Here is a 133476-nt window from a genome sequence, read left to right on the forward strand (position 1 = left end):
CGGGTCGGGAGTGAGGGGCACCGGCAGCGCTGGGGGGGGCAGGGCTGGGCTAGCAGGGGGCTGCGGGTCGGGAGTGAGGGGCACCGGCAGGGCTGGGCTGGCAGGGGCTGCGGGTCGGGAGTGAGGGGCACCGGCAGGGCTGGGGGGCCCAGGGCTGGGCTGGCGGGGGCTGCGGGTCGGGAGTGAGGGGCACCGGCAGGGCTGGGGGGCCCAAGGCCGGGCTGGCAGGGGCTGTGGGTCGGGAGTGAGGGGCACCGGCAGAGTGGGGGAGGGGCACACTCCCATGCCCCCTCCTCGGGCCCGGCGCCCAGGCCAGGACCCTCCCTCCCGTTCCCAGGCTCCTGTGGCAGGCGTGGGGGGGGGGCGGGGGGGCTGGGCCGAGCCTGGCAGCCACCCGCAGCCGCAGGAGAATCAAGCCCTTGTGTGTCTCTGGCACGTCCCGCCAGCCGCTGCCAGGGCCAGGGCCGCAGGCGTTTCCAGTCCTCGGACCCCAGTGTTGGGCCCAGAGAGACGTGACCTGAGCGAGGCCCAGACACCCCCTGGCGACAGCCAGGCCCCCCAGCCCCTGGCCAGTCATCGATCCCATACCCCTCCAGTACCCACCTAGCCCCCCCATCCCGCTGCACGCCCTGTATGGGGCCGGGGGTCCCCCAGCGTGGGGGGTGGACACAGCCTGCGGGGTGCTGTGCTGGGTATGCTGCCCCCCCGGCTTTGCCAGTGCCCCTCACGCCTGCCCCCCAGCCCCTGCTAGCCCAGCCCTGAGCCCCCCCCCACCCCTACCCCTGAGCTCGGCTGATGTCCCAAGGCCTCCCCAGGGCCCACCTTAGGCCTTGACTGGCGGGCGGTCGGGGCGGGGGGGCAGCCCTGAGCCAACCCCTTTGTGCCCGGAAAGCTGCAAGGGGGTCCCTGGATAACCAGACCCCCCCCGCCCCCAGAGGTGGCTGCATCTCAGCGGCGGGCGAGTGCACCAGGATTAACAAACAGGACGCTCCGAGGGGCCCCCCCTGCGTCACCAGCAGCCGCGGGCCTGGCCGGGACCGGGACCGTTTCCTGGGCAAGTCGTAAACATTCCCCGTGGCGTCAGGCTCCCGGCTGGGGGCTCGGCTCAGCCTGGGCTGACGCTGGGGACGTGAGGTACGCGGCTGCTCAGGACGCCCCCCAGGGGCTGTGCACGCAGGACTCCCTCGCCCAGGCGTCCAGATGCAGCCACCTCTGGGGTGGGACTCAGCAGCCCTGAGCAGAGCCCAGCAACGGGGGCGGGGGGCAGAATCCAGCTCTGAGGGGCAGTGGGGGAGGAGATGTCTGGAGGCGGAGTCACACCCAGTGGGCGGAGTTATGCAGTCGGCAATGAGCAGAGCCACCTGGCACGCGCCCCCGCCCAGCCAAGGTGGTAGAGCCCAACGTGGGCTCCCCTCTTGAGGAGGTGGGGTTAGGGGTCAGGAGGCGGAGCCATGTGGTGGGTGGGAGGAGTCAGATCAAATGGGTGGGGTCACAGTACACACAGGCTCCGCCCCCTGGGGCTGCCAAGCCAATACCCAATCAATGGTGGAAGAGAAAGCAGGACCTGCTAGTGAGGAGGCGGAGCCATGTTGCACGAGGGGGCGGGGCCACACTTCTAGCCACGCCCATTCCCACGGTGCTCAGTTCACACAGTCTCCGCCCTTCGACGTGTCCTCCACTGGCCTTCGACTCAGGCTGCCATGGCGCCCCCTGGCCCCGCCCCTCGGTTTGAATTAAAGCGACGGCGCAACCCGTTAATCCAGCAGGGGGCATCTGATCATTTTTAACTCGATGCCCGCCCCCCAAACCCCCCCCCGAGGATTTTCGATCGAACCAACAGCAAAACGAAACCTCGTTAAATAATTCTCTTTTTCTTTTTTAAATTACAAAAAATTCAAGATTTTCACCCAAAAACACTGAGGGAATTTACAAAAAAAATTATTAATAATAATAATAATAAGAGAAACTCCAAGTCCAAACCCCCCTAGTTCCCCCCCCCCCATGACCCCCCTGCCCCGTTCTCTGCGGTGCGGGGGGGCAGTGAGTCCGTGGGTCTCGGCCTCGCCCCGCCGGCGCCCGGGCGATCAGCTGCACTTGCAGGAGCTGACGATCATGTTGGAGAGCTGCTCCACCTTGGGCTTGCGACCCACGTAGTAGACGATGGGCAGGGGCGCCAGGGCCTGGGGGACGCAGCAGGGCGCGGCCGAGGCGCCCGGGTTGTGCTGGTTGTACAATGCCAGGACCTGCGGAGAAACAGCCCCCGGTTCCGTATCTGTCCGGGGACAAGCTGGCCCCCGGGGGTGGGAGCGGGAGAGGGGGCCTGTCCCCCCGAGGGAGGGGGCCGGGTGCTTGGTGCTGGGCTCATGCCAGCCTGGAGGGGCTGGAGGGTGCCGGGGCGCCTGGATCCTGGGGAGGCTGACCCCACGCCGGGCTGGGGGGACGGGGCAGCAGTAGGTTGGGGGCAGCCGGCAGCTTGAGGTGAGCTGGGAGGGGCCGTCGGGCCCCAGAACCCCCACCAAGGTCCACACTGGGCTAATCAGCTCCTGACTGGGCTTCCCTGTCTGCCTACCCAGGCACCCTGGCTCCCAGCCCCCGCCCGGCTCTAACCACTAGACCCCACTCCCCTCCCAGAGCCAGGGATAGAACCCAGGCGTCCTGGCTCCCAGCCCCCCTGCTCTAATCACTACCCCCCCTTCCCTCCCCTCCCAGAGCCAGGGAGAGAACCCAGGCGTCCTGGCTCCCATCCCCACTGCTCTAACCACTAGCCCCCTCTCCCAGAACTGGGGACAGAACCCAGGCGTCCGGGCTCCCAGCCCCTCCCCCGGCACCCCCACCTTGCTGTATTGGGTGTCGGAGCTCCAGATGTAGGGGCAGGGGCCCATGCAGAAGTTGGCCATGTAGCCCTTGGGCTCGTGGATCCACTTCCACTGCAGGTCCTTGCGGAAGTCGATGTAGAGGGGCCGCACGCAGCAATTCTTCTCCTCCGTCCTGCCGGGGGCAGAGCCGTCAGGGCACCGCTACGACACAGCCAACCCAGGGGAGGCAGCCAGAGCCCGGAGAGAACCCAGGAGTCCTGGCTCCCAGCCCCACCACTCTCACCCCTAGACCCCACTGCCCTCCCAGAGCCCGGAGAGAACCCAGGAGTCCTGGCTCCCAGCCCCCCTGCTCTCACCCCTAGACCCCACTGCCCTCCCAGAGCCGGGAGAGAACCCAGGAGTCCTGGCTCCCAGCCCCCCTGCTCTCACCCCTAGACCCCACTGCCCTCCCAGAGCCGGGAGAGAACCCAGGAGTCCTGGCTCCCAGCCCCACTGCTCTCACCCCTAGACCCCACTGCCCTCCCAGAGCCGCACCCCCCCCCCACAACACCCCCCGGCAGCATCCCCTCCCCGGGAGCCTGGGTGCCCCCGTCCAGGCCGCAGCTCACCCGAAGCAGTAGTCGGTGTCCAGCGCCCGGCGGTGGCGCGAGCTGTGTAGGTGGCTGGCGTGCTCCAGGGGTGTGGACATCACCAGCACGTAGGGCACCTTCTGGGCCGTGGAGGAGACGGTGCCCAGGTCCCCCCGCCTCTGGTCAAAGCCTTCAGGGAGCAGACACCCCGTTAGCGGCGTGCATATGGGGGGTTCCCCAAGCTCTGCCCCAGGGCGAGGGCACACTGGCTGGGGGAGGAGGGCTGGGGCCCACACCTGGGGGGAACTGGAGGACGGACCCGTCGGCCCAGCCAGGGAGCCTGGCAGCTGGCAGGCGAGTCCTGGCCTGAGACTGGAACACGCCAGCCCAGGGCCTCAGGCCGATACCCAGGGACCAAGGGCAGCAGGGGCAGGGGAGGGGGCGTCTCCCTGTGCAGGAGGAAACTGAGGCACACAGGGAATTGCCTGGCTACCACCCCCTGCTTTATCCACTAGACCCCACTCCCCTTCCAGAGCCGGGATAGAACCCAGGCGTCCTACCGTCTATGGTCACTTTCAGTTCCTCACAGGTGTCCTCGCAGGAGCAGTGAACGCTGAGTTTAAAGATCTCCAGCGGCTCTGAAACAGACCAACGGGGTGAGATTCCCGGCAGCACAACCAGTCCTCAATGTTCCGCCTCCGTGCACAAACCAGGAAATCCCCACCCCCCTCCCAAGGCGGGGGAGAGAACCCAGGAGTCCTGGCTCCCAGACCCCCCCTGCTCTAACCACTAGACCCCACTCCCCTCCCAGAGCTGGGATAGAACCCAGGAGTCCTGGCTCCCTGACGCCTCAGCTCTAACCCACCAGACCCCCTGCGCTGTGGCTGTTCTCTGCCCCCAGAGCCCCCAGGAGGCACAGCACAAGTTAGAGCAGCCCGGAGGCAGCTCTAAGTGACACTGGGAAACAACGGGGGCAGGGTAACCCCCCAGTGCAGGGATGGGGGACCTCGAGGGGATGGGGAAGGACAGGACACTGTGCCGGGTGCAGGCTGCAGGGGCCCCGGGGGGAGCTGGGTGCCCAGGAAGCAGCGGGGGACATGGTGTGCCCCGGATCGGGGCCCCCCCCCCTCACCTTGGCCATTCAGCCACTGGCGGACCACCTCGGTGACATCGAAGGCCAGCCACTCCTCCTCGGGCGCCCGCCCCACGGCGCGACTGTCCAGGTAGCGCCAGGACCTGTTCCCGTAGTGCTGGGGGGAGACGGGTGTGAGCCAGCGCACCAGGGGAGAGACGCCCTCCCCGGCCACAGTCTGCCCCATGGAGCCCCGCCTACCCCCAGCCTGCCCCACAGGCCCCACCCACCTGTTCTCCACCCTCCATCCACAACCCACTTCACCTCCTCTAGCCCCGCCCTCCCTGGTTTCACCCCACCAACAATCCACGCTGCCCCACCCCATTCTTCTAACCCCGCCCTCTGTGGCCTGGCCCCGCCCATCTCCTGTAGCCCCGCCCGTCTCCTGTAGCCCCGCCCTCTCTGGTCTAGCCCCGCCCTCTCTGGTCTAGCCCCGCCCACAACCCACGCTGCCTCCCTGGCCCCGGGGGCCCCGTGCACCTGGTACAGCTCCACTCGCTGCTCCGTGCCCGGCTTCTGCAGCATGCGCAGCTCGGCCCGGTGCAGCAGGGCCTCGCTGCTGATCTGCGCCCGCACCTGCGAGGCGTTGAAGAGGAAGAAGGTGCGCTGGTCGGTCTTGCCCCAGCCCTTGTAGCTGTCTGCGGGGGGGGACAGGGCGTGAGCGCGCAGCGCGGTGCCCCCTTGGGCGCCTCCTTTCACCCGAAATACCCCGGCCAGGCCCTGCCGCGGGTTGCCACGAGGCTGCCCAAAGGGGGCGGAGGAGCCAAGCGAAGGGGCCGAACCCCGGCGGCAGCTTCGAGCCGCTCAGCGTCAGTCAGAGGAGAGCCCAGGGGAGGAAACGCCAAGAAAGGTCTGGGGTGGTCACAGCCTGGAACGGACCTATCCCCAGCCGGCTGCAAGCTTGGGCCCGATCCCGACCCCCCGACCAGTGGAGCCAGGCCCACCCCAGAGGTGGCCGCATCTCTGCACCGGGCGAGGGGTCCCCGGATAAACTGCTCCCGCGCCCCACCCCAGAGGTGGCCGCATCTCTGCACCGGGCGAGGGGTCCCCGGATAAACTGCTCCCGCGCCCCACCCCAGAGGTGGCCGCATCTCTGCACCGGGCGAGGGGTCCCCGGATAAACTGCTCCCGCGCCCCACCCCAGAGGTGGCTGCGTCCCCGCACTGGGATGGGGGGCCCTGTGTGTCGAGGCACGGTGCCTGTGGGGGGCAGGTCTCAGGGGCCCCCGGTTCCCAGATCATTCCAGCGCCGGTCTCAGCCCTGTGGCTCTGGCTGCATTATTCAGAGGCCCGTGACCTCGGCTCTTTGCAGCCCCCCCAGGACTCATGCCACAGCTCCCAGCTGTCCCCCCGCCCGGCTCCTGTCCCCTTTGCGAGGAGGAAGCTGGGAGGGGCTGGAGCCACCCGACCAATCGGATTTTAGTCTCATGGGAGGAGGCGGGGTTAACTGCCCATGCCCCCCACTCTGCCCCAGCCACCTGCTCATGGGAAGTGTTAACTCTGGAGCGGAGTGGTGGGGAGAACCGCCCACATGGGACTCAGCACCTGACGCCTCGTTACCACGGAGCACTAATCACCCCAGCGCTACGTGGCACGAACCCCCCGTGCTCAACAGTGGCCCGCAGCTGATCGGACACGCCGGGCACCCCGGAACGGCCGGCTAGCAACTCTCAGGTGGTTTCTTGTTTTCCCCTTTTTGGCCCGGACGGCGAGTTTTCAGCCAATCGATGAAATCAAAATACAGCTGGGAGGGGAACCCCCCCCCCGACAGCAAGAAACGGGGCCACGGGACATCGGGGTGAACAAACCCTCCCCCCCCCCCCGGTCAGGGCCTTGCAGGGATCGCAGAGGGAATGTAACGTGGGGGGGCTATTTTAAGCACCTGGCCATGATCCCCCCCAGCCATGTGCTCTGCTCCGTGCCCCCGCATATGCACCCGCCACGTTCCCCTCACCTCTTGGCCTCGTGCCCCCCCCATACACAGCCCCCCGCCATGTCCACTCCAGGCCTCACTCTGCCTGACCCCCCTATGCCCCCAGCACGTCCTCCCCTCCCCGGCCCTTTGCCTCTCCCTCTCCCCATGCCCCCCCCGCCACACCCTGCCACGCTCTGCCCCCCCCAGACACCCCCGGGATTTGTGCTGTTTCCTGCCCCCCCAACGTCTTCCCCCCCCCCTCCCGCCAGTGGCCCAGCTGGTGTTTTTACAGCGGGAAGAGGTTATTTTAAGCCATTTTCCCTTTGGCTCCAAGGGGCTTTTGACTCCGTCCACTCCCCCCCCCCAGGTCTGGCCAGGCCGATCCCGGCGACCTCCGAGGCCCAAACAAACAGCACTCGGGGTGGGGGTCCCGCGCACTGGGGGGGCTATAAGGGATTAATGGGATTGGGGGGTTGATGGAGCGGGAAAGAGGAAAGCGAAGCGAAAAGAAAGTGATGGAGAAAAGGAAAGGAAAGAAAGAATGAAAAGTCGGAGCAAATGAAGAGGAATGAAAAAGGGGGACCCGACGGGGGAACCGACGGCCAGAACGAATGCAAAGCCGGAAGGGAAGAAGGAAGGAAGGAAGGGGGGAGGGAGGGAGGAAGGAAGGGGGGAGGGAGGGAAGGATGCAGGGCAGGAAAGAGCGAGAAGCCAGGGAATGACGAAGCTGCAGGGGGGCTGGGGGGTCTTAGTCCTGGAGCCATTTGACATGTTCCCCCCTCCAGCTAGGGGTGGGGTGGGGCTGGCACAGAGGGGCTGGCAAGGCGGACGGGGGCCACGGCTGAGGGGTGGGGGCACTGGGCTGGAACCCAGGAGAGCTGCATTTAATCCCCAGCTCTGCCCCAAGTGTCCATGGGTGAGTCCCTGGGCCCAGCTCCCAGCTGGGGCTCAAACCCCTGCCTGTCCCTGAGCTCGCCAGCACCTGGCACCGCTCTAAGCACGGGACCCCCCCCTCCTCTCCCAGAGCCAGGGAAAGAACCCAGGAGTCCTGGCTCCCAGCCCCCCCTGCTCTAACCACTGGACCCCCCTCCCCTCCCAGAGCCAGGGAGAGAACCCAGGAGTTACAGCTGGGAGGCTGGGAGCCAGGATGCCTGGGTGGCTGGCTGGGTGAGCGGCCTTCCCCGCTCTGACCGTCACTTTCCCAGCATGTGCTGGAGGGGCAGAGGGTCAGGCCACGCTCAGCGCCAGACAGACCCGACAGGGCCTGGCTGGAAGGTGTCTAATCCCACCTGTCCTGTGCGGGGCGGATTTGAGGTCAGACCCCTGCCTTTGCCACGAGCCCCAGGGCCCACTGAGAACAGCTTGCCTGTGCCCATGAGATCCCCACCTACTTCAGGGTAAGTGAGCCCCAATTTCACAGGCACTGGTGGGAAACTGAGGCACAGACCAGGTGAAGTGACCTGCCCAAGATCCCCCAGCAAATCAGTGGCAGAGCCAGGGATCGGTCCCAGGGGTCCTGGCTTCCAGGTCCCCTGCTCTAACCCCTAGACCCCACTCCCCTCTCAGGGATCCTCATCCTAAGGAATCCTCTGCCTTCCCAGGACTCAGTGCAGAGTCCCAGCCCGGCCAGAGGCAGAACCCAGGAGTCCGGGCCCCCGGACCCGCTGCCTCGCCCGGAGATACTGCTGTTGCGGTTATTGGCGGTTTCAGCTCTGGACACACCGACCCCTTCTCTGCCCCTCACCCCCCCGTGGCCCTTCTGGCCAATCTGCAGCGCACACAAGCCAGGCGGACCCCTCCTCTGCCCCCTGCCCCAGCTCACCCCCAGTGGGCCTCCGGGTTACTGTGGAGTGTGCACGGGCCAGGCTGACCCCTCCTCTGACCCCCCCCCCCCGGTGCGAGGGGGCCCAGATCTCGGTCGGGGTCTGGGCAGTTCCCGGTGCAGCGGGGCCCAGATCTTGGTCGGGGTCTGGGCAGCGCCCAGTGCGGCGGGGCCCAGATCTCGGTTGGGGTCTGGGCAGCGCCCGGCGCGGCAGGGCCCGGATCTCGGTCGGGGTCTGGGCAGCGCCCGGTGCGGCGGGGCCCGGATCTTGGTTGGGGTCTGGGCAGCGCCCGGCGCAGTGGTGCCCTGGCTGGGGTTGAGGCTTCTGGGTGCTCACCTCCCATATCAACAATATCCCTAGGCCCTTCCTTGGGAGCACAGACGCTGGCATCCGGCTCTGACTTGGCAGACACATCCCTGTTATTGAAAGCCAAAAAGCACCCGTCTGCCAGGGCTGGATGGTGGAGCCGGGGGAGGGGGGGGATCCCCTTTGCGTCTGTGGAAAGCCGCCCCTCCCATGGCTGAGCCCCCTCCTCCCCCCCCCCAGGGCCCGTGCAGCCAGCAGCCGACTGGGGCAGGCCCAGGCTGTAATGACGGGCGGGAAGTTCCCCTCTGAGCCACGGCCCCAGGGCTGGGCTGGGCCATTTCACCACCGCGGTGCGGGGAGACAAGACGCTCCGGGCCATGACAAGCTCCAGCAGAGGAACCAGACGCCTTCCCCTGAGCAAGCCGCTCCCGGGGCCAGAAATGGGATTTGGGGCAGGGCGGCAGCTGGGAACTGCTGATTCGGAGGCAGCCGAGTGGCTGGGCCGCGGGACTAGGGCAAGAAAAGAATTCGGGACGTAGCAATAGTCAGAGCAGGGGCCCGTCTACCCCGGTATCCCGTCTGCTGCAGCCGCTTCAGGGGAAGGCGCAAGGGACTTCCCCGGCTGGACGCAGACGGGATAACCTGCCCACAAGGGACTGGGGGTGACTGGCTGGTTCAGGCCCTGGCGCGTGGGGGCCTCTTGCCCAGCCCAGATTCTCCGCTCCGTTTTAACCCTTGCTGTTCCCTCTCGGGATGGTCTCATTCTCTGCCGCAAAGCCCAGCTGGGCACAACTCCCGGCCCCAAAGAGACCTAGTGGCAGTGAGTTCCACCAGCTAATCCTGCTTTGGGGGAGGGAACTTGGCACCAGAGAGGCCCATGGGGTCTCAGCTCCCCCACTCTGCAGGGGGAGGGGTTGAGATCGCTTTAACCCTTTACACTCTGCATTGTGGGAACCCGCCCAGCCCCAGTTACAGCAACCTCAGGGCCGCTATAATTCACGCTCTGCCCATGGGCCCTGGGGGGGGCAGGGAATACCCACTTCGCAGTGGGCTCCGGCCATACCCCGATCCACCCCCTATGCTGCGGCTGGGAGCAGAGCCCGTACGCCCGCTCCACACCACCTCGGGAGGCCCCTGCGTGGCGGGGACTCTCGGGGGCTGATCCCACCCCAGAGGAACCTGAGCGTGATTGAGAACCAGGCCCCAGATCTCAGTTGGGGTCTGGGCAGCACCCGGCACAACGGGGCCCTGATCTCGGTTGGGGTCTGGGCAGAGCCCGGCATGACGGGGCCCTGATCTCAGTCAGGGGCTCTAAGCGCTCCCATCACACACATCATAAAGAGTAATTCTATGAAGCTGAAAGGATGGAAACATTCACAACAGATTAAAAGGACATTGTTTATCCACCCCATGGCTTTAGCCTGTGGGACTCACTGTCACTGGATCCCAGTGAGGCCGAGGGCTCAGCAGGATCCAGACAGGGTGGTACATTTATGTGGAGAACGAGCAGATGCAGATGGGGAGTGCTGCGGGTCAAGCTGAACCCAGCACAGTTATGGACACTCATGCTTCAGGGCATCCGCTGACCTCTAACCAGCAGGGTCAGGAAGGGACGTTCCCTGGGGAAAGGTTACCCATCGGTATCTAGTAGAGGCAGGATACCGGGGTAGATGGGCCCCTGCTCTGACCCAGACTGGCACTTCCCTGTGCTGCTAACTCTGCCTGGTAAGGACTCAGTGGCCACATCCAGCGCGTGCCGGGCGCAGATCTCAGGGCCCTCAGCGGATGCTTCTCCCACCATGCAGAGAGAGAACCCGAAACCCAGACACCTCAGTCCACGCCCCCCCGGGAGCCCCTTTGGCACCGATGGACTGACACCAGGTGTCACCTTGGCCCCGTGAAGTCAAGGGACTCGCCTCGAGTCACGCAGGCGATCAGTGGCAGAACCAGAAATAGGACCCAGGAGTCCTGGCTTCCAGCTCCCCCCGCCCCCCAGGGCACACAGCTGGGGACAGAACCCAGGAGTCCTGGCTCCCAGGCCTAACCACTAGACCCCCCCGCTACCCCAGGCCACACAGCCGCCCCCCCCCCATAACCACACACACACTAGACCCCACCCCACTCCCCTCCCAGAGCTGGGGACAGAACCCACCGGTCCTGGCTCCCCCCCGCCCCGGACTCTCACCGTCTTTCACCGACAGCATGGAGAACTTGTGCACCTCCTTCGCGTAGTACTCGTCCTGGGGGCTCTCGCGCAGCTTCGCCGCCTCCTGCTGGCGGGCCATGTCCCGCACCATGTCGCGGGTGCTGTTGTAGAGCGACATCACCTCCTCGGGCAGGCGCAGCAGGGCGGCGTCCCCCCCCTCCACCTGGGGCGGGCTGTCCAGCCGCAGCTTGCTGAGGATCTGCCCGCGGATGGCCTCGATCCGCTTCCTCTTCACCAGCTCCATGTTGATGGTCTTGCAGGTGGACAGGGCCTGGCTCGCCCAGAGCCGCACCAGGGCCAGCAGGAAGAGGAAGAGCGGCCCCATGGCCTGCCCCATGGCGGGGGGGCCCCTGCGGCGACAAGCAGCTTCCGGCCCGAGGCTGGGAAGTCGGCCTAGCGCCTGCCCCCGGGGATCCCGGCCCGCAGCAGCTGGAGGGAACCCCAGCGACGCCGCCGGCCGCCGGCCAGGTCCATGGGCCACGCTCCTCGGGCGAGACGGAGCCGCTCCGGGGCTCAGCCTGGCATCCGGCCCGGAGGGCGCATGGAAACGTAGGGCTGGCCGGGGGCCAGGCCAGCCGGACAGATTCCACCCGCTCCCCGCTTGGCTCCTCGGCGCTTGCTGGGACCTGCTGGCTCCCGCGAGCTGGGGCTGGAGGCTTTTAAAGGCTTTTGCCTCTGCCCAGCCCCAGCTCCACCCAGGAAACGAGCACGGGCGGGGGGACCCGGAGCCCGGCTCCGTGTTTCACTCCCACGCCTGGCGGGGCATGGCCAGTTCGAGGGAGCTCCCCTCGCCTTCCCCTCCCCCTCCCGCCCCCTTTCTGTTCCTTGCCCTCCACACTCCCCCCTTCCGCCTCCTCCGGCTCCCTCCCCCCGACTTCTCTCCCTCCTCTCTTCCCTCCGTCTCTCCTTCCTTCCTTCTTTCGGCCCGTCAACTTCCCCTTCTTGGCTGGCTTCTACATTCCAGCACTTCCCCTTCTCTTCTTCCCCAGCTGTCTCCTTCTCCATCCCTTCTTCACTCTCCTCCCCCCTTGCTGTCTCTTCAACCTCCGCCCCCTGCTCTGGGGGCCTGTCATCTCCCCAGGGGAGCTGAGCCGGCCCCCCTCAGGGTCAGATCAGTCCCCAGCCCCTCTGCTTGGGCAGTGACTGCCCGAGGGCACTGCGAGCACCCCCGCCCCGTGTCGCCGACTCCCCCGACTTTGTCACGGGTCTCAGGATCGTTATCCTTTTCCTTAAAGCCCCAGCTCCCGGAGTCAAGGGGCGATGTGAGGATTTCAGCCTTTGTTCTTAAAGGAAAAGTATGTTTCTAGCCCTCGCGGCTGTGGAGAAAGCTGCAAAATGTGGCCCCAGGGCACCCTCGAAATGCAGACGACAAACAAAAAGACCCCCCCCCAGGGCGTGTTACAGAATCTCGTGATTTTGGCGAGCCTGACTCGCGATGTTTGAATGTTTGGGGCTGGAGATGCTGGATGCGGGCAGCATGGCCGAGGGGGGATTGGGGCAAACAGAATTTACCCCTGTCTCGTCTGGGGCCTATGGCATTCACTCACCTCCCTGCCCCAAGCCGCCCCCCCGACTCCGGTGCTGCCTTTTTGCCCCCCGCTCAAACCAGCCGCTGTCTCTTCGGAGCTGCTCAGCCTACACCCAGGTCCTGCCCCCCACGGCGCCGCCCAGCCAGGAACACCAGAAAACTGAGTTCACCCACTTCTTTTTTTTACCACTGCCCCACTGCAGAAAGGTGTGAGGGCATCAGGAACTGGGGTCTTTGCGGGGAGCAGACAGGGCCTCAGGGGGTGACAGTTGGAATGTGGACCCCAAGCCGGGCCCATCGGCCCCGATTCCTGGGGACCGGCTCTGGCTAGGGGCTCTGCGACAGGACAGGGGGGCGGACCCCAGCACCCAGGCTCGGCGCTGGTATCGTGTGCTGGCCGGATCTGAGCTGCGGAAGGCCTAAAGCCAGATGGGGAAAAGGGGAGGAATTTAAATCCACCTGCTCCAAACTTCCAGCCCCCTCCCCACACAAGGAGAATCCCCAATAGCTGTAGCCACTGTAGAGCACATGCCATACAGCCAGGAGCAAAGACCGCATCAGTTTCCCTCGGGGCAGGGGGAGCAGCCTAGCGGTTCTCCGCTGGGGTGGGGAAGTTACTTTCCATTCAAACCCAGACCCAGACGTGTTTGTGCCGTATAGCCCCAGCTCTGCTGCCCTCAGCAGGATGGAATGGGTATTGCGTGGCTGCGTGTCAGATGCCCTGTACTGCAGGCAGTGATGAGGATTTTCTGTTAGCTCAGGGAGCATGCATCCCTCTGCCTTTCAATCCCAAGCCCCCAGACATTATCAAACTCATCCTCACAAGCCTCCACTAGGCCATCACAAAGCAAGAGCCAAATTGGGAAACTGAGGCTTTCAGCAGGGCAGGGACTTCCCTAAGGTCACAGAGTGAACCCATGGCAGAACTGGGAAAGGAACCCAGGAGTCTGGACTTTCAGCTCCAATCCTCCCCAGCTCTAACCACTAGACCTCGCACCCCTCCCAGAGCTTGGGATAGAACCCAGGAGTCCTGGCTCCCAGCCCTGCCCCACCCCAACCACTAGACTCCACTCCCTTCCCAGAGCTGGAGAGAGAACCCAGGAGTCCTGGCCCCTCTCTGTGTACATTGACCTACCAAAGTCATGGAGCAATGGGCCTGGCCCCCTGGGGTACAGCCCTCTCCAGCAGCATTTTCCAGCCCCGGAGGGCTCCCCCCCGCACCTCCACATTCCTGGGCCGGGGGGCTCCAGGTCACCCCAATGCTCCCTCGGTGTCTAGCCAGCAACTCCCAGCAGGCAAACGGGGACACCCCAAAACTGCTGCTCGGGCGCCCTCTGCTGGCAAGCGCCTGAATTGTGGCTTCTCTGAGCTCCGGGGAGCCCGAGCCTTGGGCCTGCCAACCTGGGTCAGCCGGACAGGGGGCCCTGGGGCCCCCGGTTTTAATCCCAGCTCCGATTTGCAGCACGGCCTCCGGCGAGTTCCTGCCCTGCTTGGTGCCTCGGTTTCCCCTCCACCCGTTTCCCAAAAGCGGGAGGAGAGGGCAACCGATGGGATGCGGCTCTCAAAGGGCCTTGGGACTCCAGGGAGAGACACAGGCAGGATGCGGAATGAATGCGACAGGCCTCAGCTCAGCCCCTCCACCAGGGGGCATTATTCACCCCTTGTTTTAAACAGTCACGTTCCCCCCCAGAGATGGAGAGAGAACCCAGGAGTCCTGACTGCCAGCTCCCCTGATCTTACCGCTAGCCCCCCCCCCTTCCCTCCCCTCCCAGAGAACCCAGGAGTCCGGCCTCCTGTCCGCTGGGCAGTGGATGAGCTGCGTCCCATCTGGAGGGTGAGCACAGCTCTTCCGAGGGACGCTGCCCCGTTAACGGGATTCGCCGCAGAGCTGGAGGGTTAATGAGCCCTGGCTCAGTGGGGGGCCTTGGCAGCCCAGCCCCCGCATGGGCCCAGTGCCCAGGGCCGGGGTGAAAGCTGGACCCACCTGCCAGGAAGAGCTGGTGCTGGCAACGAGACTTCCGGGACGGCTCCCGCCAGCCCTTCCCGGAATTTCACCCCCAATTAGGCCGGGCGGAGGTAAGAGCCGGGGGGCCGTGAAGGTCAGCGGGCAGCGGAGCAGCAGCTGGCTGCAGGTGGGCACCGGCCTGGGGCCAAGTTGGCATCAGACCCTGGCTCCAACAGGCCACAACCTGCACCAGTCAGCCAGGGAGCCCGCGGCCTGGGCTACGAACAGCGGGGCGGGAGTCAGGACTCCTGGGTTCCCTACCTGAGCTGGTGCCCCTCACTCCTGACCTGCAGCCCCCGGCTAGCCCAGCCCTGGGCTCCTCCCCACCCTCACTCCTGACCCCCAGCCCCCACACTAGACTAGCCCTGGGCTCTCCCCGACCCCTGCTCTGCCGGTGCCCCTCACTCCCGACCCGCAGCCCCTGCTGGTCCAGCCCGGCCTGGCCTCGTGCTCTCTCAGCCCCGATGAACTCAGGCTCCGAAGGGAGGACGCCAAGCAGCCGGATGGGGGGGCCCGGGCCCGTCTGTCACACTGGAGGGAGCCGGAGGGCAGCTGGGGGGGGTATTAACTGGAGCAGATGTGGGCCCCATCCCGGCCAGGCTCAATCCAGGGGCACACGTGGCTGGCATGGGCCAGGGGCGCCCTCTGCTGGGGCGACACTGGAACAGCACCAGCCACTGACCCCTTGGGGACACGGACAGGGGGCAAAGCGCGAGCTAGGGCCCCCCCAACGGCCGAGAGCCACCTGCCCCCCCGAGCTAGGGGGGAGCAGGAGACACTCCTCCCCTCCCCGAGCTCCCGGGGATATCGTCGCCCTCCCGCTGGCTGTTCTCGGCCCACGGAGCACGCCCACCCCGCTCGGCCCTTGTGGCAATGAGTTCCACGGGCTATGGCACTTCTGGGGGGCGGCGGGCTGGGGCGGGAACGAACGCGGTGCAGGCGTCTGGGGGCAATCGCTGATTATGTTTCTACCCCCCCAATCAACGGGCCCCCCCACCGTTCTGCAGCTACACCCCCATAATCTTTTGCTGTAGGGGTCACCATGGCTATCGGTGGGCGGGGGGAGAAGAGAAACTCTCGGAAAAGCCGTTAGTGCAAAAGGATCTTTATATAAGGGGGGGTTGTTCAATGGGGGGCAGGGGAGAGAGACGGGGGAAGACGGGCGGGGGAGCGCTTTGGGGAGCAGGAGGCAGAGGGGCCTCCCTCCCCCCCGCCAGCCCCCAGCGCTCCCCATGGAGCCAGCGATGGGTCCAATTCCCACCGGCCCCCGGCGGCTCTGCGCCCTGCCCGGACAGCGCTGCCCCATGTTACAGAGGGCAGAGGGCACAGGGGCCAGCCCCAGGTCACCAGGGTCAATGGCAGAGCGGGGGAAAGAACCCAGAAGTCCTGCCCCCCCCATGAAACACAGACTGAAACCAGCCCACCAGAGGGGAAAGAGCTCGTGGCCCCTTCCCCACCCCCTGGGCCAGCCCAACTCCCCCCCCAGCCCCGTTCTTACAAAAGAGCCCCATCAAGCAGCTGAAATGTCCACACTGTTAAAGGGGGGAAGGCTTTGCGGTGACCCCCCTGGATCCAAGGGCTTCCCCAGAGCCCCCCCCCGGACCCTGCAGCAGGGGCAGGATCCGTGCAGACCCCTCACACCCCACCCCGCGGCAGGGGGTCCATACAGCACCCAGCCCGCAATGGGGAGCCTGCCCACTCCCTAGAGCCCCGCCCCATGGCAGGGGGTCCGTACAGCACCCAGCCCACGGAGGGGGGCCTGCCCGCTCCCTAGAGCCCCGCCCCATGGCAGGGGGTCCGTACAGCACCCAGCCCACGGAGGGGGGCCTGCCTGCTCCCTAGAGCCCCGCCCCATGGCAGGGGGTCCGTACAGCACCCAGCCCATGGAGGGAGGCCTGCCCGCTCCCTAGAGCCCCGCCCCGCAGCGGGGGGCCTGCCCGCTCCCTAGCACTCCACCCCGTAGCGGGCGAAGTGGCGCAGCACCACGCCCAGCTCCAGGTGCACGGTGCCCGCGGCAGTGGTCTGCAGGCGGTACCGGTCAGCCCCCGTGTAGATCAGGTCGCTGTTCAGCAGCTGGGGCCCCCCGCCCACGAAGAGCTGGGAGAGCCGCTCCTGCCACGAGCCCAGGGGCTGCCAGGTGACGCAGGCCAGCGCGTGCCAGCCCGGGCTGCAGGGCACGTGGCAGACGCCGTAGCCGTACAGCTCCCGGCGCCCAAAGGGGTCCTGGTGCCAGACCTGCACGTGCAGCTTGGGCCAGCCTGACGGCAAGAGAGAGGGGACCCGTCAGTGCCCAGCCCCCTCTGCAAGCCAGGTGCCCCCTGCCCCCCAAGCCAGCCAGTCCTGCCCTGGGGCCGGATGGGAGCGTTCATCCATCCTGGGGACACTTCTGCAGCCGAGGACACAAGGCGCTTCCGGAAGCAGGGGGATGTACGGCTGCACCTGCCCCACCCGGGCTCTGCCCCCCACCCCAGAGCCATCCCCAGCTCCGGCGGGGCCGAAGGGAGGGGAAGAAAAGCCCCGGGGGAGACGGACTGGAAAACAAACGGCCTCTGGTGTCTCACACAACTGGAGCCAAATTCCCTTCACTGAGAGAAACTAACTCACGCCTGGCCAGGGCTGCCACGCACCCCCCGCCCGCCCGAGCCAGGGCTGCCTTCCCCGTCCCTGCCCCACTCTGAGCCAGGGCTTCCTGCCCCCCACCCCCAAAGCTCCCGTCTGGAACCCGCAGCCTTCCCCGGATCTCCTGGGCCATCAGTCCAGGGAACACCGGGCTGGAACCTGCGGAGGGAGGAACTTACCCTGCAGCCCCTTGGTGGCAAAGTGCACGTCGATGGGGTGGGACCAGTAGGCCACATCGTCCAGCTGGGGGTGATCCACCTGCGTCTGCCCCTCCCGCAGGCCGGACAGCAGCTTCCAGGCGCCACCTGGGGGGGGAAGCGCAGTCAGTGAGGGGGGCAGAGGCTTCGGGAAGGGAGCACATGAGAGCTGAGGAGAGAACCCAGGAGTCCTGGCTCCCAGCCCTCCCCCACCCCCCAGCTCTAACCACCAGACCCCACTCCCCTCCCCGAGCCAGGGAGAGAACCCAGGAGTCCTGGCTCCCAGCCCCCCTGCTCTAGCCCACTAGCTCAGGCTCTGGGCCTCTGCAGCCCTGTTGCCCCAGCCCACGAGCGGAGCCCCTCTTTCCCCCGGGGGGCCCCGGCTCACCTGTGTGGATTCCCCACTTGCAGAAGAGGCTGCTGCGGGGGAAGCCGCTGGCTCCCACGATCTGCCCGATGAGGTGCACTTCGGCCATGATCCTGCAGCAGGGGGAGGACAAGGGGCGGGGTTAGAAATAGATCCCAGGAGTCCGGGCTCCCAGCCCCCCCTGCTCTAACCACCAGCCCCCTCGCAGAGCCAGGGAGAGAACCCAGGAGTCCGGGCTCCCAGCCCCCCCTGCTCGAACCATCACCCCCTCCCAGAGCCGGGGAGAACCCAGGAGTCCGGGCTCCCAGCCCCCCCCCCCCCCCTCTAACCACCAGCCCCCTCCCAGAGCCGGGGAGAGAACCCAGGAGTCCGGGCTCCCAGCCCCCCCTGCTCTAACCACCAGCCACCACCCAGAGCGGGGAGAACCCAGGAGTCCGGGCTCCCAGCCCCCCCCTGCGCGAACCATCAGCCCCCTCCCAGAGGCGGGGAGAACCCAGGAGTCCGGGCTCCCAGCCCCCTCCCAGAGGCGGGGAGAACCCAGGAGTCCGGGCTCCCAGAGCCGGGGAGAACCCAGGAGTCCGGGCTCCCAGCCCCCTCCCAGAGCCGGGGAGAACCCAGGAGTCCGGGCTCCCAGCCCCCTCCCAGAGCCGGGGAGAACCCAGGAGTCCGGGCTCCCAGAGCCGGGGAGAACCCAGGAGTCCGGGCTCCCAGCCCCCTCCCAGAGCCGGGGAGAACCCAGGAGTCCGGGCTCCCAGCCCCCTCCCAGAGCCGGGGAGAACCCAGGAGTCCGGGCTCCCAGAGCCGGGGAGAACCCAGGAGTCCGGGCTCCCAGCCCCCTCCCAGAGCCGGGGAGAACCCAGGAGTCCGGGCTCCCAGCCCCCTCCCAGAGGCGGGGAGAACCCAGGAGTCCGGGCTCCCAGAGCCGGGGAGAACCCAGGAGTCCGGGCTCCCAGCCCCCTCCCAGAGCCGGGGAGAACCCAGGAGTCCGGGCTCCCAGCCCCCTCCCAGAGCCGGGGAGAACCCAGGAGTCCTGCTCCCGGCCCTGCCCAGCGCGCGGCTCCGTGTTCCTGTGCGCTGCCGCCCGGCCCGCCCCAGAGGTGGCTGCATCGCCGGACACACCCCGCCCGGGGCTGGGGCGGCGCGTGCTCGGGGCGTGCCGGGGGCGCGCACGGGGAGGCGGCGCGTCCCCCCGCCTCAGCGCGCACCGGGGTGGGGGGGGGGGGAGAGGGGCCACCCCGCGCATGCGCACCGCGCGACGCCCGCCGTGCCCCGCCCCTCGCTGCCCGGGCGCTACGGACCCGCGAGCGACCCCCCGGCCCCGGCCTCGTCTCCAGCCGCCGCTCCCGCGCCCCGCCCGCCGCTGCCACGGCAACCGGGGAGGGCGGGGGCCCCAGCCCAGCGCCGAAGCCGGATTGGCGGGCGGATGAGGCACGTGACGGCGTTTGGGCGGAAGCCCCGCCCAGGAAGGCGGAAAGCGGGCGAGGGTCGCGGCCATCTTGAGCGCGGCAAATGACAGCCATCGTGAGGGCGGCGCCATGTTGGGTGGGTCATGGGAGGAAGGCGGCGCCTCCACTGGGCGGGGCGAAGCCCTGCGGCAGCCATCTTGGGAAGGGCAGAGAGATTGACAGCTGGGGGGCGGGGCTGGGCATCGTGGGAGTGACAGGGAGACCCTGCCCCAGCCAGCCCATAGCTGATGGGCGAGCTAGAGTGGGGGGGAGGGGAACCCGCCCCCCGGCTGCTCCCCCTCCCCATCGCCCTGGCCCCACAGGCAAAGCGCTTCGCCCCAGGAAGCCGAACCCTCGACCAATCCCAGGCCCCCCGATGTGCCCCCCCCAACGTGGGACCAACAAACCCCCCCCTCGGCCGCAGCCAGAGGCGATATCCGACCCCCTGCCCCCCACCTGCCTCCCTGCCCTGCAGGGCCTCGGACTCACGCAGCTGGAGGAGAGACCGGGGGGGGTCACTCACGTGGGGGGGCCCCCTCTGGCTTTGTTAAATCAGCACAAGAAGCCAAGACACAGGTGAGTTGGAGCCTGCAGAGCTCTAGGCCGCGGTGACATCTTGCGGCAGTGAGTTCCGCAGGCCCACCGTGCCGGAGAGAGCCAATTACAGGATAAGACACCCCCCCGGGGGCGGTCCCTCTTGACCTCAGGTGGGTGGCGATTGGCTTGTGCCTCAGAGTGGGCAGGGCTCATACCCACCGCTGATCAGTGAAAATTGATTGGCTTTTGCTCAGACCTCACATTCCTCCTCCAACCAATGAGGTGCATTGCCCAGGCCTGGGCACCCTCCCCTCAGCCACGTCCATGGGCCCAGGGCCATTTCGTTTGCTGGTGACCAGGAATAACCCTTCCCAGCTCAGGGACCCTCCGGGAACCATGGGGCTCTGGCCAGCCCCGGCTCCCTGCATGAGGCCTACGACAGGGGCTGGAAACACCTCTTCCAGCAGCCTGGTTTGCGTTTCCAGGTCCTGCCTAGCACCTGAAAGTGCTAGGGGGTGAACCGCCTTGAGCGAGAGGGAAACTGAGGCACAGAGAGAGATGGCACCTGCCCGAGGTCACAGTGGAAATAAGTGGCAGAACCAGGGAGAGAACCCAGGAGTCCAGGTTCCCTGCCCCCCGGCTCTAACCACAAGACCCCGCTCCCCTCCCAGAGACCCAGGGAGAGAACCCAGGAGTCCAGGTTCCCTGCCCCCCTGCTCTAACCACAAGACCCCGCTCCCCTCCCATAGCCAGGGAGAGAACCCAGGAGTCCTGGCTCCCAGCCCCCCCGCTCTAACCGCTAGACCCCACTCCCCTCCCATAGCCAGGGAGAGAACCCAGGAGTCCTGGCTCCCAGCCCCCCTGCTCTAACCACTGCTCCTCCTTGCCGCTCAGCCAGGCTTCCCTGGGGCGCTTCGCTCTCCTGGCCCCGCGGGTTGACCCTTCTTGCCAGCATCGCGCGGCTGCCGGGCTATTTCCAGCTGCCCGTGGCCAGCCCGCCCCCACCCCCCCAACTCCGAGCTGGGATTATTTCCTGCCTCTTGCAATTAAACTGAAACGCCAGAGTGCAGCGAAGACAACAGAGGCACCTAATGCCCCCGCCCGCCTACCCCCACCTCCATCTGCTTCCCTGCACAGAGAGCCTGCGAGCTGCCTTGGGAGGGGGCGGGGGGCTAGCGAGGGGGAGGGGGCAGCCGGCTGAGCCCTGGCCCATTCCCGCTCTGCATGAATCCCAGTTAGCCCCGTTCCCTTCCTGGTCTGGAGTCCTGGCCAGCCCCACCCTGGGGTGATGCCCAAGGCAGGACGGCCTACAGCGAAGGCCAGTTCCAACCCAGCCCAGGGCCTGCGTCCTGGCGTCAGGGGGTGGCTTGTCAGAGGGCGTGGGATTGCTGGGGCTCAGAGACACCGGGGCCAGCCGGCTCCAGCGCGAGGCCCTCGGAGCAGGGAGCGCTGGCTGGGCTTTTCTCCGGAGAAAGGCTCAGGGACCAGCAGGGCTCGGGGGGAGCCCAGGGCCGGGCTGGCAGGGGCTGCGGGTCGGGAGCAAGGGGCACCGGCAGGGCTGGGGGGCCCAGGGCTGGGGTAGCAGGGGCTGTGGGTTGGGAGTGAGGGGCACCGGCAGGGCTGGGGGGGCCCAGGGCCGGGCTGGCAGGGGCTGTGGGTTGGGAGTGAGGGGCACCGGCAGGGCTGGGGGGGCCCAGGGCCGGGCTGGCAGGGGCTGCGGGTCAGGAGTGAGGGGCACCGGCAGGGCTGGGGGGGCCCAGGGCCGGGCTGGCAGGGGCTGCGGGTCGGGAGTGAGGGGCACCGGCAGGGCTGGGGGGGCCCAGGGCCGGGCTGGCAGGGGCTGCGGGTCGGGAGTGAGGGGCAACGGCAGGGCTGGGTAGCGACGTCTATTAATAGCTGCTGCGATGCTGGTTTGGCAGCAGGACTCCTGGGTCCCTGGTGGCTGCTCCCGCCTCCGCGTGCGTGGGGAGGAGGCGGCGTTGGGGGAGGGGGGGGGCTGTTCGCACCCAGATCGGGGCCTTTCGGTAACTCAGCACCCCATTGGCAGGAGGGAGACGGTTCCTTGGCCCCCCCGGCGCTGCTTGGCCCCCTTACTTTCAGCTCATGGATTCTCCCCCCCACCCAGCACGTTCCCTCCCCTGCTCCCCGGGCACTTCACGGAGCGGGGGGGGGGTCACCAGCCCCCCTTTCCAGCTGTGGAGACCGCGACACAGAGCAAGGACTGGAGCCCTGGGGCCCAGTCTAGGGCCCTGTCCACTAGGCCACGCTGCCAATCTTCCCCCTCCCGCCACCCTGGCCGGCTGAAGTCCCCCCGGGAGGGCCTGGCAGGGGGTTCCGGGCCCCCAGAATGGATCAGACCAGCCGTCCGTCACGCTGAGCCCCCCAGACACCATCCATCTGCCTCCCCTCTCCATGCACCCCCTGCAATGGGGGGTGGGGGCGGGGCCCAGCTGGGGGGGGGCAGGCTGTGCAGTGGGCAGCCTACCCCAGACCCCTCCACCCCCAGCAGCTCGGCTGGGGGCCCTGGGGGCAGAACCTGCAGCTTGGGGGGGGGAACGCGGGGGGGGAATTGCTTGTGCCACCCCCTCCCCCTCCCCCTCCCCCTCCCCCGCCTGTCTGTGAGCAGCTGGCTGGTGGCTGCCCAGCGCTGTGGGGGGGCGGGGGGAGGGTGACAGTTCCAGCAGATGGCAAAGGGGGGGAGGGGAGCTGGGGGGAGGTAAACGGAGAACGCGGGGGGGGGGGTGCTGAGTCCACAGGGCTGGACAGAGGCTGCGACTCCCCACGTGACCCCCAGCCTGCCCCCCCGCCGCCAGGCCTGGGCCCAGCATCCCCAGCAAAGGGCAATAACGCCCCCGAGGTGGGGGAGGGACTCCCCAGGGCAGGGCCCAGCCCCTGCAGGGTCTCTGCAGGGTCTGTGCAGCGCCTGGCACCGGGGCGGGGGGGGGCTCCAGCTCTCGGCCCGGTGGCGCCTTCAGGCCCTGTGGGAGACAGGCCCTGCCCCACAGAGCCTGGCGACCTCAGGGGCCACCAAACATAGACCCATCAAAGCCGCCCTCGCAAGCCAGCGGTGCCCCTCACTCCCGACCCGCAGCCCCTGCCAGCCCACCCCTGGGCTCCCCCCTGCCCTCCAGCTCTGCTGGTGCCCCTCACTCCCGACCCGCAGCCCCTGCCAGCCCACCCCTGGGCTCCCCCCTGCCCCCCAGCTCTGCCGGTGCCCCTCACTCCCGACCCGCAGCCCCTGCCAGCCCGGCCCTGGGCTCTCCCCTGCCCCCCTGCCCCCCAGCTTTGCCGGTGCCCCTCACTCCCGACCTGCAGCCCCTGCCAGCCCACCCCTGGGCTCCCCCTGCCCCCCAGCTCTGCCGGTGCCCCTCACTCCCGACCCGCAGCCCCTGCCAGCCCACCCCTGGGCTCCCCCCTGCCCTCCAGCTCTGCCGGTGCCCCTCACTCCCGACCCGCAGCCCCTGCCAGCCCGGCCCTGGGCTCTCCCCTGCCCCCCTGCCCCCCAGCTTTGCCGGTGCCCCTCACTCCCGACCCGCAGCCCACCCATGTGCCAGTTCCCTTCCCTCCCCCACCTCCCCCCCACGCACGGAGCCCACTATGAATGATTCATCAGGCCCCGAAGCGTTACTCTTGAAGGAGCCCGGCTGCTACAGCCCCCGGCTGGGCTCTGCTTCTCCAGCCCCCTCAATCTTCCATGGGCCCCTCGGCTCACAGGCCGGCCGGGGACGCGAAGCCGGGGCCAGCCCTTGTGCAAGGAGCTGGCTGGGTCAGCTGGGGCCGGCGGCCTCCCAGAGGGAAGGCCCTGGCCACTGGGAAGCAATGGGCCCCCCGACCTGTGGAAGGGGGAGCCCAGGGCTGGGCTGGCAGGGGCTGCGGGTCGGGAGTGAGGGGCACCGGCAGAGCTGGGGGGCCAGGGCCGGGCTAGCAGGGGGCTGCGGGTCGGGAGTGAGGGGCACCGGCAGAGCTGGGGGGCCAGGGCCGGGCTAGCAGGGGGCTGCGGGTCGGGAGTGAGGGGCACCGGCAGAGCTGGGGGGCCAGGGCCAGGCTAGCAGGGGGCTGCGGGTCGAGAATGAGGGGCACCCGCAGAGCTGGGGGGCAGGGGGGAGCCCAGGGCCGGGCTGGCAGGATTCCCTGCCCCCTGGCATTGGCTGGGTCCATGGGATGACACCGCCCGGGCTCTGCCCCCCCCGTCCCCAGGTGCTCAGCGGGGAGACCCCGTCAGCGGTCAGGGCGATTCTTCAGCCCGGTTAATTCGCTCCCTGCATCTGCCCCCCCCAGCCGGGGAGAGAACCCAGGAGTCCTGGTTCCCATACCCCTCACATCTCTACATTGTCGGGGGGGGGGGCAGGTCTCACTGCCACGCCAGGTCCCCTAATGCTGGTAACAAAGCAGTGATGCAAACCCCCCCCAGCGCCTCCCCCCGCTTTCCAGCCCCCCCCCCCCCGCCGCCCCCGGCCCAGGCGCGTGGGAGCGAGCCCGGAGCAGGCAGCGCTTCTGGGGACCCCCAGCCCCCCACCCCCTCTGCGAGCCTGCCCCCCAGCCCCTCCCAGCCCCCCCGAGCCTGCCCCTTGCGGGGGGCGGGGGGCGGAGCCGGGCTGCGGCTGCATCGCGGAGCTGCTGCGGGCTCCGTGCGGGGGGCGCGGGACGTGCGGGGCCGGGGGATTTTCGCCTCTCCTGCCGCGGGGGGGCCGGGGGCCCGGAGCAGCCCCCCGGGATGGGGGCTTGGGGGGGCTGCAGAGCGGCTGGCGGGGGCCCGGCGGGCGGAGGCGGGCGCTGAGGTGCCGGTAAGTGCCGGGGGCAGAGCCGGCCAGGGGGGGTCCCTGGAGCCGGGCAGGGGGGCAGGGCCCCGGCGGGTGTCAATGGGGCCGGACCCATGGCTGGGGTCAGTCGCTGGAGACGCTCGTTACCTCAGCTGCGGATCTGGCCCAGAACTGAGGCGGGAGGGGGCTGCTAAGCTCAGCACAGCGCCCCCCCCGCAACCTCTCCCCGAATCCGAAGGGGTCCGGGCAGAGCCGCACCCCCTGTCCCTAGCGGGGGGGACACAGGTTCCGGTGCGGGGGGGGGGGACACGAGTCAGTGTCTTTCCCAGCTGATTGCGTGGGGGGCGGGGGGGTGAGAAGCCAAATCTCCTTCCTGCCCCTCCACAGGGGGCTCTGCCCCCCCATTCACGACCTCACCTATTGCCATAGGAGCGACTAACTCGGGGGGGGAGAATGGGGCTGCCCCCCCAGGTAAAGTCTGGGCTCCCCCAGGGCCAAGGCTGGGCATGGGGCCGCGATCCCAGAGCTTCGGGTGGGTTCCTTTGTTTTGTGAGTGCGGTCCGTGGGGCAGCCCCCCAGCTGGGGTCCGTCGGCCGTCGCTCCGTTGGGGTCCGTGGGGCAGCCCCCCAGCTGGGGTCCGTCGGCCGTCGCTCCGTTGGGGTCCGTGGGGCAGCCCCCCAGCTGGGGTCCGTCGGCCGTCGCTCCGTTGGGGTCCGTGGGGCAGCCCCCCAGCTGGGGTCCGTCGGGGTCGCCACACGCTGGAGCTCGGCACCTTGCAGACCCAGGGCCGACGCTGCGGCCCCCCTGCCCCGGTGGCCGGAGCCGGGGGCCCTGCCCGCGGGAAGGAGCTGGGTCTGGCGGGGCCCCGCCGGGCTGGGACGCGGATTGACCAGCCCCGGCCCACGGGCGCCAGGCAGGGGGGTGCGACCTCTGCTTGGGGGCAGCGCCGGGCACAGAAGCGGGGCTGGGAGCCGGTGGCCAGTCTGCAGCGGAGCTGGCCCAGGGAGCGGGAGAGAAACCTGCCCCCCCCGCACCCCCCCGGCCGGCTTCCCACGCCCCAGGGGGTGGCGCAGATTCCGGGGGCTCCCCAGCGCCGCCCGGCCCAGCTCCGAGTCCCTCACCAAAGCCCCGGGGAGCGATGGGAGCTCATGGACCCGGGCAGCTGGGCTGGGTAGATGTGGACGGGGAGAGGAGTGGGGTCTAGGGGCTAGAGCAGGACTCCTGGGTTCCATTCGCAGGTTTACCACTGACTGACACCAGGGGCTCCGGCCCCTCCCTTTCCCCTCTCCGTGACTCAGTTTCCCCAGCACCAGCTTGCTTCTGGGCGGGCGGGGACTGGAGGCCAAATTCATCCCAGCGCCCTGTGCCGCTCCCCCCGGGCGCCAGATACCGCCCCCCCCCAGGACTCAGCGCGTCCTTCCCCGCACCTCCCCCGAGCCCTCCGCCTCCTGCCGCCCCGACCCCACCGCCCGGCTGCTCCTTAGGGCCCCGCCCGCCCTCCTGCCCCCCAGAAGCGGCGGAGCAAATCGGCAGCCGGCTGCAGGAGCGAGAAGATTGGCACAAAACCGGCAGCCGGGCGGGGAGGAGAAGCCTCCGGGGCATGTGCGCTCCGGGGCAGGGGCCGGCTGCCGGAGATCATGGGCGACTCTGCGCCGCTTGGAGAACAGCTTCCCTTCCCTGGGGGGGCCCTGCAGGCAGCCGGTCTAACTCTGCGCGAAAGCAGCTCCAGCCCCCTCCAGGCAGCCGCCAGCGAAAGGCGCTGGGCGAGGCAGGGACCCACGGTTGCAACGAATGGTCTAATCGGCACCTGGGCTCCCAGCATCAAGACCCAGGGCTCTTTGCTTCGGCCAGGCGGGGAGCAGCTGGACTTTGTCCAGGCCCCCGGGGTCTCTGGGAGGGAAGTGGGGTCTAGTGGTTAGTGCAGGAGGCTGGCAGCCAGGACTCCTGGGTCCCTTGGCCAGCTCTGCGAGGCCTTCCCCTTGTGTGTCATAGGGACAACGCTCCTCCCTTCCTCGCGTGCAGGGGAGAACAGCCTGGCACCGCTGCCAGCGGAGGGAGCCACTCCTCCTGCTCCAGCCTGGGAGTCTCCTTTTTTTGTGCCCCTACAGATTCATCCTGTTTATCCCTTACTCCCCCCCACCAGGTGACCTGGGAGCCCAAGACCGCGCCGGACGCCCTGCCGGAGCAGGGATCTCCCCCCGCCTCATGGAGAACAGCCACGAACTACAGCGCCCGCTGCTGGCCAAACCCTCCGGGGGCGCCCTGGCTGGGGAGGCGCGGCGGGAACACCCCGGCTTCTTCTCTCGGCCCGGCTGGAGGCGCCTGCCCCCGCCACCCCCCGAACTGGCCCAGCAGCTGCTGGACGCAGGGACCCTGCAGAGGACAGTGGAGCCACTGGGCAGCCCCGAGCCGGCCCCCCCACCGGGCTCCACATGGAAGACCGGGGAGCCCCCCAGCTGGAGGAAGCAGGGGTACTGCGAGACGGCTTTTGGGGAGCCGGCCGAGCGCCCCAAGAAGCTCTGCCTGGAGAAGGACATTCACACGGTCTGCTGCGAAGTGGGGGATGGAGAGCTGCTGCCTGAGTTCGAGGTGAGGGGGGGCTGGGAACCCAGGCGTCCGGCTGAGCCCTGCCAGCAGCTGGAGGGCACTGGCCTGGGGGATGAATCACTAGCCACCTGCCATCGCTCCGTGAGCTCCAGGGACTGGCTCACGAGCCCGGTCAGTAAATCAATGGCCTGCAGTGGGGCTGGTCACAGTCCACGCTATCCCGGAGGGTCTTTGGGGTTCCCTGCTCACCGGGTCTGGGGAGCAGTACCGGGTTTACAATGGCACGAGTGGGGCCCCTGGGACTGGTGCAGAAGCCTGGCCAGTCTCAGTCAGTTGTGGGGGGGACAGTGTGGGGGGCTTGGCTGGGCCCCTCCAGGCAAGTGGGTCTTGAGGGACCCGGGCCGGGGCAGGCCCTGGCCTGGCTGATCGCGCCACTCCGGAGTTGGTGGGTGTTGGGTGGGGGGGCCGGGGCTGCGTGACGCGGCCTGGGCCCGCCCCCGAGGGGAAGGGGCAGGCTGGCAGCACGGGGCCGGGCAGGCCACTGTGCGTCTGGCAACTGCCAGTTTGTAAATAGTGCCCCGGCGCTGGGCTGGGCGGAGCGGGGCGACCCCTTCCATGCCCCATTGCCCCTGGCTGGCCCCTCGCTCTGGGGACCAACCCCGCCCCCCACCGCGCCATGCACCATTGCCCACATGGGGGCCCACAAATGATTAATCTGGCCCTGCCCAGGAGCGTCCAACCAGGCCCTCACCACAGGGCTGAGCTCCGTAGCCCGGGGACCCTGCCCTGCAGCCGAGGGGCCCTAGACTCAGGGTTCAGAGCTCTGCTCCTCTGATGCAGAGGTGTAGCTGGGAGCCAGGACTCCTGGGTTCTCTCCCCAGCTCTGGGAGTGGAGTGGGGGCTAGTAGTCAGAGCAGGGGGCTGGGAGCCAGGACTCCTGGGTTCTATTCCTGGCTCAGGGAGGGGAGTGGGGGCTAGTAGTCAGAGCAGGGGGCTGGGAGCCAGGACTCCTGGGTTCTATTCCTGGCTCAGGGAGGGGAGTGGGGGCTGGTGGTCAGAGCAGGGGGCTGGGAGCCAGGACTCCTGGGTTCTCTCCCCAGCTCTGGGAGTGGAGTGGGGGCTAGTAGTCAGAGCAGGGGGCTGGGAGCCAGGACTCCTAGGGTCAACCCTGGCGGCCAGGGGAGCGCACTCCCCCCACCCCCTGATCTGGATTCCCGCCCCCCCCACATCCCCCACCCAGAACGACTCGGCGAGCGAGAGTGAGAGCGACAGCGACTTCGGCCTGATGCTGCCGCAGGATCACCTGGGCCTGGCCGTGTTCTCCATGCTCTGCTGCTTCTGGCCCCTGGGCATCGCCGCCTTCCACCTGTCCCAGAAGGTGAGCGGGGCAGGGACAGGTGCGGCCCACCCGGGAGACGAGTTTGCTGGGCCTCCACCTAGCCCCTCCCCTCCCCACCCCGCAGTAAAATCTGGACAATCTGCATACATTATGGGAGATATTTGCATAACTTCCTCTGCCCCCCCAAAACTGGTCCAGTCCCTCAGGGGGCCCCCAACCCCACACAGGGCACTGTCACAGTGCCCCCCCCCGGCCCCCCCATCCCCAGAGCTTGGGGGGGGGTCAGGGCAGAAGGGGCACTGCGTGGCCCATAGGGCCTATGGGGTGAGAGGATCTGGCCTGGGAATGGGGCGGGGGGTGTCTCCGGGTACCCAGCTGTGGACGGGGGCCCAGGCTGGGGCTGGATCAGGGTACCCGGCGGGGCAGGGGGCAGATGGCGGGGGGATCTAAAGCATACGGGAGGTGTGTGGGGGGCGTCATGGGGTATCCAGCCAGGGGTGGGGCTATCCATGGGGGGGGTGTCTCGAGGGGGGGAGGTCTCAGGGGATTCCTCCTCCCCCCTCTAACCGGCTCTCCCCTCCCCCAGACCAACAAGGCCTCGGCGGAGGGCGATTTCCCGGGGGCGCGGGCGGCCTCGCGTCGGACCTTCGCGCTGGCCGTGCTCTCCATCCTGCTCGGAGTCTGCACCTACATTGGGGCCGTGGTGGTGCTCATCGCTTACCTGTCCGACAAGGGCCCCCCCTAGCGCCCCCGGGGGCCGGACAGCCGGGGGCCGGCCCAGCTGCCACGGGGACGGAGGCCAGCAGAGAGAATTGGACTAGCAGTTCCCTCCCCCGCCACCAGAGACATGGGCCCGGACGCCCGGGTTCACCAGGAGCAGGGTTTGGGAGCCTGGTTCGTGGTGACCGACCAGACCCACTTCCTTCCTCCTTCACTGCACCTCCAAACTGTATCCCCATTTTGTATGTCCCCCGCCCCCCAGCCTTCCACTCAGGGTTGCGATCAGTCCAACGGGGGCGCCCTACCCAGTAAAGGCCCCATCCACTTTGCCCGCATCTGCTGGGCAGCAAGGGGTCAGCCCCAGAGGGGAGGGGAAGGGTTAATGCCCCAGGCGGGGGTGCTGCTTTCCCACTGCCCCCAGGGGGTGGAGGCCCATAGAGAGGCCGTGGGTTATCTCCTGGAGCCAGGGGGCTGGGAGCAGGACTCCTGGGTTCAATCCCTAGCTTCAGGGGAGAGAGGTCTAGTGGGTTACAGGGTGGAGGCTGGAAGCCAGGACACCTGGGTTCAATCCACAGCTGGGGGGTTAGGGCTAGTGGGTTACAGGAGGGGGAAGAGCTGGAAGCCAGGACACCTGGGTTCTATCCCTGGCTGTGGAAGGGGCATGGGGTCCTGTGGTTAGAGCAGGGGGGGTTGAGGAGCCAGGACTCCTGTGTTCTCTACCCGACTCCCTGTCTGACCTCAGCAAATCCCTCCCCCTCTTGGTGCCTCAGTTTCTCCCTCCAACCCCATGACATCCTCACGGTTGAGACAATTCATCCTCAAACGAAGCAGGATGCAGCCGCTTCCATCCTGCGGCAGCCAAGTAAGTCTCCCGCGCTCTCCGCTGTGGGGGGATGCGGCCGTGGTCCTGCCCCACTGGCTGCAGGCTCTCCCCTCGGGCCCGGAGCATCTGAGCGGCCCTGCAGCTCCACCCCAGCTTGATGGGCCCTCACCAGCCCTGCTCTGGCTTTTTCAGTGAAAGCCTTAAATGTTCCCTTGATCCCCGCTCAGGCGGAAAACTTCCCCAGGAGACGGCGTGGCTGGCTGGCTCACCAGCTCTGCTCTGACGGCGGGGAAACCGCGAAGATCCACCCCACCCCGGTGCTCCCCCATCCCACTCCTCCCTCCCCGCTCACCGGAGATTGGGGGAGAGACAGCGAAGCCCCTGCTCAGCCAGGGGAAATAGTGGCTTGGTGCCGGCTGGTGCTTTCAAGAGGCACGGCTGGGTGGGTTTAACGGGTCTGCTCGCACGGTACAGCAGCGCCGAGCTTGAGCAAACGGGGCCAGGCCCCCAGCGGCTGGGAATCAGCGTCGCTCCCATTGGAGTCAATGGGGCCAGGCCCCCAGCGGTTGTGAGTCAGCAACAGAAAGTAAATTAGAGCAGCTGAACTGCGCTCAGAAGCTAGTCTAGGTTCACACTAGTGTCAGCAGGAGAATTTGGCCCTAATTTGGTTCAGGCTGGTGCCACTCCCAGGATAGCAGCCCCCACCGCGCCCCTCTCAGGCCAGGTTTTCTAAACCCCGCACCCCACAGAAAGCTTGGGGTTAAAAACCTGTCTGCTGAGTTTGAGCCAAGCCTTCCCTTCCCACTGCGACAGCCCAGCCCTGGGCCAGAGCGGGGTGCCCGGCCTGCAGGGCGCACACGGCCCCCCAGCGCATTTCGGGAGGCCCCTGAGCCGCGCACGGCCCCCCAGCACATTTCGGGAGGCCCCTGGGCCGGCTTCAACACAATCTACTCACAGCCGATTCCTTAGCGCTTGGTGGTCACGTTTACAGCAGTTTAGGTCACACACGAGTGCGTAAACAGCCAAGATTAGACAAAGAACCCAGCTAAACACACATGAAACAAGCAGAACTTGAAATACACGTGCCCCACTCGAGATGGCTGCATCTCAGTGCAGGGTGAGGGATCCATGTATGAACAGCCCGTGCCCCACTCCACCCCAGAGGCAGCTGCATCTAAGCATTGGGTGAGGGGTCCCTGCACAAAGTCCCCGTGCCCCACCCCAGAGGTGGCTGCATCTCAGCTCCCGGAGACAGGTCCCTGTATCTACAATGCTGTAGCAACTGGAAGAGCATTAACCTTCGCAGCACCCCTGAAAACGGCAGGGGGGATTGCGAGCGGAGAACTGCTCCAGACAGATTTTTCAAACCCAGGCAGCAGATTGAGCCTCCCCCCCACCGCAGAAATTAACTGGAGTCACGCGGCTAAATCCACTGGGCAGATGTGAAATGTCACGGCCCAGCTGGCTGGGTTGTTTCAGTGCAGAGCCCCAGGGTGGGGGCCGGGTGCCGGCTTTACTTTTCGGCCAGCCCAGGCTGAGTCCTGCTGGGCTGGGCCTGGACCACTTGCGGCTCATGGGTCCGACACCCCCACCGTGGCTGGGAAAGATAGGGCAGGGCTGCGGGGAGTCGAGCTGGGGGTGCCGCTCTCAGCCTGGCGGGACAGCGGCTGGGGTCTAGCCTGAGCCCAACACCCCCACGAGTTATTAAGTCATGCAGATCTCTCTCCACTGCCTGCTGGGGGTTTTCGGGGTGGGTGGGTTTGCCACAAGGTGCGAGCATAAAAGAATAAATCCCGTTCCCCGCAGCCAGAGTCACGTCACTGGCTGGGCTTGGGGAGCGTGAGGAATGAGCCATTGGGGTGCAACTTCATTTTTGGCTACAGGGCCTGAGGAACGGGGGTGTTCAGCAGGGTCCCCCCAGCCTGCACCGAGGGGCCGCGCCCGGGCTGGGAGGGTCAGGGGGCGTAGTGTGAAAATGGGAGGAGGTTGGAAAGGGGGCAAGCAGACGGGTTAGGGCAGGAGACGCACACGGAGCCGACAGGCAAATACAATCATTTCATCAAAGCGATTAGGCTCCTTAACCAAAGCAGCGGCCTGGCTCTGCCAAGGAGGCTGCTGACGGTGAAGGGGGGGGAGCCCCATGATTTCAGGGGGGAGGAGAATCCCACCCCCCAGAATCCAGAGGGGGCACGGCCGGGGGTCTTGCCGGCTACCTCCTCGCAGGCTGTAACTGCAGGGGACCCGCGAACACAGGCCGTGGCTGCTCTGGGGTGGAGCACAGCGAGGGTGCAACACGGGGACTGCAGCCGACAGAAGAAGGAGAGGACCCCAGGGGGGCGCTTCATGGCCATCAGCAGACCAGGCCGGGGGGGTGCCAGGTCCCCAAAGGACCCCGGGGAGGAGGGAGGCTGAGTTGGGGGCGGGGGGTCGCAGCTCATGCTGGGACCCCAAAACCAAGCTGAGCGGCCAGATCCTCCGGGTTGCAGCAAACCCGGCCACGCTACCCTGGGGTTTTGTTCCCGCTCCAAGAGTGGGCAGAACGTGCTCATTAATAGCCTCCTTGGTGGAAACGGCAGAGAGCACGCTGGGCTAGGACTCGCAGTGGGGTCTGGGGTTAGAACGGGGGAATCCAGACTCCTGGCCCCACTTCGAGGAGGGGAGTGGGCTCTAGCGGGGAGGACGCTGACAAACCGGAGAGGGGTCAGAGAAGAGCCAGTGGAATGACTCTGGGATCGGAAAACCTGCCTGAGCGCGAGCCGCAGACCGGCCGAGCAGGCGACCTGATCCCATGGGGGGAACGAGCCGGGAAAGTAAGGGGGCTGCAGTCCACAGCCAGGCGCCGGCCGGGAGCTGGAAATAGGTAGAAACGTTTAATGGGGAGGGGAAGGAACCAGGGAACCACTCGCCAGCGGGGGCTGGTTTTTCTCCTTCGAACAAGAGTTCCTTGGGGGCCGCCCCAGGGCAGACAGGATCACCCCACCCCGGCTGGCCTGGGCCCCGCTCCCAGTGGGGGAGAGATCAGAGCACAGAAGAGGGACTCCGGCCAAGGGGATTCGGAGCAGGCTGCGGGTAGGGCAGAGGGGAAAAGCCACGGAGCGGGAAGGGGGAAACGAAGGAGGGGAGAAAGGAGGACACAGGGAAGGAATGAACGTGTCACCTACTTTCACCCCGGGGCACAGCAGTGCCCGGCTGCAGCTGTGGAGCTGGGCTCAGGCAGGTGGGTTCGGCCCCGATCCAGGGTGCAAGAAGGGGCGGGGGCCGGGGCAGAGAAGGGTAAATAAAACGGGGGAACGAGCCAATGAAAGGAGAGTGAGAGAAATCAGCTCATGGGTCACTGACATTTCCTGCCTGGGTTTACACTGGATTTCCCCTGCAAATCTGCCCCTGACCCGAATCCCCTGACAGTTTAACTCTCGTCACCACCCCGCAGCACACATTGGGCAGGGGCTTTGGCCAACAACCCCCTGCCCTCCCCAAATCCTTGTCCCAGTACACAAGGGGTTAACCATGGGGGGAGTACTGTGGACCGGGGCTGGCCCTGACCCAGCTTGGTGACAGATGGGCTGAAACACCTGGGTGTGGAGGGGTCCAGATGTCTGCCCACCGGGCCCTGCCAGGTGAGAGCTTCCCTGCAGCAGGGCCAGGTGGAGATTGGCGCTGGGAGGGGAGACCAGCACCCCTGCCAGGCCTCAGTTTCCCTCCTGTCGCATCCACAATGTGGCAGCCGGGGCTCCGTGGACCGGGCAGCTCGAGGTGCGCCAGGACGAAGTGCTCAGAATCTGGCTGCCAGCTCCGGCCCTGCTGGAGGGAAAAGGAAAAGCCAGGAGGCAGGGAGAGCCCTGCAGAACAGCAGTGGGCCTGGGGGGCAATCGCACGGCCAAAGGACACGCTCCCATCCCACGCACGGCGCAGACGGCTGGCTGGACACACAGACAGACGGGGGGATGCCCCCTTTTTAATGGGCCCCGATGCACAGAGTTCATCGCGGCAAACGCCGGGTTTGGGGTGATCTGGGTGTAGCCTGTGCGTGACGGGCAGGAGCCGGGAGAGCAGTTTCACAGGCTGGACGCACCGACAGGGGTCCCCGCTCAGCAGGGATCCGGGACCCGGCTGGGGGCCAAGCCTCACGTCTTGGAGTATTTCCTGCGGACGGAGTCCCGGTAGAACTGGAAGATGGCACCGCTGGCTCGCTGGGCGGCTGCGATGCACTGCTGCAGCTGGGGAGGAGTGGGGAGACGGGTGGTTAGAGCGGGGGGACCCCCAGAGACAGGCCCTCACGGCAGGTGCTGGGCTGGCTCTGTCCCCAGGGGCTCCCAACACCTGCCCCCCACATAGGCTCGGGCTGCAGAGGAGAAGGCTCTTCACTTTGCCGGGGCATCATGGGACAGTTCCGCCGACCAACCTGCCCCGAGAGGCCTGGGGCGGGGGGGGGGGGGGCCTGATTCCCTGTCCCCAGGAAGGGGGGGCCTGATCCCCTTCACCCTCCCTGTAATTCATGAGGGGAACCCCCCCCCATGTCCTCCCTCCGGGCCAGGACCCCCACACTCCCCACCCAGCCCCACGGCCAGCCCAGAAGTGTGTGTGGGGGAATGGGAGGAGAGCTGCCATCCCAGCACCCTACCTCCCGTCGCCGTAGCAACCAGGTTGGGGCTGTGATTCCCCATCAATCATTCAAAGTTGCCCCACACCCAGGAGGGGAACCCTTCGCTCCCAGCCCCCTGGCACCCTCTTCCTGCAGGCAGCCCACCCTCGCCCCACAGCGCACAGGAGGGGAGAAAACAGCCCAGGGGATCCCAGGGGTCGCTCCCCACTGGCCCCTCAGAGGGCAATGGAAGGCAAGCCCTCGACTGGGGCTCAGAGCCACCCCCTCGGCCCCACATGGGAGTTGAGAGGATTCGACAGGCCACCTACCCACCCACCCCGCCCTCAGCGGCTCTGCCCCCAGCGCCAGCCGCCCGGGAGCGATTGGGAAACCAGACGCGGCTGAAAGGGCCTGAAATTCTGCCCCTGGGCAACAGCTGGGCACATGCCAGCCCCAAGCAAAGTGCCACAGTGACTCCCCGCCCCGCTCTGCCGATGCCCCTCACTCCCGACCCACAGCCCCTGCTAGCCCAGCCCTGGGCTCCCCACCAGCTCTGCCGGTGCCCCTCACTCCTGACCCCAGGAAGAAGATTTCACAGGGTCTGGAGGGAAACAGGAGCGCAGAGCTGAGCTGCAAACGCAGCATGGCCCAGCATCAGCGCTCTCGCCCGTCCGATCCCCTGCCAGGGCACTGAAGGGTTAAGAGCCAGCCAGCGAATGGCCCCCCACCCCCCGGTGATCAGTCCCCCACGCAGGCAGGGCTGAGATCCAGGCCCCCCAGCAGCGAGGCTCTGAACGTCACGGCAATTAGCTCGCCGCAGCCCCCAGGCTGGGCAGGGAACGGATCGAGCGGCAGCCGGCTGGGACAGCCAGAGTCCGGGGGGGGACGCACACGCAGCCCGGGGGCAACAGGCGCACGGAGCCGCAGCCGCAGGCTGTGATGTGCGTCCACGGGGCCGACGCAAGCCCACACCACGGCGACGCACACAGCCACAGCCACACGCTGGCAGCTGTGGGGCACAGGACGGCAATGCCTGCGCAGAGAACCACAACCACCCACACCATGGCGACGCACACAGCCAGAGCCGTGCGCTGCAAAGCAACGGCCACACAACATGGCAACGAGCGCAGAGAATCACAACCACACGCTGGAAAGCAGTGTGCGCGCCCTCCCCACCCCCGAGCAACGCACACCCCCCCCAGAGCGACACACACCCGCCCCCCCCACCCCCCCGAGCAACGCACACCCCCGCCCCAGAGCAACGCACACCCGCCACCCCCCCCACCTCCCCCAGCGATGCACCCCCCCCCCAGAGCGACGTGCACACCCGCCCCCCCACCCCCAGAGCGACGCACACAGACACGGCCGCGCACTGGAAAGCGATGTGCACCCCCCCCCATGCACGCACTGGAGCGCCACCCACCCGGGGGCAGAGACCAGCCCCAGCAGTGCGCTCTGGCCACACCTCCTATGCCAGCACAGGCTCCATGCACGGGGGATTCTCCGGGGGGGCTTCCCACCCCCCTCAGATCCTGCATGCTGCTGCGCCGTGGGGCCAAGGCAGGGCCCCGCCGGAGACCCACCAGCTGACACTGAGCAGCTGCTGCGGCCAGACGTGCCGGGGTGCTGAAGACCCCTCGCGGGCACAGAGGGGAGCCGAGGCGCTCGGGACCCCCACCCCGACCGAACCAGCAGGACCGCTCGGTGGCCCCTCGCCCCGAGGGGGGATCTGTGCCCTGCCCCGTTCAATAGACCCAGGAGGAGGAAAAGGGTTTTCAAGCAGCCAAACCTAACTGGGATTCAGCCCAGGCCGGCTGCTCGGCCTGGCAGAGCCGTTTGTCTGGGACAGCCAAGAACACATCCATGGTCCCGCCCGCTCCCCAGCGAGGCGCCGGGTCGGGAATACTAACAGCCTGCCCTGGCGGACTGGGGTCCTTCCTCCCACCCCCCGGGGATTCCCCTCCCCTGCCTCAGCGGCACCCCCGCCTTTCTTGTCTCACGCCGGGCCTGTACGGGGCTTGGCCCCCCCATAATCCCAGCTGCTCTGCACCCTGCTGAGTTCAGCGACACCCCGGAGCCCCAGTTCCCGGCCACGGCACCGCACCCCAAACCCAGCCCTGCTGCCAGCAGATCCGTCTCCACCCGGCAGGGGTCACACAGAGCTCCCAACACCCCCCCACATGAGATCTCCGAGCCTGATCCAACCCCTCCGCCCCCTGCTCCTGTGGGTCTTAAAGCCGGGTTTGCCCCCGCGCCTGGCGGCCCAGCCGCCCAGCCACGCCCTGCTCACCTCCTCCACCGAGCAGGTCCCCTTGGTGGTGGACATGAGCACCTGCCGCTCCACGCTGCTGATGGCGAAGGTCACCACAGCCCGAGCCTCCTGCAAGGGAAGGGGGAGAGCGTGAGCTGCCCGCCCACGTCGGAGCCTTCCCCATTCATCCTAGGACCCTCGCAGGCCAGGCTCCCGCCTCTGTGGTCCCTTCGCTAACGGACCCCAGCCCGATGCAGAACACACAACTCCCCTCGCATCAGACCCGTTAGCCAGGCAGCCTGCTCGTGCCAGCATCCAGTGGCGGAGAATTCCACAGGTCACGCCGACTGCCCCCATGAAGTGGGATTATTTCGACTTCACTATTTCTGCTCCCAGAGGTCACCACCTCGCATTTTGCCTCAGTTTCACCTATTTCTGACTCCCAGTCGCCTGGCTGCTCTAACCACTGGACCCCCTCTCCACTCCCAAAGCCAGAGAAGAGTCCTGGCTCCCATTCTCACTGCTAGACCCCGCTCTCGGTACACACGGAGCAGATGAGGCCTGTGGGGAGAGTGGGGGAGCACTGATTCCCGCCGCCAGGCAGGAGGGTCAGGGGCTGGCAACGTTTACGAACCATTAAGAGCACTCAGGCTCGGAGGAGCGGAGGTAGCTCAGCTCCATGCTCCAGGGCACCCGTCAGCACAGGGTCAGGAAGGAACACCCCCTGCCCCAGATTGTGCAAGGCACGGCACAGACCCTGCCCCCCCCCCAATCAGGGGCCCCCCTTGTGCTGGGTGCTGCTTCTAGTCCCGTGGGGACACCATGGCGCTAAACCCAGACACCCCTGGGGCACAGCCGCCTGGCCCTGGGCGGTCCCACACCCACCTTCTCCTGCTTGGCCGTGGGGTCGAGGCCGATGGCCCCAGTGGCGTCCAGGGTGCACGTCACCCCACAGAAGAGAGACTTCATGGGCAGGCCAGCGTCCATCAGCCCCATGCAGGCCGCGTTCAGGCAGCAGGCCAGCAGCTGGGTACCGGGTCAAGGAAAAGCTGGCAGCTAATTAACAGGGAGGGGTGCCACAGGCCGTCCTCGCTAACAGCCCCAGCAGCGCTGACCCCAGCTCTTGGCCGCTGCGTGCTACACGGAGGGAAACCACCACTTGTTTCTTCAGAGGGGCCATAAGTCCCTATTTCAGCACACGCAGAGGTCGCCTCAGCTGGAAAGCGCACCTGGATCTGCAGGGTCTGGAGGATGTGGGGGCCGCAGGGGGCTGGGGGCCAGGACTCTTGGGTTCTATCCCCGGCTCGGGGAGGGGAGTCTAGTGGTTAGAGCAGTGGGGGCTGGGAGTCTGGACTCCTGGGTTCTATCCCTGGCTCTGCCACAGATTTGTGTGACCCTGAGCAAGCTACTTGCTCTCTCTGTGCCTCAGTTTCCACACCTGAGTGGCTGTGCAGGGGGTGCTGCCTATGGCGGGTGGTCACTTGGAGGAGCCCGGCTCCAGGGCCGTCAGGCTAGCGCCTGTCACCAGAGCTAAGCACCGCCTCCAGCTGAACCGGGCATGCTGCAGGCGTTTTCAACAGCAATTCAATTCCCCTTTAAAGAGGGCAGCCTAGTAACGCTTGGCTTCCCTGGGGCACCGCACGGCTTCAAACACTCCACAATCGGCCTCCCTCCCGGAGCACAACAGAACCCAGGAGTCCTGCCCCCCAGTCTCTGCCTGCCCCAACCTCAAGACCCCACCCCTCGCCGGAGCTGGGAAGAGAACCCAGTAGTCCTGACTCTCTGAATGGGGCCTGAGGGCTCTAACATTTCACTGGACATGTGGAGCCCACCAAGCCCGTAACCAACCAGCTCCTGCCCATAAGTAACCCACCCCCAGCCTCCCTGGGGTCTGGCTCCCCCTCCAGGGGCCCAGCCTGTGTGGCAGCTGCAGGAGCATCTGGGGGCGCGCCATGGGCCAGCCCCCCATGGCGCTAGCTACTGTTCACTTACTAGGTGTATTACGGTAGTATCCTGGGGTCCTGACCCAGACCTGACTTTGCTAGGCACTACCATAATACACCTAATAAGAGAGCAGTACCCAGCTGGAGCTCCAGTTATGGACCAGCCCCCCACTGTGCAAAGGTCTGCACATTTATTAGGTGCATTACAGTAGGGCCAGGACCCTAAGGTACTATCATAATACACCTAATAGATGTACAGCACCCAAAACAATGGAGTTCTGGACTGGTCCATTTCGGGCTCCTACCACATTACCACACCGAAGAAATGTACAGTGCCTAGCTATGGTTCATAACTGGGGTGCCTAGGTCTTACCATAATACACCTAACACAACACAGCACCTAGCACAATAGAGTCCTGCTCCATAACTGGCAGGCCCGGCCCATAACTCCTTTGTGCTGGGCACTGGTCCTCACGTCTTAGGTGCATTACGGCTGTGCCTAGCAGTCCTGAATGGACCAGAACCCCCCGGGGGCTGTATGTGTACTAGGGGTCTTGGGGTAGCACGTAGGGGCCCCCCGCCCGGAGCAGGACCCCGCCGGGCGGTTGCTGCAGGTGGAAAGGCTCCGGCTGGGTCCCACGCCCTTCCTGCCAGCGCTAATCCTCCCCCGGGGATTTGGCTCAGTGAAAAGCGAGAGTCCTTCCCGGCAAGGCCGAATTAAGTCATCACTCCTGCCTCTGTTCAGATGGAATCCGACACCCCTGGCTGCCGCTAATCCCCACGCCTGGCTCACACCCCAGAGCCGGAGACCTTGTCACTTCCCACCCGCATCTCACGCCATAATTAAATTCCTCCAGCGCCCTGGGAAAGCTCTGCTGCCCCGCCCGCTCTGCAGCCAAGCCTGTCCCAGGAGCCCAGGTTGACACCTGGTTCCTCTGCTCTCACTGACAGAGGACTGGGCGAGCAGGGGCTGTGGATTGGGAGTGAGGGGCACCGGCAGAGTTGGGGTGAGCCCAGGGTTGGGCGAGCAGGGGGCTGCGGGTCGGGACTGAGGGGCACCAGCAGAGCCGTGTGTGGGGACCCCAGGCTGCCATTCCCCCTTCGAATCTCCAGGCTGGTTTCAGTGTAACGGGAAGGCTGCAGCCCCGGGCCCGATGGGAGACCAACCTTCCCTGGCGCACTGGGGCATACCCCCAGGATGGCCACTGCCACAGCGCTGCTGCCACCTAGGGGCGACAGCCAGTAGTTCCCGTAGGGCTCGGGCAGGAAGAGCAGGAGGGCACCCGCTGGAGAGCGCCCCTGGCTGGGCTGCCTGTGAAGGATACGGAGCCCGCGTCGCTGATCACCTGCAGCACAATGGTGATGGAGGTCCGGGGGTGCAGGGCGCCCAGGAGAGCCGCCTCACATGTCTTCCTGATCAGCTGCTCCCGGTTCTTCTCAAAGACACCTGGGGGAAGGAGAGAGGGGGGCCAGGCTGAGCCAGGGGAGGGCACACCGGGAGCTGGACAAAACCCCCCAGCAACCCTCCGTCCCTACAAAACCAGCTCCTCTTCAGCTCCGTGCTCTCCCCCATGAGCCATCTGCCTGATTAGCCTGTATGACGCCAGCGCACAGACGTCCCAACGCAGACTGCACCCCCGACGTGCCAGGCAGTGTCCCAAAGCCCCCCAGCTGAGATCTGGGTCCCTCGCCATGCCGGGTGCTGCCCCACAACTGCCCCATCCCCCGCCCAAGATTGGGGAGGCCCCCGTCCTTCCGGGTGCTGCAGACAGCTTAAGCCCTAAATACACAGGACAAATGGAAGGAGAAGGGACTTGGATGAGTCAGACAGGGACCCTGGAGCAGGGCAGGGTCCTGACTTCCAGTCTAGAGCCTTACCCACAAGGCCAGTCCCTTCCACGCATGCAAACAGCTTGCTTCAGTTTCCCCATCTGAAAAGTGGGGGAGAATTCTCCCCCCTTTATCTCGTCTACGGAGAGAGAGTCCTGCCCCGGCGACGTTACGCCCGACCCCACACTCGCCGGGCGGCTCTGGCTACACAAGGCTGTTTCTCCAGCAAGAGTCAGTGCGACAAAGCTGAGAAATGTCAACAGTTCTGCAGAGGAAAATCCTCCCGTTGTTTCTTAATTTAATTATTTGCTGCGGAAGCGCCCCTGGGAATCTGACAGTTTAAAAAAAGCAGCCTGCCGAGATCCAGAAAGTGGGAGAGATGCTAACAGTTTGTGGGGCAGGGCTCCAGGGGGCCCAGCTGCAGGGAACCGACCCGATGAGCCCCAGGAGCAGGGGAGAGCCCACCGGGGGTTAACACCGCCATTGTGGCACAATCCAGACAGAGGGGAGCGTTTAGGAGGCTACATGGCCTTATGTCAAGCTATTGTCTGTCTGTCCCTCCACACCCCCTCTTCGTCTGTCCCGCCACAACCCCCTGCACGGATCCCTCCGTTCACTCCCCCCACTGCACAGGGCTCCCCCATCCACCCATGGGTCTTATCTGGCCACCATTCCCGTAGCAGGTCAGCACCTCACAATCCTCAGTGGATTTACACACACACATATCCCTGGCAGGGCAATGCTGTTACCCCATTGCACACACGAGGCACCGACCTGCAGTGACTTGACCAAACCCGTGGCAGAGCAGAGACTCGACCCAAGGTCCGTCCAACCCTCCGCCCGCCGGGGAGACGGCGCGACCCAAGCTGCAGCACCGTGATCTGTATCCCAACGGGACACGCGTCCCGTTTCGCTAGAGGGCGACGGGCTCCAAAAAGACGGCACAACCCCACCCCCACCTCGTAAATCCCCGCTGGGCTCAGGGATGAGGCCACGCGCAGCCACTTCCCCTCACGGGGTCTCAACGGGGACCGCTCGGGGCCGCTCAGACGCCCCGTATCATCGGAGCTCACGGAAGCTGGAGCTGGACGTGCGGGGGGGGGTATCGGATCGTGGCAGAATTGCTCCACGAGACCTAAGAGCTGCACGCTGCTTTGTGATGGCAGGGGGGCACAGATTGTTATGGTGGGGCTGCTGGCGAGCCCCCTACTCAGTACGCTAATAAAATTCTCTTGTTATCGTAGGGTTCATTTTAAACATTGCGTAAACAGCGGGGGGTTTGAAGGATATAGCGATTTGTTTGGATTTTAAATAGCCTCCAAGCTTTTGTTCGAGGCGTAATCCCGGCCACCGCCTGTGAGGCCCCCCAACCCCAGCCAATGCCCCCCTTTACCGCTGACAAGGCCCACGGGGGGCGCTCCCTGTCCCGCCGTCACTTACCCGGGAGCCCCACTTTGGGTTTGAGCAGCACTTCCACTGTGGCCTTGTCGTACAGCTCCTTGCTGACTTTCACCTCCGCCGGGCCGTACAAGCCAGCGAGGACCGAGGTGTCCCCTGAGAGGAGAGGCGAGAGCCAGGTCAGACACGGCCCCTGGGCTTCCCCCAGCTTCTGCCCCAGGAGCGGAGCCAGGACAGGAATTGCAAGCCCACGGCAGGGTGCAGGACCCAGAGCGCCTGCCCCAGGCTCCCAAGAAGAGGGTCCCCAAACTCAGCTGATGGCAAACGCCCCCCTGAGCTCTGTCTGGGATGGGGGAGGTGTCTCCAACAGCCCCTGCTGGCCAGGCAATGAGAGAGGGCCAAATTGGGACCACGGAGGGACTTCCAGAGGAGACACCCCCCAGACGGGGGAATTGGGGAGCCCTCCCTCTACCTGCAGACAGGGTGGGAAGGGGAGACTAGCCGCTCCCTTTGTGGGAGACAAACCCACTACCCACAGGGCAGGGGGATAAGCGGGTCCCTGGGCCGAGGTGAGAACAAGTGGGTGGAGAAAGAGCCCTTGGGGTGGAGGAGGGCAGGGAGGTTGGGGTCCCTGGGGAGCCCCAGGGAATGGTCGGATGAGAGGACCAGTGGGGTGTGGGGGGAGAGAGACGGGAATAAGGGGCAGCCCGTGTAGGGGGCCAGGGGTGTAGGGGTGACATGGGAGAATAGGGGTCATGGGGGGGCCCAGGAGGAAGTTTCGGGGGAGGGGAGGATCCCGCGGGGGGGAATAGAGGTGAGGGGGGTCCCGGGGGAGGTCCAGGGGTGAGGGGGGATCCCGGGAGGGGGGAATGGGGTGAACGGGGGGTTCGGGTCCCGGGGGTGCTGGGGGGGTTCCAGGGGGGAATAGGGGTGATGAAGGTCCCGGGGGGGGGGTCTAGGGTTGACGGGGGAGTCTCGGGGGGGAATAGGGATGAACGGGGGGGTCCCGGGCCAAGGGGGGTCCTTGGAGGGTCTAGGGTTGATGGGGAGGTCCCGGGGGTGGTCCTGGGGGGTCTAGGGGTCCCAGGGGGGGTTCTAGGGGTGACGTGGGGGGCCCCGGGCCGGGGGGGTCCCATGGGAGGTCTAGAGGTCCCGGGGGGTCTAGGGGTGCCGGGGGGTGCCGGGGGGTCCCGGGGGGCTCCCGGGGGGGTCTAGGGGTGCCGAGGGGGTCTAGGGGTGCCGAGGGGGTCCCGGGGGGGTCTAGGGGTGCCGAGGGGGTCCCGGGGGGGTCTGGTCCCGGGAGTCTGGGGAGGGTTGGGTTCCGGGCCGGGGGGGTCCCATGGGAGGTCTAGGGGTCCCGGGGGGGGTCTAGGGGTGATGGGGGGTCCCGGGGCGGTGCCGGGGGGGGCCCAGGGGTGACAGGGGGTCCCGAGGGGGTCCCGGGGGGTCTCTAGGTGTGACAGGGGTCCCGAGGGGGTCTAGGGGTGATGGGGGGGTCCCGAGGGGGCTCTAGGGGTGACGGGGGGTCCCGGGGGGGGGGTCCCGAGGGGGCTCTAGGGGTGACGGGGGGTCCCGGGGGGGGGTCCCGAGGGGGCTCTAGGGGTGACGGGGGGTCCCGGGGGGGGGTCCCGAGGGGGCTCTAGGGGTGACGGGGGGTCCCGGGGGGGGGTCCCGAGGGGGCTCTAGGGGTGACGGGGGGGTCCCGGGGGGGGTCCCGAGGGGGTCTAGGGGTGACGGGGGGTCCCGGGGGGGCCCAGGGGTGCCGGGGGGGCCCAGGGGTGCCGGGGGGTCCCGGGGGGGCCCAGGGGGCTCCCGGGAGGGTCTAGTGGTCCCGGGAGGGCCCTAGGGGTGACGGGGGGTCCCGGGGGGGGCCAGGGGTGACGGGGGGGCCCGGGGGGGGCCCGGGGGGTCTAGGGGTGATGGGGGGGTCCCGGGGGGTCTAGGGGTGACGGGGGGGTCCCGGGGGGGTCTAGGGGTGACGGGGGGTCCCGGGAGGGTCTAGGGGTGACGGGGGGGGTTCTAGGGGTGAGGTCTAGGGGTGACGGGGGGGTCCCGAGGGTGTCCCGGGGGGGTCTAGGGGTGACGGGGGTTCCCGGGGGTTCCCGGGGGTTCTAGGGGTGATGGGGGGGGTCCCGGGGGGGTCCCGGGGGGTCTAGGGGTGACGGGGGGTCTAGGGGTGACGGGGGGTCCCAGGAGGGTCTAGGGGTGACGGGGAGTCCCGGGGAGGGGTCCCGGGGGGGGCCCAGGGGTGACGGGGGGCCCCGGGGGGGTCTAGGGGTCCCGGGGTGACCGGGGGTCTAGGGGTCCCGGGGGTGTCCCGGGGGGTCTAGGGGTCCCTGGGGTGTCCCGGGGGGTCTAGGGGTGACAGGGGGGTCCCGGGGGGTCTAGGGGTGACAGGGGGGTCCCGGGGGGTCTAGGGGTGACAGGGGGGTCCCGAGGGTGTCCCGGGGGGTCTAGGGGTGACAGGGGGGTCCCGGGAGGGTCTAGGGGTGACGGGGGGGTCTAGGGGTGACGGGGGGTCCCGAGGGGGTCCCGGGGGGGGTCTAGGGGTGCCGGGGGGGGTCCCGAGGGTGTCCCGGGGGGGTCTAGGGGTGCCGGGGGGTCCCGGGGGGGTCTAGGGGTGCCGGGGGGTCCCGGGAGGGTCTAGGGGTGCCGGGGGGTCCCGGGAGGGTCTAGGGGTGCCGGGGGGTCCCGGGAGGGTCTAGGGGTGCCGGGGGGTCCCGGGAGGGTCTAGGGGTGCCGGGGGGTCCCGGGAGGGTCTAGGGGTGCCGGGGGGTCTAGGGGTGATGGGGGGGTCCCGAGGGTGTCCCGGGGGGTCTAGGGGTGACGGGGGGGTCCCAGGAGGGTCTAGGGGTGACGGGGGGGTCCCGAGGGTGTCCCGGGGGGTCTAGGGGTCCCGGGGGGCCCCGGGGGGGTCTAGGGGTGACGGGGGGTCCCGGGGGGGTCCCGGGGGGTCTAGGGGTGACGGGGGGGGTCCCGAGGGTGTCCCAGGGGTTCCCGGGGGGTCTAGGGGTGCCGGGGGGTCCCGGGAGGTCCCGGGAGGGGTCCCGGGGGGGGCCCAGGGGTGCCGGGGGGGTCTAGGGGTCCCGGGGTGACCGGGGGGTCCCGGGAGGGTCTAGGGGTGACGGGAGGGTCTAGGGGTTCCCGGGGGGGTCCCGAGGGTGTCCCGGGGGGGTCTAGGGGTGACGGGGGGGGTCCCGGGGTCCCGGGGGGTCCTGGGGGGTCTAGGGGTGACGGGGAGTCCCGGGGAGGGGTCCCGGGGAGGGCCCAGGGGTGACGGGGGGCCCCGGGGGGGTCTAGGGGTCCCGGGGGGGTCCCGAGGGGGTCCCGGGGGGGTCTAGGGGTGCCGGGGGGGTCCCGAGGGGGCCCCGGGAGGGTCTAGGGGTGACGGGGGGTCCTGGGAGGGGTCCCGGGGGGGGCCCAGGGGTGCCGGGGGGGTCCCGGGAGGGGTCCCGGGGGGGTCTAGGGGTCCCGGGGTGACCGGGGGGTCCCGGGAGGGTCTAGGGGTGACGGGGGGGTCCCGGGGGTCTAGGGGTGACGGGGGGGTCCCGGGGGTCTAGGGGTGACGGGGGGGTCCCGGGGGGTCTAGGGGTGACGGGGGGGTCCCGGGGGGGTCTAGGGGTGCCGGGGGGGTCCCGGGGGGGTCTAGGGGTGCCGGGGGGTCCCGGGGGGGTCTAGGGGTGCCGGGGGGTCCCGAGGGTGTCGCGGGAGGGTCTAGGGGTGACGGGGAGTCCCGGGGGGGGGCCCAGGGGTGACGGGGGGCCCCGGGGGGGCCCAGGGGTGACGGGGGGGTACCGAGGGGTCCCGGGGGGGTCCCGAGGGGTCCCGGGGGGGGTCCCGAGGGTTCCCGGGGAGGGCCCAGGGGTCCCGGGGGGGTCCCGAGGGGGTCCCGGGGGGGTCTAGGGGTGACGGGGAGTCCCGGGGGGGGCCCAGGGGTGACGGGGGGCCCCGGGGGGGGCCCAGGGGTGACGGGAGGCCCCGGGGGGTCTAGGGGTGACGGGGGGCCCCGGGGGGGGCCCAGGGGTGACGGGGGGCCCCGGGAGGGGCCCAGGGGTGACGGGGGTCCCGGGGGGGTCTAGGGGTCCCGGGGGGTCCTGGGGGGTCTAGCGGTGACGGGGGGGTCCCGGGGGGGTCCCGAGGGGGTCTAGGGGTGACGGGGGGTCCCGGGGAGGGCCCAGGGGTGACGGGGGGGTCCCGGGGGGGGTCCCGGAGGGGTCTAGGGGTGACGGGGGGGTCCCGAGGGTGTCCCGGGGGGGTCTAGGGGTGACGGGGGGGGTCTAGGGGTCCCGGGGAGTCCTGGGGGGTCTAGGGGTCCCGGGGGGTTCCCGGGGGGGTCTAGGGGTGACGGGGGGGTCTAGGGGTCCCGGGGTGACGGGGGGTCCCGGGGGGGCCCCGGGCTCACCCTGCAGGAGGGCGGCGGAGCCGTCGGGGCGGCCGAGCGGGCCCAGCTCGCAGGAGAAGCGGCGCAGGCCGCAGCCCCCCGGCTCGGAGCCCATCGCGCCCCGGGACCCCGCGCGGAGACCGGCCCCGCCCCCTGACCCCCGCGGCGCGACCCCACTTCCGCTTCCGGGGCGCGGGGAGCCGGCCGGAGCCCCGCCCATCAGCGCCGCCTCGGGCCACGTGCGGGGGAGGGGTCACCCCGTTACCATGGTGATGGAGAGCGGTCGCTGTTGCCATGGGGACCGGGAGGGGCGGGGTCGCTGTTGCCATGGGGACCGGGAGGGGGCGGGGTCGCTGTTGCCATGGGGACCGGGAGGGGGCGGGCACCTCGGGGCAAGGGGGCCGGGCTCCGGGGCGGCCCCGCCTCCCGCAGCAAGATGGCGGCGGGCTGGGGGCTGCGGCGGGGCCTGGGGCTGGTGCTGCTGCGGGGCCCGCGGGGGGCCCGGGGCCTCGGCACCGCCGTGAGTGCGGGGGGGCAGAGGTGGGAATTGGGGGGCAGAAGGGAGTGGGGGGGCAGAGGGAATTGGGGGGCAGAGGTGGGGAGCGGGGGGGCAGAAGGGAGCAGGGGGGCAGAAGGGGGGAGTGGGGGGCAGAGGGAATTGGGGGGCAGAGGTGGGGAGCGGAGGGGGCAGAAGGGAGCAGGGGGACAGAGGTGGGGAGCGGAGGGAATTGGGGGGCAGAGGTGGGGAGCAGAGGGGGCAGAAGGGAGCAGGGGGACAGAGGTGGGGAGCGGGGGGCAGAGGGACACGGGGGGCAGAAGTGGGAATTGGGGGGCAGAAGGGAGCGGGGGGGCAGAGGTGGGGAGCGGGGGGCAGAGGGACACGGGGGGCAGAAGGGAGCGGGGAGGCAGAGGTGGGAATTGGGGGGCAGAAGGGAGCGGGGGGGCAGAGGTGGGGAGCGGGGGCAGAGGGAATTGGGGGGCAGAGGTGGGGAGCGGAGGGGGCAGAAGGGAGCAGGGGGACAGAGGTGGGGAGCGGGGGGCAGAGGGACACGGGGGGCAGAAGGGAGCGGGGAGGCAGAGGTGGGAATTGGGGGGCAGAGGGAATTGGGGGGCAGAAGGGAGCGGGGGGGCAGAGGTGGGGAGCGGAGGGGGCAGAGGGAATTGGGGGGCAGAGGTGGAGAGTGGGGGGCAGAGGGAATTGGGGACAGAGGTGGGGAGCGGGGGGCAGAGGGAATTGGGGGGCAGAAGGGAGCGGGGGGGCAGAGGTGGGAATTGGGGGGCAGAGGGAATTGGGGGGCAGAAGGGAGCGGGGGGGCAGAGGTGGGGAGCGGAGGGAATTGGGGGGCAGAGGTGGGGAGCGGGGGGGCTGGGCCCTGATCCTGCCCTTGGGGGAGGGGGGACCCCGGGCCCTGCACACAGCTCCGAGGGCGGGATCGGCCCCTACCCCTGGGCCGGGGGGTTAGTGTCCGTGGAGTCCCTGGCGGCGGGGGGGGGCTCAGGACGCCTGGTTTCCCTGGGCTGGCCTGGCCGGGGCGCCTGGGCCGGTGCCTGGAGCAGAGGGGTCTAAACTGGGTTCCCGGGGCCCGCTCCCAGCCCCGTCCCTTGTTCCCCACGTGCCACCGTGCCCAGTGCCTCAGTTTCCCCATTTCAAACAGGGAGGCTCGTGCTGGCCTGGAGGGGCAGGACGAGCCCATTAGGGTTAATCTATTAAAGCACCGGGTGCCCCCCCCAATCCGTGGGGCAGCTCATACGGGGAGGGGGACATGGGGAGTTCACCCCCCGTTGTAATCCCTGGAAGAGACTCGCGGCTGGGTCTGGGGGGGTCTTCGCGGCTGGGCCCGGGGTGGGGATGTTGACGGGCCAGGTTATAGTTTCCTGACGGTTCGCTCGGCCGTGAATGGTCCATTCTGGGGGGTGTAAGGGAAGTGGGCCCGGAGCCCGTGTCAAACGCCATCTTTACGTTGGCAAGGGCATGTTGAGATCAGGGAGACAAGGGGGGTGCGGTGATACCTCTTACGGGCCCAGCGTCTGGTGCTGAGAGGGGCGTTTTCCGGGCTCCCCGGGGCCCAGCCCTGCAGAGGGGCTCAGTGTGGCTCCCCACTGGGCGCTCTCACCCCCCGCAGCTGGTCCGATAACCGCTCTTTCCTTTGGGCCGGTTTTCTCACCGGGCGCGCTCTGGTCATGCTCTCGCATAGACGGGTGTTGACAGCTGGCCCGAGTGGGCCGGCTTTCAATGTCAGTCCCTGCTTCCCGTGGCCTTGAACTAACATAAACAAGGGCATGGTGTTTGTTCAGTCTAACCTGCCCCCAGCCCTGGATCGAAGCGCAAACAAATTTAATCAGCTGTTAAAACAGGGCTCAGGGGGCCTGGCGAAGAGAACGAAAATCCCCAGGCCTCCTAAAATAACCTTGCCGGGCTCCCCACCCGCCACGCACCTGCCTTGGAGAGTCGTGTGTGGCCAAAGTGAAGGGCGCCCCAAATTGATTCATGGAGGAAACTTTAAAAAGCTGCAGGATTCGTAGATGGGCCAGCCGCCAGCCTCTGCTTGGCTTCCTTCGGCTGTAGCTAGCTGGGAAAGGGGCATCCATGTCGTTAATATCTGCTTGATTACACCCCTGCTGTGAGTCCACCCAGCTGTGTATGCAGCAGTTCAAGATTTGCTAAGCTTATAAACCCAGGGGCAGGGACTGTCTCTTTGTTCTGCGTTTGTGCAGCGCCTGGCGCCTGTGGGGCTGGCCCACGGCTGGGGCTACCCGGTGCTGCTGCAATGCAAAGAATAAATCATAATCATTTAATCAACTTCGCTGGCAAAGCCCTGAGCGCACCCAACCCGGCAACACGTCCCTACAAGCGCGGGGCCCCGCTGGCTACGTGTCACTCCCATGGTGCTCCATGGACACGTGGGGGAGACATGTCAGAGTGCTGCTCTCCCGCCTCACCTGCACCCTGTCCTCCCCCCAGCATGTACTCCGGCAGCAGCAGGAGTTCACCTCCCTGGAGGAGAAGCCGCAGTTTCCTGGAGCCTCGGCCGACTTTGTGGACAAGCTGGATTTTATCCAGCCCAACGCGATCTCCGGGATCCCCATCTACCGGGTCATGGACCGGCAGGGACAGATCATTAACCCGGACGAAGATCCTCATGTGAGCGCGAGACGCTGGCAGGATCTGCGGGGGGTGGAGCCCAGGTCCCATCTCCTCCACCCGCCCGTGCAGGATCGTCCTCTGGGCTGTCCCCCACAGCTGGACACATGGCAGGGGCAGGATGCACCTAGTCTGTCCCCCGGGGCTCTGCCCGGTGTCGTGTCAAAACACTGCTCTCCTGTCCCTGTTCCCCTGCATTTCACCCCGTTGCTTCCCACCCCTCGCTACCTCCCTATGTGGGGCTGGACCCTGGAAAGTCTGCTGGCTGTTGTCGTGTCCCCTTGTGACGGATCCACGCACCAGAGCAGCGCCTCCTACTGGCCATTTCAGGGATTAGCTTTCTCTCATCCTCTGGTCGTGCCACCAGGCTCCACCCACTACTCCGGGTCCTGGCCCAGGGATCCTGTAGCTAGCAGCCTCCTGCTGCCTCTCCTTAACTTCTCCACCAGAGCTGTTTCAGTTCTCCGCGGCCCCAGCACCTTCCTCGCCCTCCTCCCCGGGCCTCCAGCCCCCACGTCCCAGCAGCCAGGAGCTCCCTCTCGTTCCCCTGGTCCCTGCCAGCAGCTGCTCTGTCCAAGGAGCTACCTCCCTGCAGCCGCCGGCTTTCAGCAGTGACTGCCCCTGCTGCCCCGCCCCTCCCTTTTATGTCAGCCCGCTGGGCCCTGACTGGCTGCTCCGTGAAGCCTGTCTCTGATTGGCTGCGCCCTACGTGGCCTCCCTAGGCTGTTTTAACCCCTTCCCTGCCAGCCTGGGGCGAACACCCCATCCCACCCCCAATCGACCTGGCTGGTGCGGCCACAGTAACCGAGCACCTGACGCACAGGCCCGAACCATTGCGGCTTCTCCCAGGCATGGGCTTGCCTAGCCCTCCGGCTCCATCGCTGAGTCGGGATCGCCAGTAACGATCCCGGCGCTGGGAGCCGCAGCCCCGAGCCGTCCCCCTTGCCCGGTGCGGCAGCCCCCGCGCTGACCCGGCTCCTCGCCCTCTTCCGCCGCAGCTCTCGCAGGAGCAGGTGCTGAAGTTCTACAAGACCATGACGCTGCTCAACACGATGGACCGGATCCTGTATGAGTCACAGAGGCAGGTGTGTTGGCCGGGGGCTGCGCGGCGCGTGCCGGGGGGCGCTGGGATGGCGGGGGGGAGGACCCCGGCAGCTCTGACCCAGTCTCCCGTCCGACGCTCCTGGTAACACACCCCAGAGTCACCTTGCTCACAGCTGCGTCACGTTGCCGACTCCTCCAGGGTGTGACCCCTGTAGGCCCCCACTCCTTGTCGGCAGGCCCCACCCAGCCAGGCCCCAGTCTGGAGTTTTGCCTTTGATTTCGCCTTCTGACCTGAGGTACTCTGCACTTGTCTTCATCGAGGTTCTCCGTCCGTCGTAGGATTTTTAATCGTAGGATTTTTAATTTAGGGTGATTAGCTCGCGGCAACTTTAATTTACCACAGCACAGAGCTGGGAGCCAGGACTCCTGGGTTCTATCCTCAGCTCCGGGAGGGGAGCAGGGTCTAGTGGTTAGAGAAGGGGTGCTGGGAGCCAGGACTCCTGGGTTCTATTCCTGTCTCTGCTGCTGACTCTGTGTCCCCCCTCAAGGCAGTTCCCTGCTCCGTGCCTCTGTTTCCCCACAATGATGAGGACAGTGGCCTGTGCGCACCCCTCACACTGCATCCCCACGGTTACTAATGCCATGTTCCTTTTCCAGGGCAGGATCTCCTTCTACATGACCAACTACGGGGAGGAGGGGACGCACGTGGGCAGCGCCGCGGCACTGGATGACACAGACGTGGTGTTCGGGCAGTACCGGGAAGCAGGTGAAGGCGAATCAGTCTGGGTTTAATGCGCCCCCCTCCGCCCCGTCACTGGCCTGCGGGGCGGGGCTGTTCCATGGAGTGGTCACTAGGGGGCAGCGTAAAGCAGCCTCACGGCCATGCTGGGACAGGCAACCTGCCCACAGGGGAGCACCCGGACATGTCCCACCTGGGCTCCCGGGGACGCCAGGCTAAAGCCCAGCAGGGCAGGTCTGTGGCTGATTTCCAGCCCCTCCCATGTTGTGCAGTGGGCCTGATCCCAGGGGCATTGGTGCCGTGGGTGGAGATCCAGGGCAGGGCAGGGCAGCGCCGGGGTGGGGGACTGGGGCTGCCCCCGACCCCGCCTCCCTGCTGTAACCTGGCGGCGGTTCTGTTGGCCCCAGGTGTGCTGATGTACCGGGGTTACCCCCTGGACCTGTTCATGGCCCAGTGCTACGGCAACGCCAGCGACCCCGGCAAAGGGCGCCAGATGCCGGTGCACTACGGCTGCAGAGACCGGCACTTCGTCACCATCTCGTCCCCGCTGGCCACGCAGATCCCCCAAGGTGAGGCCCTCGGGGTGCTGGGGCCTTGAAACCCTCGGGTGCCCCAGAGGCTATGGGACAGCAGCCACCTCCCAAAGGGCTGTGGGAAAATCCTGACCCACAGCCCCCTGCCAGCCCAGCCCTGGACTCCCCCCCCAGCTCTGCCGGTGCCCCTGACTCCCAACCCGCAGCCCCCTACCCCCCCAGCTCTGCCGGTGCCCCTCACTCCCAACCTGCAGCCCCCTGCCCCCCCCAGCTCTGCCGGTGCCCCTCACTCCCAACCCGCAGCTCCCTGCCCCCCCCAGCTCTGCCGGTGCCCCTCACTCCCAACCCGCAGCCCCCTGCTACCCCAGTCCTGGGCTCCCGCCCCCGCTTTGCCGGTGCCCCTCACTCCCGACCCGCAGCCCTGCTAGCCCAGCCCTGGCAGACACAGAGCCAGCTGTCTGCCAACCAGTTCTGCATGACGGACACTCCTCAGCCTGACCCCGCAGCCCACTCCCCGGGCTCCCCCCCCGGCCCCCACCTCCTTGGTGCCTGTTGATCCCAATCCACAGCCCCTCCTACTCGAGGCCTGAGCCTCGACAGGGCCCGGGGGCAGAGCCCTGCCCTGCTGGCTGGCCGGGGGCGAGGGAGGCTCTGGGCCAAGGCTGCCAACTCGTCTCCCTGGCGCCCTGCTGGGGACCCTGCCCTAACCCCTCCCCCGCGCTCTGTGCCCACAGCCGTGGGGGTCGCCTACACCTTCAAGCGGGACAATGCCAGCCGGGCCGTGATCTGCTACTTCGGGGAGGGCGCGGCCAGCGAGGGCGACGCCCACGCCGGCTTCAACTTCGCCGCCACCCTGGAGTGCCCCATCCTCTTCTTCTGCCGCAACAACGGCTACGCCATCTCCACGCCCACCTCGGAGCAGTACCGCGGCGACGGCATCGGTGCAGGCCCAGGCCTGGGGGGAGCTGGCTGGGGGGCGGCACTGGGGCAAGAGGGGGGTCAGAGATCCAACCACCCGCCAGATTGCTCAGTCTCAGCCCAGTCTCCGGGGGTCCCCAGGCACACACTTGGGGAGCAGACCAGTCGCCCACCCTCCCGTGAGAGCCGGAACCCGCTGTCCAGCTGCCCAGCCCCGGGGCGCGACCCCTTCCGACTCATCTGGCTGCCCCCCTCCGGAGACACGTGGCCGTTGGGACACCTATTACCCTGTAACACGCCCCTGCGATGCCCCTCGCTCACTCACCCTTCGGGGGGGGTCCTGGCCTCCCCAGCGGCAGCACCCCCCTTCTGACTTCCTGGTCTCCTGCGCCAGATGGCTCAGCTCCTTACCAGGGCGACCCCCGCGCTCCGTTCTCCTGCGGGGGAGGGCGGCCCCGTGTGTCAGGCGATGCTATGGGAACAGCTGGGCACTTTGAGTCAGCGACCCGCCTGGGCGATTGCTTTGCCGCCAGCCTGTCGGCCCGGCTCCTGGGTGGGGTTTGCAGCCAGAGGGCCCGGGATCTCCCCCTGCAGTGCGCAGAGCCCCCCCGTTCCGCATGGCTGCCGCGGGGCTCGGGGTTGGCAGGAGGGAGCACTGGGGGCGGACGGGTGGGGAATCCGAGGGAGGGGCTGGGGGTTGATGATGGGCAGGGGGGGTTTGGTGGCAGGGCGTGGGGCTCGGGGTTGGCTGGAGGGAGCACTGGGAGCGGACGGGTGGGGAATCCGAGGGAGGGGCTGGGGGTTGATAATGGGCAGGGGGGGTTTGGTGGCAGGGCGTGGGGCTCGGGGTTGGCTGGAGGGAGCACTGGGGGCGGACGGGTGGAGAATCCGAGGGAGGGGCTGGGGGTTGATGATGGGCAGGGGGGGTTTGGTGGCAGGGCGTGGGGCTCGGGGTTGGCAGGAGGGAGCACTGGGAGCGGACGGGTGGGGAATCCGAGGGAGGGGCTGGGGGTTGATGATGGGCAGGGGGGGTTTGGTGGCAGAGCGTGGGGCTCGGGGTTGGCTGGAGGGACCTCTGGGGGCGACGGGGAATCCGAGGAAGGGCTGGGGGTTGATGATGGGCAGGGGGCTGTTAGGGGCAGGGCGTGAGATCGGGCAGGGGGCTGGCCCCGGGGCTCAGAGCGTGACCGGCGGCGTCTCTCCGCCCCCAGCGGCCCGTGGCCCCGGCTACGGGATCATGTCCATCCGCGTGGACGGGAACGACGTCTTCGCCGTGTACAACGCCACGCGGGAGGCCCGGCGCCGGGCCATCGCCGAGAACCAGCCCTTCCTCATCGAGGCCATGACCTACAGGTGGGGCAGGGGGCAGAGTGCGGGGGGCGGGGGGGCGGGGCGGCAGGGCTCACGCCTTGATCCTCCTCCTCCCCCAGGATTGGGCACCACAGCACGAGTGACGACAGCTCGGCCTATCGCTCGGTGGACGAGGTGAACTACTGGGACAAGCAGGACCACCCCATCTCCCGCCTGCATCACTATCTGCGGGGCCGGGGCTGGTGGGACGAGGAGCAGGAGAAGAGCTGGAGGAAGAAATCCCGCAAGAGGGTGAGTGAGGGGTCGTCCCCCCCCCGCCCAGGACCCCTTAGCCCCGGCTGCCCATGGGGCTTGGCCAGCACCCGGTGTGGGGGGACTGCCCCACCAGGGCTGGGAAGAGATGGCAGGGGAGAGCGACTCCACTCCTTGCTGGGCCCGAGCCAGCACCCTGGAGGTTAAGGGCAGGGGAAGGAGGGGTAGGTTGGGAGCCAGGACTCCTGGGTTCTCTCCCTGGCTCTGGGAGGGGAGTGGGGTCTAGTGAGTAGAGTGGGGGGGGAGGAGGCGGGACTCCTGGGTCCTGCCCGGCTTGGGGAGGGAGCAGGAGGGGGCCCAGTGGGCAGAGCAGGGGGCTGGGAGCCAGGACACCGGGTCCTGCCCGGCTCGGGGAGGGGGCGGGGCCTAGTGGGCGGAGCAGGGGGCTGGGAGCCAGGACACCGGGTCCTGCCCGGCTCGGGGAGGGGGCGGGGCCTAGTGGGCGGAGCTGGGGGCTGGGAGCCAGGACACCGGGTCCTGCCCGGCTCGGGGAGGGGGCGGGGCCTAGTGGGCGGAGCTGGGGGCTGGGAGCCAGGACACCGGGTCCTGCCCGGCTCGGGGAGGGGGCGGGGCCTAGTGGGCGGAGCTGGGGCTGGGAGCCAGGACACCGGGTCCTGCCCGGCTCGGGGAGGGGGCGGGGCCTAGTGGGCGGAGCTGGGGGCTGGGAGCCAGGACACCGGGTCCTGCCCGGCTTGGGGAGGGGGTGGGGCCTAGTGGGCGGAGCTGGGGCTGGGAGCCAGGACACCGGGTCCTGCCCGGCTCGGGGAGGGGGCGGGGCCTAGTGGGCGGAGCTGGGGGCTGGGAGCCAGGACACCGGGTCCTGCCCGGCTCGGGGAGGGGGCGGGGCCTAGTGGGCGGAGCTGGGGCTGGGAGCCAGGACACCGGGTCCTGCCCGGCTCGGGGAGGGGGCGGGGCCTAGTGGGCGGAGCAGGGGGCTGGGAGCCAGGACACCGGGTCCTGCCCGGCTTGGGGAGGGGGTGGGGCCCAGTGGGCGGAGCAGGGGGCTGGGAGCCAGGACACCGGGTCCTGCCCGGCTTGGGGAGGGGGCGGGGCCCAGTGGGCGGAGCTAACACTGCCCCGCCCCCGGCCAGGTCATGGAGGCCTTTGAGCAGGCAGAGCGGAAGCTGAAGCCCGGCCCCCAGCACCTCTTCTCGGACGTGTACCACGAGATGCCCCCGCACCTGCAGAAGCAGCAGGAGGCGCTGGTGCGGCACCTCCAGCTGTATGGCGACCACTACCCCCTGGAGCACTTCGAGAAGTGAGGCCGTCGCTGACCCCGCCCCTCCTGCCTCGGTTTCCCCTGGCTGCGCTGTGCCAGGGGCGGGCGCACGGCCACTGGGGCAGCGGGCCTGGCGCCGGGGGAAGTCCTAGCTCAGACAGCGCCGCCCCCCGGCTTAGATTAGCGCCTGGCCTCGCCCTGGCTGCTTAGGGAGAGCTTGTCCCTGGGGCCAGCGGGCAGCTGCCCCCGGGCCCCTAGCATCAGGCTGGGGCAGGGAGCCGCTTCGCTGCAGGGGGTGGGCACGGATCTCGGCTGCGGCCGGCTGATGCCGGGAGAGCGGCACCATCTACCCCGCCCCAGGGGCCAGCGTCTGCCTGCCCGCCAGCCGCAGGGACTCACTGTGCCTCCCCCTGGGGTCCCTGGGCTCCGGGGGGCTTTGCTGTGGGGTGGGGGGGCAGGGTATTTTAGTGCAATCTCATAAATCAGCCTCTGGTTCTGCTTTCTAGGCTCGGGAGAACGGTGCAGGGTTGAACCATGGTTCCCCGGGAGTCAGCCAGGCGGAGCCGGTCCCTCACCGGTCAGCGCCCAGGTGCCTGGCTCTGTTAAATGTAGGCTAGGCAGTTGCTGTTACACTGGCGGGCCGGGAAATCTGGCTCTGCCGTGGAGCCACAGGCCCCTGAGGCCTGGCTGTACCGGTGGGGGGGGTCAATAAACTCTCTGTGCACTAACATCTCCGCGTCCCCTCGTACCTGGGCAACCGGGTCCCTCGCTGGCCTCAGCCTCTGGGCTGGTGTGGGGGGAGTTCCCGACCCACCAGCCGGCCCAGGGAAGTCGAGTCTCCTGGCTGGGGTTAGCAGGCGGTTTGTGGTGGGACACGTGGGGGCAGGTGGCTGGGGTTACAGGTAGCAGGAGCCCGGGGCTGTGCCTCCCAGAGGGGGAGTCTCTGCTGCCGGCACCAGGGAGGAGGGAGCGTATCTGAGCCCGGCTGCCTGCCCACAGGGGTGCCCCAGGCTGAGGGTACCAGCCCCCCGGGCAGCAGCAGGGGTTAAAGGGCCAGCACAGGGCCCCCCCTGCCGGCTGGATAGAGGCTGCACTGCTGTGACGAAGCGGGACTGTTCTTAATGTTTCCTCTGAATAGCATGGGGGTGCCTCAGTTTCCCCTAGGCAGTTCTTAAGTATCTAGAGGGTGGGGTGAGGGTATATGATCATTGCAGAGCCCTAGAGGGCAGGTGTGTGCAGGGATCTGGACACAGACAATGGCCGACACCCTGTTTCCTGGCCACTGATGGCCTGGGCCCTTCCCCCCTGCAAGGTGAGAGCTAAAGGGTTGGAGAACAAAGGAATCCGGTGACCTCCTGGCCCGGGACAGGGACAAAGCCCAGAGGAGGTGGGACTGGAGAGAGTCAGTTTGGGGCTTCATAGGGAGCTGTTCCAGAGCATCACCCGCCTTCCCCCCCCACCTCCGTCCATCTGTCCCCCCCTTCCCCCCCCAGACCCCTCCGTCCATCCGCCCCTCCCGCCTTCCCTGTCATCTAATAAACTTCTGTTAGACGACAGGAACATGGTCTAACGCAGAACTTGCAGGTGCAGAGAACAGGACCCCTCAGCCTGGTCCATTTTGGGGGGCAGGGAGCCAGACAACCACGTCTGCACTTCACTCCTCGTCCCCAGCCAGCCCCCAACTGAAACTCCCTCCAGCCCCTCCTCCTCTGGGCTTTGTCCCTTTCCCGGGCCAGGAGGGCACCGGATTCCTTTGTTCTCCAACCCTTCAGCTCTCACCTTGCAGGGGACAGAGTGTAACCACCAGTGGCAGCCTCCAGGGGGCGCTAGCATTGGGGTGAGGCTGACGCAGCCAGGGCGCGAGGGGAAGGTTTGCCCTGTGCCCAAGCGCCGGGCTGGGGCCCCGTGAGATTAGTTCACACCAGGGGCCAGCAGCCAGACCTGCCCCTGCAGCCACAGGTTCCACCCTCCCCGCCTCCTCCGGACCCACAGCCCCCGCCAGCCCAGCTCTGGGCCCCCCCCGGCTCTGCCGATGCCCCTTGCTCCCGACCCGCAGCCCCCGCCAGCCCAGCCCTGCCCCCCCCCGGCTCTGCCGGTGCCCCCCGCTCCCGACCCGCAGCCCCCGCCAGCCCAGCTCTGGGCCCCCCCCGGCTCTGCCGGTGCCCCCCGCTCCCGACCCGCAGCCCCCGCCAGCCCAGCTCTGGGCCCCCCCCGGCTCTGCCGGTGCCCCCCGCTCCCGACCTGCAGCCCCCGCCAGCCCAGCCGTGCCCCCCCCCGGCTCTGCCGGTGCCCCCCGCTCCCGACCTGCAGCCCCCGCCAGCCCAGCCCTGCCCCCCCCCCCCGGCTCTGCCGGTGCCCCCCCGCTCCCGACCTGCAGCCCTGGGTTCCCTCCACACCCAGGTCCGCTGCACTCAGAAGACGGAATTGCACAGAGCGGGGCTGGGTCGGGGAAGCGCCACTCGATTCGCACCCATGCCGAGCCACGGTCCTGCCAGACACTGTTTAATGGCCCATCCGGGAACGACAGCCAGCTGCCCAGAGCAGTGCCCCCTGCCCCCAGGCGCGCCCAGGTCCATGGCCCAGCTCGCAGCTGGGGGGCCAGTTAAAGGCAGCGGGAGGGAATTTGCCGGTCTGGCGGCAGAGAGCCGGGACCACGTTTCCGCTTGACCCGTTCTCTTGTCCTGGCCCCCAGCACGGGCAGCCCCCCTCCAGCCCTGCCGGAGCCCCTGCCGCCCCAGGGCCCGCTCCGCCCGAGGCTGGGGCCCCTGCAGCCAGCGCTCAGCCCCCCATCAGCATTTGAGCTGGGGGTCGCGAAGCTGCAGCCACAGCTGCATGGTCTGTGGCGGGCTGCGCCGATGCACCAGGAGCAGCTGCCGGTGCGCGCAGGGGTCGGCCCGGTCTTTCTCGGCGATGTCGAAGGTCTGGAATTCGGGGTGGGCCTCGGCCCGCACCCCCAGCGCCTGGAAGCAGAGCCCGGTGTAGACGTCGTCGATGGGGTAGAAGGCCACGTGCTGAGCCAGCAGGAAGAGGGCCGGGGCCAGGCGGCCCGAGAAGATGTAGCCGCCCCCGCCGGCGTAGGCCGGGTACGGCCCCGCGTAGAAGGACTCGGGGATGAAGTACTTGCTGGAGGCCTGGCGGAAGGGGGAGGCGTTGGCCATGACCTGCCCGGTGTACAGCGTCCGGGCCCGGTGTGTGTCCAGCGCCCCCAGGTAGGCCAGCACCCGCGGCGTGTTGATGAAAACGTCGTCGTCGCCCTTGAGCACGAAGCGGGCGTCGGGGCAGTGCGCCAACGCCCAGCCCAGGAAGAGGAAGTCCTTGAGGGTCAGGTTGAAGAACGTGTCCTCGAAGTCCCACACCAGGACGTCGCCGTAGGCCTGGCTCTCGGCGGCGATGAGGCGCCGCAGGTCGGGCTGGTGCGGGCCGTGGGCCGCGCCCATCAGGAAGATGGTGCGCACCGGCTGCCCCCCGTGCGCCCCCTCCCGGCCCCAGGTCTCCCGCACGGCCTGGCGGGCGGCGAAGTTGCCCGGCACCGACTTGATGGCCAGCAGCAGGAAGGTCCCGTTGCCGGCGCACTTGTGGGGCTGGTTCACCAGCAGCGGGAAGCTGCGGCACCCGGCATGCAGCACGAAACGCCGGTGCTGGTCCGGGTACGAGGCGAAGTCCCTGATGGCGGCCGCCGCGGCCGGCCCGTCCCCGCAGCCCCACGTGCCGTTGGCCGGCCCCCCCTCCAGCGCCCGGAAGAGCCCGCGCAGCTGGCGGTTCCAGTAGGCGTCTGCCTCGGGGACGCTGCGGCGGAGCCGCTGGAGAGAGGCATTGAGACGGAGCAGCAGCCCCGCCGGGTCGTCCCCCAGTGGCTGGGTGAGCGGGAGGGGGCTGGGGTGCCAGGCGGGCTCAGGGGCGGGCAGGTGCTCGGGCTGCTCCAAGCTCCAGTCCATATAGGCCTTGAGGGCCAGCAGCGTCAGCAGGGCCAAGGTCACCGTCAGCAGCTTGGTCCCCTTCATGGTCCTCTGCCATCACGGAGCCTGCGACACAGAGGGGGGTGGTTAATGGATTGTTCTTTATAATAACGGACCATATTGTCAGACACAGAGGTGAACATAATTGGTTGAGGAAGAGTCAACATGGTTTTAGTAACGGGAAATCATGCCTCACCCATCTACTAGAATTCTTTGGGGGATCAACAAGCATGTGGACCAAGGGGATCCAGTGGAGATAATGTACTTAGATTTCCAGAAAGCCTTTGACAAGGTCCCTCACCAAAGGCTCTTAGGCAAAGTGAGCTGCCATGGGATAAGAGGGAAGGTGCTCTCATGGATCGGTAACTGGTTAAAAGAAAGAAAGGGTCAGTTTTCAGAACGGAGAGAGGTAAATAGCGGTGTCCCCCAGGGGTCCATACTGGGACCAGCCCTACGCAACTTATTCATAAACGAAAAAGGGGTAACAGTGAGGTGGCAAAATTTGCAGACGATACTAAATTACTTAAGCTAGTTAAGTCCCAGGCAGGCTGCGAAGAGCTCTAAAAGGAGCTCTCAAAACTGGGGGACTGGGCAACAACATGGCAGATGAAATTCAGCGTTGATAAGTGCAAAGTAATGCACATTGGAAAGCATAATCCCAACTGTACATATACAAGGATGGGGTCTGAATTAGCTGTTACCACTCCAGAGAGATCTTGGAGTCACTGTGGAGAGTTCTCTGAAAACATCCACTCAACAGGCAGCGGCAGCCAAAAAAGCCAACAGGATGCTGGGAATAGTCGAAGAAAGGGACAGATAATGGGACAGAAAATATCACGTTGCCTCTGTATCAATCCATGGGACACCCACAGCTTGAATCCTGCGTGCGGATGTGGTCGTCCCATCTCAAAAAAGATCAATTGGAATTGGAAAAGGTTCAGAAAAGGGCAACAAGAATGACTGGGGGTCTGGAACAGCTGCAGACTAAGGAGCAATTAAGAAGACGGGGACTTGTCAGCCTGGAAAAGAGACGACTCCGGGGGGGGGATATGCTCAAGGTCTATAAAATCATGATGGGTGGGGAGAAAGTAGATAAGGATGTTTTGTTTACTCGTCCTCATAACACAAGAACTAGGGGACACTCAGTGAAATTAATAGGCAGCAGGTTTAAAACAAACCAAAGGAAGTATTTCTTCACACAATGCACAGTCGACCTGTGGAACTCCTTGCCAGAGGAAGTTGTGAAGGCCAAGACTATGGGCAGGGATGGTGTCCGTAGCCTCTGTTTGCCAGAAGCTGGGAATGGACAACACGGGATGGATCACTGGATGATTCCCTGTTCTGTTCATTCCCTCTGGGGCACCTGGCCCTGGCCACTGTCGGAGGACAGGACACTGGGCTAGACGGACCTTTGGTCTGATCCAGCAGGGCCAGTCTTATGTTCTTATGGTATATGAAGGGCCTCAGTTTTCCCATCTGAACAATGGGACCAATGCTGCTGAGCAGTGCTGGAGACGAGCCGGGATTGCTCACCCCGGCGAGAGCCCAGGGAAGGGTTCCAGGCTGGGCTGAGGGCAAGACTCCCACCCCACTAAGGTTCCTGAGGGGGGCTTTCACCGAGCGTCACCCCAGCTCACCTGCACGGCTGGTGGCGGAGAGGCCAAGCGCTCTTAGCCACAGAGACGCACAAGAATGACAAATACACCCAGGCCGAGAGCGAACTGACGAACCCGGGGCTGAGCCCATGCAAAGCTGCCGGGGAAGCGGGACCCCAGGAATAGCCGACGTGGGCACCAGAGAGGAACAAGCCCCAGGCCCGAATGACACACGATCAGGGGCCTAAGAGTGTAACCGGCCCAGACCCCCGGGAAGGTCAGAGCAGCTGCAGGGTGGCCCAGCCCTGTGGGGACGGGCACCTGGTGGCACCCGGGGCTGAGCCGGGCCACTTGCCGCTGACTCGACCACGGTTTAGTGCCAGAGCATCACCGGGAACATTGTCACCCATTGACTTCAGATTAATTGGTTATCAGCAAACTCGTTACCAGTGATTAGTTAGCCACAGGTTGTTATTACCACAGACCTAATGTGCTGGCCCCACGGGCAGATGCTGCCACCTGGCCACACCCGGCGCACTCAGCAACCCACGGGCAGCGCCCATGGGCGGCTTCCAGCATCCTCCAGATCCTGCTTAGAGGACAGGAGCAAGTCCCCGGGCAGCAGTTTGAGTGAGTGGCCATCAGCCCCCCACCCTTCCCATGGAGCCACGAGCTTCCCCGGCCGGAGCCCTGCTCACCTTCTCCTCCCTGGGCTTTTCCTGCCTTCTCAGCGGGCCGGGCAGCCAGCCCCCAGCCTGCCTGGGAGCCGACAGCAGGGCTTCTCGGGGGGAGCGCGCGCGGGCCTGCGGGGGGGTCTGTCTACACAACCGGTGCCACTGACTCTGGCTGGCGGGGGGGCCCAGAGCCTGGACTCCAGCTGCACGGCCCTGGCCCCAGCCGTGCCGTCCCTGTGTGACCAGAGCGCCGGCCGGCTGCCAGCCTGCAGGCCCCTGGCCCAGCACCTGCGTCTCCGCCGGGAGGGGAGGTTTGCGCCACATTGGCCACCCCTTTGCTTTCCCCACGGTGGGCACCTCGGGGCAATTAGCAGCTTCGTCAAGGCGGCCCCGGCCCCTCTCCTCCTGCACCCTCTACCCTGGCTCGTTTCCCCGGCTCTGGTGAGCGATTTGCCTCATGCGAGCGTTTCTTCCGGCTACTCCTGGGACCGACAGAACCACCCCAGAGCTTCCTGGATGATGCGTAACCCCTGGAGGGCTGGCGCATTGCAATGCGACGGTGGCTGGGCTAGGCTGAGATGTGGGGGAGGGCAGAGGGATTCCTCCTGCTATCAGCCCTACGGACCCCCCCCCTGGAGCGACTGGCAGCTCTGATTCCCACTGGAGTCTCCAGGGACCGGGGATGGGTGGGTGTGAACCAGGCTCTGGGCTTTGTTCTGATCCAGCAAACGACTGGACGGGGGCAGACCTTAGGGAAGGACACTGACCAGAGCCTTTGTGGAGGTGGGGGCGGGGGGTCTCTGTTTGGTTTTCTCTCTTGTGTTTTTACCTTACGGATAAAATACGCTTGCTTAGGAGGAACCGGGTGGTCACCAGTGGCTCTGGGGGAGCCGGGAATAATGGCACGGGAAGGGGCCGGGCAGCCCGGGACAGACAGAGACGGGTCTCCATCCCAGCCAGGACCGGCAGCCTGCGGGTGGGAGCCATCGCGGAGAGGAGATGCAGGTGCAATGGCCCTGAACCGGGACAATTCGTTGGCTCCACGGTACCTTGCACGACTCAACACAGGGTTTCCCCCACGCCTGGAGCAGCCATTCCCCTCGCTGGGCTAGCGACGGCCCGAGTCTGGTCTCTGCGAAGAGACGATCCGAGATCGGCAGCCGGCCGCAGCGGCCTGTCTGGGAGCTCCCGGTCAGCGTCACAGCCCCTGGGGGGCTGGGGGTCCCTTGGCCTCATCCCCAGCGAGCCAGGGCCACATCATTGCCCACGTCACAAATCCGGGTGGCTTTGGGATCAGCTTGTTCCCCGGCGGAGCACGGTCAAGCCAAGCCGGTGGGACCTGCCAGGGCAGAGAGAATCGGGTCGGGAGTGCAGGGGGCTACACGTTTTATAGGCATTGGCTCTGGGCTCTCTTTTCTGGCATATGCTGACCGGTGCTGAGCACACAGATGGTGCCAGGGAATGAGAGACCCAGCCTGGGTCAGAGCAACAGTGCGTCCCGCCCAGCGTCCTGTCTGCTGACAGCGGGCAGGGCCAGGTGCCCCCGAGGGGACGAACAGGACAGGGAATCACCAAGTGACCCATCCCCGCTCACCCACTCCCAGCACCTGGCAGACAGAGGACACAACCCCACAGGGTCGCGGGCGCTGCGGAGGCAGGTTCTGGGCTTTGTCCCGGAGTTGGCCTGGTTACAGCTGACCCCCTAAGAACCCACCAACCCCTCGGATGCTCAACACGCCACTTTCTCCCTCCTCCTTTGTCTCACACTCGGAGCAGAAAAGGACCAAACCAAACGGGTTTCCGGTAAAATCTGAACTTGTGCAGCAGCCCAGCCCGGGGCAGACCCTGCCACCCTGCGGGGGGGTTAAGTGGTCTCCTCTCCGCCGAGTCTCCCGCCTCCCTAACCTCCGGGCTGCTTTTCAGGCCGTTGACCAACCCTCCTCTGCACGGGCCTGGGACCGTTCGCTGGAGGCTCCGAGAACTGGCCGCCCGGGGTTTGCTGCTCCCGTCAGAGGCCTCTGGTTTTTGCAGCCTGCGGCAGAGCGCGCAGCTGGCCCGCTGGCCCGGAGGGAGCCGGGTTCTCCCCCCGCCCTGGCCTTCCCCTCTGACCTCCGGCCCGCCGACAGGGACAGAGGCTGCAAGGTTTGCAAGCGCCCAAAGAGGAGCTGGCCGGCTCGCGGGGGTTACGAAGCAGCTAACCCGGGAGCTTTTGAAACTCTCACCTTAGAAAAATCTGACCTGTGCTGTGTGCACCCCAGTGCCCCATCTGTACCATGGGCCTGACGGCCCGTCCGACCTCCCGAGGGGCCGGGCGGGGAAACGGGTCAGCCCTTGTGAGGAGCTCAGGCCACGTCAGGACCACAGGTAGGGTGGGAACCGCCCGACACCCGGCTCGCCCTGCCCTGGGGTTCGGCCCCTTCTTTTCACCAGCGCCCCCCAATCCCCCCTTTTCCAAACGTAACCTTGGCTCAGGGGACTTGGCTGGACTTCTCCTCTCCCGTCCACGACTCCCGCCGCCAGGGACTCCTGTTTTACAGGCTTCCAGAACCTGAATTTAGTCCCCAGCCTTCCTTCTCTCAATCCTCCTGGCTCCGGAAACAAGCTCCTGGCTCCCTGCCCTGGGGCAGGCCTGGGACCAGCCCCTCTCCCCTGGGAAGCCCCAGGCCACACCCAGGGCAGGTGAGAGCTCTGCGGGGGGGCTGGGGCTAGGACATGCAGCAGCTGAGCTGCTGTCTGAAACTGGGGGGAGGAACCCGCCCGCCCCCCCCAAATAGCACCCCTGGGCTGCGGGGCCGGAGTGAGGGGCACTGGGAGAGCAGCCCTGGGGGTGTCAGGGGTCCAGGTCTCAGCACCCCCCAGGAGCAGGGCTAACCCAAGCCGGCCTGCTCAGCTCCGGGGTGGGGGGAATTCAAAGGAAAGCTTTGGGGTGCAGCCGGTGGGGGGGGTAGCTCCCCCCCCTGTCTCTCAAAGCACAACCAGCCACCAGCCCACTCTCCCGAGCCCAGGACAGGACAGGACACATCCCCGGCACCATGCCAGTGCCAGACCTGGGGGCGGGGGGAGGGGTTTATTTCTGCCACCCCAAAGGCCGCCGGGAGCCCAGGGACAGGGGCCAAGGCCTGGCCTCAGTTTCCCTCTGGATTTATTGATGGCGTCTCTCTCCTTCCCAGCCAGGCAGCCCCGGCCCAGGATCCGGCCCGAAAAATCCATCCTGGCTTCCTAGGAAGATGTGTCTGAACTCCCGGCCGGTCTGACCTCGCCCCACCCTGCAATCGCCCACCGGGGCCGGGGGGCTCCGCCCCGAGGAGCTCCAAGCCAGCGTCCTGGGCCACCCCCCGCCCCTTGGCAGATTGCTTCACCCCCGCTCCCCACCCCGCTCTCACCTCCAGGCGATTCGGCTCCTCTTGCTGGTTCTGCGCGACGCTCACCCGCCTCTGAGTCACGTCCTAAACCCGGAGCGTAGAAACCACCCCCTGGCCCCCCTCCGCCGGTGGGAAGGAAAAGGCAAAGCAAAGCACCAGTCCTGAAATACCCGGGCGGCCCTGCCCACGCACAAGGCAGTGGGAAGGGTGGGGCCTTTCAGCCAAGCTCCTGGCACGCTTTCATCTGCCATCAAATATTCATAAAGCTGAATCGGCTCCGGGCTCTGCAGGAAACGCCCCGTCCCCAGCCGGCTCCGCAGAGCGTCCGAAAACCCAGCCCAGGGGGGGCTGGGACTCTGGTGACCAGATGTCCCGATTTTATAGGGACAGGCCCGATCTTTGGGGCTTTGTCTTATATAGACTCCTATTACCCTCCACCCCCGTCCTGATTTTTCACACTTGCTGTCTGGTCACCCTAGCTGGGAGTACGGGGGGCTGACCCCCACCCCCCGGCCTGGTTTCCATCACATCCAGGGTTTGCCGTTTGGTTCTACGGCTCTCAGCCCGCCCCGCCCGGGCAGGTCCGTGGCCATCACCTGCCACCCCTTTGTCTGGACATGTTTCCCCAGCGTTCGCACCGCGTGGGGGTGGGGAGAGATTCAGGTTTGGCCACCCAGGGAGCTGGGAGACTCTCCCCCAGGACGGGGCGGGGCAGCTCCCGGATCCTTCCCCTGGCGCTTGCGGGTTCTTCCCCAGCCTCCATCCGCCTGGTGGCAGGGCCCTCCCGTGTCGAAGCAACGGCCAAGTTCCTGATGGTTTCCTGCCTCCAGCCCCGCTCCCTTCTCGGGGTCAAAACCCAGGCTGGGGCCCTGCCACCCGTCCTACCAAAGGGGAGCAGCAGGACAGAGCCGGCCCTGGCGTTTGGCCCAGCTGGGAGCTTCTAGCACAGGAGGAGGATCATTGCCCTGTGGGGAAACTGAGGCAGGGAGCGAGGGGAGGACTTGCCCAGGACTCGAGCAGAGGATGACAGAGCCCGGGCACGTCCTTGCTGGGATGAAAGGCTGGGGGGGGGCGCAGAATGGGGGAAACCAGCCCCCGGGCTGTGCACATCCGGGGCTCGGAACAACAGCGGAGTTGATCCAGTCGGATGCCGCTGAGCCCCCACCGTAGGGTGACCAGCTGCCCTGATTTTATAGGGACAGTTTTTGGGTCTTTTTCTTATATAGGCTCCTATTACCCCCCACCCCCGTCCTGATTTGTCACATTCGCTGTCTGGGCACCCGCGGCCCACGCTACAAAGCGGCTCCTGCCCCCCGCCAGCGCTGCCCAGCACCCCACGGCCACGTGCAAGCGGCACCCCCCAAGGCAGCCGGTGGGACCGACCCACCCCCAAGGAGCAGGTCCGGGGGATCCTGGGAAGCCAGATCGTGGCGGAGGCCTGGCGACAGCCGCACAGCGGCCTTTGTTTCTCACGGGGCGGCGGTGGAGGGAAACAAGCAGACGCAGCAGCTGTGAGAAAGGGGAAGAGGGGGACGGTTACGTCACGTACAGGGACTTCTCGAGCCGGCCCAGCTGCCCACAGGGACCCCCCAGCCACCGGGGGGATCCAGGCGTTTACAACACTCAAGACGGTTTCCGGCTTGCACAGCTTGGGGTGCAAAAGCTGGTGTCTCAATCCCCCCCCCGTGTCAGCCGGCGCGAGGTTCCCACCGCGGGGAGAATCATGGGGGCGGGCAAACAGCAGCCCAGCCGAGCCAGGCCCGTCGCTCGCACCCCGAGAGACCTTGTGCAGCCAGGCAGACGGCTTAACGCCAGGGCTGGGAGAGCCCGGCTCCTGCCGCAGCGAGCGGCGACACGGCAGCCGTGCCACCGAAGTGTGTTAAGTAGCCTTGAGGGGGGGTGGGGGAAAGGGCTGAGAAATCACAGAGGGCGCAGAGAAAGCGAGTAGGGACGTGTTACTTACCCCTTCGCCTAACACCCCCACCAGGGGTCACCCGGGGAAACGAACAGGTGGCAGGATGAAAGCAAACGGAAGGACTTCACCCGACGCACAGACAACCTGCGGAACTCCTTGCCAGGGGATGTTGTGAAGGAGAACTGGGTTCAAAACGGAATGAGTTCAGCCCCTGGAGGACAGGTCCATGAATGGCTATTAGCCAAGATGGTCAGGGACGCAACCCCATGCTCTGGGTGTCCCTAAACCTCTGACTGCCCCAAGCTGGGACTGGACGGCAGGGGATGGCTCACGCAATAATTGTCCTGTTCTGTTCATTCCCTCTGAAGCAGCCAGCGCCGGCCACGGTCAGAGACAGGACCCCGAGCCAGCAGGACCATGGGTCTGAGCCAGCCTTTCTCCATCCCTTGAGGGCTTCAAATCCAGAGCCTTGGGACCAACACGGCGGAGAAGAGAGACACGCCTCAGCCACACACACGTCCTGCTGGAGGGGCCCCTGGGGGAATGCAGCGACCCGCATGACACAGCGGGTCCAACTGGTTCTACGGTCCGGGGGGGGACAACCTGGCGGCCCATTTCCCCCCGTGGCAGTGAGGCGAGACCGGCTACCCCGGGGCCTCCCGGCCTGGTCACTGCGACACAGCCGACACCCCGCAGGAAAAACGCCCCTTCTTGCTAATGCAGAGAAGCCCAAGCTTCCCCGTCCTGCCCCCAGCAGCCAAACTGAGGCAGGATCAGTCCCAAAATCACCTGCCTCGCCCCGACCTCCTGCCAAGAAAACGAGAGCTCGCTGGCCGGGGGCAGGCTGGGCTTTCACCTCCTCCACCGACACCCGAAATGGAGCAACCAAAATCCCCCAATGCCCTGGGAATCGGGAGCCGGCAGGGAGCTATGAGGCCTCTGGCTGGGGCACCTGGGGGGCAGCGTTCGCTCCCGGCCTGGGTCACGGCCAGGCAGGCACGCGGAGCTGATAACGGGGTTTGAACCATGAACCTGCTGCTAAAAATAAACAGCCCGTCAGCATTTCCACTCTGCCGGAGCCAGCGAGGTCCATTTCTGGCTTTGCTGGTTAGGGCAGGGGGGCTGGGGTAGCAGAACTCCTGGGTTCTATTCCTGGCTTGGGGGAGGGGGAAATGGGGTCTAGTGGTTAGAGCAGGGGGGAAGGGGCGAGGGGCTAGGACTCCTGGGTTCCATCCCCAGCTCCGGGAGGGGAGTGGGGTTAGTGGTTAGAGCAGGGGGGGGCTGGGAGCCAGGACTCCTGGGTTCTGAACTCTACTCTGAACAAATCACTCCTTGCTGGGCCCAGGGCTGCCCCTCGCCGGGCTCACGAGGGGGTTGTGGGTCAGTCGGAGTGGTGAGGCTCAGAAGCGCTGGTTTCGGGCGCCCCCAGGCACCACCACACAACGAGACGCACGGTCTCATGGCCTCACGCGAGAGGCAGGACATGCCAGCCCCTTTCTCCCGGGGGCGAGCTGCTGGCCAGGCTCCTCCACTCAGACCCCAAACCACCAGATGCACAAACGCCCAAGGGCTTTCAACACACAAACCCAGCCTGCAACGGGCTCGGCTCCTGTGCCAGGCTCAGCCCGCGGGCGCCAGGCCCCTGACATAACCCCACGCACAGCAGACTTCTCGGGCAGCGGCTCCGCTGGGCAGCTGACGCCCGAGACAAAGGCTAGCAGGGAAGGGAAGCTTCCCCGCGGCTAATGGCCTCCCTGAGAGGCAGAGTCACGTGGCCAGATCATTCGTCACCCGCTGCAGCGGGCATGCAGCCCAGCCACCTGGCAGGGGCAGGCAGGATGGCTTCTACCCAGGTGCCGTCCTGCCGGCGGCATGAAACGCCCGTGCGACGGGCACCGGGGATCTGAGCTGGAGGGACATGGAGGGGAGGGGAGATCCTGGGTTGGACATGCTTTGGAGCAAACACGGAGCTCTTCTTTGGGTCCCTTCCAGGGCGCCAGGAGGCTCCGAAGCGCGTCTCTCCCCCCGGCGGAAGTGGGTCCGATAAAAGCTCTGACTTGTCCCACATCCTGGGACCCCCCCGGCCACCGCAAGTCCCGCTGGCGGCAGAGCGGCTGGAGGAGGAACGGGAGGCAGGCCGGGAGGGAGCGTTGAGCCAGGCCTGTGGGTGGGAGAGGAGACGACGCGGGCGTGACCGGCTCCGACTAGAAATACTGAGGCACGTCCAGCTCTCCGCCCTCCCACCTTGCCCGCACGCCCGCAAACCGACCTGAAACGGGAGGGGGAAAGGGGGTTGTGGCGGCTGTCGCTTCTTCCCAGGATGAAGATGGCCTGAAAAGGGCGGGGTTGGAGACAGGGACCCTTTCTTTCCTGCCGTTTCCCGCCTAGTGCGGCGTTGGGAACATGCTGCACAGTTGTGCTCCGAGAACTTTCTCGGCCCAAAGCAAAAAAATCTTCCCTTCTCCCAGGTCCCTTTGAGCCGTTCCAGGCTCCCGGTCGGGCCCGGCACCACCCAAACCAAACCAGCCTGCTGCGCTGGAAAGGCCCCTTGCCTCCCGGCCGCTTGCATCTCCGTCTCTTGGGAATCCCCAAGTTCTCCCTTCGCTCGGGCCTCTCCCGCAAACAAGGATGCGAGAGTGGCTCAGGGAGAGGCCTTTAATGCTCACAGCACGGTTCAGCCGGTTGCGAGCCCTGTCCTCCGTGAGACCAAAGCTGGGGGGCATGGATAGCCCAGGCACACCCGCAAAGGTACCGCGACGCTGGGGTCCTTCGCTGTCCATGATCGGAGGGTGCTGAAGGGAGCGCGGCTTCCCGCCCTCTTCCATCAGTGTCAGGAAAAGCTGGGGGCAGAGCAGCCAGGTGTCAGGCAGGGATTTCACCAGCTTTCCTGGCTCCGCTGGGGACACCGGGCTCCTCCCTTCCGTCCCTGCTCGTCTGGGCGCCAGAATACGGGGCAAGCCCCACCACCTCGCACTGCGGCAGCATCTCCTCCACCAAGATCCGGATCAGCCCCGGGGTGGGCACCGAGGGCAGGTGCGAGAGGTCGAGGCGTCGCAGGTGCCTGGGGAGGTGATGGGGAAAAGGGATAACGAAACACAGAGCAATTAGCTGCCTTGTGGCTAGGGTAACGCTGCCACGGACCCACGGCCCCCGGACCACTGGAAAGTGACTCATATAGAAAGGTTCCCCCCCCGGAGCTGGGACCAGAGGCAGATCCTTCCCCCACCCAGCCCCTGACGCCCCCTATCCCTTCAGCAAGCCCCGCTGGCCCTCTTCCAACCGGCCCATAAACCCACGGCCTCCCCTCAAAGGACGCTCAGCACAATAGAAGAGAGAGAGTCCAGGGCTGGATTTTTAAAGTCTTTCGGCTCCTCACTCCCACTGCAAATGCAACAGGAATCTGCTCCCCTGGGAGACAGGCACCAGTGCACCTTTAAAAGCCTGGCCCTGGTCCTTTGGCCGCAGGGAAAGGAGCTGGGTCTAGTGGTTAGAGCAGGGAGAAATGTGGCCCAGACACTTGGGTTCTACTCCCAGGTAGCACAGACTCAAGCAACTTGCTACTCCCTGCCCGTGCCTCAATTTCTCCGCTGGGGGGACGGGGAGACCGACGGGGGTTTGGAAAGTGCTTTGATCTCTTGGGGCGAAGGTCGGTGTCCGCACAAGCACCGCTCCCAGCAGGAGAGGCGCTGTGGAAGCGAACCCCGTGCACAGGGTGTCTTGGGTACAATCTGCGGGGAGCCGGGGCACGCGGCGTTTTCACCCCCATTGGTGAAGACCGAGCAGGTTTCCCCGAGCCCCATTAATGCGGCCTGGCCCTCGCTGGAACAGCACCTTGCGTTAGCGCCCACGTGGGCAGAACACACCGTTCTCCCCAGCCAGGGGCACCCGGGGAGCAGCCACCCACCTTCGCAGCACCCGCCCGAGAGGAGGCCCCTGCCGCCCTGCCAAGGAGGAAGGAAAGGATCTGCCCGCACCACGCCCTGCGGTGACTCATCCGCCCCAGCGGAGGCCGCGTCTCTCCTGCATGGGCCTGCGTGGCAGCGTTCCTGGTGATGCTCGTGGCCGAGAGCCGCCGGGGGCTTTTCCGGGAGTGCGTCTCAGGGCGGATCCCCTGGCTGGCGCAGCAGCGCTGCCTGAGGGGTGGAGCAGGACGAACCCTCACGCTCCTGGGCTCTTCCCGAGCACGCTCACCCGAGCAGCTCAAAGCCCTGTATGGCTGATTAGCTAGGCCACACAGCTGCCCCCGGAGGCAGATGTTAACATGCCCTCACTCACAGAGGGAGAAACTGAGGCACAGAGCGATAGTGAAAGTGAGGGATAGCGCCCAGGAGTTCTGACTCTCCCCTGCTCTAACCATTAGACCTGGAGCCCAGAACAGAACCCAGGAGTCCTGGCTCCTCTAACCACTAGATCCTACTCCCTTCCTAGAGCTGAGGGAGACCGAGCCCCTCCCCCCCCCCGCTCTAACCAGTAGCCTCCACTCCCTTTCCAGAGTTGGGGAGAGAACCCAGGAGTCCTGACTCCCAGCCACCCTACCCTCCCTCCCCGCGCTTTAATCACTAGGCCCCACTTCCCTTCCAAAGCTGGGGAGAGAACCCAGGTGTCCTGAGTCTCAGCCTGCTGCACTACCCACTAGACCCCACTCCCCTCCTAGAGGTCAGAAAATAATCTAACCACTAGGCATCACTCTCCTTCAGGAGACGGAAATAGACCCCACCCGATTCCTAATGCCCTCTGCTCTAAACCCTAAACCTCCACTCCGTCCTAAAGCCAGCTTCCGAACCCAGGTGTCCCGATTCCCCACCCCGCGCTCTGACCACTGCGCCGCGCTTCCCAGCGTTTCCACTCACTCGAGTTGGTGGAGGCAAGCCAGCCCCCGCTCCGTGACCTGGGGGCACCCAGCCAGCGAGAGCTCCTCCAGGCTGTCCTTGAAGACATGCAGCCGGCTTAGGGTCCAGTCGTCAACATGGGGGCAGCGGCTCAGGTCCAGGGACCTCAGTGCTGTCAGCTTCACTGCAGGTGCGGAAAGGGAAAGGAGGGTGGAGCTGTGGGCCCCAAACCTGGTGGCAGCCAGCCAGCCCTCCCCGCTCCGTTGGCCCCAATCTCGTTACCTGCCCAGAGGGAGAGCTTCCGAGGTGACCCCCTGGAACTTGAATTTTGCCTCCTCCCATAGGAGGTGGCACTTACCAAGCTACCTCTTGCCCGGCACCCATCTTCAGGAGGGTGCCAGGCTGTTTCCACACCCACATGACATCTCCGGCAACGGCAGGTGCTCAGCCCCTCTGGAAACCCGGCCCTTTTATCTGTCGCCTGAACGTGTGCTATGGTGCCTAGCTGCAAATATCTCCGTCGGCCAGAGATGGGGCACTAGACAGGGAGGGCTCTGAGCTACTACAGGGAATTCTTCCCCAGGTGTCTGGCTGGTGGGTCTCACCCACATGCTCCAGGTCTAACTGACCACCACCACCAGGTTGGCTTGGCAGAGACCCTGGCAGGTTTCCCTTCCTCAGCCAGAGATTACAGGTCTGTTGCAGGAGTGGGTGAAGGTCTGTGGCCTGCAATGTGCAGAAGGTTGGACTGGATGCTCCCTTCTGGCCTTGGTATCTATGCGCCTACTACGCACCCAGGCGAAGAAACGCTGGCCAAGGGTGGCAGAGGAGGTGGGGAATCGTAACTTGACGTGACACACGCGAGCAATACAGGCTCAAAGATCCGTCTGCCTGCTACTGGCAACCTGAAAAATAATCTCTGCCAGCTACAACGCGGCCAGAGATTCAACATCCACGAGGAGAGCCCCGACTCGTTCTCTCTCCTCCCCCAACTCCGGTCAGAGGCAGGGTCTCCTCACCTGGCGGATGAAATACAAGCTCCAGGGCAATAAATACCAAACCCTCGTTTTTAGGAGTGGCACAGAGAGGTGTGAGCCAGGGGACTGGGTTCTATCTAGTGTCGGAGGAACTCGGATTTGATTAGTACATGGCGGTGAATGCTGATTTCCAGCAATGGTGATCAACATGTAGAGCCAGACTAAGTACGAAAAATGCTGCTCGAGCGTTTGATTTAAGGCTAGTTACTTGGTCTGTTTTGACACGTGATGCTGCCAATTTGTGACTTCATGGTTATAAAGCTTTAACTTGAATCTCAGCATCTCCTGCCATTCAGTAACCATCGTCTGACCTCCCCAGAGTTTCCCACAACAGTGAATATTTACATCCATTTAAAAAAATTAAAAATGCTTAAAAATAACGATCAACCTTCTCCATCAAAATGACAAAATAAAACACAAGTTCCGCAGAGTCTGGTCACGTGAGATGCGTGGAACCGCGCAGCAACGGTGATGCAAAGACTATGAGACGAGCCAACGGCTGCAAGGACTGGCCTATTCCTGAGCTCAGCTGAGGGACGCTCAGAGACGGTGCCAGTGATGTACCTAAGTTCCCCATCACCTGCCATCAGGACAAAGCGGGGTGACAGGCCGCCCCTCTGCGCCATTCTGCTGCGGCTACACATGGCGCGGGGCGACTGGGAATCAGGCCGGGCGGCCGCGTGCAAGAATGAGAAGCGAGCCAAGGGGCGGAGAAAATCCAACCCCAGAAAAGACCCAAACCTCCCGCAACCAGAGACCACCCGAACCTGGCTCTGATAATCAAAGACTCGCAGCCAGGTCAGGAACCGACCCCCAGAAATTAGGGGCTGCGTCGGCCTAAGGAGAAGGGGCACTCTCCCCATCCTGCCTCCCCTTTGCCTAACGGTGGAGAAAACGAGGAAAATAACTGCAGACAAAGGGTCACACTGCTCCCCGGTTCAAGCCTTGGCAAGTCACCGCAGGGCTGACTTCGGCCCAGCATGCTGTGCTTTCCGTTACAAGGGGAACCAGCTCGTCTAACTCCAGACGGGGAAACAAAGAGCCTTTACTCTACACAACAAACTGCTGGTTACCAGGCAGCTTAGCACCATTGCAACCAGGAGAGGCCCTAGTTATGGCCCGCAGCCATTCTGCCCTGCGTCCAGAACAGCCACTCACCCTGCCCTCTGGATGCTTTTAACACCAAGTCCCCCGGCCAATGCTGGCCAAAACCACATTGGGTTTTGTCCCAATACCAGGTGGGCAAGGTGGCAAACCTCTCAAAAAGAGGGCAGTCTGGCTTAATACCCGACATGTTGCCGGGAGCCCAGATCTACGGCATGTTTTCTAGGTTTGCTGTGCTGTTTTTAGCCCCGCAGCGAGAGCCCGAGTCAGTCGGCCCAGGCTCTGAGATTCAGCACCACGGGTTCTCCTTTGCAGTGTGGACATACCCTGAGGGGCTCATGTAATCACAGGACTCCAGGTGCTGGGGCTTTAAGGACACCACCAAATCTGGCCAGACTCGCACTAAAATCCTGAGCTGGCAATAATGAGTCCTCAACAAGATCAGACCCAAAGTGACAGCTAAACACTGGACAACAGATCTCTGTGTAACCCGAGATCTGGTCTCAACAGATGGCAGCTGTGGGTCTTTGGACACATCTGATTATTTCAGACTGAGGCAGACATATGGATTAGGTTCATCAAATCATTGCCTGAGATAGCAGCTGCTTCCGACGGCCAGGAAATGGACACGCCATCCCTCCAGCCGTGCATTAGAAGCAGCCAGGATGGCATTACGAAGGATCTCACAGCAAGGTACACAACCCTCCAGCAGAGCCACCGGGAACTGCCCGCGAGGCCAAAGCACCTGCAATCGATACTAAAGCTAGCCCAAGCATGGGGCAACGGACCACCCAGCCGCTTGCCAAGGCTCCAGCCCTGCGTTTGGATCCACCAAGGCAGACGCCGGGACCAACGCGCACCCAGCCACGGGCTCAGGGCACCAGCAACTCACGGAAAAGACTGGTACGAGGCAAACACCAGGGGACCCAGATTATAAGACAAATGAGTCAGGACAGAGATTGCTGGCCCACAAAACAGGTCTTTGGGGAGCTATTACAATGAACAGCACACAAGCTGTAATATTGGATCATATTAAAGAAATTCTGTATTAAAATCACAAATGAGTTTGATTCCCCATAGTTTAAATTCCAGGGTATTACTAATTAAGCGGTCTCTTGGTTTTTGGTGCTGTTTCTCTCCCTCTAGGTGTGAAACTTGCAAGCTGCTAATTGCGTTATTACATTCTAAGACAGAGTCTGTTCTCAAAGCAATTCACAGAGAGAGAGACTCAAAGCAATACTCTGTAACAACAGAAACAGCACCCAGAAACTCCCCGCCCTTTTGTTGTATTCATTTTGTTGTATTAACAATTGTGATTAAAATAGAGATAGAGGATGTATGTGGATGGATGCTTAGTGTGGATAATAACTGAATGATCAGGGAGGTGCCAGCCTAAGAATCCAGTGTCCATTGGCTGAAGAAGGCGTCAAGTGGAAATAACCAGAGGACCCCCCCCCCCCCCCGAGGGCAGACTGGAATCCACCCAACAGCCTCAAGAATGGGAGAACCAAAGAACAAGATAACATCTTGGAGCCGTCAGGAATGTGCTATCTGCTGATTGATTCAGCAACAGCATGATGAAGCAATTCCCATAGACTGGCATAGGAAGAAATTCCTATAAAAATAGGTTTCAGAGGAACAGCCGTGTTAGTCTGTATTCGCAAAAAGAAAGACTCTAAAAAGTGAGAACTTTGGGGTCTGATTCTGCAAACCAACTTCCAGGAGCATCAGATGAGCATCTGACAAGGCCCTGCTCCCTCCTCATGTCCAGGCCACCTGGCCAGTGGCTTGGCATGAGCAACTCTAAGGCTGGTAACTATGATAACAACCTTGCAGAACCTGTGTGTGTGTGTTTGTCTGAATGAATGTGTGAATAAATATGAGATTGAATGGAATGTTATAGCTATAACTAACTGCTTACTAGGATTCTTTCTGTATTCACAATAAATGTGGTATTTTGCCTTTTCCTCTTTAATAAGATCCTGCTGGTTTTTATTTTATTGGTATAACATTTTGGTGGAGAATTGCGAAAGGGGGAATATTGGTAAAAAACCTCAGTTATCGTAAATATTGGTGTGCACACCGCCAGCTCTATTGAGCTAGGCATGTCTATTAAGTTAACCAGACCTGCTGGCCTCCGGGAAGGTAGCCGGGGACCTGCTGGCCTCCGGGAAGGTAGCCGGGGAAAAACGCATAGATTAAACTATGATTTCAGAATCTAGGCTGTGTCACTTGCTAAGTAATACCAGCAGTGACAAAGAGATTGAAATATCCATGTTAAGATGTTTAAAAGAAAACAGGGTAAGCCAGTACCAGAGGGAGGAATGGAGTCAGAAGGAACTCCAACCTCACCTTTTGTTAAAGAAATTACACCTTTTAAACAAATCCTTCAAAAATTTGGGCACAGTCCTTGGACTAAACAAGCCCTAGCTGATGTCTGCACTATTTCGGACCTAGAGGATAGATTGGCTCCGTGTATCCTCATATACAAACCTTCTCGTGCTGCCAACAGAGATGCAGCAGCAATTTGGCTGTTGTGGGAGGCCTGTAAGGTTTCTTCTCTCCGCTTGTCCTCATGTAAAGAGGAAAAGGCACAAACGGAAAAGGGAGCAGACAATTGGAAGGTGCTGGCTACAAATACTCAAAGCCAGCGGAAAATAGTGAAAGAGGCACTCCAGGAATGCAAAAAAAGAGTGAAAAAGTTCACTCTGCAGAGGCTGGAGGGAGGCAGGTGAAGGGGGAGAAGGTCCTATGTACGGCACCCCCAGGCATAATGACAAAGAGAAAAGAGAGTAAAAAAGTTAACTTTGCAGAGGCTGGAGGGAATTAAGCAGCTAAACTTTGTGAAAATGTTAAAAAGGAAAAGTGTTAGAGAAAGAGCATTCTTGTTTTCTTTGCAGCCATTCTGAAGGGAAAATGGGCCCTTTTCCAAAGGAATGTATGTAAATTAGCCAGGCAAAAATAAACTACCTGATTAAAATCATTTGACTGGACAATTTAGTCAAATTTGCTAAAAGAACATAAGGGGGTTGTATTGGAACTTAACTGCCTCAAATGTATAAAGGGAATGTAAGATGTAAAAAAAAAAAAAAAAAAAACAGAGCAGTGTGGAAGGGATGTTAAGGAAAAGAAAACGTGTACATATCTATCTGTGTGTGTGTAAATATGTAAAGTTCTAAGGACCAATTGGTTTTGTTTTTGTTTTAAATAATGCCACTAAAAATTCATTTGACTCTTTAATTCAAAGTTGCAAAACTGACAGACCTTTTTGCTAGACACAGGTAATTAGTGTTGTTTGGCTTTGGGATTTGGCATTTAACCCTTAAAAGGTAACTCACTGCTTTACAAAATTTAAAATGTTATTAAGTTGTGGCTGCAGCAGGGCAGTCAAAATCAGAAAAAAAAAATTCTGTTTTCTTTTTGTTTGTTTGTTTGGTTGGTTGGTTTTCATTTGGTTTTGTAACAAAATAGCAGATGAGAGCTGTAGTAAATAAATAAATAAATAATAAGAAATAAAAAAAGACAGTGCCCCTCTGAAGCAACAGCAGGGGTAAGGTGCACAAAACAAAAAGAAGCAATATTAGAAACACTGAGCCTTAAAATGGCTCGGAGTAATCAGACTGTCACTTTGATAAAGTCAGGTTTCAGAGTAACAGCCGTGTTAGTCTGTATTCGCAAAAAGAAAAGGAGTACTTGTGGCACCTTAGAGACTAACCAATTTATTTGAGCATGAGCTTTCGTGAGCTACAGCTCACTTCATCGGATGCATGCCGTGGAAACTGCAGCAGGCTTTATATATACACAGAGAATATGAAACAATACCTCCTCCCACCCCACTGTCCTGCTGGTAATAGCTTATCTAAAGTGATCATCAGGTTGGGCCATTTCCAGCACAAATCCAGGTTTTCTCACCCTCCACCCCCCCACACAAATTCACTCTCCTGCTGGTGACAGCCCATCCAAAGTGACAACTCTTTACACAATGTGCATGACAATCAAGTTGGGCCATTTCCTGCACAAATCCAGGTTCTCTCACATCCCCCCCACCCCCATACACACACAAACTCCTCAGGCCCTACGCTACCAGCACTCCCAGCTACCTTCGAGACACCACTGACTTCCTGAGGAAACTTCAATCCATCGGTGATCTTCCTGATAACACCATCCTGGCCACTATGGATGTGGAAGCCCTCTACACCAACATTCCACACAAAGATGGACTACAAGCCGTCAAGAACACTATCCCCGATAATGTCACGGCTAACCTGGTGGCTGAACTTTGTGACTTTGTCCTTACCCATAACTATTTTACATTTGGGGACAATGTATACCTTCAGATCAGCGGCACTGCTATGGGTACCCGCATGGCCCCACAGTATGCCAACATTTTTATTTTTATGGCTGATTTAGAACAACGCTTCCTCAGCTCTCGTCCCCTAAAGCCCCTACTCTACTTGCGCTATATTGATGACATCTTCATCATCTGGACCCATGGAAAAGAAGCCCTTGAGGAATTCCACCATGATTTCAACAATTTCCATCCCACCACCAACCTCAGCCTGGTCCAGTCCACACAAGAGATCCACTTCCTGGACACTACAGTGCTAATAAACAATGGTCACATAAACACCACCCTATACCGGAAACCTACTGACCGCTATTCCTACCTGCATGCCTCCAGCTTTCACCCTGACCACACCACACGATCCATCGTCTACAGCCAAGCTCTGCGATACAACCGCATTTGCTCCAACCCCTCAGACAGAGACAAACACCTACAAGATCTCTGTCAAGCTTTCTTACAACTACAATACCCACCTGCAGAAGTAAAGAAACAGATTGATAGAGCCAGAAGAGTTCCCAGAAGTTACCTACTACAGGACAGGCCTAACAAAGAAAATAACAGAATGCCACTAGCCATCACCTTCAGCCCCCAACTAAAACCCCTCCAACGCATTATTAAGGATCTACAACCTATCCTAAAGGATGACCCAACACTCTCACAAATCTTGGGAGACAGGCCAGTCCTTGCCTACAGACAGCCCCGCAACCTGAAGCAAATACTCACCAACAACCACATACCACACAACAGAACCACTAACCCAGGAACTTACCCTTGCAACAAAGCCCGTTGCCAATTGTGCCCACATATCTATTCAGGGGACACCATCACAGGGCCTAATAACATCAACCACACTATCAGAGGCTCGTTCACCTGCACATCCACCAATGTGATCTATGCCATCATGTGCCAGCAATGCCCCTCTGCCATGTACATTGGTCAAACTGGACAGTCTCTACGTAAAAGAATAAATGGACACAAATCAGATGTCAAGAATTATAACATTCATAAACCAGTCGGAGAACACTTCAATCTCTCTGGTCACGCAATCACAGACATGAAGGTCGCTATCTTACAACAAAAAAACTTCAAATCCAGACTCCAGCGAGAAACTGCTGAATTGGAATTCATTTGCAAATTGGATACTATTAATTTAGGCTTAAATAGAGACTTGGAGTGGCTAAGTCATTATGCAAGGTAGCCTGTTTCCTCTTGTTTTTTCCTACCCCCCCCCCCCAGATGTTCTGGTTTAACTTGGATTTTAACTTGAAGAGTGGTCAGTTTGGATGAGCTATTACCAGCAGGAGAGTGAGTTTGTGTGTGTATGGGGGTGGGGGGGGATGTGAGAAAACCTGGATTTGTGCAGGAAATAGCCCAACTTGATGGTCATGCACATTGTGTAAAGAGTTGTCACTTTGGATGGGCTATCACCAGCAGGAGAGTGAATTTGTGTGGGGGGGGTGGAGGGTGAGAAAACCTGGATTTGTGCTGGAAATGGCCCACCTGATGATCACTTTAGATAAGCTATTACCAGCAGGACAGTGGGGTGGGAGGAGGTATTGTTTCATATTCTCTGTGTATATATAAAGCCTGCTGCAGTTTCCACGATATGCATCTGAGGAAGTGAGCTGTAGCTCACGAAAGCTTATGCTCTAATAAATTGGTTAGTCTCTAAGGTGCCACAAGTACTCCTTTTCACTTTGATAAAGGTACATGAAAACTCTGTAAGCAAAAAAAAAGAAAAAGAAATAGTGACACCTTATGTAAAAATGGATCTGGATCATGTTCTAGAAGTTAAACTACAGAAGGAATGTGCATTTGCCCCAGAACATGCACAGGGAACATTGTAGAAGGGGCAAAAGAAATGCAAACATACCACACTACTTAATTAAAATGCTATTAGGGCTCCAAAGGGAGCCACCATAGGTTGGGATTTCTTTTTCAGATTGCTGTGTGTTTTGGAAGGAGAAGTTAAAAGGGATCAAAACTCTGGTGAAAGTTGATTGTGTCCCTTTTAAGATCCAGTCTCTGAGATCACTCTGAAATCTGGTCACTTTGGATGGGCTATTACCAGCAGGAGAGTGAGTTTGTGTGTGTGGGGGCGGGGGGGCGGAGGGTGAGAAAACCTGGATTTGTGCTGGAAATGGCCCAACTTGATGATCACTTTAGATAAGCTATTACCAGCAGGACAGTGGGGTGGGAGGGGGTATTGTTTCATGGTCTCTGTGTGTGTATATAATGTCTTCTGCAGTTTCCACGGTATGCATCCGATGAAGTGAGCTGTAGCTCACGAAAGCTCATGCTCAAATAAATTGGTTAGTCTCTAAGGTGCCACAAGTCCTCCTTTTCTTTTTTGCAAAGACAGACTAACACGGCTGTTACTCTGAAACCAGTCTCTGAGCTGCTGAGGGCTTTAAATCCAAAAGCAGGAAGCGGCTGTGAAAATGCAAATGACCTAAATGATAAAGGAAGGAAAGAAGGAGCAGCACAAAGGAGCTGCAGATAAAGGACCTGGTCAGCAAATTGTCTAAATAAAGAGAAAAGGAGGACTTGTGGCACCTTAGAGACTAACCAATTTATTTGAGCATAAGCTTTCGTGAGCTACAGCTCACTTCATCAGATGAACTCAAATTGCCTCACAGTACATTCTCTTGAATAGGCTACATAGAAAGTGACACTGACTATTATAAATCTTAGTGTCAAAAGGGGGATTACGTTGGATCATATTAAAGAAGTTCTGTATTAAAATCACAAATGAGTTTGATTCCCCATAGTTTAAAGTCCAGGGTATTACTAATTAAGAGGTCTCTTGGTTTTTGGTGCTGTTTCTCTCCCTCTATGTGTGAAACTTGCAAGCTGCTAATTGCGTTAGTACATTCCAAGACAGAGTCTGTTCTCAAAGCAATTCACAGAGAGAGAGACTCAAAGCAATACTCTGTAACAACAGAAACAGCACCCAGAAACTCCCCGCCCTTTTGTTGTATTCATTTTGTTGTATTAACAACTGTGATTAAAATAGAGATAGAGGATGTATGTGGATGGATTCTTGGTGTGGATAATAACTGAATGATCAGGGAGGTGCCAGCCTAAGAATCCAGTGTCCATTGGCTGAAGAAGGCGTCAAGTGGAAATAAGCAGAGGACCCCCGGAGGGCAGACTGGAATCCACCCAACAGCCTCAAGAATGGAAGAACCAAAGAACAAGATACCATCTGGCAGCACGGAGCCGTCAGGAATGTGCCATCTGCTGATTGATTCAGCAACAGCATGATGAAGCAATTCCCATAGACTGGCATAGGAAGAAATTCCTATAAAAATGGACTCTAGAAAGTGAGAACTTTGGGGTCTGATTCTGCAAACCAACTTCCAGGAGCATCAGATGAGCATCTGACAAGGCCCTGCTCCCTCCTCATGTCCAGGCCACCTGGCCAACAGCTTGGCATGAGCAACTCTAAGGCTAGTAACTATGATAACAACCTTGCAGAACCTCTGTGTGTGTTTGTATGAATGAATGTGTGAATAAATATGAGATTGAATGGAATGTTATAGCTATAACTAACTGCTTACTAGGATTCTTTCTGTATTCACAATAAATGTGGTATTTTGCCTTTCCCTCTTTAATAAGATCCTGCTGGTTTTTATTTTATTGGTATAACAGTAAGAGCAGGAGATTTCCAAGCCAGACGCAGGAGTGGCTTTACATAAATTAGAGACAAGAAAAGGGTTTTTCTCCCCATCTCTGCTCTCCAGGATTTTAGCCAGCGACTCCGGCTGGAAGGTCACAGCCACTTCCCGTGGGAGACGATTTCTCAGCCTAATAAACCCTCAGCAGGAGATTTTACCCAGATCCTCGGCCTCCACCTTCCTAGGCTTCATCTTGTCCATTAAGAACACGATCTCTCCATTGTGAGCCTGGAGAGGAGCCTGCTACATTACTGCCTCTGACTGGCTCCCAGCCAGGGCAGGATATCACATATTAAAAGGCACAGGAAGCAGGAAGGTAAAGGCCAAAGTGTATTTCAACAGCTCAAAAATTGCCGTGCTGAAATGGACGAATAGATTGTACGAGAGCGCGTGATCAGCTGGTCTGACTGTCTGTGTGCCACAAGCCAGAGAATGGCAGAGCTGTTAGACAAACACACCCCCTTGATTTCAAAATGACCAGGGCTACAGAATCCACACCCTCCCCCCCTTGGGAAACTGCTTTATTAAATTACCCTCCCTGTGAAAAATCCATCCCTGGCCTCTTCGCTGACCCCTCTCCCATCGATCTACCTCCTTCCTGACTGGTGGGCACCAGAACTGGACGCCAGGTCCCAGCCGCGGTCGCGCCAGGGCCAGACACAGAGGGGAAATACCCTCTCTGCTCCGACGGGAGATTCCCCAGTTTATGCAGCCCAGGATTGCGTTAGCCCTTGTGGCCTCGGCGTCACGCTGGGCATCACGTCAGCAGGTAAGTAGATTGGTACATCCCCGAATCACCCAGCGTCAGCACAGCCCCCTGGGATTAGTTAGTATGAAACGGGCCTGTCTTGCTTTGTATTTGTACCATCGCTTCCCTGACACACGGCAGCCATCTGAGCAGCGCTGTGTGCCCCTTACAGCACCAGCCGTAAAGACAAGAAGGGACAATCTCTGCCTCCACCTATCAATTCACGTCTCCCGAAGCACTCTACAAATTAGACCGTATGCTCTATGGGGCAGAGACCATCTTTGTATTTGTACAGCACCTAGCACCATGGGGCCCTGGGCCATGGCAAGGGTGCCCAGGCACTACTGTCAAATTAATAATGATAGCGCCCTGGGTTTCTCGTAGGAGAAAAGCATGGCCACTGCTGTTACAATAAATGTCTTATCTTTTCTCAAATGTACTAATCTAGTTCTTCCAATGATATCCTGCAGCAGTGAGTTCCACAGGTTAAGCGTATGTGGCCTGAGAAGCGTTCACTCCTTGGAGGACTCCTGGGGATGTTCAAGAGCTCAGGAATGAGGGAAATCAGCAAAATTTATCACCCCTAGCTTCATCCTTCGATCTCAAAGCTCCTTACAGAGGAGGTTGGGATCACGATTCCCATTTTACAGATGGGGAAATGGAGGCACAGAGGTGGGGCCTGCACAGCAGCAGAGCTGGGAACTCTCCTGAGTCCCAGTCCGGGGCTCTATCCACTAGGCTGCACTGCCTCCTCCATAAGAAAAGCCACTCGTTAGCCCAAATGTTTCTGTGCTTCATAGTGCCCCCAGCTGCGCCAAAGATCCCGCAGACAAATGTCCTCCGCAGAAATCCATCCATTTCTCACCTAGGTTATCCAGCCCGTTGTAGTTCAACACGGAGCCAGAGAGGTCGATGGCCACCACAGGCACGTCTCGGAGCTGTAGGAAATCGGAGCTGTACTTCCCTCGCCAGTCCACAGAGAACCAGGTCTCCTGGCCTTGAAACCTGGAAGGAGAAACGCCAGCGTTAGGAGAACTGAGCCGGGGTGAGTCAGGGCGAGTCACCCACGGAGACCCCACACGGGGAACTGGGACGTTGCCGAGGGGATTCCCCGGCCAGACCCACGTTCCCAGGGCTTGGCCAAGAGCGTCAATACCTCACTCTTCCCCTGTTGGACAGGACAAAGTAGGCTGCCGCGACATTGTCTCCGTAGATCTCCTTGGTGTAACCATAGTACCTGGCAAAAGGAGGGGGGAGGATCATAACATTTTTCAACATGAAAACGGTGCATGTCAAGGACTATTAATTATTATTATTTAACCTCAGACCTGGAGCAGGCCCCTGGTGTGCTCAGAGCTGTACACACACAGACCCTGCTCCAAAGAGGTTACGATCTACTAGAAATTTTGCCCAGAAATATACACCCGGAGTCTGTTTGTTTCCATCCGTGCGGGGCTAGAGCGTGTAAATTGGATAAGAGGAGCATGGACACTTTTTTGCTCTGTTTTTGTGCAGCGCCTGGCACAGTGGGGCCCTGATCCGCGACTGGGCTCCCAGTGTTACCGTAACAACAAACAATACGGTTTGGACTCAAATAACCATCCTGAAATTAAAAACCACTGGAGAACAAAGTCCCAACACCCAGGGCAGCTTCTCTCCCACACGCTATGCCAGGACCAGAGCAACCTTGAGACTTAATGACTCTTGTGAGCTGCTAGGAACCGGACGGAGACCCAGAAAACCCACTGACCACGCCATCAGCTGGTAACAGCTTCTAGTCCTTGGGCGCAGGCGAAGCCAGATTTTAAAGGCTCTGCAGCTCCGATGCAAGTCCCCTGCGTCATGGGTCTTGAACCCAGGTCCACAAGGTTCACGGAAGCAGCCAGACTCCAACCCTCCCCCTGCCTGGCGTCCCGACCCAGCTCAGCGCCTGGCGCCTGACTTGTAGTTCCCAACCTCCAGTTTGTCTCCTGCCTCTGACCCTGGTTCCTGACTCGTGACTGCAGATGCTGGCTCCGACTACTAGGTCTGATTGCCCACAACCCGGTCGTGACAGCTGTGCCTTTGAGGTTGGAGCTCTCCTGAGGAGAGGTGCCACAGAAGGGCTAAGTGCTCTTCTTTACAGTAGAGCCGGGCAGGAACGGTTTTCAGGTCCGGTGAGAAGTTCAAGATCTGGAAAAATTTTCTCATACAGAATCGCGACAAAAGGGCAAAATCGCCTGTACTTTCGCGAGCAGGCAAACTGAACAGGAAAATGCACTTTGACTCGGTGGAAACGTTCTCTTACTTCGGAGACATTTGCTTCAATTTTGACCCTTTTAACTTTTCTTTTAGTAGCAATTAAGTTACGTTTCTAGACCAAAACGTTGCTTACAAAAGAAAAAAAATGAAACTTGCCATTTCAAAAGGGTTTTCCAGCGTTTTTGTCCTGCTGGGAAATTCATCAAAACTGATCCTTTCCCGTCCACAGCTTCGGTTTTGAAAAATCAGCATTTTTCACCCCCCAAAAAATTTAAAAATTCCCGCCTAGCTCCGCTTTAGATTTCCCATGAGCGGTTGGTTGTGCAGGTCTCCCTGCAGGTACCCGGCAGTTCCATAACCACCACATTTACAGTCATCAGCTGCTCAGAAGGGAAAGTCTCAGAGGTTTCTCTTTTCCAGGAAGTCAAGTTCCAGCCATCCCTCTCCAGCCCCCCCGCCCCCCCTTTCTCAGCTGGGGAACACCGGAGACGCGGGCTGTACGTACACGTTCTTCCTCCGCAGGTTTCTGTAGCGAAGCTTCGCGCTCCAGCCGACGAGGTATTCGATGTCATAGAACCGGTTACAGAGGTACCGAAGGATGCCACCCTTTGGAGGGTCTGGGCAGGTGGCACTGCTGTACGGACGACGGGCACCCAGAAGGTGGGGGAAAGCCCTGCATTCCTGGAGCTGCAAGACACACGGTTAACCAGGTGAACTCCCAGAGAGTCCATCAGATTTCTAAGGCCCGGGGGTTGGGGACTGTCAATGCAAACGCCGTAAGACGGAGAGAACCCTCTGCTAATGGAAGCAACCCAATTCCTCCCCAACCCCCGCCTCCGAGAGGGCTCTGCTGGTTAGAGGTTAAATGTAGCCTCTCTGCTCCCAAGGGGAGCCAAGGGGTCAGAGCCTCACGCGCGCTGACAGGTGGAGGCCACACAGGAGCCTCTCCCAGGGTGATTTCGCTCTAGCCACACAAGAGACTCCGACTGCTGGCTACATCCGGTATGATCACTGGCAGGACACTGGATTTCACACCTCGGATTGCTGCTCACAGTATCACACCGGCAGAAGCAGCTGGATTCCCCAGTCCAGGGGAGCCGCTTTATACCTGCTTCTCATTTACAATGCTTTTTACCTGGGGAGTGGGAGCCAGGACTCCTGGGTTCTAACCCCTGCTCTGGGAGAGGAGTTTGTCTAGAGGTTAGAGCCAGGGGGGACTAGGATTGAGGACTCCTGGGTTGCTTTCCCAGTTCTCCCACTTTGCCCTCTCTGTGCCTCAGTTTCCCTTGTGTATAAAGAGTCTGAGGGTCAAGAAAGCTCAGTCCTATCCCCAGGCGGATTGCCAACTGCTGCCAAATCTGGAGCAAATCCCTTCCCCAGGCTGTCTCTACAAGGAAGCTGTATCCACCTCACAGCTTCACTCATTAGCTGCAGAACCAGAAGCTACATTTACAGGTTTTCTTAAGCTTGAAGCATCTGTCTACAGGAGAGAAGCAATTACAGCTGTGCTAGCTATAGCAAAAGCACCTTAAACTCTCCCGCTGGAGATTCTTCGGGCGGCCACAGATCTGAGCAGCTGGCCTGAGTTGAGGAAGCAAGTGACCACGAAGAGATCTTTGTTCCGGCCCTTGCCGAGAAACACCTAACCACACCCCAGCAGAGCGACTCTCCTGTGCTGGAACCACAAATGGAAGGTCTCATGGGGTTGGTTTTGCAACGTGATTAGCGAGGAGGGGAAAAAAGGAAAGCCAAGAGCTTAAATACACCCAGGCAGCTGGGAAATTGGGTCTGACGGGCGGGGTGACCATATTTCCCTGTGCTGAACACGGGACACGTGGTAAAATCACTCGTATTCAAGCGAGGTCAGTGGCAATCAGAACTACGCAGGACAAACGTTCAAACTACCACCAAGTTGACTGAACCCCTGTTAAAAGGAAATACTGCGTAGCTGGAGTCTTTATTTACCTTAAGGCTTTAGGGTTCACATGGGGAGGGGTGTCACACACACATCACCTGGCCCCTGTCTTTGCAGAACCCATCTCTTCTCCCCCTCCCCGCACTGGAAGCAGCTTGTCCCTTCCTGCCCGCAGTGTCAGAAAGGCAGCTGACACCTCCAGACAACTGCCGGCCACTGACATAACCCAGCCGCCTCCTGCCCCCTGGCGACAGCGTGGGCAGGAAGGGGTTAAGCCCTAAGGCTGCATTGTGCACCTGGGGCCAGGGAACCCGACTGCAGGGGGGCCAGAGAGGTGGCTCAGCAGGGGAGGGGGCCGAGGGAACAGAGCAGCCCTGCGCTCCCTGGGACAGGGCCCACAGCGGGAGGGGGCGGGTGAAGAAGGGGCTAAGCCCCTGCCTTGGGAGAAGCTGTGGAGCCTGCATGGGGGGGCATGAACAGGCTGGAAATTGCTTCCCCCCTCCAACTCCAGAGCTCAGCTGAGGGGCAGGGAGGCTTCCCTGTGCCAGCACTGTGCATGGCTCTGGTACATGCCGGGCTCGGCTCCTCCTGGCCAGCGCCCCAGGCCGGAGGGTCTTGGCTTTCCCGGGGCACCGGCCCAGCCAGAGGCAGTGGGGAAGGAAGGAGCCTGACAGCCAGGCTGTTGGTGAGCTGAGCGCTCGGACCAGGGGCTGGTTCTCCCCACAGCGCTGGGTGAGTGAGATGGACGAGCAGCGGGGCTGGGCGGGGGGCGAAGGAGGGAGAGGACAGCAAGAGGGGGAGGGTCGATGGGTGGGCAGCAGAGATGACACACCAGCCACTGCAGTTCATAGCGCGTAGCGTGCCGGCCGGAAACGGGCCAGGGGGCCCTGCAGGCCAAGAGCCGGCACGCAGCGGGGGCTGCGGTGACAGACCAGAAGCGGGAGCGGCTGGCCCCACACGCTCCACCTTTGCCCCGCCACCAGCCTTGCACACCCACCCCCACACCCCATGTTTCTTAAGCCAATCTCCCAACCTTTGGGGGGCTTGCCTTGTGATTTTTTTTAAATGCTTGAGGTTAGCACTGCTGAGAATCCCACGTGGTTCTCAAATACAGAACTCCTTTCCTTTATTCTTTGCCTTTTTCACCTGGCGGGTTAAGGTTTTATAAGTAACTGCAAAAATTAAGCAGGCTGCAAAGACTTTGGCCAAGAATCCACTTCTTCACCTGAGGAAGTTAATGTCACAAGAACAGGGGCTTGGTCCTGAAGTCATGAGGAGGTTTGTCAAGGCTGACGCGTCCTTCACAGCACAATCAAGGCTTGTTTGCTACCATCAGTGCAAGGAGACACAGCTCACCCATGCATTAAGTCTTCACATACAACTAATTTAACACCGAGACCATCAAATCAGTGCTTTAGGTCACTACCGACCAGGGCTGAATTCAACTCTTTGACCCAGCGATGAAAAACACCAGGTCCCGATCCGGGACACTCCTGAGCTTGTCCCAAAGAGATCTAGTGACATCTACTGGCTGGCGCTCTCAGCTCCCTCTTCCCCCGGAGGGATTTCACATTTCAAATCCAATTCGTTAAAACCCTTCTCCCTGAGCCTACCCTTCTCAGCAAAGGACGCCAGAACGTTTCTCAGCCTCCGTGGACGCACGTCACTCACCAACAAAATGCAGCCCCCTCTGGACTGGAAAACAGCCGCTGTTTCAAAGGGAAACTGTCATGGTGATATTTGGCCCCAAAAATATTTGGGGGGGGGGCGGGGGGAAGAGCTCCTGAAAAGCCATTTTTATAAGCGATTCCAAAGGAGGCAATTTTAAACAAAGGTTGGGCTTGCCGGGGGCCCTCCAGGTACAGTCCACACAACAGGGCAACATGACCAGCCAACAATGGCTCTTGCAGGGACACGGACTAGCAACCGACATGACACTGATGCCAGGCGGGCGTGGAGAAGGTCGCTGGCTGCCAACGCTGGGATCTGCTTCCCAAGGCCCGGCTCCGACAGTGAGGCCTGTGGACCCGGAAGCTGCCACCTGGACATCGGGTCTGGTATTTGAGGTCGCAGGGACCACGGGCCCGTCCCAGATCCAGCTTCTGGGGCCTTCTCTACGCTATGCTACCATGGGTCCTTTTCACGACCTCGTGCTGCTCACCGGACCCCAGCGCTGGGGTCACCCTCTGGCTCTGGGGATGGTTTTGAGCAGCCTCGCGCCCGAGCGGCCCCCTACCGCAGCCAGTCGCCCACCGATGAGCGAGGCAGGGTTGGGCCCCCGGCAGCACGCGCCCCCGGGCAACGCGGAAACAGCCCCAGGACGTTTCCAGGGCCCAGCAGAGCCAGAGGGTCCCGGACGACGAGCCGGCCCGGCTGGCACAGGGTTTGCGGCGCACTCGGACCAGGGACCCGCTCAGACGGAGCGGTTCGCTCCGAGGAGCCGGCCCAAGGGCTGGGGACCCCAGGGGGGCCCACCATGGGGGGAGGCCAGGACCCGGGCGCTGGGGACCCCGGCAGGGGGGGTTATGGGGGTGGGGGAGGCCGGGACCAGAGCGCTAGGGACCCCGGAGGCAGGGGGTTATGGGGGGGGGGCCGGGACCAGGGCGCTGGGGACCCCGGAGGCAGGGGGTTATGGGGGGGGGCCGGGACCCGGGCGCTGGGGACCCCGGAGGCAGGGGGGTTATGGGGGCGGAGGGGACCGGGACCAGGGCGCTGGGGACCCCAGGGGGGGTTATGGGGCGGAGGAGGCCGGGACCAGGGTGCTAGGGACCCCGGGGGGGGGGTTATGGGGGCGGAGGGGGCCGGGAGCAGGGTGCTAGGGACCCCAGAGCGGGGGGGGTTATGGGGGGGGGCCGGGACCAGGGCGCTGGGGACCCCGGCGGCGGGGGGGGGTTATGGGGGCGGGGGAGGCCGGGACCAGGGTGCTAGGGACCCCGGAGCGGGGGGGGTTATGGGGGCGGGGGAGGCCGGGACCAGGGTGCTAGGGACCCCGGAGCGGAGGGGGTTATGGGGGGGGGCCGGGACCCGGACGCTGGGGACCCCGGCGGCGGGGGGGGGGGGTTATGGGGGGGGCCGGGACCAGGGCGCTAGGGACCCCGGGGGGGGTTATGGGGGCGGAGGGGGCTGGGACCCGGGCGCTGGGGACCCCGGAGGGGGGGGGGGATTATAGGGGCGGGGGGGCGGGACCCGGGCGCTGGGAGGGGGCGTTACAGGGGCCCCGGGGGGGGCGTTAGGGGAGCGGGCGGGAACCTGCCCCCCCCCGGGACGCTCTGGCGCGGGCGGGGCCGAGGCGCGCGGACATGTGCCCCCCCCGCCCGACCTACCGCCCTAGGCGCCGCCATCTTGGATCGGCCACGTGACTCCCGGCCCCGCCCGCGGAGCGCCCGGACCCTTCCCGCTCCGCCCCGCCCTCCCGTTTAGCCCCGCCCCCTCAGTGACCTGGGGGTCCGGGACTCCTGGGTTCCAGCCCTGGCCGGGGGGAGGGGGGGATCCTGAGCGCTATTTGCAGCGCTGACTCCTTGTGCGCCCCTGAGCCCCTCGCTTCCCCACTCCGTGCCTCAGTTTCCCCCCACCCCTGCCTGGGGGACGCGCTCCGGGCTCTTGCCCCGCGGCACCCAGCCGAGTCACGGGCCGGCCGGTGGGGAACAGACCCGCTGCCCTGCTCTCAAACAGGGAGAGCCCCCCCCGCAGCTGAGCCCTCCCCCTCACAGGGGGGCAGGGAGGGTGCATAGGGCGCCGTGGGCGACGCTCAGCACCGCACCAGGCAACCCTGCCTCTGTTTCCCCCCCGGGGCCCAGCATGGGCCCCCGCGGCCGGACTCCAGCTCCCCAGCCGGTGCCGTGCGCGGGCAGGGGCCTGCGTGGCGCTCCTCTGAGCCGGGGGGGGGCGGCCCAGCCGTCCCCTGCCTGAACCCCAGCAAAGCCGGGCTCAGCAGCCCCCCCCTGCGCTCTCTGAGACGCGCACGGTGCAGGTTGAGTGCCCCCTTCGTACAGGCCGGGGGTCCCAGGAGCGGGCAATGGGGTTTCCTGCCCAGGGCGTGCGGCCTTCCCCCTGGGAATTTCCGCTCGGGTGATTGAGGGAGTCGCTGGAAGGGGCAAGCCGGGCGGCCGCGTGCCAAAGGGCGTGGGGACGGGCTGCTTCGGCTGCGAACTTTGAGCCCCCCAGCTCCGCTGCCCGCTTGGGAGCCTGGCGCGTTTATGAGCCGTTGCCAGTCAGCGCCCAGAGCCGCTCCCTGCACTGCAGGCCCAGGCTGGGCTCAGCAGCTCCGTGGGACAGGAGGGGAAGGGAATCGGCGCTTCAGCTTTCCGGCTGGCTCGGGGGAGCGGGAGCACCGCTCGGTAGCGCCCTCCCGCTCGCTCGGTAAGGGGGGGGTCCCTTCAACTGCCCCGTCGGTGCTGGGGAACGGTGCTCGGTCGCCGGCTTGTCCTTCCGTCCCCTCCTCCCTCTCCCGGGGGGAGTTCTCCGGCCCTTCCCACCATCGGTGTCGCAAGAGCCTTCTCCTTTGCGATCCCCTACCAAACGCAACAGGCGCCTGGTTTCTCCCTCTCGCCCTGGCCACGCTCCCCCCATTCTCAGGATCTCCCTCCCTCTCTTATCTCCAGCTCCCGGCAGCATCCCCAGGGCTCATGTGAGAGACGTGCTGCGAGGAAAGACGTGTGTCCACCAACCTCAATTCTCCTCGGCCAGAAGGAGGGGGTGGTCAGGCAGGATTAAAGGAGAAAAACTGGGGGGCGGAGGGGGGGGGAACGTCTGGGAGGGGGGAGCAACCCTCTGCGCGAAAGGCCAGGGGTGCCAGCCATCGTCCACATCTGCAATAGGACCCTTTGGCGTATGACCCTGTTTCAGGGAGACACCACCAGAGGTTTCCCGGACACCCCAGGCCAGCCCCAGGCACCCCGATGGCCGAATGCCACTGGATGGAGGAAGAGGGGTCCCTTTTCAAGGGGCTGCCCCAGCTGCCCAAAGTGCTCCGCGCCCCCCCCACGCATGGCCCTCCGGCAGCAGGGGAGCACCAGGAGGCCCTAGGAGTGCAGGGGACAAGCAGCCAAAGGGACAGCGCTCCGGGCTCCAGCCTCCAGGCCAGGATCTCTTGGGTGCGGAAGGAGCTGGTGAGTTCGGCCTGGTTTTTCAGAAGGGGTTCGGTGCTGGCGGGCGGGCCCTGGTGTCGGGGCTCCGCAGGGGTAACTGGCTGCAGTAGGAGAAGATAACGGCCTTTCACTGCTAGCGACTGGCTCGACAGGAGCAGCTGCGATTCCTGGTCGCGGAGGGGAGCAACCTCTCCTGATTACAGACCCTTCCTTTCCCTTCAACGCCAGCAGCCCGTTTAGGACAGGAAGTGACGGAGAGTCCCGTCGGAGAGCAGTCAGTTCCAGGCTGGCCTGGGCCAGGGTTCATGGGTAACTCTCACCGCCCCTTGAAAGCCACCAGTCGTAACTCACTCCCTCTCCTCCCATCCCTGTCCCAGCTCAGCCTGCAGCTGACCGACCTGGCGCTTCTCCGGCAACTGGACCCCATCGCCCAGGAGATCCAGGACCTGCGGGAGCTGCAGCTGCAGCTGGAAGAGCTCTTTGCCGAAGGGGAGCTGCTGGGACCAGCCCCCTCCTCCCACTGGCATCTCTGCCCCTTGACACTGAGCGGTGGGGTGGAGGGGAAGGCCTTATAAACCATGCACGTGAAAGAGCTGATTGGCTAGATGAACCATCGATCACCTAGACGCAGGGGAGGGACTTCCCTTCTCCGCAAAGGGTTCTGGGTAGGGAAGCCCTTTATATAATCCCGGCTGGGCCCGCCGAGGGAGTGGGCATTGCCGGGATGGAGAGGACCTGTAGGGTGGAAGATCCTGGGCCTGTTATGAGCTATCTGGGCCACTTTGGATGGGGAAATGGACGGCTGTGAGGAGACGGCAAAGGAGCCTGTCGTGTTCTCTGGCTGGGGGTTTTGTTCCCTCCCCGCCATGTTAAAATAAAAGGAGTTGGTCCTCTGCTTTTCTTCTTGCCCCAGCTTCTCTGAACTGGGCCCCGCCGATCTGTTCGGAGAGTTTGGCGCCCGCGTTCTGCCCCACAGCAACTGAGAGGACGAGAGAGAATCGCAGGGCGTTTCTGCCGTCGTCTTCCTCACGAGCCAGGCGCAGCGAAGAGAAATCAGCGTGGGTCACGAGGCGTTGCCCTGCCGTGTAAAGGGGGCAGAGGAGAGAGATATTTTTTTCTAGTGGGGAGGGGCATGCGCTCTCTCCCTACGTGGGAGGACACAGCCCTTTCCTCCTGGGGGGAAACCTGATTCTGGAGTGAGCTCTGGCCACCTGTTTCAGAAGGAGAACCCCCGGCCCCCAGCTCCGCCGTTGCACCACAGAGAGGTAGGTGCAGAGAGGGGCGTTGGGGGGTGGCACTGGGAGAGGATGTCTCCAGGAGAAACTGGGTGTGGTTCTCGGTCACGCCTGGGCCCCTCTGCACCCCTCTTGCAGCGTAGTGGGGCAGAAACACCCCGAGAATCCCCACAGGCCTGGGGCTCCCCCAGCTGGGGTGGAGTTGGGGTGACGATCCTGAACCCACCCTGCTCCCAGACCTGGCAGAGAGGGTGGACCTGCGGTGTGGCCGGGGCGCACTGGGCTGTAGCTCTTCTCTGGCCCACAGGGGGCAGAGTTCAAGTTAGAGCAGCCCCAAGGCTGCTGTAACTGACGCAGGGTCCAGAATATTGGGAGCACCTGCCCTGCGGGGTATCCCTAAGGGCTCTGCACAACCTGGTCCTGATCCTGGTGGTTGGAGCCTCGTCAGACAACACGATTTACACAATCAGACCCAGCAACAGGCTGATCCTGCTTCGTTCGCCTTGGTCTCTGGCGCAAAGGAGTCGACGGCTTCGTAGAAACATCTAAAAAACCCATCTTTCATTGGATAAAACAATTAAAGGATCCAAACCAACGCAGCAGGGGGACAAAGCTGTCCCCAGAAAATTCCCAGGGGTTTGGCTGGGCCAAGTGCAGCAGATTTCTCAGCACCCGCACTTCATCCCCTGGATCATGATTTGTTGTGTGTCGTGGCAGCAGCTGGGAGCCCCCATCATGAAGCCGTTATGCTAGGAGCTGTACGAATGCCAAGCAGAAAGCTGGCTCCTGCCCTGACGAGCTGGCAATCAAAGTAAATCCCTCCCAGAAGGAAGATTTTGCCGCATCCCTCTGCGGGTGAAGTCCACGCAGCGTCGGCGGGCGAATGGCTTCAGGCCCGGAGACTCAGGGGGCCGAAGGCTCCTTCCTTGCTGATCTCAACCAGTCGCCAACCTGGTAGTCGATCCGCTGCAGAAGTGGGGAGGGGGACACAGGGAGAGAGCTGGAGGGACCCCGCCAGGATATGGAGCTCCCACCCCACTGGGCCCCCCATGCTGCCCAGGGGCTTCAGGTGACATTCAGCCCAAAGCCTGGCCAGCACGTAAGCCCTTGCCCTGCACAGCGGGGGGCATTTCACCCAAAGGGCCTGATCCTCAGTCATGCTCAGGTGTGGGACCAGCCCCCTGAGAAACCCACCACCCCCAACGCAAGGACTGCCCCAGCTGGCATAACGGCCCTGTACCCACCCTGCTCCCAGCACCTGGCATAGGGGACAGATCGGGGGCATGGCCGGAGCACACTGGCTATGGTTGTTCCCTGCCTCCAGGGCCCATAGGAGGCAGATCGGGGGCATGGCCGGAGCCCACTGGCTATGGCTATTCCCTGCCCCCCGGGTCCTTCACAGGGTGGAGCGTGAGTTTGAGCAGCCCTGGGGCCGGGGTGGAGTCACTAGGAACTTAACAAGAGGTTCCCGGGTTCGAGTCTGGGTCGGTTCTGATTCTGTTCCCACTGGGCCAGGCTTCCCACCGGGCTCTTACCTCGCGGGCCAAGACGAGGGGCAGGGGGTCCGAGGGCTTGGAGGGGTTCATGTTGGCACAGTGGGAGGTCCCATTGATGAGGATGGCCCGCTCCGAGCGCGACTGGTTCTTCAGGACGCTCAGGGCATGCCAGGGGTCGATGTTGCCTGGGGACAGAGCGCTTAGCTCCGGCGTGGCACGGGGAGGCAATGCCAGGCCCAGCCCGCGGGTCCAATCTCACCGACCACCCCCTCCCCAGCTGCCTGCCCCACATCCATACCATTCACAAAGAGGATCCTGCTGGCCTTGGGGTGGTCGGCCCCGTAGTACTCGTTGGTGAAGGTCACTGCCTCCCCCACGCGCTCGGGCCCGATGCCGAACACCTGGGAGCAGAGGTCGAGCTGGGCCGACAGCGTCAGGAGACGGGAGAAGGGGCAGGTGGCGTCTTCGCAGGTCTGGTCTGGAGCAGGGCGGGACGGGGGGAGACGTCAGCACCGCGGTTCTTTGGGGTGCCCCCCCACCGAGACGGACGAAGAAACGGGGCGATCAGGGGGAGAGGGTGCCCCAGGGCTGGGGGGGGGGGGAGATGGGGCAAATGGGAAGGGGATTCTCTGCCAGACCTCTGTGTCTTGACCTCCACAGCATGACACCCCCATTTCCAGTCACCCTGTCTTGGGGCAGGGACTGAGGGGGGCTTTAAGCCCCATTTGTTCTCCCCATATTCTGCCCTGGCCCCCTAGGGTGGGGGTAGAGGATGCATGGACAGTGCAGGGGTCTGGAGGTGGGGGTTTGCATGGGGGGCAGCGGCAGGGGCCGACCCCTCCCTCGCCCCCCCGCCACGCAGCCAGCTCACAGTATCCGAACTCGGTGCAGGTCTGGAAATACCACTGCCGTTCGCCCACGCCGCTGAGCGTCAGGTTGGCGCTGCGCAGCTCGGCCAGGGCGCGTTGGCGCGAGTTGTCCACGCAGGGCAGCGCCATGCGCTCCAGGAACCCCTGCCACGGGAGGAGACACACGGGAGGGTCAGCCAGGGCCACCCTCGGCCCCGGGAGGGGCCCGTCTGGCTCCGGCTCCAGCGGCTGGGGCACGTGGGACGGGGCCCCCCCTTTGTTGTTACCACAGATCGACAGAAGGGGCGCCCGCAGCACACTGGCGAGGGGGCAGGACCCCTCTGCTTGTAGCTGACAGGGGAGAAACTGAGCTGCCCCCTTCCTTTAGCCCCTCGGCATGGCTGTCCCATTCCCTCCACCATGGTGCATCATGGGAGATGTAGTTCCAATCCTTCATTCCCTATGGGTGAGGCTTCCCAGCTGGACTTCATCACCCATGATGCACTGCAGCCACCACCTCTCCGCCCCAAGGCCGCAGTGCATCATGGGAGATGTAGTCCAAGCAGGAAGCCCAGCCCACAGAGGAGAACAGGAGCTGGAGGCCACCTGAACTACGGCCCGTTCCCTGGCTCCTGTGTGCAGCGAGCGCGCTGGGTCTCAGCTGGGCTGGAGCCAGACCCCGCTGCGACCTTACGTTATTGACAGCGATGAGTCTCTGGTAGGGGGACCCCAGGCCCATGGCGTTCATGATGCCGCAGAGCTTGGCCACGCTGCCACCCTGGAATCCCTCGTTGTTGTACTGCACGGCGCCCATGAAGATGTCGGCCAGGTTGCTGGCGAGCTCCCCGCAGTCGTCAGGCTCCGTCAGGGGCCCGCAGGAGCGGAAATCCTTCGCCAGCTCGGCCAGCCGCCCGGCCTGCAGCCTCTGGTCCACGGCGGAGAAGGCCTGGGCCACGGCCTCGCGACACTGCGGGGGGAAAGGAGAGGCACTCGCAGACCCAGGCGTTCTCGGCTGTGGGGATTTTGCCTGGTGGGTTAGGTGTGGGGGCTGGGAGCCAGGACGCCTGGGTTCTATCCCCAGGTCTGGGAGGGGAGTGGGGTCTAGTGGTTAGAGCAGGGGGCTGGGAGCCCGGACTCCTGGGTTCTCTCCCTGGCTCTGGAAGGGGAGTGGGGGTTGGGAGTGGGGGGGGGGGGGGCTAGGAGTCAGGACTCCTGGGTTCTCTCCCTGGCTGTGGGAGGGTACAGGGCCTAATTCTCCTCTCATTGACACTGGTGCCAGTCAGGAGCAGCTCCTCGCATGCCAACGGAAGGACACTGGTGTGAGTGGGCACAGAACGGGGCCAAGGGGAGCCAGCTGTCAGAGCTGGGGGGCGGAGAGCCCTAGACATCAGAGGTGGGCCCCGCATGCCCAGATCTCTCTGAAGCCCGGCTCGAAGCATCCCATGCAATGCCGTGGTGGGGAGGGGACGGGACACACAAATCTCTGGGATTTCCCCCCGCGGGACCCCGGAACCCGCCCCAAGCCATTCACCCACCTGAGCAGAGCCCCCCACCACCGGGTCCGACAGACTCGCCGCCACCACCTGGAGGAAAGACAGAAGCGCCGCGTAGGGTTAATGCAGCTGCCTGCTGCATGCTGGGAAGGCCCCGAAAGGGTTAACTAGGAGTTACCAGGTCCCTCCCCTTGCCCCCCCGTGCCGGGGCCCTTCTGCGGCCCCCCAGCTCCCTCTGGAAGAGGCTTCCCTAGAGCGACGGGAGCCCGGGGGTGCCCCCTGCGGCCAGGGGCTAGTCCTGCAGCCCCCAGTCCCTTCCATGACGGCGCAGCTCAGGGCAGGATTCAGGGGGCAGCACAAGCTGGGGACCCCCAGAGACACCGCTCCCTGCTTCTGCTCCCCCATGCCCTTCCCTGCCCAGATCCAAAGTCGGGACCCCACAGCCGGGTACAGCTGTCTGGGGCGGGAGGGGCCAAAGGGAGAGCTGCTCCGAGGACATCCCCCTCCCCCAGGTGAAAAGGGGGGTCTGGGAGCCCCCCCCCATGGGCGCAGGCCGCTCACCTGGTTGTAGCCGGTGAAGTCCAGCTGGGCCCGCACCGGGGCGGAAGACGCAACAGCGGCAAAGACCAGGTGGGGGAACTAGGGGAGGAGAGAGAGAGAAACCGGCCCCACCATCTCACCATCTGCCTGGCGGGAAATCCATCCCCGCCCCCTCCCACGACCCCACAGGAGCAGGGGGGCACGGGTGGGGGCTGGGCTCCCCGGGGTGAGGGGGTTCTGGGGTGGACCCCAGGACTGGCTCAGTCGCCCCCACTGAGTCCTCCCCGCTCAAACCAACTAGACCCCACATCCCTGCCACAGCTGGGAATAGAACCCAGGAGTCCGGATTCCCAGCCCCCACCCCTTTTCCTCCCCCCAGGTCTACCCCACTAGATCCCTTCCCGTCCCCTCCCCGAGCTGGGAATAGAACCCAGGAGTCCTGGCTCCCAGCCCCCTGCTCTGGCCGCTAGACCGCAGGCTAGCCCCGTCTGGCTCTGTGTCCCCCTTGAGTGGCTGGATCGTGTGTCGACTCTCATGGGCCAGCCCCCAGCTATACGCCTGCGAAGTGGCACTGGTCAGATCGCGAGGTCATGGGTTCGATGCTGGTGAGGGTGGGGGGCTCCCAGCAGAGCCCCACACACCGACAGCCCCCCCGGCGTCCCCCAGGCCGGTACCTTGACCCTGAACCAGGCGGCGAGGTTGCCAGGGTAGGAGCCTCCGAAGCAGATCCAGGTGTTGTTCCGTGTCAGGTTATACTTCTGAGTGACGAAGAGGTGGAAGGCGGCCAGGTCAGCCAGGCTGCGACGGGACCGAGGGGGAGGTACCGAGAGAAAACCCACACTGGTGAGCTGAGCGCAGAGCTGGAACGCCGGGGTACCCCCACCCCCTGTGACTCGCTGTCAGACCCCAGGGAGGGAGTCAGTGTAATCATCCCCATTTCACAGAGGGGAAACTGAGGCACTGAGTGGGGACGTGACTTGCCTGAGGTCACAGAGCAAGCCATTGGCAGAGCCAGGATAGAACCCAGGCGTCCTGGCTCCCAGCCCCCAACCCCCTCACTCTAACCCACTAGGCCCCACTCCCCTCCCAGAGCTGGGGATAGAATCCAGGCATCCTGGCTTCCCCCCACCCCCCACGCTTGGGCACCCTCCGACACTGAGCGCAGCGTGTCCTGGCCCCGCCCCGCCCGGGGACTCACGCCTGCTGGCTGGACAGGAACCGGAGGCTGGCTTCCCACAGGCCATCGGGGTTGATGCTGGCGCCGTAGAAGCGGTGCTCCAGGGCCACGGCCAGCGCCCCGTATTTCCGAGCCATCTCCATGTGGTGCCCTGGCCCCAACACCGGGGTTAGAGGTCGGGAGCCTGGCAGATGATGAGCCGCCCCCCCCCCCGGTCACCCCATTGTGGGCACCTCTCCTAGGTCGTTCCCCACCCTCCTGGGGCAGCCAGTCCCTGCCCTGGGGCCGGATGGGAGCCAGAGCCCACTAGAGGGGACAGGCCCCTGCCCCATTCCCTGCCCCCCTGAGCCAGCCAGTCCCTGCTCTGGGGCCGGATGGGAGCCAGAGCCCCCTAGACGGGACAGGCCCCTGCCCCATTCCCCGACCCCCTGAGCCAGCCAGTCCCTGCCCTGGGGCCAGATGGGAGCCAGAGCCCTAGACAGGACAGGCCCCTGCCCCATTCCCCGACCCCCTGAGCCAGCCAGTCCCTGCCCTGGGGCTGGATGGGAGCCAGAGCCCCCTAGATGGGACAGGCCCCTGCCCCATTCCCTGCCCCCCTGAGCCAGCCAGTCCCCGCCCTGGCCCCGCTTACCCGACAGCACCGCGAACTGCGACAGGGAGCTCTCGCCCCCAATGTAGAGGAAGACGGGCCCGGCTGGGCGGTGCCAGAACTCCTCATTGATCCAGAACCTCTGTGGGGGGAGAAGAGGGGCCGGTGGGTGCGACGCGGCGGGGGCCCGGGGCAGCTCGGGGGCTCTGGGAGCCCCAGCGGGCAGGGGGCCCGGCAGCCGCCCAGGGCAGGTGCCTGGGTTTCACGTGGGCGTACGTGCCCCTGTGCCCCTCCGGCCGGCGGCCCCGCCCCGGCAAGGCTGGGGGGATCCGTGCGGGTCACCGCGCCAGGCCGGTGACAGCGGCCGGCCTGTCTCACCTGGTTAAAGACCCGCCCCTCCTGTCGATCGAAGTGGTCGAGGGGCTGGCGCAGGGCGCCCTCGCTGGGGGCACGCCAGGGCGCCGGGGCCAGCAGCCGCCTCCGGGAGAAGGTGTCCTGCATGGCCTGCACCTCGCGCGCCCACAGCACCCGCTGCCTCAGCAGCCAGAAGTTGCGCCCTGGGGAGGCAAAGGGAGGCAGGGGTGGGGGGGCCAGTTCTGACCCGGCCCCCGCACCCCGAGTGGACCCAGCACCGCTCCCCGGCTGGCAGGGAGTCGGGGCGAGACGAGTTCGCTGGGCCTCAGGCCCCGGGGGTCAAAGGAGCAAACTCGACCAGCCCTGAATGGGTCCGGGGCACTGAGCTGCCCCCTAGAACGGGGTCTATGCAGGGCAGGGGGGAGGCGCACTGCAGGGGGGGGTCCAGATGTGTGTTTTGGGGGAGGGGGGATCTTTGCCCAGCCCCTTTCCTTGGGCACAGGCGAAGGGATCTAGTCTCCAGGGGTCTCCGTCCGTCTGTCTGTCAGGCTAAAATTGCATTTGAAGAAGTAAAAAGAACAGGAGGACTTATGGCACCTTCGAGACTAACAAATGTATCCGAGCATAAGGTGCCATAAGTCCTCCTGTTCCTTTTGCGGATACAGACGAACCCGGCTGCTCCTCTGAAACCTGTCATTTGAAGAAGTGAAACCATTTCGCTCAGCAGAAGTGGGGGAGGGCAGGTCACGCCCGGGGCTGCTTCCTGGGGGTCACATGCAGCCCGGGGAGAAGCCTGCCCCCACCACTGCTTCCAAGAAGCCAGGCTCAGCAGAATGTGGGAGGCGAAAGCGTCCCACAGCACGCTGGCTACAGACCCCCCTCTCCTTCAGAGCTGGAAACCGGACCCAGGAGTCCTGGCTCCCAGCCTCCCCCGGCTCTAAACACAAGGCCCCACGCCCCTCCCAGAGCCGGGGATAGAACCCAGGAGTCCTGGCTCCCAGCCTCCCCCGGCTCTAAACACAAGGCCCCACGCCCCTCCCAGAGCCGGGGATAGAACCCAGGAGTCCTGGCTCCCAGCCTCCCCCGGCTCTAAACACAAGGCCCCACGCCCCTCCCAGAGCCGGGGATAGAACCCAGGAGTCCTGGCTCCCAGCCTCCCCCGGCTCTAAACACAAGGCCCCACGCCTCTCCCAGAGCCGGGGATAGAACCCAGGAGTCCTGGCTCCCAGCCTCTCCCGGCTCTAAACACAAGGCCCCCACCCCCACCCCCGCTCCCTAGCAGGAACACGTGTGCAGGTTGTGATCCCAGCAGGGAGGGACAGGCCCAAACGGGAATCCAGGGTTTCCAAAATCTTGCCTCCAGGCTGCTAAACAATCAAGATCTGACCTGCCCCTCCCCGCACCACTTCACCTCAATTGGGTGTGAACGCCAGAGCCAAACTAATGGGACCATTAAACAGCTGATCTCATCAGGGTCTGCTTGGCCTCATTGTGAGTCCCCCCCAAACTGTGCCCCCCTCCCCCTTCGCAGAGACGCATTTCTCCCCGAAGGATCCCAAGGCACTTTACAGATCATGCATGCACTCACTTCACTTAGCTCAGCACCAAAATGCAGCCACCTCTGGGGTGAGGCCCAGCGGCTGTTAACATGGGGATCACGCTTGCTCAGCAGGGAGATCAGCCCCCTCGGAGATGGAACATGGCCCCCCGTTTAAACAGGGACCCCTCACTCGGCACAGACATGCAGCTGCTCCTGGGGGGCCGGGATGCAGCAGCTGCTTAGACAGGGATCCCCCAGTGCTGGGATGCAGCCACCTCTGGGGTGGGGCGAGGGGGTTGTTTATACAGGGACCCCTTGCCTGGTGCGGAGGTGCACCTCTGGGCTGGGGTACAGGGGGGCTGTTAAACAGGAACCCCACAGGATGAGTTTAGGGAGGCAGAACATTACCCTAAGCAGGCCACTGACGTGACATCCCCCCTGCGTGCCGAAGCACCCCTGACCCGGCTTTCCCATCCCACCCGGCAGACCATAAACACTACCACTGGGGGCCGGGGCCAGCTCTCCCTGCAGTGTCTGTACAGCACCTAGCACCATGGTGCCTGACAGCTCACAGGGGGCTACGTCCATCCAGATCATTAACCGCCTTACCTGCCTCGGCTTGGATCAGCAGTGATAGGAGCAAACCCAGGGCCCAGGGAACCGGCCGCCCCATCTTCGGCCCAGCTCTCAGACGGCTTCCTGGTTGCCTGAAAACTTCCTGCAGGAGGCCGGGGGCCCGCACACAGAGCTGGCCTAGAGACTGGCTTGCTAATTCCTTCCCCAACTAGCCCGACAGCATCTTAACTCCCTCCTTCCCCTGGCCCCTCACATGATCCACTGCCCTTGCCCCCGGCCTGGCCCTCTTTGGACCAATTGCAGCTGCAGCCATTCAGGGGGTGGGGCCGGGGAAGGGGGTGTGAACTTTCACTTTGCTGTCTGAGATGATCGAAAAGCAGCACCCGCCCCCCTCTGGTGTAAGGGCTGGCCCTTCTGTATCTGAGAGCCCCAAGATACCCGTCCAACCTCTGGGCAGGGGCTGCCCCAATCCAGCCCCCTGCCCGAGGCATGAGACCCCTCCCCTTCACGAAACAGGGCAGAGAACCCAGGAGTCCTGTCTCCCGTTCCCCCAGCCCCGATGTAACCACCAGACCCTACTCCCTGCCCTGAGCTGGGCATAAAAGCCAGGAGTTTCTTCAGATTTAGCCCAGGCCCAGGATTTCAATGGATTTTACTGACATGGGAAGTTTGTGGAATCTGCTTTTTCCCCGTCGTACAGGACATTCAGGACAAAGCACCCAGAGGCTAAATTGCGTCACGCACCCGCTTCTAACGGAGCTTGGCTCATACACTTAGTCATGGGTTGGGTACGAATTCCCAGAAAGCGCACGCTCTTGGGGCCGATGGGCTGCGTTTCTCATCCAAAGAGGCTGAATGGAAGTTGTAACCTCCAGGCAGAAATCAACCCTTAGCCCCTGGAGCAGTGACTGGGGATTTCAGAGTAAGCCACACAATTAGATACATCATTAAGCATCTTGAAATATTCACACCACTCAGTCACTTGCTCTGAGTCATTAATAGCTCCCCTTCGTGATCAGCACACACAGCCTGTGCATGAGATTTTAATGAGTTTTACCCACACAGGAAGCTCGAGCAACGCGTATTAGTCCGCCCCGTAGATCCTTCCGCCCAAGGCAAGACGGGCAGGGAGGCTACATTTTGTAAGGGGCCCCATTTCAAATGACTCTGTCGTAACCTGCAAACTGCTGACCCGATTTCTTTGTGAATTCTCCAAATAATCCAGCCGGCAGCCAAAGAGGAACTGCTGGATGCTCCGCCGGGGGGTGGGTCGGGGGTTCACTGAGCTTTCCACACACACCACAGAGGGCAAATCCCTCCTGGAAGTGCCAATGGCTGGAAATTAAAGCTGGATAATATTTCACTTAGGACCAAGGCTCAGGGTTTCACCGGGGCGGGGTGATTACCATCGGAACAATTTACCATGGCATTTTCCATCTGGCCATGTCTTCAGACGCTTTCGTCTGACCGACACAAGGTCTGGGACCCGGCTCAGAGGTGATGGTGAAATTCTCTGGTCTGGATAGGAGGTCAAACAAGAGGATCTCAGGGACCCTTCTGCCCTTAAATATATTAAAATGCAAAAACCAAACTGGAGGCTGGCACCTCCTTGATATTTTCACTGCTCAGTCAACCCTAGCACCAAGTTTTACACAAACCCAGGGAGACCCGGAGCCGCTGGGACGGGCGCGGGGTCTCCGTAACCTCAAATACCTGCCTGAATGTCCAGATTTCACAGGAGCGGTTCGGCAGCTTTTGGGTCCACAGGCCTCATTGACAGAGCCAGGCCTCGGGAAGCAGCACGGGCAGCCAGCCCCGGAGACCTTCTCCATGCCCGCCCGGGGTGTCCCTGGTGCCAGGTTTATCCAGCTGTTTGCTGGGTTGCGTCAATTTCACGTCGGTTTCTAGTCAGTGTCACTGCAAGAGCCATTGTTATGGTGGGGACTGGACTGGGGAGGGCCCCCTGCAAACCCAACCTTTGCTTAAAATTGCCTCCTTTGGAATTGCTTATAAGTGTGGCTTTTTAGGAACACCCCCTCCCCCGACGTTTTGGGGTCAAATGTCACCTTGACAGTTTCCCTTTGAAACAGCAGCTGTTTTCCAGCCCAGAGGGGGCTGCATTTCGTTGGTGGGTGACGTGTCCACGGAGGCTGAGAAACTTTCCACTGAATGCATCCGATGCAGTGAGCTGTAGCTCACGAAAGCTCATGCTCAAATAAATTGGTTAGTCTCTAAAGTGCCACAAGTACTCCTTTTCTTTTTGCAAATACAGACTAACACGCCTGTTACTCTGAAACCTGAGAAACTTCCTGGCGTCCTTTAAACACGCGCTGGGTTTGATTTTAAAGGCACTCCAGGGGGAAGCGGAGCTGGGAGCGCCGGCCAGTAGATGTCACCAGATCTCTTCGGGACAGCCACCCAACTATGGGGCGAGAGGGAGTGAGTGTGTGTCCAGAACCGGACCTGGTGCTTTTCCTCGCTGGGTCAAAGGGCTGATCCCGCCCAGATCGGCAAAAAAAACCCAAAACCCAGCTCCGAGCCGACGGCCTCTCTGTGAAACGAGTTTGCTTGGCCTCAGGCCACGGCCAGGCAACAGTGGCAATTCTCCGTCCATGCACTTAAGCCGTCTCTCTCAGAGCAGGGAGGAGGGAAGAATTCTTCTGTTGCCCTGGTTGTGTCCACAGCAGGGATTAGGTCGATTTAATTTTTAAGTGTCTCCAAATTCCCCCCCCACCGGTACTCCTAGGAGACCCTACAATAACAAACCTACATACAACCCCCTGCACCGGCTTGGTCTAGCGGCTGGTCTCAGGCCTGCACTGGGTTATGGGGACTGGGACTGGAGCTCGGCCGGTCGGGATCCCTTTGCCGGGGGGACGAACACGGTGCATTTACACTCTCGTTGCACACTTTTGGGCTTCGCTTTGCAGCAAAGCATTGTGGGTGACATACACCTTCGCCTCTGCTCAGCAAGGATCCGAGGGCTGCTCCTGCGCAAAGCATGCTGGGTAACAGGATGTGCGTCGGGATTTTTGCTTTACCGCCTCTTCGCTTCAGGCAGGCAGCTGGGCGGCTGCTCAGAAGCAGCTCAGCCTCAGATGGGCCAAGGGCCGCAAGGCGACGCTTCCAGAGGGAGAGCCCGGATTGTGCCTGTCTGTCCCTCCGTCTCTTCCGAAACAGAGCCGGGGCCGAACCGCACGCACAAGGGAGGCCTGTCTCTTTAAGAGATTTAAAGGGGCAGCGCACAGACGACCCAGGTGGACTCGCCAAATGCCCAGGGGCCCGTTCATCCAAACTCGGACGCCGGCCCCGGATCAGAGCTGCCCCAAGTGGGGCCAGCTCCAGGGGTCCCCAGCTCGGCCTCGAGGTCCTAGCTGAGAGTGACCCCCAGCCACCTGCCAGCCCAGCCCTGGTCCCCGCCCCCCCAGTTCTGCCAATGCCCCTCACTCCCGACCCGCAGCCCCCTGCTACCCCGCATAGCGCAGGCTCGGCAGGGGGGACCCCTTTGTTTCCAGGCCTGGCAACCCATGGCTCACTCACCCGTCTTATCCCCTTCATTAGAAATTTTAAACCAAGCTTAACCTTCTTTCCCTCATCCCCCCCCCCCCCCCCTGCCCATTAACCAAGCGCCGTTCCTTGGTTCACCTTTGCAAGGTCTCCAGCTCGGGTGTCGTCTCCTCCCATCTGTGCCCGGGGATCAGGGCAGATTAGAGTCCAATCTGTCCGTCTAGTTCACTGCTTTAAAACCTGCTGACAGGTTCAGAGATTAAATTTACCAAACTCCCCCCCCCCGTGTGCTCCTTCCCTCCCCACCCCCGGCTTCCGCCTGCCCGGGGTCGCGGGATGAACCTGCGTGGGACCTGGTGGGGGAGGGGACGTGACTTCTTTTGGGTCACCCTGGGGTCCCTGTTGCTTTAAGGAACCCATGCCACTGCAGGGAGTGCGGGGCCCTGGCAGGGAGGGGACCGGGGGGGGGGGCTGTGTATGTGTCTGTCTGTCCATCCCCGGGGTGTGTGTGTGTATCCTCATTCCAAGGCAGCTCCAACACACATCACCGTTTGGCTGTGCCTCAGTTTCCCTTTCTTAGCACAGTTCAGGCTGTGCCTCGGTTTCCCTGCTCCCAGCAGAGTTCTGGCTCCCGGTGTCCCCTAGCTCCACCAGGCATCTCTGCTCCCAGCAGGATTTACTTTTTGGCTACAGACTCCCTCAGCACTGACTCAGTTTCCCCAGTCAGGGCAGACAGCGCGCTCGCCCCCTTGGCCACTGAGTTTGGCCTTAGTGGGTTTGCACGTGAGCCCTCTGGGTTCAACCCTGTGACATCAAGGGACGTAACTTCACACCCACACACACACACCCGCCCCTGGGTCCCTGACCCTCGCTCCCCACCCCCAGCAACCGCTCCCCCACTTCAACGCAGCTCAGCTTGTCCAGCCCCCAGCCTCACTGAGGGGAGCTATCGGTGCCGACGGTGCTGGGCATTTCTGGGCCATGGAACTGGGCTGAGACCTGTCAAACTCGCTTCACGCAGGGGAATGAAAGACGGGAGTTAATAGCAGTCACAGGGGGGTGCCCGCCTGACGTCTGCCAGGCCTGGCTGCGTGGGGCCCAGCCTGCCCCTGGAGTGTCCGTACGGCCCAGGGGCAATTCACACAACTCACAATTCACGGATTCATGGACCAGCTACCCCAGCGTAACCCAGCCCCATCCATGGGAACAGCTGCCAAGCGGGCTCCCGCTCTGAGCTCCGGTGACATGCGTTGGCTTGGCCCCCACGATCCCACCTAGACCCCAGAAATCCACCGGCTGTTATTCGCGGGCAGCAGGGGCGTATCCAGGGCCCCGACCCGGGATCAGGCCCAGCTTGTTCGAGGTGCTGTACGAATAACCCAAGCGCTGCCCCTGCTCCAAACCGCTGCGAGTCTAGAAACCCCCTGCCCGTCAGCCCCGATCTCGGCCGGGGTCTGGGCAGTGCCCGGTGCGACGGGGCCGAAGTCTCGGTCAGGGTCTGGGCAGCACCTGGCACAACGAGGCCCCGATCTCGGCTGGGGTCTGGGCAGCGCCCGGTGCGATGGGGCCCCAATCTGGGCTGGGGTCTGGGCAGCGTCCGGCACAATGGATCTGAATCTGCTTCCTGCTGGAGCCCATCATCCGTTAATTCCCTCCAAGCCCCGCTTGGGACTAGTGTGACATGCCCCGGATGCAGGTTTCCGAGGGATACCCCCCATGTGCAGGTCTCCTGGAGGTTGGGGGTGCAGCTGTCCCGGGGCTCACACCCCTCCGTGCAGCTCTCGGGGGTAGGGGGGCTGAGCGGCTCCGGAGGAGGCAGGCCAGGGCAGCTGTGGTACGTCCGCGGGGGATTTGCCAGGTGTGACCCACATTGCCCCAGCGCCCCCAGGCCTGGCGTGGGTCACGTGGGCGCTGGCATCACCGGCTTAGAGCCGAGTGGATTTGCGATGTCGGTTGAGGGCGGATTTAGGGGTTAAAGGGAAATGGATTTTTTCAAAACACAACATTCATTACAGGGGCTGAATTAAAGATGCTCTGGGAGTGGAGCAGGGAGCTCGGGACGGGGGGGGGGGGGAAGTGAGGGGGCGACGCCACCCACCCACTCGCCCGGCCCCCTTCACACCCAGACAACTGCAATGCAGGGCCCCGGGCTGGCAGCTACTGGGGCCGGGGCTCCTGGCTTGGGGGAGGCCGTGTGCAATTTCTGCTCCTGCTACACCAGCACAGAAGTGGGGCTGGGAGCCAGGACTCCTGGGTTCTCTCCGCAGCTCTGGGAGGGGAGTGAGGTCTAGTGGGTAGAGCAGGGGCTGGGGGTCCGGACTCCTGAATGCTGGGAATGGCCAGCAGGGGATGGATCACTCGATAACTGCCCTGTTCTGTTCATTCCCTCTGAGGCACCTGGCCCTGGCTGCTGTGGGCAGACAGGACACTGGGCCGGACGGACCTTTGCTCTGACCCGGGCTGGCTGCTCTTCTGTTCTCCTGTTCTGGGTTAGAGCACAGGAGCCAGGGGCCCCTCGCCCAGCAATGAGACGCGGGCCCTCTGGGGTGCGGCGCGGGGGCTGTACATACAGGGACCCCTCGCCCAGCCCTGAGATGCAGCCATCTCTGGGGTGGGGCACCGCAGCTGATTAAGGACCCACAGCATTTGTGAGAGGGAGAGTTGGTGTTTTGCCCCACTCCCGAGGGGATAATTCACATCAATGCAGACAGCTGGATTTGTAAGGTCTTGTCCATGTTGACCCCCCCAGAAGCCAAAGGACCGAATCCCTCCACCACCATCCCGCCCTCAGGCAAGGAGCTCAGGCTCCTGTAACGTTAGCCGGCAATGCGCCTTTCTCCATTGGGACCTACAGAGCCGCTGCCAAACATGGAATAATTTTTTTGCCAGCAGAGCCTGGAGGCCCAGACTGAGATCAGGGCCCCGTCGCGCCGGGCGCTGCCCAGACCCCAACCGAGATCAGGGCCCACTTCTGCCGGGTGCTGCCCAGACCCCGACAGAGATCAGGGCCCCGTCGCGCTGGGCGCTGCCCAGACCCCAACCAAGGTCAGGGCTCCGTCCCGCCGGGCGCTGCCCAGACCCCGACCGAGATCAGGGCCCCGTCCCACCGGGCGCTGCCCAGACCCCAACCAAGGTCAGGGCCCCGTCCCACCGGGCGCTGCCCAGACCCCAACCAAGGTCAGGGCCCCGTCCCGCCGGGCGCTGCCCAGACCCCAACCGAGATCAGGGCCCCGTCGCGCTGGGCGCTGCCCAGACCCCAACCGAGATCAGGGCTCCGTCCCGCCGGGCACTGCCCAGACCCCAACCGAGATCAGGGCCCCGTCCCACCGGGCGCTGCCCAGACCCCAACCAAGGTCAGGGCCCCGTCCCGCCGGGCACTGCCCAGACCCCGACCAAGATCAGGGCCCCGTCCCACCGGGCGCTGCCCAGACCCCAACCGAGATCAGGGCCCCATCGCGCCGGGCGCTGCCCAGACCCCGACCAAGGTCAGAGCCCTCTTCTGCCAGGTGCTGCCCAGACCCCAACCGAGATCAGGGCCCCGTCGCGCCGGGCGCTGCATGGACACTGAAGAAGACTGACCCTGCTCCAAATAGCTCACAGTTCTAATAGATGAAGAGAGGATCATTCTCCCCATATTATGGATGAGGAAACTGAGGCCCAGAGCTGGGCAATGACTTGCCCAAGGAGCCTGTTACAGAGCTGGGTATTTAACCCAGATCTCCTGAGACCCAGGGCAGCCGTAACCACAATCCTCTGGGAGCAGGACTCCTGGGTTCTATCCCAGGGATGGGGGTCTGGTGGTTAGAGCAGGGGGGCTGGTAGCCCGGACTCCTGGGTTCTGTCCCTGGCCTGGGAGGGGACTGGGGTCTGGTGCTTAGAGCAGGGGGGCTGGTAGCCCCCGGACTCCTGGGTTCTGTTCCTGGTTCCACCACTGACTCCCTGCAGACTCCAGTCGGGCTGGCCCAGCCGCTGCCTGCCGGGATCGGGTCACCTTTCCCGCCTTGGCCCCCGTGGGCCGGTCTCTCTTTAATTAAAGCCGGTTCCCCAGAGTGCCCTGCGCCCGGCCACCGGTGGCAGCTGTCAGCCAACATCGTGGAACCAATTTGTCATCTCTCCCGGGCTCCCTAATCCCCTCTAATTCAGTTACCCAGCCAGGGGGGGGGCAGCGGCCCTAAGCCGATTGGGACATTTGCTAAATGAGATCAGTAAAAATAACAAATTGTGTGTGTGTGCAGCAGGCCCGCGGGGCGCAGGGCCCTGCAGTGGGGAGCCGGAAGAGGGGGGCCGAGGCGGGAAAGGTGACGCGATCCCAGCGGGGAGCGGCTGGGCCAGCCCGACCGGAGTCTCCAGGAGCAAGTTAGGCCCCATCCTCAGTGGGTGTGAGATCGGGAGGCTCAGACAGCGCTGGGTGGATCCCCCAAGTGTACAGTGTTAGACCGGGGGTCAGGACCCTGCTGTCCTCCCACAGCTGGGAGAGAACCCAGGAGTCCTGGCACCCAGCCCACCCTGCTCTAACCACTAGAGCCCCAGCCCCTTCTCAGAGCCAGGAATAGGACCGAGGTAGCCTGGCTCCCAGCCCCTCCCACCCAGAGCTGGGGGGACTTAGGCAAGTCACTTCCCCCTCTCTGTGCCTCAGTTTCTCCTCCTGCCCTCCCCACACTCAGGCCCCCCGCCATGGCAGGCGCAGCGGGGGGAGACGCTCCCGGCCCTGCTGAGCTACCAGATGGATGAAGGACAATTGGCCCCGTTTCACAGAGGCCTGGCGAGAAGCTGACTCCCGCCCGGAGCCTTAGCCGCTAGGCCACGCTGCCTGGCACGGCCCCTCCATCCCTGCCTCACGCCCTGGCCCTGGAGAGCCGCTGCAGCCCCCCATCAGGCCAGCTAGCCCCTGCTCCTCCCACCCTGCCACCCTGCTGGGCCTGGCTTCTTCTGCCACCCCTGAGCCCGGGCAGTGAGCAGGAGGGACAGGATGGACCCTCAGCGACCCCCCCCCCCCGACCCCAGTCAGCCCCGTTACAGGCCTGAACCCAGCCCGATGGCCTGGCCAGCCAGCTAGCGGGGATTGGGGGCCGGGATTCTTGGGTTCTCTCCCCAGTTCTGGGAGGGGAATGGGGTCTAGTGGTTAGAGGCGCGTTGAGTCGGGAGGGGAGGCTGGGAGCCAGGACTCCTGGGTTCTGTGGGAGGCCCTGGGCCATCTGGGGTGGATGCAGCCTGGGCCCTGCCCTGCAATGGGGGAACCCCCCAACACAGAACCCCACTGGGGGGGCGTGGCTGGGACACGGGGCTCAGAGTTATGGCCTGACAAGGGAGAGGCCGCGAGATCAACGGGAAGGAGGGAAAAGCCCACAACAGAGGCCAGGGATTTTCTGAGGAACTTCAGCCCCCCAAATTCCAGTGGGTCCCCTGGAAACCCCAGCCTGAGCTCGGGGCTCGGCCCTGCTCTCATGAGAGTTTGGCCATTGGCTCAGGATCAGCTCCCACTTCCTCCCTCCACACGCCCACAGCCACTGGGCCTGCCTCAGTTTCCACAGTGCATTGAAGGCAATTGGGGAGGGGCAAGGGGGTCAAGCTCCTGGAGGGGCGATGGGGAGGGCGACGCTGAGGGTGACGTTGTGGCCCCATTGAGATTGGGGGCAGGGCGCCCTGAGCAAAGGCCAGTGATTTCGTGACACGAGTGACTCCAGGTTCACTCGCAGCTGGGCCCTGGGGGCCGGGCCAAGTGGTTCCTGTGGCTAAGGGCGGGATTACCTCATGAGCAGACGCGGCTGCCTGTTGCAGAGACCTCTGGTGCCTGCCCCCCAAATCAGCAGGAACGGGGGGCTCCAGGCAGAGCTGAGGAGATGGGCGTTGGTGCAGAGCGCTCACCAAGGGCGGGTACCCCCCGTCCCCACCAGCCCCCCTCACCGGGTTCACACCGCGGCCCATCTGCTCCCCTGCCTCAGGGCGTCCCCACGGGCCCCTGGAGCAACCAGGAGATGTTCCCTGAGCTAATTGACCGAAGACCCTCAGCCCTGACCAGGAGCCACCACTGTCAGCCCAGCCCAGGCTCCCCACTTCCCAGCCCTGCCGGTGCCCCTCACTCCCGACCCACAGCCCCCTGCCAGCCCAGCCCAGCCCAGCCCAGCCCTGGGGGCCCCCTCAGCTCTGCCGGTGCCCCTCACTCCCGACCCGCAGCCCCCTGCCGGCCCAGCCCTGGGCTCCCCCCCGCCCCCAGCTCTGTCGGTGCCCCTCACTCCCGACCCGCAGCCCCTGCTAGCCCAGCCCTGGGGGGCCCCCTCAGCTCTGCCGGTGCCCCTCACTCCCAACCCGCAGCCCCTGCTAGCCCAGCCCTGGGCCCCCCCAGCTCTGTCGGTGCCCCTCACTCCCAACCCGCAGCCCCTGCTAGCCCAGCCCTGGGCCCCCCCAGCTCTGTCGGTGCCCCTCACTCCCAACCCACAGCCCCTGCTACCCCAGCCCTGCCGGTGCCCCTCACTCCCGACCTGCAGCCCCCTGCCAGCCCAGCCCAGCCCAGCCCTGGGGGACCCCCCAGCCCTGCCAGTGCCCCTCACTCCCGACCCACAGCCCCCTGCCAGCCCAGCCCTGGGGCCCCCTCAGCTCTGCCGGTGCCCCTCACTCCCGACCCGCAACCCCTGCTAGCCCAGCCCTGGGGGGCCCCCTCAGCTCTGCCGGTGCCCCTCACTCCCGACCCGCAGCCCCCTGCCGGCCCAGCCCTGGGCTCCCCCCGCCCCTAGCTCTGTCGGTGCCCCTCGCTCCCGACCACAGGCCCCTGCCAGCCCAGCCCTGGGCTCCCCAGCAGCTCTGCCGGTGCCTCTCAATCCTGCCCTACCCCCTTACCTCTATTAGAGCCCTCACCTGAGTGAAGCGACCCAGCTGCGTGAGCATTTTGCAGGCTCGGGGCTAAAATTAGCAACGGCAAGAACCAAAAAAGCCAGCCCAGAACTCCGGGTTCTTTGCACTTTTTTTATTTTTTAAATCTTTAAACCACCAAAAACTGGGGGCTGGTACAGGAACCAGCCTCTCGCTAAATCAAGAATAAATATCAAGTCCTCAAAAATAGTTCGCATTGAAATTGTTTCTCCTACAGACACTGGAGTTTGACACCTAACAAAACTAGTCTAAAACCCCCCTCTACGTCAAGTTACAAAATAGCTTTTTTGTTTTTAAGCCAGTACTTTAGTGCACACAAAAAACAATCAAACTCTTTGCAGATATTTATGGTCTCGGCTTGCTTTGCTTTGCTTTTCTTTTTAATGTTTTTTGCCCCCGTTTCTTTAAAAACAAAACGACTGGAGCAAACCTATGGCTAGAAAAAAGCAAAAAATAAAACATTTCCACAGGTAGAGGCGTGAAAATAAAACCAGCTAGTCGTAGGCGGTGGAGACGTGACCTCCTAATGCCGAGGGATGTGGCAACGTTAGCAGCTAGGCCATTCGTTGCTCCTTTGCAAAGGGAAGAGCGGCAGAAATGAGGTATTCAGCCAAAAAATAAATTAAAACAGCCTTTGTCTGTGAAGGTGGAAACGGGGCTCGTCGTGGCGGCTCGCGGGAAAACAAAGAACTACAGAATCGCCCGAAACGAAACTCACAACCTGTCGGGGTTTATTTACATGCCAAAATTCTAAATGCGGCCGTGCAGTTCCACAGCGCCCCGGCTCTTGTCTAGTCCGATTCCCCGCTGCAAAGTGCGACCAGAGCCGGAGCGTTTTGCATGGGTGAAAATGATTGCATGGAGACGTTCGGGCCCCACAGTGAGCTGTAAGGTGGCTGGTTTCAATGCAAACCCCTGGCAAGGAGAATCAATCTGGGGCAGCAGACGTGCAAGGCGAGGTGGCTTCTGATGTTAGAACCGTCCCCAGAGCAAACGGCCACTCCAGTTCAGATCTCTAGGAGCCGACACCAGCTGGATCTCAGTGGGGCTGCCTCAGACAGAGATGGAGCTGAACCCGAATCCGCTACATCTTTGGGGGAGTTTCTATGCAGCCAGCTTTGGAAAAGGGGAGCAGTCAAAGGGGTCTGGTTAGAAAAGAAAAAGCTGGGTTCTCCATAGTCGTGCACCCACTAGTGTGGAACAGGTGTGGACGAGAATCCTTCCGATCCGGTTTCATGCCTCTTCCGCACTAGTGTAAATGTGTGTGCAAGGCAATGGGGAAACTGGGCCTCAAAGCATCACCAATTCTCTCTTCTCCCCAACACACTTTTAAACACAGCCAAAGGTGGGGGGCAGGGGGAAGCTCCATGTGAATGCAACGGCGTCAGGACCTCAGGTGGTCCACCCTGCAATTCCATTCTGAGCTGCCGGGCTCTGACCCCTGCCCCACAACTGGGCTGGAAACCAGGATGATTCAGGGAAAGCGGCTGAACATTCGACAGCTGGGATCTGTGCCGAGTTTCCCCACCTCCTGGCTAGTCACCATCTCAGCTCTCCTCCCTGCACAAGCCAGAGGACCCGATCCTGTCCCCATCCCGGGGAGTTTTGCCACCGGGGTCCGAGAGCAGCAGGAGCCGAACCCAGTTTGACTGCACCCCTTTCTGGCCCCAAGCCGACAAGCCCATGGGGCCTGTGCGAATGGCTTTCAGGATCGGGGCCCCCATTGGGTGGGAAGTTGTGCTTTGTGCCTGGATGTTGCCTCAGACCCCCCAAGGTATTTCAGCACCTAACTCCCATGTAAGAGCGATTTTTCCAGCCCTGCAAAGAGCCCAAAGGCCTCGTCGCTTGCGACGGGCGGCACCGAGGCCGCAGCATTCGAAATCAGCACGTTCTGGGGGATTTTGGGGGGTCGAACAGATGAACAATAAACAGAAAAAAAGCCCCCCGGGTCGGAGCCCGGAACAGCCAGGGCAGTTTGCTGAGCGTTTGGCCCAGGCCATACACCAGTCAGTCTCCTGGGAGAGCGCGAGGCAGGGGAGCCCTCAAAGCATAAGCATTTGTCGTCACTTTCAAGTTAACCCCCTCCCCAAATAATGGGTTTTGCACCCAAAATATCCAGGGGGGAGGGGAAATGGAGGTTAGAATAAAACACCACCCTGCAAACAGCCAGGCAGGCCTTGACCCTGGCTCGCGCCGCTGGCCTCTCAGCATAGATCTCTCCCCTCCAACTCGCTAAGTGCGACCGGGTCCCTTGCCCCGCTTCATGACCCGGGTTGCTTGCTTGAGACAGGGGTGTGGCCTGGCCACGGACCCATTCCGGGGTGGGTCAGCCCAGCAGCTCTGCGGCACGGGTTGGGGTGCTGGAGGGGGACCCCAGGGAGAGTTTGTGTCCAGACGCCTCTACCGAGAGCCCCCGGTACGGCCACGCCACTCCGATCCTGGCTCCACATAGCAGAGGGAGCCTGAAGACTCAGGATTTACATGGGGGGGAGTGGGTCTAGACAAATGCTCTCTAAATGCTCAATTCCCACCCCCCCACATATATTTTTACTGGTAATCTGCATTGTTCCTTTGACCCAGCAACGTCTCAGCTTCCAGCATTAAAGGCTCCCATCCCGAACCCGCTGCTGAAACGCAGCCACCTCTGGGCCAGAGCTCAGCTGCGGGCGCCCCAGCTGGGCAGACCCTCTCTCTGGCAGGATGTGGCCGGCGAGGTCTCCACCCAGAGGAAACGGGACCTCAGTTCCGGACGACTGGACTGTGGGCAGCTGAACCTGGAGCCGGTTCAATCCCGACGCTCCCTAAGCCGTCCTCGCTAGGCTGTGACCTCGGCACACGCCCTTCGCCCTGGCCCTCAGCTTTGCCAAGCACAGAGCTGTCCATCCACAGATCCCATGGCCCCATGCAAATGGAGGGCACGACAGAAGGGGAAACCGAGGCACGGGGTGGAACATCTGACACCTAATCATTGGCTGAGCTGGAAATAAAGCTGAGGAGAACTGACTCCCGGTCCCCACTTCTCTAAACCTCGCTCCCCTCCCAACACCGGAAAAAGAACCCAGGAGTCCTGGCAGCACATGCCTGGACCTAACTCCTCCACCTCACACCCTATTTCTTTCCACCCTTCACTTCCTTTGCTCAGACCCCCCCACCCGCCCCCTTTGAAGGATCAGGCCAGGGCTAGGGAGAAACCTGCCAGGGGCGGGGGGCTACTTCCCACCCAGAACCAGCCGTGCCACTTCCCAGCTCCACCCCTACAGATCCGGGTGCCACGTGGTGGGGGTGGCACAGACTGTGGGGGCTGCCACGCCAGCCAGCCCCCGCCCCGAGGAAATCAGCAGGGCGGGATCCCGGCTGAGATTCCTCGACAGATTTCGTGTCCGGGGCTCAGGCGGAAAAAAAACCCGAGGCACCGCCCGGCGCGAGGGGCCCATGTGGCCACGCCGGGTGGGGTCCTCAGTCCCCGAACAACCAAGCAGGGCAAGTTTCCAAGGAAGGGCAAACCCCCCGTGATGCCGGGCAAGGGGGAGTCCCCCCTCAGTCAGATCCCCGATGCTGGTTGCAATCTCAGTCTGGCGACGGACGTGGGTCGGAGGCCAGGCGGCTCGAGAAGGTGGCAGCGGGGAGGGGAGAGATGGGCCTTCGGGGTGGGGGGGGAAGCATGGACAGGGGGTGTCTCCCTGGCTGCCTCCTGCCACTTCACAAGACCTGGAACTTCCAGGAGCTCTGATCTTTGTAATCCAAGCAGTCCGCGGCGTTGAAATTGAGTTTCCAAGAGGCCGTCTGATCCTTGTAGTCTAAGCAATCCACCGAGCCAAAGCTGAGCCCGGCCGTGCCGTAGCCCTGGCTGGACAGGGAGGCCGGAGACTGGCTGAGGTGGCTGCCCATGGCCGGGGCGGCGATGGGGCTCAGGGCAGCGCCGGGGGCGGAGAGCTGCGGGTGCATGGGCGAGAGGTAGGAGCCGCAGTCCAGGCCGGGGAAGTAGGCGGAGGAGCCGGCGTAGCTCTGGGGGTAGCCGGTGGCCTGGGTGTAGGTCATGGGGTAGGCAGCGGAGCGCTGCATGCATGGGGTGGCCGAGGAGGCCAGGGGGTCGGGGATGGGGGAGATGGAGGCCGGGCTCCAGATGGAGACGGTGGCGCTGGCCGTGGAACTGGGGGTGCCCGAAGCGCCGGCGGGTGGGGGGCTGTACTGGCCGTTGGTGCTGGTTTCCGAGCTGGTCTCCCGGGCCGGCGAGCTCTTCTTCTTGGCCGGGCGCGCCTTGGCCTGGCCACTGCTCTGCTGCTGTTGCTGGCGGCATTTGGCCCGTCGGTTCTTGAACCAAACCTGCCGGGAGGGGGGGGGGCGGGGGTGAGCCACAGCGCCCAGGGGGGTCCGTTTCCCCTGGCCGTGGCCCGGCTGCAACAGCCGCTGGCGTCCATCTCCACCCCCTCCCGCTGGATCGGGGGGGTCGCAAAGCGCCCATCTCGCCCTCCCCTCCTAGGGCTGGTCTCTAGCCATTGAGCCCCCCGGATGACTGTACTCGGGGGGGGGGATTATCCTGCCCCTTCTCTCGGAGGATCTCAAAGCCCCAGAACTAGGGCAGAACAGAGCCAGCTGTTGTTAGTATTATCCCCAGAGCAGATAGGGAAACTGAGGCTGCAGGGGGAGCCTCTAGAATAATCCCATAATATCGGGACCTCTGAGAGTGTCGAGCACGGGGGATTTCCTGGCAGGAGCAGCGTAGAACTCAGCTGCTCCTCATCCAAAAGAGACACACACACACCCACTGTGTGAGCGCACAGCTCACTGCCTTACACCCAGCCTCGAATTTGTCCTCCCCCCAACCTGGTGATGTCTCTCTCTTGTTCTTAGCCCTTCGCTGTCAAGTTCGGGGGGTGAACTTGCCCCATGAACATCTCCCGAGAAACCCGGACCGTTTCCTGCAGGACGCAGACGGAGGGCGGCCAATTATCGGGAGATCTCGCATGGCAAATTTAAAAAGAGTCCAAATTTTACTGATTTCTAACTTTTAAAAATGGCATGATTTCTAAGCCAACTCTCGGGATTTGTTAACACTCAGGGTTGGCGATGTGGTAGGACGTGCTGGGCAGCTGTTGAGCCGGCTCTGAGCTCCGGGCAGCTAGGCTCTGTCTACATGGGAAAGCGAAACCAACCGAGCCTAAACCGGTTTATTTAACCCAACGCCAAAGGCAGGGCGCACGCTCCGGTACAACCGAGTCTGCCGGGGGCGCTATTTGACCGATATAGTTGTACCAGTCCGACCCCTCGTGTGGAGGCAGTTTCACTGGGATGAAAGCCTCTTAAGCTGGGGGTCACCCACTTTGTAGCTTCTGTCAGTCAAGCGTATTGCACCCCACAGGGGCTGTTGGCAGGGAGTGGGCGGGGGGCACAACAGGGGGCGCTCTTCCAGGCAGTCAGTGCTGGCACCAATGCCCCAGCGCAGCACTAGGGGGCGCTGTGCTGCAGGGAGTGGGGTGGGGGGTCAGGAGGGGGCACTCTCCCCTCCCAGGCTGGTCTGGCCCCAATGCCATCTTCCAGCAGAGGGAAACGCTGCAGCCCGGCCTCCCGAGGCCACGTTGCAAAGAGTCCAGGTGTTTACTCAGGCGCCCAGCTGGGATAACCACATTCATCCTCCCAAAGCCCCTGGCAGCTTCCCTGGACTTTAGCTCCTACCCAGCCCTGCAAGGTTCACAGCACAGCCCCCTGGCTCCTCTCCAGAGGTGGCCGCCTTTCTGGGCTGGGCAAACACCCGCTCTTGATATCACATGCATTGGGTTACATTTGTGGGGTCCCACAGGGGATGTAAAATCCTGTTCCACCTCCATTGCAAGGTAGGATTTCCCCAGAGGCTGCTGGGAGCTGCACACAGAACTCAAACCTGCTCCCAAACCCCAGCACGCTGCTAAAGGAGAATCCCCATCGGCTGTCAGCAGTATAGGGCTTATGACACCAAGGTGAGCAGTTCCAATTCCACTCAGCAGAGGGCAGCGGCCAGCCATGTGTGCTCACACATACACCCTTTCCAGCAGGAGGCAGCAGTACATACACACACGCATGCGTACACACACACAACCGTCTGGCCAGGGGTCAGTCCGGGCTCCCATCCTCACCTGCACCCGGGACTCCGGCAGGTTGATCTTGAGCGCTACCTCCTCCCGCATGAAGATGTCGGGGTAGCGGGTCTTAGCGAAGAGCGCCTCCAGAATGTCCAGCTGGGCCCGCGTGAAGGTCGTCCGCTCGCGCCGCTGCTTCCGTGGGGTGGCTGTGGGGGGAGAGGAGACAGTTACGCCTGCTGCTCTCAGGGTGGGACGGACAAGCCGGGGGGGTTGTCCCCGGAGTGGGGGGCTGCGGGAGCAGCAATCAGGGCTGTCCCCCAGGCATCTGCTTCTCCCTGCCCTTCGGTGACCCCCTTCCAGGGCACGGTGGGGGGCAAGCGGCTTGTTCCACTGCATTACCGTAATACACCTCATAAATAACGTACAGCATCTAGCGCCAGGGGGCCTGGCCCACAACTGGGGCGCCAAGGCGCTACCGTAATACACCAGCCAAATAATCATAATCATTCAGCCCTGGGTGTCTGGGCCACTCCACAGCTCCGAGCAATTTGTTACCAGAGAAAGAGATCTTGGCTAAGGCAAAGGCATTTGTAGCTCAGAAGGCAGGAGAGTCTAGTGGTCAGACCACCAGGCTCAGGATCAGTGACCTTGGAGGAACTGGGCCGTCGTCGCTGTGTGCCTCGGTTTCCCACCCGCCCAGTGGAGAGGAGGGCTCCGCCCATAGCATGGCAGGAGGAGGGCGGGCTGTTATTTTGGTGCGTTTGTTGCAGCGTTATGTGGGGTGGGTGGGTCTCGAAAATCCCCCCCCAGAAAACCCAGTGTGTGATTTACGGAACAGGCCCTCTAGGGCTTGGCCGGGTTGGATTACAGACTGCGAGGGGTTCGGATGCTCCGAGGGGGGTGAGAGGAGCCGGGCAGAGCTGCCCGTGTCTGTCAGTGTGAAGGCCCCAGCAGCCTTTCCCGCAGCTCTGGCCTGCAGGTCAGCCCTTTCCGGTGCAGTCGTTGGCCTGGCTGCATGGAGAGCGGGGCCAGAGGGTGCAAGCAGGGGGCTGTGGAGATGCCAGAGGGACCCTGGCAGCCGGGGAGGTGATTTAAATTGGCCATTCGGCTTTCGTTTGCACAAGTTGCCATGTGGCCGTTTGCACCAGGGCAAAGTGAGGGCAAAATGCCACCACGACAGGGTCACCCTCATTGCACTGGGGCACGTGGGTGTGTAAGGAGCAATGCACAGGGGAATGAGACCCTTTAGTGCAGCTACACCTGATTCACACCCGTTGCAGTGGAGAGTCAGAGCCCGTGGAGAGTGAGACCACGGGGTTTTAATGACTAGTGACTTTAGACCCCTCCTCATTTTGAGTCTCCACCTGCCCTTCGGGGCGGACGGGGGTGAGGGTGAAAATCAGATCTCTTTGAGGAGCCTCAGGTATGGGCCGTCCAATCCCAAGTCACTCTTGAAACTCATGACTGTGTGGCCACGCATTGCACGTGACACACACCCAGACTGCTCGGGGTGCGTGTGCACTGGGGACGCGTGGTCGAGATTAGAGGAACCCTGCACTAGGTCACACGTTTGCTCAGCATTTCTCCTGCGTCTGTGCTTAGAGCTGGGGGATCCTACAGTGGGGTCCGGCTTAAAGCCAGGAACCCAGAAATCCCCCGCAATGTTGGGCTGAGCTTGGATCTCAACTTTCTCGTCAGCTCCATCTCTGAGAAACGCAGTCAGCTTCTCAGTTTGCGGCTTGTGCCGTCCTCTGCACCTGGGCACCGCTGAGTGTAATGAGCTAGAATGAGAGCCGTTTGCACCCACATCGCACGAGTGTAAAGGTCTGCGGACAAGGGGCCTGGGAATGGCGAAGCTGGCTTGTCTCTCGCCAGCGGTTTAGCCTCTAAGGGGTTCTCAGGCCAAATTATAATAGCGTTGGGAAACCAAATAACTATGCACATAGACACGTCCAAATCATTACAATTTATTTATTGCTAGCTAGTGAGTCTGCTGTGACAAGAGGTACTTGTATGTTTGTTAATATCACTTGTCACAGCAGACTTACTCAGCCCTACCAGGCCTGGGGACAAAGTAAGCCCTGGGGGAGGGCCAGGGGAGATGGGGGTGCAGTGCAGGGGAGGAGGCAGCGAGGGCTGGAGCCTGAAGCCTGGGGCCAGAGCCCAAAGTCCCGTAGCTGGAGGATGGGGCCCGAGAATGGGGCCCGAGAATGGAGCCCGAAGCCATATGGCCGGACCTCAGGGCCTGCTGACAGCCAGCCAGTGCCAGAGCCCGAAGCCCCGCAGCCAGAGCCTGTCGCCCCCAAGCTGAGCCCCACTGCCCCTGGGAAGGTGGGGAACTCACTGGCTGCCTGATTTTCCAGCCTTGTGCCCCACGTGACTCCAGGGGGCCCCAGCGACCAACACCAAGGTGGTGCATCCAGGAGCAACAGAGAGGGGTGGGGGTGCTACTTTGCAGGCCAGCGTTCTGAGTTTCAATGAGGGGGACATGACTGCAGGGAGAGCAGAAACCCACTGATTGCAAATTCCCACAAGCAACCCTCGGGCTCTTAGGTGACCTCTGTCAAAGTATCTCTGAATGATATTCTATGACTCAAACCCCAGTCTCTTCTAGGTGACTATTTCACTCTGACAACTGGTTTATTCCGCTCACTTTAATAGTCATAATGATAAGGTAAAATAAATGAATCACAGAGAGTGGGTGAAATAAGCCTAACTCATTTGCTTTGCTCACTCTATAATAATTGGTTTATTTCACTCACTCTCTAGAATAGAACAGGAGGACTTGGGGCACCTTAGAGACTAACCAATTTATTAGAGCATAAGCTTTCGTGAGCTACAACTCACTTCATCGGATGCATTCAGTGGAAAATACAGTGAGGAGATTTATATACACAGAGAACATGAAACAATGGGTGTTACCGTACACACTGTAAGGAGAGTGATCACTTAAGGTGAGCTATTACCAGCAGGAGAGTGGGGGCGGCGGGGGGGGGACCTTTTGTAGTGATAATCAAGCTCATGCTCAAATAAATTGGTTAGTCTCTAAGGTGCCACAAGTACTCCTTTTCTTTTTGCAAATACAGACTAACACGGCTGCCACTCTGAAACCTGTCTCTAGAATAGCTGGCTGATCTCAGTCGCTGTAGAATAACCGGGCTGGCTGACTCGTTCAGCGTCATGGTAACTGGTTTATTTAGCTGTATTTACAATAATAACCAACTGATTTTGCTTTCTTCCTCTAGAATTATTACACCACCTGTTTGCTTTTTCCAGTGCCTAGAGAATAACTAGTCTACTTCACACGCTCAGGATAAAGCTCAGGACAATGCTAACATCTCACTGAGGATCATGGATTTCTTTGATGTGTGAAGTAATTGTAACTGGCGTATTTCACTCACTCAATTGAACAGAAACTGGTGTCTTCAGCTCTGTACGATAAGAACCAAGGTCACTTGCTGGCTATGTAATGGTAACTAACTTATTTCAGGTTTCAGAGTAACAGCCGTGTTAGTCTGTATTTGCAAAAAGAAAAGGAGGACTTGTGGGACCTTAGAGACTAACCAATGTATTTGAGCCTAAGCTTTCATGGGCTAAAACCCACTTCATCGGATGCATGGAGTGGAAAATACAGTAGGAAGATATAGATATCTATATACTGCATGCATGCAATGAAGTGGGTTTTGGCTCATGAAAGCTCATGATCAAATAAATTTGTTAGTCTCTAAGGTGCCACAAGTCCTCCTCGTTCTTTTAACTTATTTCACTCTCTCTACAATAATTAGTTTCTTTCCCCCAGCAACCACAACAGGGTGACCGGATGTCCCGATATTTGGGACTTTGTCTTGTATAGGATTCTATGACTCCCCACCGATTTTTCACACTGCTCTCTGCTCACCCTAACCCACAACCCACTCCACAGAAATTGATAGCTCTGAAATTGACGGTAGGTTCTTCTGTGGCCTCCATGACCCTAGTCTCCGAGCGCCCATGGAGGAATCGCGGAAAGGCACTTACTTGGGTATCCCACGGCGGAGTGGAGCAGGTCCATGCCCGGTCCTGCTAGGGTTAACCCATTGACTGCATAATGAGGCTGCTTCATATAGGACATCATGCTCAGGAACTGGCGATCCCGAAGGGGCTCCTTCTCGTCTCACCCACCCCGGAGGACTGGGACGCTAGGTTATTCCAATCCGCTCAGCTGCCCAGGCTCGCTGCAGAGTGGAGAGAGGAAAAGACACACCCAGAAATTGTGGGCACCCTCCTCTAAAAGTGGCCAGGGGGAGCTGAGGTAAGGGCTCCTCCAATGGTGAGAAGACAGCACCGGGACTTCACACCTTCAGGGGACCAGGGTTGAAGGAGACTGGTTAACCCTTTAATCCACACTTCCCTTCCAATTAACTCAACCAAGCCCAGCAAACCTCCCTGCCCTCCCCCACGCTGTTGCGTTGTTCCTCTGCATGGATAGCAGACACACACCCAGCTCAGGGCATGGGGCAGGAGAAGGGGCTGGCTACAGGCTAGAGCAGGGGTCGGCAACCTTTCGGAAGCGGTGGGCCGAGTCTTCATTTATTCACTCTAATTTAAGGTTTTGCATGCCAGTCACACATTTTAACGTTTTTAGAAGGTCTCTTTCGATAAGTCTTTAATATAGATCTAAACTACTGTTGTATGTAAAGTAAATAAGGTTTTTAAAAATGTTTAAGCTTCGTTTAAAATTAAATTAAAATGCAGAGCCCCCCGGACCGGTGGCCGGGACCCGGGCAGTGTGAGTGACACCTTTGGCACGTGTGCCATAGGTTGCCTACCCCGGGCTAGAGATACAAAGCAGCGTCCCCGGAAAGGCGCGGGAAGAGGCCTCCCTGCCCCATTGCAACATCAGTCCATACCGCACCAGTTAAGTCGACCCCTATAAGAAAGAAGCTCTCCGGTCAGTTTCCATTACAGTAGGGTGGAAACTTCTGTACAGTCCAGTTCCTGGGAGGTGTAAAGCACAGATCTGCTGACGAAGTGTGGGGGGAAGCATGGGGGCAGATTGGGGTTTTGGCTATTTGTACCAGGCCGGATCCTCAGCTGGTGTGAGATTCGCTCGTTAACACCAGCTGAGGGTCTAGAATGGGGATGCAGCTGTTCCGATTTATGCCAGCTGTGTGTCTGGGCCCAGGGTCATCAGGGCCTCCAGGGCACAGGCTAGTGAAGAAATGTACAAAGTCAGAAGACCAGGGTTTTGCTAACAGAATAATTTAATGTGGTCAGCTGACCGGACCAAGACCCTGTGGGATGGGACCAGTTCTCTAGGGGACAGGGCCCTGGATGGAGATGCTGAAATCCTGGTTCTAGTCCCAGCTCTGCCAGTGAACTGATGTGTAAGTCACTGCCCCAGTTAGTGCCTCAGTTTCCCCTCCCACTCCTTGTCTATTGCAATTGTCAGCTTTTTGGGGCAGGGATTGTCTATCACTCTTTGTGCAGTAACTGGCATGACGGGGCGCTGATTTCGCTTGGGGTCTGGGCAGCGCCTGACACGACGGGGCCCTGATCTTGGTCGCGGTCTGGGCAGCGCCTGGCACGACAGGGCCCTGATCTTGGTCTGGGCCTTTTAGGGGCCAGCATAATACAAATAAATCAGTTCCATGCCAGAGAACCCTCGGGCAATCAATCTAAGAAGAGCTCTCCCTGAAAGGCAGCTGTTGCCAGGCTATAGACAAGGCCCCACTATCGCTGGCCTTCCCTTAGAAAATATAGCCAATATATCCCATCCTGGCCCACCCCACGTTAATTTCCCCCCAAGAGGTAACAACTTTGGGAGACCTCGTGGGGCTGAGCATTTTAGAGTCATCTGCTCGGAGCAGATCTGATCACGGCAATGCTGTGTAGGCGGCTTTGGTCTAATTCCTTACCCATCACTGTCACGGACACAGCGTGAGGGTGCGAGCACTTAGTGCAAACGGCTCACGATTGTTTGAGCACTGACCAGCGGCTGAAAACGAGGAGGCTGTTTTGCTAGTGTAGACGAGAACTTGCTTTCTTGTTTCCTTTTGCCTTAACTAGCTGCTGTCGTCTGAGCCATTCCATACCCAGACGGATTCAGGAAAGGAGAGGAAAACCGTGCCACCCCTGCCACCTCCTCTGTCTGTGCCATTAAACTCCCTCCAGGGGAACACGAGAATTCGTGCCAGGCCAAGCCACATTGTATTGCGCTCATTCCGGTTAATAACAGGGCTGGTGACGAGCACGGCCCAGAAAACGCTCATAAATCACGAACGAATTCAACACCTTTTCTTGGCCGGGTCTAGAACTAGAGCCCAGATAAATGGGTTTCAACAGGCAAAACCAAATGAAATAAAACAAAATTAGCCGTGGCGAGGCTGCCTTCACCAGGCGGGGAGGTTCCTCTTGAGTTTGCCTGCTGGGAAGTTTCCATAGGAGGGGAGCCATTTAATAGGATCCACCCCCCTTCTCCTTCCAGCTTCCTACATTTTGTGGATTCGGCTCAGTCAGGGTCCAGAGCTCAGCTGGACTTGAAAAGTCAAAACACATCCCAGATTTTCCCTTCTTTCTGGTTTGGATCGGGGGGGGGGGGGGGGGAGGAGGGGTGTCTATAAAAGGCCCACAGGGGAAGATCTCTGAGAGCAGAGGACTCTTTCATCTAGCAGATAAGGACAAAATCCCTGGCTTCATTCGTACAGAATCTGGCGCAATGGGGCCTGGGCCACGGTGCTACCATAATACACCTAAAGCAATAAAAACGTACAGCGCCCAGCACAATAGGGGCCTGGCCCATGCCTGGGGTGCCTACGTGTTACCATAATGCACCTCATAGAAACAAAAATGTACAGCGCCTGGCACAGCAGCGGTCTGGTCCATGCCTGGGGCCCCAAGGGCTATCACAATAAAGATACGATGGCTGAAAGTTGTCTAGAAACAAGGGACACCTTTTAACAGCAAGAGCAGTTAACCTACAATCGCCAAGCCCCAGCCTTCAAAATATCAGGCATCAGGCTCCAAAAAAACCGAAACAAGTTACAAGACTGGCTTAAGAAATCACGAGATCTTCAAAGCCCCACAGGATGTGGGGGCCTTTTTGTTTCATTTTCTGGGGTGGGAGCCTTTGCAGGTCATGTTTACAGGCTGTTCTCTGGAGCCCTGCGAGCTAGAAACAAAACCGGCAAGCCGAATTCCCATCATCACGGAAAAACCACCTCATTCCCGGGGTGGAGTTTTTAAGGGAAGCGCCTGCTACTGCAGATTGGCCACGGTGGGACACCCTCCCAAGCGACTGGGGGGATTTTCCTTAGAACCTTAGAATCGAGCTGGGGTGTCTTTCTAAAAGACGCCCACCAGTTATGGAGTCTGGTGTGGGAATTGCTGCTTGAATTTCTCGGATCGGGGAAGCGTAGGTCACAAGATCTTAATGAAAAGGAGGACTTGTGGCTCCTCACTTCATCGGATGCTGTAGCTCCCGAAAGCTCATGCTCAAATAAATTTGTTAGTCTCTAAGGTGCCACAAGTCCTCCTGTTCTTTTTGCGAATACAGACTAACCCGGCTGCTACTCTGAAAAAATATCTTAATAGTTCCTTCTGGCCTTAAAACCTATCCCTCAGAATAAATCCTGAAATGCCACCACGATGGAGCTTTATTCATCTGGGGGCTGCTATTTTTGCCTTGCGCCAGGATTTCTGGCCTGTACTGATTTTGCATCTCTTAATGGAGCTGCTGGGTGGGGACAGTGGGATCCAGCTAATTCCTTATTCTCTCCATGAAAACAAACTGTGGGTAAAGTAACAAAATAATGAGGGTTGAACCAAACTTCCTCCTAAAACAGCCCCTTGATTGCAATTTGCCATCCTCAGTCATTAGCTGCCTTGCATGGTAAATTTCTGAGGGCACTTGTAAACAAGTGGAGGATTGGGGAGAGTGGGGGATGAACTGATAGACTCACAGTTAGCAACTCATTTGCACCTTACTAAGCAGCCTTCGGCTTCTAATGCTGCATGTTGACTCTGGAGTGAAGTCTGTAAACAGGGCATTGATGAATTTTTGCACTTCCAGATTTGATCAGAGGAAAAACAAGTCTGAGCAAAAAACCAAAACCAAACAACTAAAACCAAACAAAAAAATCCCACCACAAATACATCAAAAATAGAGCCCATTAGAGGAGGGAAATCCAGAAAGAGCCTTTTAGAACAAATTGATGTATTAAGGGGAAAACTCTTTGGATCACTTGATATTTCCCTGTTCTATTCATTCCCTCTGGGGCACCTGGCATCAGACAGGACACTGGGCTAGATGGACCTTTGGTCTGACCCAGTGTGGCCGTTCTTATGTTCTTAAAATGCATTGGAATGTATTTTCAAGAACAAATTTTTTTTTCCTTTTGGCCGACAAACGTACGGTAAAATTTGTAAAACGTCTAAATGATAGAGGAATTTAAAGTACAATTTTTCAAAAGGGCCCCCAAAGTCAAAGTCATTTGGGTGCTATTGAAAATGTGATCCTGAGTTATGAATTATCATTATTACCTAGTTCTTATATAGCACTTTTCATCAGTAGCTCTCAAATCTGAAATGACAGCGAGCTAAGGTGATTCTGTTAATAATTTTTTCCCCAAACAGAACCAGTTTAAATGCCCATGTTTTTTCTTCCAAACCTTTTATACAAATAATTCTGGTGATTTCGCTGACAAGTCAACAAAATCCACTTTAACTAAAACCACTAGAGATAGATAATCTGGGAAAGCACTGAGATCGATTTAAAATAATGGATTTTGCAGAATGGCCAGGCAGGGGCAAAGAAAACATGTTTTTGAGTGTTGAAAAAACACTTTAAATAGCTCAAAGCATTTGAAAGTGGTTTTGATGATTTTGCAAAACCTGTATGAATTACATTCAGATCTTTTCTTCTTAGTTCATAAAGAGATTTGCGAAATCAAGTTTTCCTCTTTGTGGGGATAATCGGTTATTTTACCAAAAGGAATAATTGAATAAAAGACATTTTAGCAGTGTTGTGTCTGAAATGTTTTGGTAGCATTTAGCTTGTTTCTGGCACAAAACAAGCCATGAATCGCTGAAGAATTGAAGAATGCCACAATTTGATCCCAAAATGTATGAATGTATTTTTCTCTCTAGAGATATATCACAATGTATATATATTTATATATAGACACATTATTATTATTTTATTATTATTAGAAAATCATCAGTTTTGTTTATGTTAAATATACATATTGAAATATACTCACTGGAATTCTATAATTATTATTTAAATGAAAAAAGCAAGATGCATGCCTCCTTTGTTAGGAAGCAAACATAGTAACTGAGCTGAACTTAGAATATTGTTACAAATCATTGCAAGGCAATTGCGTGCAACCAATATTCTGATCATTCTTTCCCCTTCTCTCAGTTAATTAATAGGAATTTAGATAAATCACATCTCCCTGAGAGTTTAAAGTTAGACCTTAAAACAAAATAATAAAGATTTAGTTCTGAAGAGCTTTTTATGCATCATTTTTCGTTTGCGTTTTATGTATTGAAGGTAACTTAACAATTAGAAGGGACCTTGTTAAGGCTAATGGTGATGACTTAAAACATGAGTTGGAATGAAACCGACAACATTATTCCTGGTTTGATCCATTTCTGAAGGCAGGTTACCACCTTTGAACGTAGTTCTTTTAGGGTGTTGATCATAGCAAAACAAAAGAGAAATATTTTTTCCCCTCTTCTCTAGATCCAGGTTTTATACTGAATCATTTTGCACTGGCTATTGCTTTTGCATGTTGAAAAGGAATGTAACTGCTTTCTAGAGCGGTATCCAACCTTAATATTTTTGATGAAATTTGTCAGTAAGCCAATTTGTAACGAAACTTATATTGTTGTCAACTTCTTAGGCTGAGTGAAATATATAAATGGACCCACAACTCGGCTGTGGTGATGACTGGCCAAATTTTCTTCCAGTTCAGTGTGATCCGTTGACAGTGGGGCAAATTGTGGGTTTAAGCCTGGGCTGTGCGAATATGACAAATCACCCTACAAAAAGTTCTTTGGTCCCTTATCACTCAGTACAAAACTTTGGCCCCTTCACACTGACTTTATTATTATCATTTTGTCATTATAATTATAGGAACAACTTTGTTTAAGATCCTTTTAAAAAACCTGACTCAATTTCCATGAATCAGATGTTTGAATCTGTAGGGGAAAAAAAATCACAACTTCATTTTCAATTGGTTCTAAAAACATCCCAGGTTTCGGTGCCACTTTAAGCCATCTTGTCCACAGCCAGGTTACAATCTTTGCAACAGGAAAAAGCAAAGATTAAATTCCAGTTTGTTTAAAACAGTGTGCAAAAGCATGAATAGTACAGGTTTACAACCCTCTCCATTTAAAACAACCCCAGCCCTAGAGACTGCGGCATGGCTGCTACCTATGCGGGTGGCTTTAAAAGAAAATCTGTCCCTGTGGATATATTTTGTGAAACTCATTTGACTTAAGATTCCAGCGTACAAACAAAATATAAGGGAAATTCTAATCTAAACTGATTTCCTGCTGAGAATTTATAAAAGAAAGTTAAGAAATAAGAATAAACCAAAGAAGAATGCCTTGTTTTAGATCTATCCTGTTGGCTGGAAGAAATAAGCAAGATTTGCACGTTTGCGGCAGTTGTGTCGTTTTCTTTTTGAACTGTCCTTACCTTGGTAATCCCAAGAAAGAAAGTTTTGGGGTTTTCTTTGGGGATTTAATTCTTGCCCCAGCAAGGCTAGTGAGCAGAGGGCTCGAATGGCATAGCAGCAAAGTCACCTCTGGCATTGGCAGTCGAGGTGTGCAAATTCTGCTTTGGAGGCAGAAAAAAATTCCTACCCGTCTTTACCAAAGGTCTTCTTACCTTTTTGCCCAAGCAAATGTCCTTCCAAAGGGTCCAGACTGAACAGTGCTGGGAGGTGCTGGAAGAAAACATAACAGAGACCGGTTTGCTGCTGGATCACCAGAAGAGGATGTGCAAATCTTTAGCAAACCCATGCCACGCCACCCCCCAAAAAAGCAGCAAGAAGGAGCAAAATGTGTTAAAAGGATAACTTGAGAAGAGATAGAGGAGTCGAGCTGTATAATCTGCAATAAAAAGAGAAGCTTAACCTGAATCAGAGAGCAGATTTAGAGCGGTCGCAGTAGATTCAGCAGACTTTTCCTCTCCCTGTCTCTCTGTGCTTTCAGATCTGAAGATTTGGGATTTTCTCCTCTAAGCCCCAGGAGTGGGGGCGGGGGGGGGGGGGGGAAGAGTGTTTGCTCAAAACAATTTTGTGTGTAAGCTACGTCCATTCTCAGCTGTTGCCTTAAGGATCTCACATGATAGGAATTATAACAACAGACCTCTTGCAGATTAATATCCGGGGGAATTGTTTTTCTCAGATGGCTCTGGAGGTCTTTGCTCTCCTTCTGGAGGGAGAACATGGCAAAGGAGAAGGTCCATGTCTGGAATGGGGAGCTGCCTTTTAAAGTTTCACTTTGGCTTGAAATTGACTTTGATCAAGATGGGTGTATGTTGGGGTAGTTTGTGAGCAAAAATAGCAGTCAGAAAGTATAGATCGCAGCTGTGTTGGATTTTAATTCATCTAATTCATTTTCCAATTTCAATAGGTGGAACTTTAGAAAAAGAACGAGAAGACACCGTACTGTAGCAGCAGGCTAATATTTTGTGTGGAAAATGTCAAATCTCGTAGGAATGCTCCTCGTTAGTTAATCATACACAGAAACCTTTGCGGATTAGGGCCTAATAATTCAAAAAACGATAACCCAAATCTATTGCTTTTAAAAGACCACAAATCTAGGCATGAAAGATAAGCCTCACGTTTCAAAGAAAGATACAAAACAATCTTGTGTTTATTTTTAAAACCAGCAAGCTAATATTTGAGGTTACTTGGATTAAAAAACATTTAACAGAGAGAAATAACATATTCGCAGAAAGAACACTCATTTTTGTTACATTCAGGCTAATGCAGTTTGCATAAAAGTGCTTCGGTAGCAATCAACCTTCGAAGTATTATTTCACTTCTGCATTCTTCCCTCTAATATTTAAAGCAGTGTCAATTAAAAAAAAAAAAAAAACTAGAGTACTAAAAAAACAAAAATTCTGGTTTAAAAAGTTTGTACTGCTTTCAGGGAAGGAAGATCTCTTTGCAATCTATAGGCGCCACTTTTAACCAAGCCACTGTGTGCCTCTAGAGAGGAACCAATATTCATATTTGAATTGTGTCTCTAATCACGAAGATCCAAACAGCTACAAGCAGAAGAGACCAGCTCCTTTCTGCAGAGCTGTGCATCCTCAAAGAAGATAGGATCCTTCCCCCCCTCCTCCTCTTCCCCCTTCTCCAATCTCTTTTCTTTATATATACATATAAACAAATAACCAAATGAAAACACTCTGCAAAGGCAGCAAAATGAGAGATTGTAGGAGATTAACAATCTTTTGAGCAAGCTGATGAGACTAGAGACAAGGTCCAAAAATTTCATTCAAGAGCGCTCGGATTGCTCGGCTGAAATTACTCTCCTAAGAAGCTTAGAGGCAAAAATAAAATTCAGGGAGAAAGTTGGATTCATTTCCATACAGTTCAGTACCCGAGAGAGAGAATACCTTGCTTTCCCCACTTTCTTCCCCTTATTTTATCTGCAAACCGAGGGGGGTTGCAGCACATTAAGTTTTCACTTTGCAGCTAAGAAAATGCAAAGGCCAAAGAGCGTTCAAGGGTGGCGTGCCTATCCTGTAGAAGTTTAGTTGTTGTGTCGGAGTTTTACTAACAACCAAGGGCCTTGTGGCATCAGGCGCATGTTGAAAGAGATAGTCCCTGCCCGAGAAACTTACAAGATAAGGGTAAGAGGCGAGACAATAGGTGGAGACAGGTTTCAGAGTAACAGCCGTGTTAGTCTGTATTCGCAAAAAGAAAAAGAGGACTTGTGGCACCTTAGAGATATAAATTGGTCAGTCTCTAAGGTGCGACAAGTCCTCCTTTTCTTTTTAGGTGGTGACAGACCGACAAAGCACAAGGTAACAAAGAGATGACAGCACTCGGCCTAGTTTCACACCATTTCCAAAAGTTTCCAACTTCCTTTGTCTTTAACTTTGCTTCTAGTCTTTAGCTTCTTGTAATCATTGGCCTTTCACCAGGGGATTTTTATAAGTGTAATGTGTGCATTTGTAAATTGTGTAATACAAAGAATTGATTTCCATTTTAAACCCTTTGTATTATACAGCATGAAATGTTTAAGGTTAGGTAGCAAATGGTGACGCTAGCATGAGAAGTGGACGTATTCGGAACCGTTTGTTTGGTTACGCTGGTTTTTTCGAGGCAGATTTTAAATTGTTTAATAAAATGTTAATAGAAAAAAAGGTAGCTGCACAATAAAATAAAGAGGAAACTGGAGATTGACTTTGCACCCTGACAACACAACTTTCTCGGGGGAGCCAGACTGTGAACCAAGCGGCTTCCACAGAATCATTTGTTTGTTTTTCCATTTGATGTTTGAGAACTTTTGGATTAAAAGGACCAGAAACCCATCCACTTGGTAGATGTCTTAAGACCCTTGGCAGAGACTCACTCATCCTGTCCCTTGTCCAGTCATTTACCCTGTGTCACAGTCTGCCTGTGACTACAAACGCCTGCCCAAGGCCTTGTGTCCTTGCAAACATCCCCGCTCCCCCCCCTCCCCACCGCCCCAGTGCACTCTATAAAGACCAGAATGAAAGAGAATTCGATCTGCGAGAAATTTCAGTGCAGCCACACTTTTAAATCTAAAGATTTAAATCCATTATCACCCAATTGATTGGTTCTAAAGTAAAGTTTCACAGAATACTGGCTTGGTAGTTTCAAAGTAAAATATGCTCTAGATCAGTGGTGATGGGTGGGTGGGGGTGGAGGCAATGGGGGCCAGGGGCGATATGGGGGAACCCCACCGCTTGAGCCCCAGGACAGGCCCGAAGACCCGGGGCCAGTGCCCAAAGCCTGAGCCTCACTGCTCCCAAGAAGGTAGGTCAGGAACCCATTGGCCACCTGCCACATGCTCCCCCGGCATTGTGCCCCACATGTCTCCAGGGGAGGCGCAGGGTGACTCCTGCTGGCGGCCCCAGCAACCAACACCCAGGCGGCACATCCAGGAGCAACAGGAAGGAGAGAGGCTGCAGCTTTGTGCCCCGTGGCCGCAAGAGAAGCCGCTGGTAGCCGCATTTGAGAAATGCTGCATAATTGCAGATCTATCGTTAATAGAAATACTCCATGCAGAGATAGTCCTTGTACACCTGCTCCTGTCCCTCATTCGACACACGGACGGTGCTGTCCTACAACGAGTCGGAACGCCGGGGTAGAAACATCTGTTTTGTCTACACAGGGTAATCTAGTCTCCTGTTCCAGTCTGAAATGCTACACATTACTGTCGGGTTGTTTTTCCAAAGCCAATCAATTTGAATGATGAAAATCGCTCGCTATTCAGAACGGCACCCAGAGGAAGAAACAAATATTGAATTTCTCCTGGCGGCGCAGATTCCTATAACTCTTTGTCACCTGTTCTTGCAAAAAGAACTCGGAAAGACACCAGCATCCCAGCACACGTGCTCGGTTCATCTCCAAGCCCAGTGTGGTTTTAACGCCAACCGTTATGTTATTTGTGGTTGGTTTCCTAATTACCAGTCAAGTCCCCCTCTGAAATTATAAGGCAGATGCCCCTTCTCCATTGCCCAGTGGCACAAAACCAGCTCCAGAGACAGCACAAATAACTAAGTGTCTGATGGTCACGTCACGCAATAGTTCTTCGCTTCCCATTTTAAAACTCAATCCCAACAATTGACCCAACCCAGACCGATCCCCCGCTCCACATGCCAGCGTACATTTCACACCCAGCTCGCCACCAGCATCTACCAATAAATTCCCATCATCTGCGTCCCTCCAAAAAAAGAACCACCTCAAAACATTTGGAGGAAGAACTGGACCCGTGCAGGCCTTCCCCAGTCCAACAGCACTTGAATTAAGCGCGCTAAAGCCAGACGAGTGGCATTACGAATGTAAAGACTTTAAATCATTAGATATAATTTTATCAAGAGCGCTAAACCCCCCCACCCTGCCCTAAATCTGGATCAGTGGCAAATAATCATACCTCCCCGTCGCACACAATAAAAAGACTAGCTGATCTCTCTTGCTAGCAACTCACCTGGGTGTGCCAACTCCAGGAGGCGAAGACTTTGAGGAGGGGGAGGAAGAGAGAGAGAGCGAGAGAGGGGGGGAAAGGAATAGAAGAGGAAGAGGCCACCTACATGTGGAAGATTTAAGTAAGGGAGGCTGTGATGTCAGCTGTCATTGTCTATATTTCACCCCTTAATCCTGGGCGGGTGGCAGGGAAGGGGGTCGGAGGTGGACTCAAGCGAGGTGACTTTGGGGAAGACAGTCCGCCCGGCTGGCAGCGAGTAGCTAATCCGCGGCCG

The 133476-nt window shown here is 61.7% G+C and overlaps 10 protein-coding genes across 16 annotated transcripts; 3 read left to right on the forward strand and 7 right to left on the reverse strand.

Moving 5' to 3' along the window:
- Window positions 1-1891: 1891 nt before the first annotated feature.
- Window positions 1892-11531, reverse strand: TGFB1 (transforming growth factor beta 1). The gene is made up of 7 exons (XM_073321688.1): window positions 10746-11531; window positions 4998-5155; window positions 4518-4635; window positions 3946-4023; window positions 3425-3575; window positions 2835-2988; window positions 1892-2243 (listed from the first exon to the last, which is right to left on the reverse strand). Exons 1-7 carry the CDS (start codon window positions 11101-11103, stop codon window positions 2085-2087), a joined length of 1176 nt encoding a protein of 391 aa, XP_073177789.1. The 5' UTR covers window positions 11104-11531; the 3' UTR covers window positions 1892-2084.
- A 3857-nt stretch (window positions 11532-15388) lies between these two features.
- B9D2 (B9 domain containing 2) lies at window positions 15389-18879 on the reverse strand. Of its 2 annotated transcripts, none has more exons than XM_073321848.1 (4): window positions 18781-18879; window positions 17504-17595; window positions 17098-17223; window positions 15389-16557 (listed from the first exon to the last, which is right to left on the reverse strand). In XM_073321848.1, exons 2-4 carry the CDS (start codon window positions 17589-17591, stop codon window positions 16244-16246), a joined length of 528 nt encoding a protein of 175 aa, XP_073177949.1. In that variant the 5' UTR covers window positions 17592-17595; window positions 18781-18879; the 3' UTR covers window positions 15389-16243. The 2 variants fall into 2 exon arrangements, with proteins under 2 accessions (XP_073177949.1, XP_073177950.1); XM_073321849.1 differs by lacking the exon at window positions 18781-18879 and adding an exon at window positions 18602-18683.
- A 5282-nt stretch (window positions 18880-24161) lies between these two features.
- On the forward strand, window positions 24162-31503 carry TMEM91 (transmembrane protein 91). 2 transcript variants are annotated; one of them, XM_073321354.1, is made up of 4 exons: window positions 24162-24248; window positions 26368-26813; window positions 28012-28149; window positions 28697-31503. In XM_073321354.1, the coding sequence occupies exons 2-4, from the start codon at window positions 26430-26432 to the stop codon at window positions 28853-28855; spliced, it is 681 nt and encodes a 226-aa protein (XP_073177455.1). In that variant the 5' UTR covers window positions 24162-24248; window positions 26368-26429; the 3' UTR covers window positions 28856-31503. The 2 variants fall into 2 exon arrangements, with proteins under 2 accessions (XP_073177455.1, XP_073177456.1); XM_073321355.1 differs by having other exon boundaries at window positions 24187-24248; window positions 26333-26813.
- Window positions 31504-33574: 2071 nt separating this feature from the next.
- Window positions 33575-46207, reverse strand: EXOSC5 (exosome component 5). Its single transcript, XM_073321356.1, has 6 exons — window positions 46060-46207; window positions 41700-41813; window positions 39755-39876; window positions 37372-37512; window positions 36526-36615; window positions 33575-33870 (listed from the first exon to the last, which is right to left on the reverse strand). The coding sequence occupies exons 1-6, from the start codon at window positions 46151-46153 to the stop codon at window positions 33778-33780; spliced, it is 654 nt and encodes a 217-aa protein (XP_073177457.1). The 5' UTR covers window positions 46154-46207; the 3' UTR covers window positions 33575-33777.
- Window positions 46208-46447: 240 nt separating this feature from the next.
- Window positions 46448-55986, forward strand: BCKDHA (branched chain keto acid dehydrogenase E1 subunit alpha). The gene is made up of 9 exons (XM_073321353.1): window positions 46448-46558; window positions 49001-49180; window positions 50179-50265; window positions 50882-50990; window positions 51371-51532; window positions 52231-52437; window positions 53626-53767; window positions 53845-54016; window positions 55129-55986. Exons 1-9 carry the CDS (start codon window positions 46475-46477, stop codon window positions 55297-55299), a joined length of 1314 nt encoding a protein of 437 aa, XP_073177454.1. The 5' UTR covers window positions 46448-46474; the 3' UTR covers window positions 55300-55986.
- Window positions 55987-57742: 1756 nt separating this feature from the next.
- B3GNT8 (UDP-GlcNAc:betaGal beta-1,3-N-acetylglucosaminyltransferase 8) lies at window positions 57743-64898 on the reverse strand. 2 transcript variants are annotated; one of them, XM_073322217.1, is made up of 2 exons: window positions 64865-64898; window positions 57743-59278 (listed from the first exon to the last, which is right to left on the reverse strand). In XM_073322217.1, exon 2 carries the CDS (start codon window positions 59255-59257, stop codon window positions 58046-58048), a length of 1212 nt encoding a protein of 403 aa, XP_073178318.1. In that variant the 5' UTR covers window positions 59258-59278; window positions 64865-64898; the 3' UTR covers window positions 57743-58045. The 2 variants fall into 2 exon arrangements, with proteins under 2 accessions (XP_073178318.1, XP_073178319.1); XM_073322218.1 differs by lacking the exon at window positions 64865-64898 and adding an exon at window positions 62531-64843.
- A 4501-nt stretch (window positions 64899-69399) lies between these two features.
- Window positions 69400-90050, reverse strand: DMAC2 (distal membrane arm assembly component 2). Of its 4 annotated transcripts, XM_073322220.1 has the most exons (7): window positions 87883-88298; window positions 86270-86417; window positions 85248-85429; window positions 83658-83738; window positions 83367-83506; window positions 71609-71771; window positions 69400-69819 (listed from the first exon to the last, which is right to left on the reverse strand). In XM_073322220.1, the coding sequence occupies exons 1-7, from the start codon at window positions 87927-87929 to the stop codon at window positions 69621-69623; spliced, it is 960 nt and encodes a 319-aa protein (XP_073178321.1). In that variant the 5' UTR covers window positions 87930-88298; the 3' UTR covers window positions 69400-69620. The 4 variants fall into 4 exon arrangements, with proteins under 4 accessions (XP_073178321.1, XP_073178323.1, XP_073178322.1 ...); XM_073322222.1 differs by lacking the exons at window positions 86270-86417; window positions 87883-88298 and adding an exon at window positions 89981-90050; XM_073322221.1 differs by lacking the exon at window positions 83658-83738 and having other exon boundaries at window positions 87883-88300.
- Window positions 90051-90520: 470 nt separating this feature from the next.
- On the forward strand, window positions 90521-92645 carry LOC140902296 (uncharacterized). The gene is made up of 3 exons (XM_073322224.1): window positions 90521-91016; window positions 91503-91765; window positions 92122-92645. Exons 1-3 carry the CDS (start codon window positions 90854-90856, stop codon window positions 92317-92319), a joined length of 624 nt encoding a protein of 207 aa, XP_073178325.1. The 5' UTR covers window positions 90521-90853; the 3' UTR covers window positions 92320-92645.
- An 874-nt stretch (window positions 92646-93519) lies between these two features.
- PRSS16 (serine protease 16) lies at window positions 93520-102074 on the reverse strand. Its single transcript, XM_073322216.1, has 12 exons — window positions 101626-102074; window positions 99501-99679; window positions 99165-99264; window positions 98555-98684; window positions 98031-98154; window positions 97378-97455; window positions 96859-96906; window positions 96018-96290; window positions 95347-95488; window positions 94774-94953; window positions 94515-94660; window positions 93520-93945 (listed from the first exon to the last, which is right to left on the reverse strand). The coding sequence occupies exons 1-12, from the start codon at window positions 101687-101689 to the stop codon at window positions 93883-93885; spliced, it is 1527 nt and encodes a 508-aa protein (XP_073178317.1). The 5' UTR covers window positions 101690-102074; the 3' UTR covers window positions 93520-93882.
- A 10010-nt stretch (window positions 102075-112084) lies between these two features.
- On the reverse strand, window positions 112085-128949 carry CRX (cone-rod homeobox). The gene is made up of 4 exons (XM_073321419.1): window positions 128899-128949; window positions 122040-122236; window positions 118077-118228; window positions 112085-116289 (listed from the first exon to the last, which is right to left on the reverse strand). Exons 2-4 carry the CDS (start codon window positions 122134-122136, stop codon window positions 115666-115668), a joined length of 873 nt encoding a protein of 290 aa, XP_073177520.1. The 5' UTR covers window positions 122137-122236; window positions 128899-128949; the 3' UTR covers window positions 112085-115665.
- Window positions 128950-133476: the final 4527 nt, after the last annotated feature.

The sequence above is a fragment of the Lepidochelys kempii genome, chromosome 23 (assembly GCF_965140265.1).
Source record: "Lepidochelys kempii isolate rLepKem1 chromosome 23, rLepKem1.hap2, whole genome shotgun sequence".
Lineage (NCBI taxonomy): Eukaryota > Metazoa > Chordata > Testudines > Cheloniidae > Lepidochelys > Lepidochelys kempii.

Bases quoted from the DNA above. Each gene is read 5' to 3' on its own strand.
- PRSS16 (XM_073322216.1), bottom strand. From the start codon at position 101,689: ATGGGGCGGCCGGTTCCCTGGGCCCTGGGTTTGCTCCTATCACTGCTG. The intron at 98,155-98,554 runs GTGAGTCCCCGG...GTCCCGTCGCAG, and splicing joins TTCCTGTCCAGCCAGCAGGC to CCTGGCTGACCTGGCCGCCT. The intron at 94,661-94,773 runs GTATGGATGTGG...CTCTGTCCCCAG, and splicing joins CAGGATCCTCTTTGTGAATG to GCAACATCGACCCCTGGCAT.
- B9D2 (XM_073321848.1), bottom strand. From the start codon at position 17,591: ATGGCCGAAGTGCACCTCATCGGGCAGATCGTGGGAGCCAGCGGCTTC. The intron at 17,224-17,503 runs GTGAGCCGGGGC...TTCCCCCCCCAG, and splicing joins CAAGTGGGGAATCCACACAG to GTGGCGCCTGGAAGCTGCTG. The intron at 16,558-17,097 runs GTAAGTTCCTCC...TCTTGCCGTCAG, and splicing joins TGCCACCAAGGGGCTGCAGG to GCTGGCCCAAGCTGCACGTG.
- DMAC2 (XM_073322220.1), bottom strand. From the start codon at position 87,929: ATGACTTCAGGACCAAGCCCCTGTTCTTGTGACATTAACTTCCTCAG. The intron at 86,418-87,882 runs GTGAAGAAGTGG...TTGTGGTTCCAG, and splicing joins TGTGACATTAACTTCCTCAG to CACAGGAGAGTCGCTCTGCT. The intron at 83,507-83,657 runs GTATTGACGCTC...TTCTCCTTCCAG, and splicing joins TCCAACAGGGGAAGAGTGAG to GTTTCAAGGCCAGGAGACCT.
- CRX (XM_073321419.1), bottom strand. From the start codon at position 122,136: ATGATGTCCTATATGAAGCAGCCTCATTATGCAGTCAATGGGTTAACC. The intron at 118,229-122,039 runs GTAAGTGCCTTT...CTCCCCCCACAG, and splicing joins CTCCGCCGTGGGATACCCAA to CCACCCCACGGAAGCAGCGG. The intron at 116,290-118,076 runs GTGAGGATGGGA...CCCTCCCGGCAG, and splicing joins TGCCGGAGTCCCGGGTGCAG to GTTTGGTTCAAGAACCGACG.
- B3GNT8 (XM_073322217.1), bottom strand. From the start codon at position 59,257: ATGAAGGGGACCAAGCTGCTGACGGTGACCTTGGCCCTGCTGACGCTG.
- LOC140902296 (XM_073322224.1), top strand. From the start codon at position 90,854: ATGAGCCGTTGCCAGTCAGCGCCCAGAGCCGCTCCCTGCACTGCAGGC. The intron at 91,017-91,502 runs GTAAGGGGGGGG...ACCCTGTTTCAG, and splicing joins AGCGCCCTCCCGCTCGCTCG to GGAGACACCACCAGAGGTTT. The intron at 91,766-92,121 runs GTGAGTTCGGCC...TCCCTGTCCCAG, and splicing joins CTTGGGTGCGGAAGGAGCTG to CTCAGCCTGCAGCTGACCGA.
- TMEM91 (XM_073321354.1), top strand. From the start codon at position 26,430: ATGGAGAACAGCCACGAACTACAGCGCCCGCTGCTGGCCAAACCCTCC. The intron at 26,814-28,011 runs GTGAGGGGGGGC...TCCCCCACCCAG, and splicing joins AGCTGCTGCCTGAGTTCGAG to AACGACTCGGCGAGCGAGAG. The intron at 28,150-28,696 runs GTGAGCGGGGCA...CCCCTCCCCCAG, and splicing joins CCTTCCACCTGTCCCAGAAG to ACCAACAAGGCCTCGGCGGA.
- TGFB1 (XM_073321688.1), bottom strand. From the start codon at position 11,103: ATGGGGCAGGCCATGGGGCCGCTCTTCCTCTTCCTGCTGGCCCTGGTG. The intron at 4,636-4,997 runs GTGCACGGGGCC...GTCTCCCCCCAG, and splicing joins AGCGAGTGGAGCTGTACCAG to CACTACGGGAACAGGTCCTG. The intron at 3,576-3,945 runs GTAGGACGCCTG...TGCTCCCTGAAG, and splicing joins ACTGAAAGTGACCATAGACG to GCTTTGACCAGAGGCGGGGG.
- BCKDHA (XM_073321353.1), top strand. From the start codon at position 46,475: ATGGCGGCGGGCTGGGGGCTGCGGCGGGGCCTGGGGCTGGTGCTGCTG. The intron at 49,181-50,178 runs GTGAGCGCGAGA...CTTCCGCCGCAG, and splicing joins ACCCGGACGAAGATCCTCAT to CTCTCGCAGGAGCAGGTGCT. The intron at 51,533-52,230 runs GTGAGGCCCTCG...CTGTGCCCACAG, and splicing joins GGCCACGCAGATCCCCCAAG to CCGTGGGGGTCGCCTACACC.
- EXOSC5 (XM_073321356.1), bottom strand. From the start codon at position 46,153: ATGGGCTCCGAGCCGGGGGGCTGCGGCCTGCGCCGCTTCTCCTGCGAG. The intron at 36,616-37,371 runs GTGGGTGTGGGA...CTTCCCTTGCAG, and splicing joins CCACGGCCAAGCAGGAGAAG to GAGGCTCGGGCTGTGGTGAC. The intron at 33,871-36,525 runs GTGAGCAGGGCG...ACTCCTCCCCAG, and splicing joins GGACCTGCTCGGTGGAGGAG to CTGCAGCAGTGCATCGCAGC.